At 37.2% G+C, this 109,830-nt stretch overlaps 6 protein-coding genes and 2 long non-coding RNA genes across 19 annotated transcripts; 6 read left to right on the forward strand and 2 right to left on the reverse strand.

Moving 5' to 3' along the window:
- Positions 1 to 32,147: 32,147 nt before the first annotated feature.
- LOC122317048 (S-adenosylmethionine synthase 2) lies at positions 32,148 to 34,507 on the reverse strand. The gene is made up of 2 exons (XM_043133950.1): positions 34,351 to 34,507; positions 32,148 to 33,569 (listed from the first exon to the last, which is right to left on the reverse strand). The coding sequence occupies exon 2, from the start codon at positions 33,557 to 33,559 to the stop codon at positions 32,378 to 32,380; it is 1,182 nt and encodes a 393-aa protein (XP_042989884.1). The 5' UTR covers positions 33,560 to 33,569; positions 34,351 to 34,507; the 3' UTR covers positions 32,148 to 32,377.
- Positions 34,508 to 37,890: 3,383 nt separating this feature from the next.
- Positions 37,891 to 40,959, forward strand: LOC122317057 (autophagy-related protein 8i-like). Its single transcript, XM_043133961.1, has 5 exons — positions 37,891 to 38,179; positions 38,279 to 38,334; positions 39,831 to 39,883; positions 40,522 to 40,640; positions 40,743 to 40,959. Exons 1-5 carry the CDS (start codon positions 38,140 to 38,142, stop codon positions 40,829 to 40,831), a joined length of 357 nt encoding a protein of 118 aa, XP_042989895.1. The 5' UTR covers positions 37,891 to 38,139; the 3' UTR covers positions 40,832 to 40,959.
- A 1,465-nt stretch (positions 40,960 to 42,424) lies between these two features.
- Positions 42,425 to 44,255, forward strand: LOC122317068. Its single transcript, XR_006244371.1, has 4 exons — positions 42,425 to 42,612; positions 43,477 to 43,616; positions 43,709 to 43,777; positions 43,961 to 44,255. It is a non-coding gene; the product is annotated as an uncharacterized LOC122317068 (long non-coding RNA).
- A 9,603-nt stretch (positions 44,256 to 53,858) lies between these two features.
- LOC122317073 (signal recognition particle 19 kDa protein) lies at positions 53,859 to 58,298 on the forward strand. 2 transcript variants are annotated; one of them, XM_043133979.1, is made up of 4 exons: positions 53,859 to 54,020; positions 54,894 to 55,093; positions 55,194 to 55,293; positions 57,900 to 58,298. In XM_043133979.1, the coding sequence occupies exons 2-4, from the start codon at positions 54,911 to 54,913 to the stop codon at positions 58,028 to 58,030; spliced, it is 414 nt and encodes a 137-aa protein (XP_042989913.1). In that variant the 5' UTR covers positions 53,859 to 54,020; positions 54,894 to 54,910; the 3' UTR covers positions 58,031 to 58,298. The 2 variants fall into 2 exon arrangements, with proteins under 2 accessions (XP_042989913.1, XP_042989921.1); XM_043133987.1 differs by lacking the exon at positions 53,859 to 54,020 and adding an exon at positions 54,280 to 54,809.
- Positions 55,300 to 57,502, forward strand: LOC122317085. Its single transcript, XR_006244375.1, has 2 exons — positions 55,300 to 56,382; positions 56,573 to 57,502. It is a non-coding gene; the product is annotated as an uncharacterized LOC122317085 (long non-coding RNA).
- Positions 58,299 to 59,077: 779 nt separating the features above from the next.
- Positions 59,078 to 61,839, forward strand: LOC122317151 (EEF1A lysine methyltransferase 4). 2 transcript variants are annotated; one of them, XM_043134097.1, is made up of 9 exons: positions 59,078 to 59,295; positions 59,382 to 59,495; positions 59,952 to 60,020; positions 60,174 to 60,193; positions 60,271 to 60,323; positions 60,419 to 60,449; positions 60,597 to 60,675; positions 61,143 to 61,282; positions 61,516 to 61,839. In XM_043134097.1, the coding sequence occupies exons 1-9, from the start codon at positions 59,115 to 59,117 to the stop codon at positions 61,576 to 61,578; spliced, it is 750 nt and encodes a 249-aa protein (XP_042990031.1). In that variant the 5' UTR covers positions 59,078 to 59,114; the 3' UTR covers positions 61,579 to 61,839. The 2 variants fall into 2 exon arrangements, with proteins under 2 accessions (XP_042990031.1, XP_042990040.1); XM_043134106.1 differs by lacking the exon at positions 60,271 to 60,323 and having other exon boundaries at positions 60,402 to 60,449.
- Positions 61,840 to 63,093: 1,254 nt separating this feature from the next.
- On the forward strand, positions 63,094 to 83,556 carry LOC122317097 (calmodulin-binding transcription activator 2-like). 10 transcript variants are annotated; one of them, XM_043134064.1, is made up of 14 exons: positions 63,094 to 63,316; positions 63,653 to 63,747; positions 64,741 to 64,860; positions 66,856 to 66,971; positions 75,574 to 75,662; positions 75,991 to 76,036; positions 76,430 to 76,712; positions 77,145 to 77,258; positions 77,328 to 77,434; positions 79,492 to 79,956; positions 80,079 to 80,779; positions 81,221 to 81,797; positions 82,230 to 82,538; positions 82,830 to 83,556. In XM_043134064.1, the coding sequence occupies exons 2-14, from the start codon at positions 63,708 to 63,710 to the stop codon at positions 82,941 to 82,943; spliced, it is 3,081 nt and encodes a 1,026-aa protein (XP_042989998.1). In that variant the 5' UTR covers positions 63,094 to 63,316; positions 63,653 to 63,707; the 3' UTR covers positions 82,944 to 83,556. The 10 variants fall into 10 exon arrangements, with proteins under 10 accessions (XP_042989998.1, XP_042989961.1, XP_042989953.1 ...); XM_043134070.1 differs by having other exon boundaries at positions 63,095 to 63,316; positions 79,546 to 79,956; XM_043134027.1 differs by having other exon boundaries at positions 63,591 to 63,747; positions 77,145 to 77,434.
- Positions 83,557 to 84,118: 562 nt separating this feature from the next.
- On the reverse strand, positions 84,119 to 98,809 carry LOC122317089 (kinesin-like protein KIN-12C). The gene is made up of 36 exons (XM_043134007.1): positions 98,053 to 98,809; positions 97,607 to 97,762; positions 97,198 to 97,281; positions 97,002 to 97,121; positions 96,768 to 96,881; positions 96,586 to 96,678; positions 96,337 to 96,497; positions 96,182 to 96,256; positions 95,783 to 95,870; positions 95,620 to 95,678; positions 95,470 to 95,533; positions 95,266 to 95,331; positions 95,016 to 95,183; positions 94,816 to 94,920; positions 94,419 to 94,654; positions 94,257 to 94,326; positions 94,107 to 94,160; positions 93,963 to 94,021; positions 93,336 to 93,402; positions 93,186 to 93,245; positions 90,668 to 92,663; positions 90,504 to 90,577; positions 89,027 to 90,325; positions 88,837 to 88,944; positions 88,503 to 88,666; positions 88,337 to 88,424; positions 88,154 to 88,228; positions 87,356 to 87,595; positions 86,903 to 87,001; positions 86,745 to 86,819; positions 86,444 to 86,502; positions 85,521 to 85,632; positions 85,316 to 85,426; positions 85,012 to 85,238; positions 84,788 to 84,896; positions 84,119 to 84,402 (listed from the first exon to the last, which is right to left on the reverse strand). The coding sequence occupies exons 1-34, from the start codon at positions 98,611 to 98,613 to the stop codon at positions 85,062 to 85,064; spliced, it is 7,137 nt and encodes a 2,378-aa protein (XP_042989941.1). The 5' UTR covers positions 98,614 to 98,809; the 3' UTR covers positions 84,119 to 84,402; positions 84,788 to 84,896; positions 85,012 to 85,061.
- Between the last annotated feature and the right edge of the window lie 11,021 nt (positions 98,810 to 109,830).

The raw sequence follows: 109,830 nt of genomic DNA on the forward strand, positions 1-109,830 counted from the left end.
TGTAACACACATATTTATACATTAGTAATTTAGTTTTACTGTGTTACATGGTAGTAATATTGAAACAGCATGAGCCATTGAGCCATGATGTGACGTTTACATAGACTAAACTATTATTAGTCAATTTAGTCTATATATTATAGCATAAATATATTATTTTATAATAATTAACCCATGTAGCTATGCTAGTATATTATTGAGTTTAACTAACTATATAAGATATAGTTATATAAAATCTATATAATCAATTTTAATTATTATACATTAGTATTACAGGCTATTATAAATTTATTATTTATATATTAGTGTTATATGTTATATTACACATTAGTATTACAATGTTACATGTTATTAAGTATTTTAGTATTTATACATTAATATTATATGTTATTATATTTATATTTATATGATTAATATATAGAAAAACACATATATTTTTTATAAAATATGTACATTAGCGGAGTGAAGTCGGAGTCGGAGTCGGAATAGGGAGTCGGAGTCGGAGCATCGGAGTCAGATCGGAGTGGAGTCGGAGTCGGATCTGCCTGCCCTCTGACTCCAACTCCGGCTCCGACAAGTCGTAGTCGGAGTCGGAGTCGGATTTTCAGATTTCTGCTAAGCCCTATTTGGGGTGAAGCGGTGAATAGATGTCTAACAAAGACAATAGAAAATAAAACTCCATTTGAGGCTTGGTGTGGAAGAAAATCATATTTGAATCACTTGAAGGTATTAGGTTGTATTTAATTTGCTCATGTTCTAAAAGAAGGCACAAGCTTGATAAAACTAGCGAAAAATGCATTTTTGTGGGTTATAGCTCAAAATCAAGGGGTTATAATCTCTTTAGCTTGAAGAAAAATAAATTGATTAATTGTAAATATGTACTTTTTAATGACAATGCCTATTGGGATTGGAAAGAAAAGAAAATTTAAGATCAAGTTACTACCTGCAATGGAGAACTTGAGAATCAAGAAGATGAAGTTGAAGATGTTCTTGAAACTCCACAAGAGATGTCTCCTAGTGATAGTTCACGATCATCTTTAATTTCTCCATCACACTCAAACTCCTCATCTCCAAGTTCAACTCCAAGAAGAATAAGAAGACTTAGTGATGTCTATGCAAGCTGTAATTTTGTTGTTGTTAAACCAGGGTATTTTGAAGATGCAATTAAAGAATAAGCATGGAATAAAGCCATGGAAGAAGAGATTTATGTGATTGAGAAGAACAAAACTTGAGAGTTGTTAGAGAAGCCAAAAGACAAAGAAGTGATTGGTGTGAACTAGATTTTAAAAACAAAGTTCAAAAAGGATGGTTCCATTCAAAATAAAAAATCAAGACTTGTATCAAAAGGATATAATTAACAACCCGAAATTGATTTCAAATAAACTTTTGCACTGGTGGCTTAGCTTGATACATTTATAACTCTTGTTGCTTTGGTGACCAAAAAATATTGGTTTTTGCATCAACTTGATGTAAAATCAGCTTTCCTAAATGGATTTTAAAAGAGGAAATTTATGTAGAGCAACCATAAGGTTTTGAATGCTACCTGCACTCTAAAAAGTGTGGTCGGGTTCTTAAGCGATTTAGGGTTTCTTCGTTTCTCCCATGGCTATTGAGGGGGCTATCGGTGATCCCAAGCTTGCGGCCCACCCCCGTTCATACACTGAGCTCTGTTTGGTAGTTCCACAACCCATTCCAGCCATCCACATTCCTACTAGGACTCTAAAGATCATGGATGGGGAAGTTTGTGTCCTCTTCTCCAAAGAGGAAATTAAAAAATTGGCAGAACCTTTTAGGTTCTCTCTAGTGTTGAAGTTTTTGAAACAATGGTCCTCACTTGACATAATTAGATTTTTCATTAAAACTCGTTGGGGCTTGGCTGGTCCTACAATGGTTTCAATGATGAGATTGGAGAGGAACATGTTTGTTAGGATGTCGTCAGAGGATGATTTCAATAAAGCTTTTTCCAGAGAAATTTGTGATATCAATGGGGTGAATTACAGGCCATTTCACTGGACTCTAGAATTTTCGGAGGATGAGGAGCCGTTGATTGTACCTGTTTGGGTCTTCCTTCTAGGTTTGGCTCTAAATTTTTACAGCTCTTCTATGTTGGTGTTTGTTATTGCTCCTATTGGTACATATATTCAGAGTGACAACGCGACAAGATGTGCCACTAGAATTGATGGGGCCAGGGTTTGTGTAGAATTAGATGCTGCAAAACCCCCCGCCGTGTTCCTATTGAATTGAAGTGCCTTTTGCTCCAGGGAGTAGATTGCAATATGTGATTTATGAAACCCTTTCTGCAATCTATACTCACTGTAAGATGCAGGGCCATAACCTTAACACTTGTAAGAGGGGGCAAGGTACCAAAAGGAAGGAGAAGAAGTCTGCTAGATTGGAGAATCAGGAAGTGTCAAAATTGAATGATGTTATTGAACCAGTGTTGGATAAGGGTGAGGGAAGTCAGGATATGGGTGTTGAGGATCATATGGAATAGAGTAATCCAGTTGTTGAGGAGGTTGGCGTGCCTCTAGTTATGAACACGAAGACTATAGATAATTCTGAAACTGTGGTTGTCCATTTAAAGAATGTTATGCCTGAAACTGAGCTCCATTCAGAGGTTGCCATCCCGGTGGATTCTCTAGTAGTAGAGGTGGTGGAGTCTAGAGAGGGGGTGGCTGTGAACCCTATTCCCAATGTTGAAGAGGAACACACAAGGACTATTTAGCTTGCGGTTCCCATAATTTGTATTGAAAATTATCAGTATGAGGAGATTCCAGTTGGTGAATATGAGGTTGGTGGAGTGTTTGATGTGAATGGGGTTATGAAAGATGATCCTAATCAGGGATGTTTTTTAGAACTTGACAATAGAGTTGTTGATGATAACTGGGAAAAGGAGATTGTTTCAGATTCCGAAGTAGAAGAGTCAAAAAGAAAAAAGAAGAAAGGCAAAGAAGTAGTTATGCAGGTTCATAGTAGTAGGTGGGTTATTACCCATTCCTCGAAGTTGGATTTATGATCGGTCCAATCTTGTATTGGAATGTGAGGGGCGTAAGATCCTCACAAAGTCGTTTGAAGAAGTTGGTGTTGCGTTACAAAGCTAAAATCTTGGTGATTGCCAAACCTTTTTTAGGGGAGGTTCTTCTGGATGGTTTTAAGACTTTTCTTGGTTTTGATAATGCTTTGTCTAACGAAATTTGTGATGGTAAATTGTGGTTTTTCTGGCTGAATGAGGTTATTGTTATTGATATCAGTACTAGTAACCAACATATTTCGGCATTGATCTCTTCTAGTATGCGGATTTGCAAGGTGACTTGCTTCTGCAAAATGTCAATATATTCAGAGAAGGATGTTGTGTTCAGAGCTGGAAAATGATAATACCTCAGGTATGCCGTGGCTCGTTACAAGTGATTTTAATATTATTTCTTCTAACTCCAAGGGAAGAGGTGGTAGGCCTCTGTCTGCAGTGGCAGTGGAGGAGTTTAATAGTTGGATTCAGTCATGTGACTTAATTGAAATGAAATTTTTGGGCAAGGCTTTCTCTTGGTGTAATGGATAGGTAGGTAGAGCTCAGAGTTGGGCTAAGTTGGATCGCACATTAATGGACCTAAGGTTACTTGTTGATTTTCCTAATTCTATTATGATATATTTACCTCGTACCTCTTCTGACCATGCCCCTATGGTGATATCTCTGTTTAAGAATGATGAGTCGTATGTTCTTGCCCCTTTTCGCTTCAAACAAATGTGGGTGGATCACCCCGATTTTCTTAGTTGTGTTCGCAATTCTTGGCAACGGGAGATTGCCAGTTTTGGTCTTTTGAAGCTTCAATGGAAGTTACAAAGGCTAAAAAAGGAGTTGAAAGGTTGGAACAAATATGTTTTTGGCTAGACTGGAAATCATATTCAGAGATTGGAAAAAAGGATTGAAGAATTGGATACTAAACTACAGGATCAGTTCTCAGTTCGACCTACTTGCCTCTAGAGCTGAACTTGATACTTGGTTGAGAAGAGAGGAAATCCGGTTGGCCCATTGTGTGAAGGTTTTTTGGTGGAAATACGGTGACAATAATTCTTAGTTTTTCCATGCTTCACTCAATAAGAGGAAGAAAGCTAAAGTGATAGAGATGAAGTTAGCTAATGGAGTGTATCTGAGAACTCCCCCAGAAGTTCATGATGGTGCAGTCAGGTACTTTTCTAATTTCCTAGGAAAATCTTCTAATGTTACTCCCCCTGATTTGAGTGATTTATTATCTCTTGTCATCTCTGATAGGGATCATATTTTCATTAGTTCTGAGCCTACAAAAGAAGAGATTAAGAAAGTTGTTTTTAGTATTCCTATTGAGAGTAGCCCGGGTCTAGATGGTTTTGGCTCGGGTTTCCATCGTGTTTGCTGGGAACTAGTTCGGATGGATGTTGTAGAGGCTGTTAGAGAATTTTTTTGGGTTAGAGCCTTTCCCCATTTTTATTTAGCCTCTTTTTTTGTACTCATTCCTAAAATGGATAAACTGATGGGTTTTGGCAAGTTCAGGCCTATTAGGCTTTGCTCGGTTTTCTATAAAATTTGCACGAAGGTTCTAGTGGCAAGACTTACTTCTCTGTTGCCTTCTTTGATCTCCTCGTAATAAAGTGCTTTTATCCCAGAGAGAAGCATATTTGATAATATCAGTTTGATTCAGGAGATGGTTAACTCCATTAATAAAAAGGCTATTGGGGGTAATGTGATATTTAAGCTTGAAATGGCAAAAGCATATGACAGGGTGGAGTGGAATTTTCTTTTACATGTGATGGATGCTTTTGGTTTCTCTCCTGATGTTTGTGGACTGATTAAAAATTGTATCTCTTCTCTTTGGTTATCCATTATGATAAATGGAACTACTTGGGGTTTCTTTCAAGGGAAAAGGGGTTTTCTTCAAGGAGATCCGCTCTCGCCATACCTTTTTATTATTCTAGAGGAGGTCTTCTCTAGACTTTGAAAAAGAAGTTTTTGGATGGGTATATTAAATGCTTCTCGCATCCTAGAGGTGCTCCTCTAGTCTCTCACCTTCTTTATGTAGATGATGTAGATTTTTGATAATGGAGGGAAGAGGTCTATAAGAGTTTTGATTAATGTAATTTTCACTTATGAGGAGTGGTCCGGCCAGTGTGTTAATAAAGAAAAGACAGCAATTTTTTTTTTTGCTAAAGATTTCACTTCAGCCAGGAAAAGTAAGCTGCTAAGTAACACGGGGTTCTCTGAAGGGAGGTTTCCTTTTAGTTACCTGGGAGCTCCTATTGTCACATGTAAACTCGCTAATTTGAATCTGGAACCTATCTTAGACAAGATGAAGAAAAAACTTAGTGGTTGGAAGCAAAGATGTCTTTCGGCAGGAGGTAAACTTGTTTTATTAAAACATGTTTTGTCTAGTTTGCCTATTCATTTAATGTCGATTCTTAAATTACCTCAAATGGTGTTGTGAAATATTAACAGGCTATTTAGCTCTTTTTTCTGGGGTGAGGCCGAGAGGAAGACCAAGAACAAATGGGTTGCTTGGGGGAATATCTATAAGCCAGTTAAGGAATGGGGGATTGGTATCAAAAATCTTGATGATATTCAGGTTTCCTTACATATGAAATATGCTTGGAAGTTGTTGAATGGTAATGACATTTGGGCTAATTTTTTCCAGGCTAAATATGTAGAGGACACTTATATCTATCTATTAAATTCGAGAAGGGAGTCTAGATTTTGGAAGATGATAGTGAAAAGTATTCCTCTGGTGTTAGAACATTCTAAATGGCATGTGAGAGACGGTAATATTTCTTTTTGGAAGGATAGATGGCTGGACAGTGGCCCTATTGAGGATTCTTTTCCCATAGTGGAGCTACCTAGTCTTAAGGTGGCTGAAGTTAAAATATCATATGGCTGGGATATTGAGACCTCGTAGAGATTAGTTGGAGTAGACAAAACTGAAGAAATTTGTAACACTCTGGTAGCTAATAAAATCGAGGCTGATATTCTTGTATGGATTGATAATAAGCACAATTTATTTTCTACTAAATGGCTTGAAGATGCATTAGGGTGATTAGCCCAAAAATCCCTTGGGCTAATTGGGTTTGGCATGAAGCTTTGCCTAAGAAAATTTCTATTTTTATGTGGAAAACTTTTCATAATGGTTTAAGTGTGGATGATAGGTTGAGAAGAATTGGCATTCCTATTACTTCCAAATGTGACTATTGTGATAAAGGAAACTATGAGGATTTATCTCATGTTCTTGCTAATAGTGATTTTTCTTATGCTATCTGGAAGAAATTTTCTACTATTTTGAGAGTCCCTTATGATACTTCTAGAAGATGGAGGGATTTAATCATGCTATGGTTCCGAAGTGCAACCAGGTCTTCTCAAATTGGCAATGTTTTGGGGTTGTTGCCTTGTGTTATCTCCTGGAAATTATTTCATCAAAGGTGTAAAGCTAGAATGGAAGGTGCAAAGAAATCGGTTGAAGAAACTTAGCAATCTATCTGTGTGTGGTTGCTAAGAATTCATGATAATCTTAAAAAAAATTGCAAACTTGCAAGTTCTGATGAAGAAAGGTTGAAAGAGCTTGGTATACCGATTTTATCTCTTCCAATGTCGCATGATACTCTTGTTTATTGGGATAAGCCAAGTCACGGTAGATACAAGTTGAATATTGATGGTTGCTACCAGGAAAATCCTTGGAGAATGGGAGCTGGTGGGGTCATTCGAAATAATCAACGGAGTTTAGTAATGGCTTTTTCTTCTTTCCTGGGAGAGGGCACTAACAATGTTGCTGCATTAAAAGCATTGTTAATTGGCCTGAAGTACTGTCGGTCTCTAGGCCTTGACTTGGTTGATATTGAAACTGATTCTATGGTTTGTGTTAACTGGGTTAGCAGTCGTAGATGTGGTATCTGGTACTTGGAAGACTTCTGGGAGGAGGTCATTAGTTTGTTTAGCAGTGGAGGTTTCTCTATTCAACACGTCTTTCTTGAAGGCAACATGCCGGCTGATTACTTGTCTAAACCAAGTACACAAGGTTTGACGCGAGCTTGGAGATCTTTCTCTCATTCAAATTCTCAAGGGCATGATACGTATAGATAAATTGCATTTACACTACTTTCAACATTCTTAAATTGATTATTGATTTATTGGTTGTAATAAGTGGTGTTGGTTTTTTGGCATTTGGATTAGGGGTCTTTTCTTTTAATATTTTGTAACCCCACAAATGTTTAGTTGTTACCATGGTTTTCCTCCACCACAAATGAGGGTTACCTCGATAAACTTGGGACGAGGTCACGAGAAGAGTGGCTACCAGCTCTTTGCTCAAAAAAAAAAAAAAAAGGTTTTGTAGCAAAAAGAGACGAGAAAAATGTGTACAATTTGAAGAAGACTTTGTATGGCCTAAAACAAGCACCCCAAGCATGGTATAGAGAGATTGATGCTTACTTCAATGAAAAAGGTTTTAAAAGAAGCAAAAGTGAGCTAATCTTGCATGTCAAGACACAAGGTATAACCGGTATTATTATTGTCTCTCTTTAACTTGATGATTTAGTGTTTACTGGTAGTGAAAAAAAAATGATTAATGATTTTAAATTGGAGATGATGAAAAAATATGAAATGGGTGATTTAAGTTTATTGCATTACTTAGTTTTTGTAAGCAATGGACAAGCACATTTTTCTTATTTTTGGGACTGGTTGAGAGTTCCCAAACTTGAAGACTCTTCAACAAAATTTTCCAGTTAGGGCTTCTTCGGGCAAAATTCCTGATGAAAAGGGCTTGGCGACAACCCCAGAACCCTTGTCTAAACAGGAGCAATCTTGAATCGATATGGTTTGTGCCTGGGCAAAGTGCCATGAGGATGATCTCTAGACTGAGTTCTTGTTAACCCCAGCCAATATTGACCATTTTGTGATGATCCCCGACCATTTTAATGTTAAAGGTCGTCTCTTTCGAACCAAGGTTGTGGTGCCGCCCCCTCTACCAAAATTTTCTTCCAAGAAATGCTCATGTTAGTCCAATACAAATGTCTTTACCCCTGCCACTAATAAAGGTGCTTTTGCAAAGGAGAGATCGCCACTCTCGAGGCAAGCAATCCTCCAGGTATCCTGCCTTCTACTCCCAAACCATTGCCAACACGTACGCCCTCTGCAAACCTCAACGACATCAAAGGTTTAATGAGCCAAGCGCTTTCTAACTTGGCTACGACTTTTGACTTCGATCTCCCCTTTTCAGATGCTTGATTCAGCATCCAACCCTACCTTTGAATTCCCTGTACTAGAGGATTCGATTAGGGAGAGTGGCCATGATAACACTAACATTGAGGTCTCTTTTTCATTGGGTGTAGGCCGTTAAGGCACCTTTGGATGGGAAGAAGGTCGCCACACTAGGGGCGGCGAGAATGAGGCCATCCGAGACGAGGATGAGGGTACCACTCGGGGCAAAGAGGAGGATGATGTCCAAGACCATATTGAGGATGCCGATCAGGGCGAAGAGAGGGGTGAGGAAGTTCGGGGTGAGAAGGACAATGAAGTCCCCATTGTAGAAGAGGTTGAGGGAGAGGGCAAAATGAGAAGTTCCACCCCTCACTCTTTACCAACCACCATTTTCGGCGGGGAGACTCTTTCACTTGATTAAGGGCGAGTGGGGAATAGGTTTTCATTTCTTCTCATTTTCCCTCCTCCTTTGGAGATGATGTTGCTTCTTCTTTCTTAGAGGGGGTACTCATTTGGGCAACCTTGTGAGTGAAGGCTTCAACTTGGGCGACGCAGACCTCACCTACAATAATTTTGCTCGCCCCACTGGAAATCTTGTTGGAACTCTCGAGACAGGTGCCGGCTCAGTGACAGTGTCTCCTGGGGAGATGGAGAGGTTCTAGGGGGTGCCTCCACCTCCTCCACCCTTGTCCAGAATGAAGCTGTCAGTAAGATGGCCAACCTTATAAGATAATTTCTCTTCGGGATACTTTCAGTCTTTCTATGTTTTCTATTTTATCCCTTGTTGTTTGTTGTTTGTTCACTCTCCTTTGTGTTACCTTTGCGAGGCGTTGACAACCTAGCAACTTGGATTATGGCGAATCGGGCAAACTTAGAATAGGAAGTTAGTGCCCAGCGCATGTTCTCCTTTTATGCCAAGAAAGAGTTTAAAAAATGGAAATATGAGAGGGCAGAATTGGAGATCCTGTTGAGTAGGCTGACGGTTATGTCCACTCCTTAGTCGGCGACCTAGAAATTCTTTGCGACAAAGTTTTCTACCTTTGTGATGAGCTTTGTTGCACTAGGGAGGTGAAGGCCATGGACAATTTTTCCTTGGGATTGCTGGAGTCAGAGCGAGACTCTACTAGGACTCAACTTTCCCTTGCCCAAAGAGACTTTAAGTTCGAGTGGGGTCGCCTCAATTCTGAACTTTCGACTCTTGAGGAGGACTTGAAATTTGTTCGCTAGGAATTGTCCAGTTCCCAGGAGCATAATTCTAGACTTATGCGAGACTTGACAGCTTTATAGGAGAAGGGGCGACTAACTGATCTTGATCTCTCTAAGGCTCGTGGTTCCTTGGAGGAGTTGTAACGGCAGCATGTGGAATACAAGAAGAGTCAAGCCGATCTTGATGAGCAATAGTGGAAGTTCCATGACGCCCTTGTTCACAAGGATCCCACCTGAAGAAGAAGACTCAAGAGGCGAAGGCGTTGGAGTCTGAATTGTTGGTTGTAAGGGAGGAAGTCGTCCGCCTTCACCCACAATTGGCATTGGCACGTGCCGTGAGGGACCGTGCCTTTGGCTATGAGTATGGTGCTGGCGTGCTGTGACTTAGGTCTCATTCGCTAGCCATCCCCCATGTCAACTTAAGGCATTTAGATCTGGATTTGTTCAAACCTAATGTGGCCTCACTTCAGTTTGTTGATACCTTCAGCCGAGAAACTATGCCTAACGCATTCGATGACAGTCCTCCTCCACCTCCACCTCCACCTTCTGGCGGCTTCGATGCTTAATCTTTTGTAATCCCCATAGCTTTTTATGTAGACTGTTGTAAATAAAATGAACACCTTCGAATTTGTATATTTCTTGTATGCTTTTTAGACCTTTTTAGGATTGTTGATCATGCCTAATGCTACTTCCATTGCTTCTATTGTTGCTCTTATCTTTTACACCCTTGTTGTGGATTAGGGTGATGTGGTCTACTTGGCACCACGCCCTTTTTACTTGGCACCTCGAGTCTTTTAGAGTTATCGTTGGTGTGATATGCTAATCTCTATGCCCCTTTTACTTGGCACCGCGAGTCTTTTAGACTCGTCATTGGTGTTTAAGGGTGGTGTGGTCTCCTGACCTTTGCACTCTTTTTACTTGACACCGTGAGTCTTTTAGATTCGTCATTGGTGTTTAAAGGTGGCATGGTATACTGACTTTCATGTCACCATTTTACTTGGCACCGCGAGTCTTTTAGACTCGTCATTGGTGTTTAAGGGTGGTGACCTTTAAGATTTAAATATATTTTGCATTAACAATACTTGTAATTTGGTTGGTTGTGCCGGACTGAGTCCGAGGAGTATGGGGGTTTGTTGGATTAGAAGACGGAGTTGTGTATGTGATTGATTGACGTTGGGATTTTTTGTTGGATATTTTTGTATCTTGTCATATGCATTGCATGGTGCATGAATGTTCATGTTTGTAAAATGAAAACTGAGTTTTCATGTGTTAAATGGATTTCTGGGTGCTTGTGTATCACGACCCCAAGTTGAGATGGGGTATTATCTCGGTGGAGCTTCTCTGGTCACTCAGGAGTGGAATATACTGAGTGATGTCCCCTGGGTTGTCACTGGGTGACAACGGGATTAGACAGAATGATAATGCTCTCGTGTCGAATTAGTGGCCCCTCTACTGGCAGGGGCTAGAGGATGCTTAGTTACGAACAGACTGGATGCAGAACTGGACATCGCTTGTTACGAAGTCACATGCATGGTAGTTACCCATGGTGTGGTGAAGGGAGTCAGGGTGTGCAGATGGTCCCTAAGGAAGATCATGGTGCATACGGTTAAAATTAAATATGTGGGCCATTTACTGGAAAAACGGCGGATATTTTAATGGATATGTTTTTTGGGTCAAATGGCATTTTGGCGTGTGTGAAAAATTACTCATTTTGGGAAATGATGATTTTTGGGCCTCATGCATATGACATTATGTTCATGCATATTATTGTTGCTTGAATGCATTTTTATCTTGTGGGCTGTTTGATCTATTACTTATCTGCTGTACCATTTCTTGGTGCCTTAGATTTTGTTGCAAATGAGGAGGCAACTCCGTTGAAAAGTGATCAGAGATCACTTTCTTTTGGGATAGGAATTGTATCTCGCTTTTGGATATTGTATTTGGTTTGTATTATATTTATATTGGATAACTGTGTAATTTTTAAAGGCTTTTTATTTTAGAATTTATATTTAAACAATTATGGTACTTAATTGATAGACTTTAACTTATCTATTGCGTCTTTTGTCTTACACGTGTTATATGTGCACACACTTAGCACTTATCATTGAGGTGTGTGACCCGTGTTATCATCAACCAGGCACCTCGTTTTCCACATGTCCGTACGTAGGAGTTGGGGGCGTCACACCGACCATGCCTAGTCACAACGAGTAGGGTGAAGGGGAGGCGCATAGCAATGGAGGGCAAAATGCAGAGGATATGGAGAGAAAAAAAAGCAGCATGATGAGCTGCAGAGCCTCATCGAAAAATATGAAGAGATGGTAAAGAAGATGGGGGGATCTTCTTTGGTAGAACAATTATTAAGCCGAACCAATTTGCCCTACAGCACAGGGATCATGGTCATGTCACTTCTGCCCAAATTCAAAGTGTCGTAGATAGAGATATATGATGGGTCAAAGGATCCAGTGGATCACTTAGAAAACTTCAAGGCGCATATCACTCTCCACGGATTTTTAGGAGAAATTGCTTACCGGGTTTTTCCCCTAACCCTGAGGGGAATGGCGAAAGGATGGTTTGGCACTCTCCGTCGACAATTAATCGACAACTTTGAAGAGTTGGCTAAACAGTTCTTGATGCAGTTTATGCCTAGTAGGAGGCATCGGCACCCAACAGCGTGCCTCTTAACGGTTAAGCAAAGGGAAGAGGAGAGAGCCTGAAGACATACCTCACCCACTTTAATAAGTAGAGGCTAAAGACTGATGATCAAGATGAGAAGATCACTCTGGCCGCCCTACTCAGCGGAATATGGCCGCGCATCCCTTTCATGGCCTAGTTGGCTAGGACCACCTCTTATACGTTGAGAGAGTTTATGGACATGGCAGATGATTTCATCAATGCTGAAAATACACTATAAGCCCTTGTAGATATGAGGAAAAGGGAGCCTAAGATAGAATGCAAAACCAATTCGAGGGAAAAGAAGCCCATGTCAAATCACTAGGACAAAAGAAGCAAAAGGCGGCCACAGCACAGCACCATAATGATGCACAATAGTTTGAATGTACAAGAAAAGAAGGAGCCGGATAGAGAACATTGCCAGCCTAAGACTAGCAACCGCTACTGCAAATTCCACCAGATGAATTCACACTGAATAGAAGACTGCACGACCATGAAGAAGAGGGTCACTTAATTGGCGAGCATTGGGAAGTTAAAGTGAATCGTCGCAGAACGCTTGAAGCCCAAGTGATGGTAAGAACAAGGACACAACTCATGTAGAAGTAATAGCCTAGGCAGGCGACAACCATGTAGGGAAGATACTTGTGACAATGATAGAGACAAGGCACCCCTGAACAATGATAGAGACAGGGTGCCCACAGGTGAAATCAAAACTATAGCAGGCAGATTTGCTTGGGGCGGTGTGTCCTTGTCTAGCCAAAGGGTGCACTCCCAAAGAGCAAGGGATGAAGAAGTTTATGTGGCGAATAGGTCTCCCAAGTACCAAAAGCTTAACACCTCAGTAGCCATATCTTTCGGGGAAGAAATTGAGAAAGGTATTGTATCAAGACGATGCATTAGTAATAACCCTTTTAGTTGCCAACTACACCACTAGACGCAATCCTTATTGACAATGGTAGCTTAATAAACATATTGTTTTGGAAAGCCTTTGTGAAGATGGGCATAGATGCAGCTAAGTTAAAACCATCTCCGACGTCATTGAAGGCTTCGGAAATGTGATCCAACTAGTGGGTGCCATCACTCTCCCGGTCACAGCTGGAAAAGGAGCCCAAATAGCCACCACCATGATCGATTTCCTGGTCGTGAAGGCTCCCTCCTCATATAATGCTATATTAGGGTGACCAACACTAAACAATCTCAAAAGAGTTTCATCTATGTATCACCTCAAAATGAAATTTCCAACCGATGGCGGGGTAGGAGAAGTATGTGGCGAGCATGCTCTAGCACGAGAATGTTATGTGCAGGAGTTGAAGAGCAATAAGGATGAGGTATGTATTATTGTAAGCAATAATGAGCGAGTTGTTCAAAAGGGCGGCCACAATACCTTACAACCACCCTTACCCCCACCCTTAATAGTTTCTTTGGAAAGGGGTGTAGATGTCAGGGATGAGCAGAACTTGCAACAAGCAAAAGCCAACGAGCCCTTAGGGATTGTGACATTGTACCCTGACCACCCCAATGCCACAACAAGGATTAGAACCTAGGTCCCCCTAGAAGACTGAGAAGCCCTAAAGCAGTTGCTAGTAGAGCACCAAGATGTATTCGCCTGGAGTCATGAAGATATACTGGGAATCGACAATGGTATTATCAAACACCACCTCTATGTAGACCCCATGTGCAAGAAAGTATGCCAGAAAAAAAAGATCATTCAGCATTGAAAAGTACGCAGCCATCGCCAAATAAGTAGAACGCTTACTCGTCGCCTGTTTCATTAGGGAGGCTCATTACCCTGAGTGGATGTTCAACATTGTCCTTGTGAAAAAAGCAAACGGGAAATGAAGAATGTGTGTAGACTTCATCGTAGATGCTTCCGTAGGGTACAAGATGTTGAGCTTCATGGATGCCTACTCAGGATATAATCAGATCCAAATGCACCCAACAGATGAAGAGAATACGTGATTTATCACATACCGTGGGCTGTATTGCTACCAAGTTATGCCATTTGGCTTGAAGAACACAAGGGCAACTTACTAGAAGCTGGTCAACTGACTGTTTAAAAATCAAATAGAATGATTAATGGAAATTTATGTGGATGATTTGTTAGTTAAAAGCAAGGAGCCCGCCCAACACTTGGCCGACTTGAGGGAGGTGTTCACAATTTTGTAGGAGTACAAAATGAAGTTGAACCCATCAAAATGCGAATTTGGAGTGGGATTAGGTAAATTCTTGGGTTTAATTATGTCTGAAAAAGGAATTAAAGCATCCCCCAAAAAGATAGATGCAATTCTGAACTGAACATGAAGCCACCCGAGAGACTAAATGACACTCAGCGCCTGGCAGGAAAGGTAGCTGCCATGAACAGGTTCGCCTCCAGGTTGATAGAAAAATTCCTTCCCTTCTTTAGGGTGTTATGAAAAATACAACCTTGGAACGAGGAGTGTAATGAAGCCTTCGAGAAGCTAAAGCAACACTTGGCTAGCCCACCACCACTGAAGCAATCCATAAAGGGTGATATACTCTATGCATATTTGGCGATGTTCCCCTTGCCATTACAGCCGTCCTAGTCAAAGAAGAAGGAGCTGCTCAACTGCCAGTATGCTATGTAAGCCTAGCCTTGAGGGGAGTATAAATAAGGTGGAGATGCTAGCCTTTGCCTTGGTAACAGCAGCCAGGAAGCTACACCCGTACTTTCAAGCCCACACGATCAAAGTACTCACAAAAAGCCAATTGGCGAAAGTGTCACATAGGCTAAACAACTTAGGGAGATTAGTAGGATGGTTGGTTGAACTAAGCAAGTTTGATGTAGAGTACCTACCAAAGAGACCTTGGGTTCTCTTTGTAGATAGCTCTTTCCGTCAGGTAGGAAAAGGGGTAGGAATCCACATAATCAATAACGAAATCCAAGAGTACCGTTACATGGCAACCCTCACATTCAAAATGACCAACAAGGAAGCAGAGTACGAGGTGCTTGTGATAGGACTCTCAATGGCCAATGCCTTGGAGGCGATCGAGGTAGATGTGAATTCATCCTCACAAGCGGTTGTCAACCAAGTCTTGGGAGGGTATGCCACCAAAGGGGAGAAGTTGAAGAAGTACCTAGCTTGAATATGGGAGGTGCACGACTGATTCTCATATTTTAACATTTCTCAAGTCCCCAGGGAAGACAACGCAGTGGCAGATGGGTTGGCACACACTGCATTGGGGATGGAGGACTCGCCTCTCCCCTGGAAGGTCAAGAAGAAAGAAATCGAAGTCCCTGCGATAGGGTCGGAGGTTTGAGTTGTAGGCAGCAACAATCCCGAGTGGGCTAGCAATGTCATCAGGTACCTAGACACAGGTGAACTCCTAAAGGGAAAAGAAAAGGCAAGGAAGACAAGAAGAAATGTGGCAAGATTTGCGAGGGTAGATAGGATCCTCTACAAAAGGGGCTTCGCTACCCTCTACTTCGATGTATCTCACCACAAGAAGCACAGTGTATGTCCTGGCCAAAATACATGAAGCAATATGTTGAAACCATTCTAGAGGGAAGGCCCTAAACAGAAAAGTGGTAAGAGCAGGATATTATTGGCCAAATGCACTCAGAGACGCCAAAGAATTTGCAAGAAAGTGTTTCAAATGCCAGATGTATGCACTAGTGCCGCACGCCCTTCAGAAGAGCTGACTCCTACGACTGCCCCTTGGCCATTCGTTCGCCCAATAGGGGATTGACTTAGTCGAGCCTCTTCTGTTGGGAAAGAGGGAGTTAAATTTATGATTATAGCAGTCAAGTACTTTACGAAGTGGGAGGAAGTGGAATCGTTGGCAACCATAATGAGCAAATTGTGATGAAGTTCTTATGGAAAAACATTATCTACCGGTATGGAATTCCACAAAGCATAGTCTCAGATAACGGATGCCAATTTGACTCAGAATACTACCGGGAATGGTGCACAGAGCTAAAGATACAAGTGAAGTACTCTTCTCCAATACATCCACAAGCTAACAGGCAAGCAAAAGCTACGAACAAAGCGTTGCTAGCAATTTTGAAAAGAAGCTCATAGACAAGAAAAATGAATGGACGAAAGAACTCTCAGGGGTGCTATGGGCCTACAGAACCACGGCGAAGACACCCACAGGGGAGACCTCATTCACGTTGGTGTATGGGTGTGAAGTTGTGTCCCTAGTAGAGGTAGGGTTGCCAAGCTTTCAAACTCGTCATTTCTCGGTGCCCAAAAATAGCGAAGCCGCACCTTGACCTTCTGGAGGAGAAGAGGGAGGTAATTGAAGTTAGAATGATGCATGAAAAGAGAAAGGTAGAGCAATACTTCAATAAGAAGGTTAGACCCAAGACATTTAAGATAGGGGACCTGGTTCTAAAAGAGAGTGGAGTCACTACCAAAGAAGAAGGCAAGCTGGGACCCCGTTGGGAAAGACCATACGTGGTAATGGCCAACCATAGGTTGGGGTCTTACCACTTAAGGGATAACCAAGGTAAAGAGCTACAATACCACTGGAATGCAGAGCACTTGAAGAAGTTTTACCCACGATAATGTCTTATTTTCTATTTTTGCAACTTTTATTTTCTATTGTTGGAACATCTATTAGAACTATGTAATTGTTTTCCATTTTTCTTATATGGTGATTAAAGTGCCTACTCCAACCTCAAGCCGTTCTTAAACACCAATGATGAGTCTAAAAGACTCGCGGTGCCAAGTAAAAAGGACGCAGAGGTCAACAGACCATGCCACCCTTAAATACCAATGACGAGTCTAAAAGATTCACGGTGCCAAGTAAAAAGGGGATGTGAAAGTTAGTAGACCACACCATCCTTAAACATCAATGAAGAATCTAAAATACTCGTGGTGCCAAGTACAATGGGATGCGAAAGTCAGTAGACTATGCCACCTTTAAACACCAATGACGACTATAAAAGACTCGCGGTGCCAAGTAAAAATGGCGCAGAGGTCAATAGACCACGCCACCCTTAAATACCAATAATGAATCTAAAAGACTCCCGATGTCAAGTAAAAAGGGCGTGGATGTTAGCAGACCACACCACCCTTAAACACCAACGATGAGTCTAAAAGACTCGTGGTGCTAAGTAAAAAGGGCGCGAATGGTTATTTGAGAAATACTTATTGCGCTTAAAAGCAAATTCTGAAATATCAAAGGTCACGCCAAAAGTGGCGAAGCTGCAGCCGGTGGTGGTTTCCAAGCAACGGTTGTGGGCCTCAAAGTGGAAATTTTGAAAGGGAGCTTGGCTGGCTATGGAGGGGCAAGGAGGAGCTAAGGGAGGTGCTAGGAGGCAAGAGGTGGGGGCTTGGAGCCGTGGGTGGGGATCTAGCTGAGAGAGGAGGTAAAACCCATTTCGGGTTGGGTGCTTCATGGAGGGGAAGGAGCCACCGAGAGGAGCTGGGCTTGGTGAGGGTGTTGGTCGAGGTGAGGAGGAGCTGAAGAGGTGGCCAGTGGAGTCGCAAGGTGGCGCATGGAGGAGAAACTGAAAAGAGAGAATAAGGGGCTAGGGGCTTCGATCTGGCCGTGAAAAGGAAGGGGCTCGAGGGGAAGCTCACTGGTGAGCTAGGGTAGGTGTGGTGGGTTGCTAGCGGTCGTGTGGTGGTGCAGCTGACCACGCCCGAGGCATGGGCTAAAGAACCCATGGGTTCTACATGTTGCAGAGAGAGAGAGAGAGAGAGAGAGAGAGAGAGAGAGAGAGAGAGAGAGAGAGAGAGAGAGAGAGAGAGAGAGCGGCATGAGGGGGTGAAGGTGAGGTGGTCGACGGGGCTTGGCTAGCCGCACGATGGTGTCGCTGGGTTGAGAGGCACACGGGTTGAAAGGGGAGAGGGACCGACGGGGTGCAGGGGATAGAAAAAGAAATAAGGGAAAAAAAAAAGGAAAAAGAAAAAAAAAAAGAGGAAAAAGAAAAAAGGAAGGAAAAAAATGAGATCCAGCCTTTCATCTTGGGTCAAAAAATTGATCCAATGAAAATGAAATTTAAAACAGTGAGTTAAATAAAATAATTTAAACACAGTGACTTAGTAAAATAAAATAATTAAAACTCAAAAATAAAATAATTCAAGCTAGATAGTAATTTAAATGCAAATAAATTATTAATAGTAAACACATAAAAATAAATCTCACATATTAAAAATCATAAAATAAATCCAACGATTAACACGTTAAATTTAAAAAAAAAAAAGAGCCATTAATTATAATAATTTAAATAATCCTTCATTAAAAATACACATAAATACGAGATATCACAGTCAGGTCGCTCAACTCCAACTTGCGACATTTCAAATTTTCATTCTCCTTCCTCAGATTCTCCATGGTGTCAACGCCATCTTCAGCTTCTTCTCTATTGCGGCTAATCGCATCTTCATATCAGCATGTGTTGGATTCGATTCGCGAGTTGCTTGAGAACGTGTCATTATCGACATGCTGGAACCATGTTGATGTCTAATAGAAAACTGAAATCAAAGATCACAGAATCCCACAAACGGCGCCACTATAAAAGACGTGTCCCACCACTGAGCGTGATCAGTTAACCTGCAAGTCGTGTACGAATGGCATTGAATGCTAATGACCACTTTGATGCCTAAGTCAGTATTGAGTGATAGATAATAATTCAAGAGCGCAATAAGATGGATTGAGAATTACCAGTTACCCATATATATAGATGTAGAGGTCCATTAGATCAACACTATGAATAGATTAGGTTCATGCGGTATCTAACCATGGGGCTTATCCCTAAATTACTGGAGTAATCTGACTGCCATATTATGGCTTATCCCTCCTAGTAACCAAGGTGGCCAAACGGTCTATTCAGATGTCTATCCTTTAAGAGTAGTAGGTTGTAATGGGCATTTGGGCTGCAATCCAAGCCAGGCCAACATTGATCCCTCCATAAACAATTCAACTTTTTTAAATTCTAAAATAATAATAATATTAAAAAAATATCTTAATAATGTTTTATTCAACTTTCATCTTATCTCAATTCATTATCCAAATCTTCCCCAAGTGGTGTAAACAACACCAAAAATAAAAGTAAAAATTTGTGCACTCTGTAACAAGTTAATACTGGAGGTCTAGCAAAAGAAGTTAAGTTTGGAGATATTAGAGTTCTAACTGTGACTATAATAGAGGCAAATGGGTTGTTCGGTTGTACAAGTAGGGATTGTTGCAAAGGATTTGTGAAAAGTGATTGTTACAAGGGTTATGTGGAAGACAATTGTTGCAAAGGTTTCGTGGAAGGGGATTGTTGCAAAGGTTTTTGTGGAAGAGGATTGTTGTTATGGTTTTATAATCAAACTACTTATAAATAAATCTTCCATTAGTATATTGATATCTTGTGGGTATGATGCCTCTAAATGAGTTTTTTGTATAAGGCGATTGTGTATGTGCAAAAAGAGCAGAGAATTTGTTGATAACCTATTACTTCATTGTGAGATTGTTATGATCCTATGGAATGAATTCTTTGCTTGGGTGGGACTTATTGACAGTATCCACACACCAACGGAAAAATTATTAAATTTAGAACACTTACCAAATGAAGCATCCTCTACTATGGCAACTTCACACCCAACAGCTACAAATCCATAGCGTCAAAAGACCAACCCGAGCACTCAAATAGAAGCAACGGCTAGCACTTGCCTTTGTAAACCGATTGTGTATATCTTAGTCCTAGCACTTTCCCTATATAGATTACCATCTCTCTCTCTCTAACGATAATAAACATCTTGTATAATTGTATGCCATGATATAAGTATGAATATTGACTCTCAGTACTCTCACGATCACTAAGAGCATTCATCAAACAACTTACATTCACTGTCTTTATGGTACCAGAGCTCGCGTGAGAGAAGAGTCTTTTTCTCACAGCCACCATAGCTCTTCACATGGAAAACTTTGTTGCCTTACATCTCAACAACAGCAACTACCCACTCTGTCGTGAGCAAATATTGACTTTGTCCAGCAAGACCTATTTCCTGACCAATAAGGCCTTTAGCTTTATTTTTTCCTTGGTTTTTCCTGACCAATTAGGTGTTGAATATGGCCTAAAATTTTTGTGCATATATCAGTTGAAGACTTCCCATGTACAGAAAATTGAAGGAAAAGGAGAGTCAATTATGCTAAGGATAAACATGATTTGGTTTAAGATCAGCTCAATCAAGATAAGTCTCAAAGTTGTTCGACGTGATCCAGAGTTCTAGTTGCAGCTTCTATTCATTTGAATATTGTAATCTATATGATCATAGTTTATCTTTTGTAACAAACATATATCTCTTCTCTATCGATTTTAACAGTTTTGAATGTATATATATATATATATATATATTTGACAATACATACACTATCTCTAGTAAGTAAATCCAAAATAGTTTCCCATTCTTTCATGGTATCATAACCATCTATAGCTCATGCTATTTTCGATCCTATGTTTGTTTCTGCTTCTTCCATTGCCTTCATCCTCCAGCACAAGTTATTTCCACCAAGTTTGATGGCACTAACTTCCTTGCCTAGAGTGCTCAATTAATTCCTCTTTTTTCAGAGCTATGGCTTGATAGGGATTGTTGCTAGTTCTGATCCCTAACCTCCTCAATTTTCCAATGATGAATTAAAGGCTCAAGGTGTCCTTAACTCTGCTTATGTGGTTTGGCAATATAAGGACCAAACGCTGCTTGGCTAGATAGTTTTAGCCTTATCTCCTTCAGTTGTTTCTACCATTTATGATTTGGAAACATATCGGCTTGCTTGGCAGGCTCTGGACTCATGTTTTGCTACACCTTCAACCTCTTGTATTTCTCTCATCAAGAGAAAACTTCAATCCCTCCAGCAAGGCACCATGTCTTGCCAGAGTTTTTTGGATGAAGTCAAATCTCTCTCTGATGAATTGTCAGCTGTTGGCAAACCAGTTGACGATTCGGACTAAATTCTTTCCGTGCTCAATGGCCTCAATTCTTCTTTTCATTCATTTGTCACGACTTACATGCTACTTGCTAAGGAGAAGTCCATGCCTTTTTCTGATTTTCATGCTGAGCTACTAAATTATGATCTCATACAGAAGTTTCACCATCAATCCATTCAACCTAAGAATGGTTCTTATGCTCTCTACTTGCAAAAACTTGGCTCAAAGCCAAGAGCCTGCAACAACAACAGGTCTCAATCTTCAGGATCTTCCAAGACTCCTAGATCGGTCATCACTTCCCATTTTCGGCAACCTCTGCCTAACTTGCCTTCTTCAACATCTGCATCTGTGCAGTCTGACACTCGTTCTCCTTGTCAGATTTGCAAGAGAGAAAGTCATCAGGCGCTTGACTGTTTTAATCACATGAATTATGCTTATCAAAGACGCCATTCTCCAACAGAATTGGCTGCTATGGTTGTTGAGGCCAATACTACCTATCTTAATCAATATCAATGGTATGCTGATAGCAGTGCTAATGTTCATGAAACTTCTGATGTGGCTAATCTTGCAACCTCTCAACCTTATGAAGGCGATGACTCCGTGGGTGTACATAATGGGGCAGGTTTGATCATCTCACGCACTAGCAATGCCACCATAAAAACTCCCTCCTCTAATCTTGCTTTAAATGATGTTGCTTATTGTCTTCAAGCTTCTGCACATCTTCTTTCCATCAATAAATTTTTCAAAGATAATAATGTTATGCCTAAGCTCACTGGTTCAAATTTTTCTATGAAGGACATCACCAAGGTGGACACGATCTTGACGGGGCCAAGTGATAACGGATTGTATTCGATCAATCTTCATCAATTAGCTTCATCTAAGTTTCATGCTCTCACCATGACTGTTAGCATCAAGGCCTCTACTTCCACTTGGCATTATCATATAAGACATCCATCAACAGCAACTCTACATCGTGTCATTGATAATTTTTCTCTTCTTGTTAGTGATTCAATCAATAAACTGTCCATTTGCATGTCCTGTCAACTAGGAAAATCTAAGCAGTTGCCATTCTCTGATTCTTCAAGAGAATCAACTGCTCCTCCAGAGTTAATTAATTCAAATGTCTGATCCACTTCCACTCCATCGTTGAGTGTTCATCGTTATTATGTAATCTTTATTGATGATTTTACTCGCTTTTGTTGGTTATTTCTCATTTCTAATAAATATGATGTTTATGGTACATTCGTTAAATTCAAACTCTTAATGGAACCAATAAGCAATGTCAAAGTGATAATGGTAGTGAATATTGTTCTACCATTTTTAAACAGTTTCTGAGTGCCAATGGGATTTTCCATCGCTTATCATGTCCTCATACATCTCAACAAAATGGCATTGTCGAGAGAAAACACCATCATATAGTTGAAATGGGACTCACCCTTCTTGCACAATCTGGCTTACCGAAGAAATTTTGGGTTGATGCTTTCTTAACATCTGTTTTATCATCAATCATTTGCCTACCAAAGTTCTTAATTTTTCATCACCCTTTGAACGTCTTTGCAATCTTCCTCATAATTTTAGTTACTTTCGATCATTTGGCTATCATTGTTTTCCCTATCTTCGTCCTTACTTGCCTAATAAACTTTTATATCATTGCACACCTTGCATCTTCATAGGTTACTCCTCTAACCACAGGGGCTTTCGGTGCTTTGATCCTTCCTCCAGACATGTTTATATTTCCAAAAATGTGATATTTGATGAGGTTGTGTTTCTTGCTCGTGTACAATCTTCTATAACTGACTCTAGCAATGTGGCATCGTTAGGTACTTCTCAACCCTTACTTATCTCTCTCCCTTCACATATCTTACCTTCATTTTCTACTTCCTCTCCAATTTGTGACGCTACTTTCCCTCCTATATCGCTTGCTACAAATATCCTCCCTATCTCACCCGAGTCTTCCGTAGAATCTCCCACCTATACAACACATATTACCTTTGTCACACCCAAGCCTCCTTTAGATACTCTTTCCATACCTGTCTCTCACAACAATGTTGAACCCCAACTTCCTCCTCCTACCGTGTCTGCTTCTTCCTCTCATGTTATCACTAGATCCCAAATTGGTCACCTTAAGCCACAAACTTTCCTTAATTTATTATGTGATATCTGTTCCTTCTTTTTTCTTCTTTATTTATGAGCCTCAATCTACGTGTCAAACTTTGGTCTAAGTGCTGAGCCTCTATGAGCCGAGCTTCGATCCACATGCTGAGCCTTATCCTAAGTGATGTACCTCGATGGCGTGTTCCAAAAATTATCTAATGGATTTCAAAGTAAGATATTTTAAAACTTACGGATATGTTAAATATTATAGAGATATCTATAGGAGATATTTCCAATATTATTAGATAAACTTGTTTTAAAGTAACACGATTATAATATTTTAATGAGCTCTAAAAATATTATAATTGTAGATAATTACTTAAATTAAATATTTAGTTGTTTTAAAATATTAAGAGATTTGAGTAATTAACGATATTTTATCATTTTAAATAATGATGAAGAAATATTATTTTATAAACTTTAGTTTATAAAATAATATTTTATCTTAATTCCTCTCAGTGTTTTATTTTAAGTGTTTTATCCATGTTTTCAAATCAATGTTTAAACTCATCGTTAGATCGTTTTGAGGATCCGTAAGCGAAGGGCTGAGATTTAATACCCAGGCCCCTACTTTTTCCCTTCACTTTTTCCTTTCTTCTTTTTCTCTCTTCTCTCTCCTCTCTTTCTTCTCCATGCCCGAAGTATGTGTGTGTTTTTCTTCACCGTGCTTGTTGCACTTCCAGCCGGCGCTACCTCCAGCCGCCATGCCTCACTTCCACCTCCGGCATGTTCTGCTCCCACCGGCGAGCACTACCTCACCAGTGGTGAGCTACATCGGCAGCCCTCTCTCCTTCCACAACTTCACTAGCCGAAATGGGTAATAACCCATTCTCCACCTCCACGCCAACGTACATGGCAGCTACAGTCTCACCTCTGATCACCAATTGACCACCATCCTCCAGCCATCATTCCCTCCCACCGGCGAGCCCCCACGTGCCCTCTTCCTCCCTCCATGGCACCACCCTCAAAATGGGTTTTACACCCATTTCCTCCACCTATAGCCACCATACATGGCCAAAACAACCACCAAGCACCATCAATGGCTTCACCACATCATGGGCTTCCTCCCCATGTCCTTCTTTTTCTCTACCTCTCTCTCTTTCTCAGATGGGTCTCCACAACTATAGGTTTGGTTGCACCACCAGGCACGGCTACCCACAATATTTCACCACCACCATCTTATTCCTCTCATCACCACGACCTTTCCCAATAAATTTCATACTCAACGAAGCTGTACACAGCTCTCACTCTCCCTCACTCTCCAAGGCATGAGTTACACCACTTGTGGCCAATCCGCCACCGTGAACCATTGCCTCGCCACCACAGCTCCACCACATCTTCCTCTACCTTTCCCTAACTTCCCATAAAATTCTATGGCCTTCCTCCACCTCAAGCACCCTCTCTCCTTTTCAGATTTACTGTTTACGGCGTGATGCAGCCATGCTCCGCCACCTTTGACTACCACAAGGCCACCTTAAACCTTTCCAAGGCCACACCTAGCTATTCTCAAGCCCAAATCGCCACTTTACGTGGTGGACAACCACCGTACGCGATGTTACTGCCACGTAAGACTCCTCCAACGCCTAGATCGCGACGAGTAGTGAGCGATGCACGGGTTATCCCGTCGATGTTATAACCCTCTATCTTTAGTTATTTATGTTTATATTATTTGGTTGGTTGGACTGTAGACTACGTAGTTAGTAATTGTGGAGTTCACTACGTAGTTGTGAAGTGCAGTATAGTTGTGAAGTGTTAGGCTTGACTGTGTAGTATTGTGGACTATGCTGTGAAGTGGGCATGAGATGGATGTCGTAGTTGTGTTACAGCGTGAAGTATGAAGGGAGCTATAGCGACGCACCGTGTGACGTGCGCTGTAGTGACAAGTGGCGTAGAATGAAAGAAGTGTGCATACTCCGTGTACTACAGCAACGCATCGTGTGACATGCACTGTAGTGACATGGAGCGTACTCCGTGTCATATGGCGATGCACCGTGTGATGTGCGTCATGATAATAAGTGTTGTAGCGAAGGGAGTACATGCGGCGCGTACTTCATGTCGCCTAGCGATGTATCGTGAGGTGTGTATCGTAGCGATGTGTGTGTCGTAGTGTGGATGGAAGAGAGTTCAGGTGAGTGTACTCTGTACTATGTCGTAATACCCCAGATGGCATATCGTGAAGGGCTGGATGGCGTGGCAGAGAAGCGTGGAGCGTATGGTGTAGCAACGGGAACTATGTAATAGTGTCCGGAAGTAGTAGTGATGTGGTTGTAGTCCAAGGTGACGGGTGCTACCTTGAGGCTGACTTGTGGCTGAAGGTATGTGTGAAGTAGTGAAAAGATATCAGAGTATAGCGGAAGCATGATGGGCATCATGCTGTAACTTGGGAAATGGTCTCGAGCTGCATAATGTGACAGAAGCGCATTTGTGGATGCAGTCCTCTTGTTAAGTGGCGGGAACTGTGTAACAGTGTCCTGAAACAATAGTGATATGGCCTATAGTCCGGGGTGACGGGTGTGACATTGTGGTTGATTATGGCTAAGAGTATATGGAAGTGGTGGAAAAGTATCAGAGAGTGCAGCGGAAGCATGATGGGTGTCGTGACGCTGCGTGACGTGACAGAGGTGCATTTGTGGATGCAATCCTCTCTTATCAAGTGTTGGGATGAACTTGTACAGGGCCGGGAAGTAGAAAGAGTCCTATCAATCGGGTCTGAGCAAGTTGATATTGGAGTATGGAGCTTGTTTATACAACCGGGCGTTCATTAGAATTATAAGTTACTCTTAGGTGATAAAAGGGGATAAGATACATGTACATTTGGCAAAACATGTGTGTCGGACAGTTTCACCATATATAATGGGTAAGCTGTCCTCAGCATGGTTACATAGTATTTTAGCCCCAGAGTTAGCTTGAATTCATGTAGCCTAACTGGATGGAAATGAGGATTTAGTATGAGCTTGGATACGTGAAGGCAGTAATGGGTAAGTAGTCTAAGGTTGGGATGCATGACTCTGTCGGTCGGAATCATGCGTCGGAATGTGGAAAAAGAAGAATGAGACGGAGGTTTTAGTGTCTTAACCCTAAGGTGAATCACGAGGGTTCACTTTAAGAAATAAGATCCCAAAGGTTTTAGCATAGTAAATGGCACGTAAGAACCCAGGGATGGACGGAGAGTGTCCCAAGTGAGACATAGTTCTATTTTTAGAATAGTTACTTATGCATTAGATAGATGATGACGTAAGGTTATGTATGTGTATGTAGATTGCCATCTGACACTCAAACGAATGGACTGCATAGATTGAATATGGCATGAAGTCCAAGTAAGTATTACGTTTATACTCTTCTAGAGTTTTCTTAATATAAATGAAAAAGAAGACGAAAGCTTTTCTTTAAAAGGAAAATGAAACTCTTCTCCACGAATACATGTTTTAAGAAAGAAGAAGAAACGAAACATAAGTTTTCAAATATAAGTATGTAGCAGCCCTCCTTGGCAGCCCCTTTTCATGCACCCAAAGTATGTACGTTGATGCATGTGAATTGATCTATAGGTAGTAAGTATTGTATGAATGTTCATCGAAAGAAATGAAATGAAGTTTTAAAAGACAAGTAAGAACTGTTAAGGACTGTAAGGACTAAAATTCTGATGAAAAGAAAGAAAACTAATTTTTTTTAAATGGCTCTCTCTTGTAAAAATTAATTCTTTCTTAAACAATTTTTTCAAAAAAAGAAAGAAAACTATTTTATTTTAAAGAAACTTCTTTTAAAACAACTTTTGCAAATAGAAATAAAATTATGCTTTAAATTATGCGAAGAAAGTGTTTTAAAATGTCCATATGAAAATGTTTTAAAATGTCCCTATGAAAGACGATGCTTTAAATGATGCCATGAAAAACAATTTTTTCTAAAATGACTTTTATGAAAATTATTTTCTTTTAAAATGACTTTCTATAAAATAAACGAATTGAAGAACTGTAAGAATTGTAAGGATTGAAATAAAAGAATGGACTGTAAAGGAAAGGAAATGATTGAAAATGAATGAACGGATTGAATGCATAATGTATGAAAATACGTAACGGCCACATGGACTGGAATGGAAATGGTACCAATGAATGGACTGGATGGGGCAGATTGCAATATTAGGTAAGTAGTACTGATAGTGCACCTAATGCTGCACCTTGACGGAATGGATTCCCAACCCATGGCTACGGGCGGAATCAAGTCCAAAAGACCACTAACCCCAGCACACAGGGCGTAACAGTGTGCTATGACCAATGAAAGTGATAAGAATGAACGGATGTGTTGAACTCAAGATTTCAAGTTTTGTGTAATTATATATCTACACATGAATTTTGATGATAACAAATGAATTCAAATAATAAAAGAATCTCAAGTTCAAATTGTCTACACGTCAAGGAACCAAGCATGAGTAAGAAGGGAATAAGTTCACATTAAAGTCATAGAGTAATGTTGTAAATCTCTTAAAAATTTGAAATTATGATTAAGGCTCAAAATTAATATTTTATTATAAAGCATTAAAATACATTTTTCACATGTGTATGAATATTTTGAAAATTAAATTTGAAAATTTTGAAAGATGGTCGATTGTCATCTTTCACATATGCATTACATGATTAAAAATTTGAATTTTGAAAATATTAAAGATGATTGATTGTCATCTTTCACATGTGCATGTTTTATTTGAATATTTTCAAAAGTGATTGATGTTTTTTTTTACTTATGCAAAAGGTAGATGTTTTTGTTTGAAAACTTTGAAAATTAAAGTGTGCTCCTTTTGTCATATGCAAAAAGTAAAAAGATTAGGTTTGAAATTTTTGAAAAGTAAAGTGTGCTCCTTTTGTCATATACAAAAAGTAAAAAGATTATGTTTAAAATTTTTGAAAAGTGAATAATGTTATCTTTGACATGTGAATCTTTTTAAATTTGAATATGAAGTCTCATATACCTATAAATAGATCATTTGAGAGCTTCACATTCACAATACTAAGAGGATACAATATTCATTCAAAACTTTCATTCTCTCTTCTCTAAACATTGAGCATTAATCCTTGTTCATTTTGAGAGATATATAGTTTACACTGTATTATTCTTATTTCACTCATTGAGGAGTTTTTTTCTGATAACCTACCCACTATCAGCTCTTGTATCAGTAAAATGATGTGTATAACCCTTATGCGGCGTGTAGAAAGTGTTCTACATAGGGAATAGTTGAATTACCGCATGTAAGGTGATTGCATATGTAGAGGGTGTTCTACACAGATCCTTTATAGTAGTGTTGTTCAAATATATAATAGGTTTCTATCTCCACTTGAAGGAGGTTGAATAGTGAATTTGGGGATCCTCAAGGGGTAGCTTGAGGCGAGGACGTAGGCAGTGGGGCTAAACCTCGTTAACATATTGAGTTTGCTTCTCTCTTACCCTTACTCTTTATATTTATTGTTGTTTCATATTTTGTTTATATTATATTGTATATTTGATTTATAATTGTTCTTTTTTTAAATACAACTCAATCCACCCCCCTCTTGTGTTAGTCATCTGGGCAACATAATGCATGTTAAGAAATGATGCATGTATATATGTATGGACTGTATGCATGAACGTAAGTAAGAACAAATGAACACATGAATGTATGTATGCATGAATGTATGTAAAAAGACGTATGCATGAACCGACTCTTTAAGAAATGAAAGCAACGATGCGTGAGGAATTGTTTTAAAGAGGAAAATGTTTTCAAAAGGAAAACCCCACCTCGCAGTGTTTTCAAACGAAATGAAAGACGTATGTATGCTAAGTACGATATGTATGTATGGAATAATAAATGCATGACTGAAAATCTATGTTGATATATTTTGACTGTATGAAATAATGCTTACGAGTCATCGACTCATTTTAGTTTTTATATGTGCCTTCCCAAGGACAAGATGAGCATGACAGGTAAGGACGGGCACAGCCCAATGGGAAGAGCACAAAGGCCTAGGCAAGATATTTTGTACGAAAAACTTTAATTATAAAATTTAATATTTTCTGCTGTAATCTTTTAATTAAAAAAATGAATTTTATTTATAATATGGAATCTTTTGTATCCTGGCATTAATAGAAAAAAAATTTTAAAGAAATCGTAATTCCTGTCGATTTTTATCAAAATCGTTTTGAAAATAACCCACCACAAGGACGGGCATTACATATTATTCAACATGTCACCCTGTTCGAGCCTTGCATGTAGGTGCCATCATTTTTTAGCCTATACCTATGCACAAGCAACATCTATGCATGAGTGGCTTGCAGCCATGGAGAGTGAGTTTCAGGCTTTATTGAAGAATGAAACCTGGACTTTGTGTCCCCGTCCTCCAGGTAAGAATGTGGTTCCAAGTAAATGTTTTAAGCCCAAATGCAAACCTAATGGCAGCATTGAACTTCTCAAGGCAAGGTTAGTGGCTATTGGCTATCTTCAGCATAGTGGAATTGATTTTCATGATACGTTTAGTCTCATTATCAAACCATCTACGGTTTGCATGGTTCTAGCACTTGCTATTTCTTTCAACTGGGAAATTCAACAACTAGATGTTTCAAACACATTTCTTCATGATATTTTGAAGGAGGAGGTCTATATGGCACAACCAAAAGGGTTTGAGGATCCTGCGCCTCCACAATTTGTGTGTAAACTTCACAAATCTATCTATAGCTTGAAACAAACCCCTCGGACTTGGTTTAATAGATTATCCAGGCTCTTTTATACCTTGGCTTCAGCAGTTCTCAGGTAGATCCCTTTTTATTCACTTATCACCATGAACCAGTACATTTGTTTATGCTGGTATACGTGGATGACATCCTTGTGACTTCTAATGATCGGGTTTTTATTAACTCATTAATCTTCAAGCTACAACTTGATTTTGCAATGAAGGACCTCGGCCAGTTGTCCTATTTCCTGGGTATTGAAGCCATCTGTGATTTTTCAGGCCTGCACCTTCGACAAATACGGTATATTATTGATCTCTTGGATCTTGTCAAACTCCTTGGCATCTATCCTTACCGTGGTCCATGTGTTTTGGGTTCCAAACTATCCAAACTTGATGGAGATCTTCCATTCAATCCTTCAGAATATCATCACATAGTAGGTGTCTTACAATATGTAACTCTCACTCGCCTAGATATAGCCTACTCCGTGAACCAACTATGTCAACACATGCAAGCTTCAACCACTACTCATTGGACAGCAACCAAAAGAGTGTTGCGTTATTTGAAAAATACACTAGATTATGGTCTTTTCTACAAACTTGGACCCTTCTCTATTAATGCTTATTGTGACGCTAACTGGGCTAGGGATCCTGACGATAGAAGATCAATGTGTGGTTATGGAGTTTATGTTGGTCCTAATCTCATCTTTTGGTCGGCAAAAAAACAACTTGTGGTCTCCAAATCTAGTACTGAGGTTGAATACAAATGTTTAGCATTGGTTATAGCTGAGGTGTATTGGCTACACATGCTCTTATGTGAGCTACAAATTTCTCTTGATTCTCCTCTCATGGTTTGGTGCAATAATAACAGTGCTCTTGCACTTGCCTCAAATCCTATGTTTCATGCACAATCTAAACACATTGAAGTGAATTACCATTTTGTACATGAAAAAGTGGCAAACCGGGACATTATTTTGGAACACATCTCCACTTCTCTTCAACCTGAGGATATCTTTACTAAGGGACATACAGCTAATAGATTCTACTATCGTAGTGACAAATTGTCCATTTCAGACCTTACTGTTAGCTTGCATAGGAATGTTAATGATAACGATAATTTGGTTAAAGATAAGCTCAATTAAGATAAGTCTCAAAGCTTCTTTTTTCGTGACAAACTATCCATTTCAAATCGCCTTGTCAGTTTGCAAGGGAATGTTAAGGATAAAGATGATTTGGTTAAAAAAAAGCTCGATCAGGATAAATCTCAAAGTTGTTCGACGTGATCCAAAGTTCTAGTTACGACTTCTATTCATTTGAATATTGTAATCTATATGATTATAGTTTATCTTTTGTAACAAACATTTATCTCCTCTATCAATTGTAACAATTTTGAATATATATGACAATACATACACTCTCTAGTAAGTAAATCCAAAACAGTTTCCCATTCTTTCAAAATATGTACTCGAATTAGGGGTGATTACACGACATGTTAACTCAACACGAACACGACACGATAATAGCGGGTTATGGTTTAGTCTTAATAGTTTCGGGTCAAAATGGATTGACCCGTTAAGACACGATTACTTAACGGGTTGATAACGGATCAACCTGTTTTGACCCGTTATGACACACGTTAAAAAAATTAAAGTTACAATTATACATTTCTACCTAAAAGTAAAATTGTTAGAATTTTAATTTCGATATTTTTATTGTTTAGATTGTAGTTATGAATTCGTAGTTAGTTTTATAACTTTTTTAAATATTATGATTTTAACATTTATAGAAAATTATGCTAAATTTAATAGATCAAATAGGTTAATTTCAGATCTATTTAATCCATTTACATCAAAAGTTTGAAATTGCTAAATTTAATAGATCAAATAGGTTAATTTCAGATCAAATAGGTTAATTTCAGATCTATTTACATACGATCTATTTAATCGTATTGTGTCGATGTTAACCTATTTAGTAATATTCACTAATGAATCAAAACGGATTGACACGACACGATATATTAATGGATCGTATTAAAGTTTGAGATTTTGACACGATAAACTTAACGAATCGAGTTAAGATTGATCTATATAGTATAATATACATACTTTGATACGACACGTATACAACTCATTAACACAATTTAACACCCCTAAGTTTGCATTCAACAACCCCCATCTCGAACAAAGCTTCGGAACATTCACATCAGGCTCCCCCGTATTGGCGTTTTATCAAGATTTAACCAATAAATAAATAAAATGAGAAAATAGAGCCATGATTAGCCTCCTTAAATACCAAATAGGGAGATTTTGGATTTGCGACATATACTCATACTGAGCAATTGCAGCAAAACTAAACACTTCTTCATGTGTTTTATCTTTGTTTATGATATCCATTGATCCCCGTAGAACAAATTAACATTATCTTCCGAAATAAGAGGTGAGATGGGATGACAAATAAAAAGAACACACATTGTAAAGAGCGAATAGGCAAAGCTCCTGCTTTCAATAGCAGAAGCAAATTCAATACAACATTTCAATTACCATGGAAATTCATATGAAGAAACCTTAATCAAGCTTGGACCTTGTCCCACTTAAGGGGTTTCACCACCTCCCATGTGAAGTCAGCGTCATCCCTGCCAAAATGTCCATATGCAGCTGTCTTCAAGAACCTGCCTTTGCCTCCCCTCTTGAGATCAAGATTAATTGAGATCATACCGGGCCTGAAATCGAAGCTCTCCTTGACAATCTTGAGGATTTCTTTGTCGGGAATCTTTCCTGTTCCGTAAGTGTCGACAAAAACCGACAAAGGCTCAGGAACTCCAATGGCATAAGAGACTTGCACGATGCACCTCCTCGCAAGTCCATTGGCCACAATGCTCTTAGCAGCCTGCCTAACAATGTATGCACCACTCCTGTCCACCTTAGTCGGATCCTTTCCAGAAAATGCACCGCCACCGTGAGCACCCCATCCACCATAAGTGTCAATGATGATCTTCCTACCGGTGAGGCCAGCATCACCATGAGGGCCGCCAATGACAAATCGGCCTGATGGGTTAAGGTGAAAGATGGTCTTTTCGTCAAGATACTTCTCCGGAATCACAGGCTTGATCACATGCTGTTTGAGATCAGCCGCAATCTCATCATTGGTAACAGTCTCATCGTGCTGAGTAGAGATGAGCACGGTATGTACCCGAATCGGAACCATGGCGCCCTTGTCATTGTAATACTCAACAGTGACTTGGGTTTTCCCATCTGGCCTAAGCCACGGGCACGTGCCGTTCTTGCGGACCTCGGTCAGGCGAGCACCAAGCTTGGTGGCAAGCACATGGCTCAGTGGCATCAATTCAGGGGTCTCGTCGGTGGCATAGCCAAACATGTGGCCTTGGTCACCAGCACCAATCTCTTCAGGCCTCTTGGTTAGGTGGCCATGGACACCCTGAGCAATATCAGGACTCTGCTGCTCAATGTTGACAAGGACCTTGCAGTTGTCCGCGTCAAGACCCACATCGTCTGAGACAAACCCAATGGCTCGGCAAGTATCACGCACGATTTTCTCGTAGTCCACATTGGCTTTGGTTGTGATCTCTCCGAAGACCATGACCATGTTGGTCTTGGTGCAAGTCTCACAGGCCACCTTGCTATCGGGGTCCTGTTCTAGGCATGCGTCAAGGACTGCATCAGAGATCTGGTCACAGAGTTTGTCTGGGTGACCCTCGTTCACTGATTCGGAGGTGAACAGGAAGGACTCCATTTCTTTCTAGCTGCAAAAGTACACAAAAGTCCTGATTAAAACCATGATCATACCGCATATATAGATCAAGAAATAGAATCTATTCACATGGGATTTTCCATAGATTCGTTCGGTACAATTGCTAGTAAGTTAAAAACATCTTCGAAGTACTTGTAAATATTGAGACAACCTTGGCAAAATCTAGCACAAAGCTGTTTGGAGTTTCAGATATGGGGGATTGGTAATATCAAATTTTCCAACAACCCATAGCCTCCCAAAATGTAATATCAATGACTCTCTTCATAAATTACCAAACATTCATCTCCCTACAAAGACAAATGCACAGTAGATCTAGCAGAATGCAGTTCAAAGAGTCCAGAAATCTTGGTAGATGGGACATGGGCCAAAAACAACAAACGACAACCCTTTTATTTAAGTTAGCCATAGGCAATCTTAAGAAAAACACCACAAATAACTACAGCTACTGATGTTAAGAAAAATCCCTCATACAAAATGGTTTGATCCATTCATAGTTTCCTCCAAACAACCAATGCCCACCATATCATAATCCTTGATATTAGTGCGCACGCAGTCAAAGATGCCACCAGATCTGCAGCCAAAATTAGTGCACATTTGGGAAAAGGTGATGAAATGCAAAGATAAGAACACCCTCTCACCATCGACCTGAGAAACACTTCTGAAATAACGAACCACCAAAACCACAAATAGTGCAAATCGAGACAAAACAAAGCAACAAATCCGAAACAAAAGAAAGCTTAGAAAGGGTAGCTCACGCAACACGATATCCTTACCTCGGAAGGGAGGGAGAGATTGTATTTGTGTTTGCTTTGAAAGTGAGACGGACCAAAGACCTTCCCTCAAGCTGTGCGAGTCCGTAGTTGGATCCATGGGTGCATATTTAAAGGGAAAATGCGGAGTCCAACAACCCCCCAAGCGGTGTATTTTGGGTCAGATTCATTCAGTGTTTCGTGGGATCTACATCCACGGCTGTGGTTCACCCCACCGACCTGTGTAATCTCATCGAACGGTGGCAACGTGTCGGTGGGTGAGAATGTAGGATTGAAAGGACATGACGCGTTTACTCCGTCCGAATTGAGCTGTATAGGCAAAAGAGCAACAGAACAGCTTGTATGGCCACCAACCCTTTCGGTTGGCCCCCTCCCTCTTGACCTCTATGTTCATCCCACGAACTAATTAACAATGATTTGACATTAGATTTTTTAGAATTTTTTTCAAAAGAAAAAAAAACAATGGTGGGAATTTTTCAAGATTTTGTACTAATAATGAGATCCATTTTGAAAAGAGTCTCACTAATTTTGTAATTTGTAAAAGTTATTTTAAATGCTGATGGATTAGATATGACGTGTTAAATTTATTTTCTAATAAAAAATAATATTATAATTTAATATGATGTGTTAAATTTATTTTCTAATAACAAATAATATTATAATTTAATATATCACAACAAATTATATCAATTTATAAATTTTATTTTATAAGTTTGTTTTGCAAATCAAACATTTTTGTAAAAAATATATATTTAGATTTAGAAAGTCCTTTGTGTATGGTTTAATTGAAGTTTTAAAAAATTATGGGATTCGTTGACAATATGTTTTGGATGGAAATTTTTATTTGTTTGATTTGATGTTAAGTTAAGTTTGTTATGAATAGTAGTGAGTTAAGATTGTGAATTGAATTTTGTGAGATACACCTAAAAAAAATTTAGATATATTTAGAGATTAAAATGAGTTTAGATGTACTTATAGAAAGTTAAAAAATATTATGAGTCTTGCATATAAAAAGATATTAAATTAAAAAATGTTATGAATCTCACGTATAAATAGGTTTTAAATTTAAATAAATTTAATAATTTGAGAATTTGATATTTAAATGTTTGATGTATTTAATCTGGCTAATGTTACTATTGAATTTCATCCCGCACTTAGTAGTGCATGCTACTCTATAATTATTCTTCTTGTAACATTCATAATCGCTTCAATTGATACGATCTATTTTAAATAGTTTCGTAACTCAATCGTTTAAATGGAAAAGTCACTTAAAATATGACGATGAGTATAATTAAAAATGACAAAATTAAAAAGAAAGAATAATTAATTATAGTTAGCTAGGAATATTTTTATGCAATATTACATATATATATATATATATATATTGTTTCTCTAATTATATAATTATGACGATCGATGGAGGTCGCGCGTGAACATTGCTTATTTGTTTAATTCCAGGCCGTCTGAGTGGGTTGGTGAGTCGTTGAGGTGGTGTTACATCTTCTTCTACGTAACCTTGATGGCTGCCAAACTACCAACCCCGCCCAAGTCAAAATCTGACTGTAACTTGATGAAGGAACTTTCAGAATTAAGGGAATAAGCAACACATGAGGCCAACGTGCTAATTAAGCCCAAGCCAAGCTTGTTGGCAGGCAGATCATTAACCACGTCGTGGCAACCTTGCGATGATCACGAGTCGCTGTTTAGAACTACGTACTTCGAAACTTTTGGAGACGGCAATTATTTTCCAGTACTGCTAGCTATGCATGGAAAGATGGCATTATAAATCCGAACGACGTCGTGACGGCCATCATAACATGATATTGCATGATGCAGCGACGTCGGACCAAATCTATATATATATATATATATATACACACACACATACTAGAGTTACACAGGAGCGGAACTACTAAGGGCCTTGTGCTCTCAAAATTTTTAAAATCATACGAAAATTATAATTTTAAAGGTGTTTTTATAAAAAAAAATTATATAAAAATTAGTACTTAAACCCCCAAAATTATTTTTTTATAACTTATCCCCAAACTAGATTTTCTGATTCCGCCCCTGCTAGAGTATATATATAATATACTAGAGTCCCACACACTTGTTGCGGAGGCCGAGTCATGGTTGATTTTAAATCTTGAAAATCTAAGACCCAGGACTTTGATGGAGTGACGCATGTGGCATTTGGAACTTTGACGATAGGCAGCGTGTGAGGCATACACACCCATGCCACCATCTTGCAACACTACTTCTTGCACATTTTATATCGGTAGCCAAGAAAGAAAGCTAGTGAAACAATTCATCTTGCTTGGAAGTGACCGAAAGGTGATAAATCAGACATATTCCGTTCCAAAAGAAAAATTGCAGAAAAAGGAGAGGCCGGAGAAGGGAGAGAAGGGGAAAGGGAACTATCTCAAATTAGTAGGATCAATTCATCCTTTAAAAGTTATGAGAAAAGGTTTATTTGTATTAGTGTATACTTTTTTTTTTTTTTAAAAGCAATATATTCTGAATACGTAATTATTTTTCATAATTTCAATCATATTGGAGATATGCCGTGTTTAAATTTTATAATAGCGTTAAGATTTTTCATATTATCATACTGTATTATTTATATCAGTACGATTGTCTTATATGATTACACAGTTCAGATGAAATGAGATGAGATGTTTTATTAAAAATTAAATAAAATATTATTATAATATAATTTTTTAATATTAGTTTTATTTTAAGATTTGAAAAAGTTAAATTATTTATTATATTTTATATGAGAATAAAAAAAATTTATAATAATTATATAAGATGAAATAGTTTAATTTTATATGAAAAACCAAACCTGTCAATCCTTGGTGTTCAAGTTTAGGTGACTTATCAAATAATCATCAAGATAATATAGAGTAATTAAAAATGGGAAAGTAGGAAAAGTAACACTATAATACTTCCAATCTTATACAGTATAAATTATAGTAAATAAATAAAGAAACCACATTTACATTTGTTCAATTTTTAACAAAGCACATCTAATAATTTTTTTCAATTTCCTTTAAGTTGGTTAAGGTTCGTATGGATGTTGTGTTGAGTTGAAATAAATTGAATTCTTTATAAATAATAGGTAAGTTGAGATAGTGAAGTGAATTTTATGGAGACCTCCTATGATGAATTTAAATGTTTAAATATTAAGACGAGTTTTAGATATATTTATAAGAAATTAAAAAATATTATGAGTCTCGAGTATAAAAAAATATTTAGTTGAAAATGATTATAAATTTCATGTGTAAAAATATTTTGAATTGAAATTAATTTAATAATTTGATAATTAGATATTTAAATATTATATTAAGTTAAAATTAGATTATACTGAATTCATGTCAGTTTAATACAAATTTAAGTAGAATTTAAGTTTGAGATTCATTTCCATTTACTGCCCGTCCGGCCCAAATAACAGAGGGCCATACGGCCCATATATCTACACCATTACTAATTACTATTTAGCCCATTTTCTTTTCTTTTGTTATTTATTTACTTTATTTTATTTTACGTAAGCTAACCGCTGAAGGCTTCATTGACTTTCATAATCGTTCAACAAAACTCACCGTCGAAGCAACAGATCCCATTTCGTAACCAAACCACAGAATTTCCAGCAATCCTTTCACCGGTATCCTGTTCCGGAATTTCCAACTTCCCTTGTTTTTCATATCCTTTCATTTCTCCCTAGGTTAAATTACCAAGACTTCAATTCCTTCATCTGATTCAAACTCTCCCGGGGAAAGGGGGGAAACAAAAACGATGGGAAAGATCAAATCTTTCAAGGATCAACACACATTTGGTTCGATTTTTTTCTTTATGAACTCCATAGTTTTTCTGTTCTTTTAGCTTAATATGACACCGTTATTAATATCTTACAGTGGTGGGTTTAATGGTGCAGACGAACGCCTTCAAGACGCGAAAAATATAATTATGAAATACCCAGATCGAGTCCCTGTAAGTTTTCACGGTATCTATGGCTTAGGTTTCGAGTCATCTTTCCTTTACTTTCTGCTCTAATCGTTCTTCTATATATAATTCTCTAAATGTGCAATTTATAATTAGAAATTGATAACTTGCGGTTGACCCATTTTTTTTAATGGGTAAAATGTATCTGTTTAACAAATTTGCAGTGATCATTATTCTTTTTGCTTTGATCTTGTGCTTTTTTTATTTATTTAAGTTTTGCAGTATCTTAATTTTATTAATGGGTTCCAGTTTTTTGTTCTCATGCATCTGATGGGGTAGTGGAAATATGGCTTGACACTGTAAGATATTAGGAGAAAAAAGTCTTGTATTTGATGGAATGCTGATTATATTAATTTTTGATGGTATAGAGAAGCCCAGATGTGACAAATTTTGACCCTCAATATTCAGTTCCTATAAATTCGAAAAGCCATTGAGCAGAAAGTTGTTTATGGCTTATGGCTTTCGACCATTGAAGTATGAGATCAATAGTAATAAAAAAAATTTCGACCACCGATATTTGCTTATGGCTTTCTGCTATCCCCCTTAGTCAACATTGGGCAGAAAGTTGCTAGGTTTTCTTTATACAATTCTGATGTGGGATGTCTTATCTGGTAAGAACAAATCTTCATCGAGTAAGACAAGTTTTACCTCGTTTGTTTTCACTAATGAGATGAAATGAGTTGAGATTGAAGTTAAAAGTTAAATAAAATATTATTATAATATATTTTTTTAATATTATTTTTGTTTTGAGATTTGAAAAGTCGAATTGTTTATTTTATTTTGTATGGGTATTTGGGAAAGTTGTAATGATGAGATGAGTTGAGTTGAGATGGTTTGTTTCACAAACCAGGCCGCAAGTATGACTCATTTCTGAAAGTCAATTTGAATGTCAAATTTAGTTCCCAAAACTTCCTGACCTCAAACTTCCCAAAACTTCCTGGCCAAACTTAGTTCTATTCTCCTTAATAGACATTAGACAGAAAGTTAGGTTTTCTCTATGTGATTCTGATGTGGGATGTCCTAGCTGGTAAGAAAGAATCTTCCTCGAGTAAGACAAGTTTTAGTTTGCTAGTATGACTCATTTCGGAATGTCACTTTGATTACTACTGATCCCAAACTTCCCAAAACTTTCTTGGCCAAACTAAGTTAATTTTTAATAAATTATAAGATGAAATCTGGAACGTTGGGTTTTCCTTTTTACAAGCTGAGGATCAAATGATGACTCGGTGGTGAAAGGTATTCTTTGGTTTGGATTTGGTTGGCTTCTTTCTCACGCTCAAGAGCTAAAATTTGATGTTGATTTCAACTTGGGTTTTTTACTTCAAAAGTTGTTTAGTCTTTGTTATTCCTCTCATTAGATGGGCAGATATCAGGGATTACGCCGGACTTTACAGTTCCAAAATATTTTTGTTTTAGCAAGGAAAGGCAGGAGGAACTGTTTAGCTGTTGCAACTTATTTGGGTTTTTCTGTGTTCTTCTTGCAGGTGATTATTGAAAGATATTCGAGAACCAATCTGCCAGAAATGGAAAAGAAAAAGTAGGCTCTAGCTGTCATAATTATCTCCTAATTCTTCAAGACAAAGTTTATTTTATTAAAATCAACCTTGCATGCCATAGAAATAAATACATTTGAGATTTGAACTCGAAGCATTTGAGCATTTCTTGGAAATAATTTTGGTGATACTGAAATCCTAATGGTAGCCAAGGTTGCTGACTTTAGGCTGTTTCCTGGTTTAGTGTAGTTGTACTGTAAATGCTATTGCCTTTTCATGATGTCATTCGTCTCATTATAGTGTGGCTGACTTGATAGAGAGCTGTGCTTTTGGTCAAATATGCTTTGTGTTTGGAGTATTTTTTTCATGCTTTTTGCCTGTTGTTTTACCTTGAGTGACTGAATTTCATTCCCAAACAACTTATCAAAAAAAATTATCATTCCCAAACAAAATTTCCTCTTCGCCTGGTTTGATGAAATCAGACTGCATCAAAGCATATGAGTTCCAAATGCTGGTGAATTGCAGTCTAGATAACTGTTAGATAGTAGTGCCACCCACCCCCCCTCCCCCCACCCCGCACCCCCACCCTTGCCCGGCGCCCTCTCTCTTGGCCAAACATTTTTAATCGTAGTTTCTCATAATAGGAGACTAATCTGCATCTTTATATCCTTCTTTATTCTAGATATCTGGTTCCTCGAGACATGTCTGTTGGGCAATTTATCCACATCTTAAGTAGCAGGCTGCAATTGACTCCTGGAAAAGCTCTGTTTGTTTTTGTAAAGAGCACATTACCTCAAACAGGTAAAACTAGTCTTATCATTTACTCTTTGCTAAAGTTGCGTTAGCTCCTGCCTTTGCGTTAGAAACCTGCTAAGATATTTTTTTAATGACTTTCATCTACAGCCAGTCGTATGGACTCCATATATGAATCTTACAAGGACAATGATGGATTTCTGTACATGTGTTACAGCAGTGAGAAAACCTTTGGTTGACATTTTACTTTGAATATATGTATGTTATTCTTCTTTGTTGTAAGTAATTGCAATCCACTGATTCTGAACCTTGAACCTGCCCGATGGGCTTTTCACAATAATCTCATTTACAAAGAATATTTGTTTTACTATGTCTCCTGTAAAGTTAAAACGGTACCGTGTAGTTTCTCTAGTAACATATATAAAAAAGGAAAATGATATGAGTAATGCTACATACAATCACTTTTGCATATTTTCTGTGCATTTTATCGATATGATTGGCTGCATCAATTTTTTGAAATGACTGCACATAGAATTTTTGAAATGATATTAGTCATCAAGGAATCCTACCAACAGAAGTTGCCGAAATGCGTTTTTTATCTTTTATTTATTTATTTTTTAAATACACAAAAAAAGTGCTGTAAAAAAATTTAAAATAAAAAAGAAAAAATACTTTAATATTTTCGGTACAAAAGTTCAGTGGCTTTTGTTGATGAGAAATACTTTAGACACAAAGGAATTATACAAAAATAAATTTACAAATTAACGTGGTTTGATCTGATACATCAGGTTGTAAAGTTATTTTTATTGTAAAATAGATATAATGGATCTCATGAAATCACATCAGTTTATAGGTTCATTTTTGTTTAATCTCTTTATGTACGAAGGAAATATACAAAAGTAAATTCACAAACTGACGTAACTTGTTGTGCGTCAGATTGTGAGATTATTTTTATTGTAAAGTAGATTTAATGGATCTCATGAAATCATATGATTTATTTTTATATAATCTTTTTATGTATATAATATTTCTTTTTATTGATAGACCTGGCAGCGTCCAAACAATAAATATTGAACTGAATGATCATATGTATATTATTTTTTGGTTCGTAAACAATGGATTGGAAACCAACTTTATATTTCCAGCTCCCCTCTACGCTCTGGGCCTCGGCTGCAACAGTGCTGACGATCCCACAATGATCCCAACATATATGATACTATATATGGTCGGAATAACCACAGGGGTTGAATTATTGTGAGAGGTACATTTGTAGTTACATTTTTTATATTTTATGAAAGCATAGCTAATGGTAAAAGAAAATTTCTATTAATAATTTGAATCTTACAAAACAAATCCATTTAAGTGATGGTGATCAATTTATTTTTAAAATTTACACGTCGGTTTGAAAATAAAATAACTCATTAAACCTAGTTCTGATGACAATGATTTAACTATAGCAAAACAAAAAATTCCAATGATCTAGATGTGACTCTAAAATACAAGCAATTGTGAGTTCAAAGAAAACTTGTAATGGATTAAATTATAAGAAATTTTGTAAATAAAAAAATGAACACATGCGGATATGGATATCATTTGAAAATGAAGAGTTGTACTTGGGCTTCATAGTGAAGACATGGTCCCTCCTAATTCCATTGAATTTTATTTAGAACAAAAACCTTCCAAAACTCTTATTAATTATAGTCAAAGAAAGACGTGATTAATCGAGAATATTCCAATAGCAATAAGAGAGCGCGAGCAGTGAGTATATTTACACGATTTAATAAACATGTGGCACGTATGAAAATATGACGTAACCGGGTTATACATCCGTTTTTTTTTTAAAACCCGAAAACGGCACCATTGCTGGATTGAATACTTCCTTCGATGTCTCTCGAATCCTCTGCACTTTTCATCCCCTCTCTCAACTCTGTCTCGTCTCTCGTCTCTCGCCGCTCGTCTCTCAAGTCTCTCAAATCCTCCTCCTCAAGTCCCTAGCCGTGCCATTGCGATTGTGAAATAGGTATGTTAATCTCTCTCTGTCTCTCTCGGTTTAGTTGGATTCCGTTTTTCTAGATTTGTGTTTGATTTTTGCTTGGGTCTGTTTGGATTTGTGGTTGATTTTCGCTTGGATCTGTTTGGGTTTGTGTTTGATTTTTGCTTGGATCTGTTTGGGTTTGTGTTTGATGTTCTGGGTTTAAGACTGATTCCGAAATGTTTGGATTTGTGTTGGATTTTCGCTAGGGTTTGTGTTTGATGTTCTGAGTTTAGTATTTTGTGGTTTAGTTCCTGTTTTCTTCTAAGAGAATGCTTAGAAACATTCCATCTGTGTTAACGTTTTTTAAACCGGTTAGGCAACTTACAACAAATAGGGTAAGAACATATGCTCCAGATAAAACCCCCAAACACATCACAGCACCAAGTCTGAGACACAGAGAGAGAGAGAGAGAGAGAGAGAGAGAGAGAGAGATCATCAGTTGCTTCCCTTCGATATATCCAAAGTAAAAAGAGAATAGCTAAATATAAGTGAAAAAGTTAAAAAAAAAAATTACCCAAAGAAGTCGAGAACCTCGGTAATCTGATCTGCTAAATCATCAACAGAAAGCACAGACTCATCTGGGCTAATTTCAGCAGCTCCCAACTGCAACAGCTCTTGAAGAAAGAAATTATGTTAATTATTAGATTAAATGAAAGAGAGAGCAATGCAATTTTGGTTTGGAGCAGATTTGTTTTCTGGAGTAAAGTAATTGAGATTGGTGCATAGGATCCATTGTGTCTTCAACTTTTGCTTTTACTATTTCCAAAAGCTCTGTTGTCTTATTTCTTTATCCTTTTATTGGACCCACAACACCTTTTGATATTAGTAGTATTATTTCTGATTTTCCAGCGTGGGATGACACTCAAAAGTCACACAGATTGAGGCATAGAATACATAAATCGTCTGGGTCATCTCATAGGACTATGAGCAGATCTCTCTCATGTGACTCGCAGTCTAAGGGGTCTGTTTCTACTCCTCGTGGGTCCGTGGTATGTGACCTTTATCTAAGCTTGGTTTTACCCTTTGTGCTGTCCAGCTTTCATGTGAAACAATAGTGACAAACATGTTCTTGGATTTGTAGGTGGATGCCATACCCAACCCATCAAAAGAGCAATTAGTAGATGTTGTTCAGAGGCATTTCATGTCACAGGTATTTTCAAAATGTGTTCACTTTGATCCTTTTCTAGCCATTTTCTATTTTTATATTTATAAAATACTGAATGAATAACATATGTACATTAATCCGGTAATGACATTGTTAGTTCAGCAGCTTTTGGATTATAGTTGCCATTATTCTGTTCTGAAAAATGTATTTTTTTTTCTATTGGTGAAGCAAATCGACGAGTTGCAAGTCATTGTGGGATTTGTTTAGGCTGCAAAGAGAATGAAGACTCTGTGCAAATGACGATTCACGAAGAGAGAAATGAAGAGCTATGAATTTGGTTGTTTATGCTAACAGATACTGCACTTAAAAAATATCCACTCCCCTCTAGTGATTGTCTGTAATATATTTTATCCAGTGGCTTGTCTCTGTCTTGCTTTAGTAGGTTAGTATTACTTTGTACCGAGTTATAGACGTTCTTACTTTATTTTTTTTCTTCGATTAATTTTTTTAGAAAATTCTTTTAGAAGTTTTGATTATTTTTTTAAAAAAATCTGGGCAATTTAATATATAAGATCAGATTTTTTTTTAAAAAAAAATGATATAATTTCTTTTTAAAGTTATAAAGATTTTTTTAGATTTTTTTTTTTTTTTCCCAAAACCTGGTATAACCCGGATTGAACCCGGGTATAACCCGGATATCCGGGATTAAAAGCCAAAAAAAAAAATTCCGGATATATCCGGATTGAATCCGGTTATCCGCCCGGATTGAGTCCGGGTTCAATCCAGGCGGATAACCGCCCGGATTTTGAAATCCGGATCCGGATCCGGTTATGGCCGGATACCCGGATCCGGGTCCGGATGCACACCCCTAAATTCTAGCAAATGAAAAATTGAATTGTTTTTAGAGACTGATGATGTACACCTCTCTCTCTCTCTCTCTCTCTCTCTCTCGATTTGAAGGTTTGTTCTCACTCCACTCACTCTCTCTCGTGCTCTCCTCAAGTTGAAGTGAGGACTCTCACCCCTCAATCGATCTTTGTTGCTCTTCTCTCAAGTCGAAGTGAGGACTCTCATCCAAAGTTTTGATTACTATTTCATACTGATCGAAATGATCAGAATTTTCTATACCAGAATAATAACCAGCACAACAGGAGTAGGTATTCCATATAGGATCAAATTTCGGTCGTCTTGGTATGTTCCAGTTAATTTCGGCCAACTTCCGATATACCGCCCAAAATTCATTTCTCGGTCCGAAATGTGAAAACCAACAATATGGCATTTTTGTAATTCAAGTGAAACTCTTGGCATTTTAGTCATTTTTGCACAATTGCAATTCAATTGAAACTTTACATCCGACTCTGTTCCGATATTGTACATATTTTATAAAAATGTGTTTTTTATATATTAATCATATAAATTTTATATAACTATATCTCATATAATTAATTAAATTCAATAATATACTAATATGAGCTAATTATTATAAAAGAAAATATTTATACTATAATATATAGACTAAATTGACTAATAATAATTTAGTGTATGTAAACACTAAATATCATACTAATTTAATATTACTACTATGTAACACTAAATTACTAATGTATAAATATATAAGATGTAATATTAATGTATAAATATATAACATATAATACTAACGTATAAACACTAAAATTCATAATAACATGTAATATTATAATTAGGCTTGTTGAAAAAAATTAACAATCTGCACCCGCCCTATAAATCCATCCGACCCCACCTGTTAAATGCGGGTAGAACTGGACAACGGGTTGGAAATCATCCAACCCGCTGTTTAACGAGCAAAACAGAAGCCCGAGACTGTCGTCCATTGCATTCCAAACGGCCAATCGTAGACCTCTCTCTCTCTCTCTCTCTCTCTCTCTCTCTCTCTCTCTCTCTCTCTCTCTCTCTCTCTCTCTCTCTCTCTCTCTCTCTCTCTCTCCTAGACCACGCTTGCAGAAATCGGGTCTCTCTCTCTCTCCTCGATTGATCCTCCAAGCAACAGAGTCTCTCTCTCTCTCTCTCTCTCTCTCTCTCTCCTAGACCACGCTTGCAGAAATCGGGTCTCTCTCTCTCCTCGATTGATCCTCCAAGCAACAGAGTCTCTCTCTCTCTCTCTCTCTCTCTCTCTCTCTCTCTCTCTCTCTCTCTCTCTCTCTCTCTCTCTCTCTCTCTCTCTCTCTCTCTCTCTCTCTCTCCTCGATCGCGAGTACTCCAAGCAAACACTTCATCTGCCTACAAAAACCCTAGCCAGTGGCGTTCTCCGTTGCCGTTCTCTGTCACCATCTCCGTCGCTATTCTCCATCATGGTTCGGCCGCAGCTCCAAGATCAAGTCGATTTTCTGAGGTATGTTCCGTTTCTCATGCTCCAAATTTCTCTATCTTCACCTTCTCTGCCCTTCCAATATCTCGTCGTTGCTGGTCTTCCGTTGTGTTAGTTTTATTTGGGGTTTTGATTCGTTGGACCGTTAGTTTTATTTGGGATTTGCTTAGTTAATCTGGGTCTGATTCTTTCTTTGTTGAACTCAAAACGATTTTGAGCCTTGTTTTTATTCATTTTGTTATGTTTCTCTGGTAGATCGTATGAATGGTAGCATTTTGAACTAATTTAAGGACTTGGTCTTGATTTCTCATTTGTTTAAAACACTTGATGAGCATAATGTAGAAATAAACCGCAATGACCATCTAGTGATTATGGTCGTTTGAATGAAGCTCTTTTTACTTTATGAAAACAGAGATACGGCAAAATAGGGAAACCCCATGGCGGGATGTCATGTGGTGGTCCAGTGGATGGATGAGCAGCGTGAGAAAGGTAGGAAGCAGGAAAAAAAAAACGACCGAACCAGTTCGGGTTCGATCTGGCTGCTTCTGATGCCTCTGGATTGTGGGTCACCTCGGGTCGGGCCAAAATAGTGCTTGGGCGGGTCATTGCATATGTAACAGCCCGCTAGAAATTCAATTGTGAAATTTCTATTAACTTTAGGAATCTCGTGAAAAACCCATAAGTTTTCACGAATCCATTAATCATATAGGTTTTTGTCTAACTACATAGTTAGTGTTATTATTTACTATGGTATCAGAAGTGTATTTTTTATTATTGGAGATAGTTAGAAGTGTCAAAATGTATTATGATTTGTGCCATTAGACTCGGAGGGTTATTTAAAGTCTTATGGCGCAATAACTTTTTTTCATATTTTCGAACAAAACGTCTGTTCAAAACTGTAGATATTATTGGATAAAAAGAAATATCTTGAGGTAATTTTCCTGAATATTATTGGGTAAAAATATTTTGAGTTGATTTTTATAGATATTATTAGATAAAAATATCTTAAGTTGATTTTTGTAGATATTATTGGATAGAATATTATGAGATAATCTTTTATAGATATTTTGGGTAGGAGAAAACCACACTCAACTCTCAACTCCAGCCTTATCACCTCCCTTATCTCGTCCATAAATGTGTCCAGCCAGCACCCATGAACTGATCTTCAATTACTCATTCTAATAAAAGATTATCCAAACACTCTCTCTCGGACAGATTTTAGGAGATCTTTTGCACGCCCATTTTGAAGCTGTTGTAAGTGTTTTATCATAAAGTCTCCTTCATATAAGTTGTTTCTTTTTGAGTCTAGTTTACATGGATATCTTATTTGCCCCATTTGAAGATCATTTGGTCAGTCAAATATTATGTAAACTATAGAAAGGTCATTCTGGGAGATAAACTGGAGAATATGTTATAGTTTGGAGTTTTTGACCAAGCTAATGGATATATATTGGTCCGAAATTTTTATGGAGTATTGTTAACATGTATATGTGACTATTGGTTGAGGATTTTTGCATGATTAAAGGTTTTGATGAAAGATGTTCTTAGATTTAGAAACTTAGAAACTGGAAGAGGAAAAACAGTTTCTGTTTTGAGAAAGTTTAACTCTTTGGTGGTCTAAACCTATTCTAATGACTTTGATAATTTTATTGGAGGATCCTAAACATCTTATATACATGTTATATTATTATTTTGAAGATATTTGATGTTAGTTTCAAAGATATGAAATTTTATGCAAAGAGATATTCAGATAAGCCAAAGTGTGGATATTCTTGGCTAAATTTATGTTTTGGTTAATTTCTAACCATGTGATCTTGAATTAGAAGCTTGTATATGTTTTAGGACATCTTTTTAAACCATGTAATGGTTTGGTTTGAAGATCATATATTTATAAGTCATAGATCAAGAGATTTATCAAAACTAGTTGAGGAAAAAGTTCCTGTTTCTGGACTAAGTGTAAAACCAAAAACTCCAAATGTTATTTTGTGATTTTGGTGACTTTAGTTTGATGATTTAAAGCATGGTTGATGTTAGGATGATATTATGAATATGTTAGAAGTAAGATTTGATTTTTGAAATTCTTGGAGATGTTTTGATTTAAGGTCAAAATTTGTGATTCAAGTGCTTGGATCTTTTTACAAAAAAGTTTGGTGTTGATTATTAGATTTTTCTAAATGGATGTTTTAAGTATGGTTTTGAACTTAGGATTGGAAGATGTTTGTTGCAAAATTTTGGTTTAAGCATGAGTTTTGAAGTTGGAAGGAATTGCAACAAAAATAAAGGGAAATGGCCTATGGATGTTTCGACCATAGTGTGTTCTTCATGGTTGTGTTTTGTTTTAAATTTTTATGAGTTGATATTTAAGTTTAGGACAAAATTTACATGAGGAATGTAAATTTTGGAAACTTTTGAAGTTAGTATGCAAAATCCTTAAGTTATGGGTAAAACGGTCAATTTCCCACATGTAGAGAGTAAAATGAAAATTTTACTCTTTAAGTTAGTATTTTCCATATTTCAAATTATTAGTGATTTAGTTCTAATTTTTAGAATCACTAATTACAGTTCCTCGTGATCGCACTTGAAGTTTTATAAGAAATGCGGAGATCGAGGTAAGTTAGTTTTTAACTTACTAGCAGTCTACTGTGTATGTGTGCTAAGTAAAAGAATTACAGTGTATGTATGTATGTTATCATATATGTCATGCCGTGCCAAGTTATCATGTAATTGTCTATTATACAGAATTTATTCTGTCATCAATTTTTATCTGTTACACAATATATTCTGTCATGTATTACTATACATTACAAATATGTCATGTTAAATATGTTGTCTGTTATATGTTATGCCATGTTACGAAATGTTACTATCTCAAGTTGGTTATGTATTTAACTACAATTGTGATGCGTAAAATACATGGGGCCACAACAACTGTGGAGTATGTATTTTTCATGTTAAGTCAAGTTTATGTAGAATACATGGGGCCACAACAACTATGGAGTATGTATTTAACTGCATAGTGATGTGTAGAATACATGGGGCCACAACAACTGTGGAGTATGTATTTTTAATATTAAGTCAAGTTTGTGTAGAATACATGGGGCCACAACAACTGTGGAGTATGTATTTACACGTAGAATACATGGGGCCACAACAACTGTGGAGTATGTATTTTTCATGTTAATTCAAGTTTCAGAGCAAGTTCATGCTAAGTCAAGTTTCAGATCAAGTTCATGTCAAGTCAAGTTCAGTTCATGATTCAATTTAAGCTATGTCAATTATGCTATGTTGTACGCTAAGTTATGCTTTAATTACTTATGAATTTGATTATGCATTTATGCTTTTACTGTCATACATGCATCATTAGTCTGTATGGAAGTTTTTTGTTAACTTGCTGAGATTTGTAATCAAATCTCACTGTGGTAGTCCCAACTACCATTCCCCCCAAATGGTAGATCTTGTTACAGGACCTGAAGGAGGATTAGGAGTTGACCAACTAGACATAGTCGACTGAACGACGGTGCGTCGTTAATGTTAATATAGTAGTTAAATTACTACTTGTACGATGGAGTTGCATCTCCAGTACTTTTGGATCATAACTATTTTGGAATAGTGCTGTGATCTTAGTTATTCAATGGATCTTTATGTATGAAGTATGTTTTAAGTATTGGGATATTTTCAGTTTGGTGCATAGTATTGCTGAAGAAAAAAAAATTATCCACTGCGAATATTGCATAATGTTAGATGCATGTTAGGATTATTGCATTTTATATGTCATGAATGGGGGCAGGTAACCTTGTGTTACATATCTCGACGCTTCAAATGTCCGTCCGATCCCAAACGGAATTTTGGGGCGTCACAGCATAGGTCTAATTATAATACTAATGTATAATAACATATAACACTAATGGATAAACAGTAATATATAAATTTATAATAACATGTAATATTAATGTATAATAACTAAAGTATGGATGATATAAAGTTTATATAACTATATCTTATATAGTTAGTTAAACTCAAATATAATAACATATAATAGTAATGTATAATAACCAATGATCATCTAATACTAATATATAATGAAAAATATACTAATGTATAATCACTGGTATAATAACAGTAAATATTGAATACTAAGTCTAGTAGATAATTAAGTTATAAACTAATATAATAATATGTAATACTTTACTAGAACAACATGTAATTAAATACTATAGTACAAGTTTGTAATTTGACACTAATTAAATAATAATTGTTAATAATAAATACTAACAATTAAAATTTAGTAATAAAAGAATTATAAAAGTTATAAATAAAAAATTTAGAGTTAAAACATAGATTAAAATTGATTTAAGATTTAGATTAGCTCATCCAAATCTGAATAGAGTTTAGAGAAAAAAAAAGTCCAACAGCATAGCCCAAAAAGGCCAAAATGTCAGCCCAGCCTAGGACTAATTTTTCTCGGCCCGGCCCGGAGTCCGGATTCCGGCCCGGATATATTCCGGGTCGAAATCTGCATGGCTAAAACCGGTTTCATCTAGTCCGGGTACCGAATTTAAAACTCAGTACCCGGGTTTATTTTAAAACCCACATATCCAAACAACTTCAGCTGCTTCAGATCTCTGTCTCTCTCTGCAACTTGCGCCTCTCACGCCGAAACCCTAGCATCCTCTGCTTTCATCACCTTCGTTGCTCTCTCTCTCTCTCTCTCTCTCTCTCTCTCTCGTTGTCAGGGTACCATTCCGCAACCAGGTGAGGGAAATTTCGATATTTTTTGTCATGGGTTTGAGTTTTGGACTGTTAAGTGCTGAAACCCTAATACTCTTAGATCTAAGATGTGGCTTTGAGTTATTTTTGCTTTTTTGCTCTAGGTCTACTCTTAGATCTGATCCCATAATTTGCATTATATTTTCTATTTATTTGTAGATCTTAGAATCCTTGATGTGCTCTGATATTTGGGTTGTTTTTTGAATCATGAAGATCTGATATATGACTTTGATGTTCTTAGAAAATCAGTTTCTTGCCTTATTTCGTGGAGAATTGCTTTTCAAAAAAAAAAAAAAAGATAGTTTTAGAACATATGAATATTCATTTTTTTTAGGGTTTTCGGTGCTAGCATTTTTCTGTTTATGAAGTCATCAACACTGCAAGCTTCTTCAAGAGGAAAGACTAAAGATTAGCTGATAAAGGAGTCCAATGCTAGGTTTTACCCCAAAATTTATTTGGTCTCAAGCTTGGGGGCTGAGAATGACAAAAGCTAATGTGCATGCAAAAACTAATTTTCTTTAATTGATTTTGTTTAATGGTGGAGAGGATGCAAACAGATCATAGAGTATACCTACTTTTGGCATCCTTTTGGAGAATCTTGCCTCCCACTTCAGTGCTTTTGTATGTTTTTGTGTGATCATATATTCTCTGAACTTTTCTTTTGCTATATATAACTTGTACCCTTTCCATGACTGAAAACAACCCTTATATTTTGGCTTTTTGGGTAACTAACTCAAGGCAACCTCTTGGTACGTACCCACAGTTTGAATTAATACAATCTTAAACTGGTTTAGAGTTAAAACACAAATAAAAAAGGTTGATAAAGTTAGAGCACTTATCCTATTCTACTTGTTGCTTTCTGATACATTCATATGTCTATGACTCTGCTTTCCAGGTAATGCTTATCTAATTCAGATTTGCCACAAAATTATTTCTTCTTTTGGTAAAATAAGTGTACCAATAATGCTATTATGCTTACAAAGTTCACCAAAAAGGAGTTCATATCAGTTTAGGCCAAAATATCTGTTGAGGAATATCATGGTAGGAATATTTTCCATTATAGGCATACATATGGGGACTACCAAAACAACTGTAATAAGGAGTTACAGCAATACAAAGACTCTGAGAAACCCAAAGAAGAAAATTGCAATCATGAGTTGGCCCATAGTTTAAGAAGGTGTCAACTCTAGATAACAGCCCAGTCATTGATATTAGGGCTGTACACCAAACCGAGGAACCGACCTCCACCGAAGGAAATCGGCGAAGAACCGGTCGGCGTTCGAGATAAATATATAGAAACCGACGTCGGCCGGTTCGGTTTCGGTTCTCCTGTGCTAAAAACCGCTGAACCGGCCGACCGGTTCTTATATATATTTTTTCCTTTATTACTTATAGAAACGACGCCATTTCACTTATGAAAAATTGAAACGACGTCGTTTTAGACCCAGGAAACACAAAAAAATATAAAGGAACGGCGCCGTTTGGCTTAAGCCAAACGGCGCCGTTCCAAAATGAGATTAAAATCGTCCCAGCCCCTTCTTCTTCCTCCCGTCTCCTTCTTCCTCCCTAGGTTTTCTGCAACCTTCCTCCGAGAACTTTCATGGCAGACGACGGCGCCGCTTCCCTCCTTCGTCACAGACACGCCGACGGCAAACCGAAGACCGCGCCGACGCAGTCGAGACCGATGGCATCGGTTTTCTCTTCCCCAGTCGATCGGTTTCGGCCAGTTGAAAGAGCCCCTCTCCCACGTCGGTGGGGTTTCGGTTTGGCGCCGAAACCGACGCCGACGCATCGGTTTACAGCCCTAATTGATATGGTTGGCTTTTTGCCTTGGAGGGTTTGGGAAATCGTAGAAGGTGGTTGTAGTTACCAACTCCAACTCCAATTCCAACTCCTCACGTTTCTTGATTTTGGTATCAACCTCCACCACATGTTAAGGCCTTAAATTTCAAGTGGTCAATGAGTTTGGATTCAACCTTTTGCATATGAAACTTGCACCAAATGCCATTTGTTTGTTAAGCGGCACATAAATTAAGTAATCTTTTTTTTTTTTTAACCAAAAGGCAATAGTAACTATCAAAAAGTAACTTTTAAATTAAGTTGCAGCTCAAACCTGGAGAGAAAAACAACCAAAATGAGAAACAGAGTGAAAAGACTTGATGATTCTCAAGATCAGTCTCCCAACTAATATTCTCAGAATGCTACGTGCATGTGTTTGTGTTTGTGTTTGTGTTTGTCATAACTTTGGCAGGGAAAATGGGTTGGACCTGGTTGGTATATGGCTCATTCTTTGGCTTAAATCTAGTCAATCTTCTTGTTCAATGGCTTAAGTTTTTATCACTGTCGTTTCTTATATTTTTTTTTTACTTGTAATGTCATTATCTTTTGTTCTTGTAGGACATGTCATTCCATTTTTGGCCTGGACACTTTCTTTATCTTTACTATTATTATTGTTGTTGTTGTTGTTAGTATTATTACCATTATTTTTGCCTGGAACTTTTAACTTTTAGATAAGTCCAGTTCATATGGGTGGGAAAGTTGGAGCATATACTGTAGTCAACAAATTGGACTTAGAGACCGAAAGTGCTGGTTACATATCTTCTATGTTTAAGTAGTGGAGTATACATATAAGTGTTAATGAGGATGGTGAAATAGACCCATCGCAAAAAATCCAAATGAAGCAGTGAAGGAGATTTGGATCTGACAGAGTATTGCAGAAACCCTTCCTGATTGAACTGATGATGATACAATGGCTTGTAATTTTATATTTTGTAATGTAATTAAATACCAAATAATGTAATATGAAGTGAGTTATAAATATTAAATTTCTATTTTTTAGATGCATTTAATTAAAAAGATAATTAGTTTTCTATATAAAAAAATAAAAAACCGGATTCATTCGAATTTCGGCCTGGTCACAATGTGGGTATATCCGGGCCAGAACCCGATCCGAAACCCGGATGAATAGTCATAGCCCAGCCCACAGCCCAGGTAAAATGTCAGCCCTCCCCCCGCCCCTCCCCCTTAGTCCGCAGTTCTTCTTCACTATTGAATTCTAACTCTAGGCTCGGCTTCCCCTACCCCCGCATGGCCTCTCTCTCAAAATCGTACCCGTGACCGCACAGCCTCTCTCTCGGAGACCCACTGCACGACATCTCTCTCTCTTCTGGACCTCTGGTAAGCCCTATCTCTCTCTTCTCCCTTCGTTGTTTGGATGGATGCATTATTGCCACTTTGTTCACAGAAGAATGGAATGATGCGAGAGCCAGCATGCAGGGGGCGCGGGTTGGGGACGGGGATCTCTCTCTCTCTCTCTCTCTCTCTTGTTGTGGATTTATTTTTTTGGATTGTTCTGGGATTTACGTTTTTTATATTTTTTGGATGGACTGAGTTGTTTCTTAGGTTTGGATTGATAGATTGTTTTGGATGGAGTTAGGGCTGTGTTTTTGGATGGACTGAGTTGTGGGGCTGGCGGTGAGGGACGGTAGCAGCGGTGATGATGTAGGAGATGGGAATGGCGCCGATCACGTTGCCCACAAACTCACTTTGGCTCCGATAGGAATGCAAGGGGAGCACGGGTTGGGGATGGGAAAAGGCTTCTACGCCGGGATTTTGTGGGCGAGGGAGAGCGAGATGTGGGGCTGGCGGTGACTTTGCCCACAAACTCACGCTGGCTCCGACAGGAATGCAAGGGACGCAAGTTGGGAACGGGGAAGGCTTGTACACTTGGAGAAAATCAAACACAATACATGAAAAAGAAATTAATGGAAAAAATTTAGATTGCTGATGTGGCATTAGGCAGTTTGTGGGATCCTTTTTTGGATCCCTTTGTCGTAGGCAGTACTGATAAAAAAAAAATTGTGGTTAATGGTTCAGCATATTAAGAATTTGCTTTTTTATGGAGGCCCATTTGTGTGAGTCTGGGCTCCGTTTTGCCTAATCGAGGTTCTGCAATTCTACGCACAGGTTGAGTCGCATATTCAGGACTCTTTCTTACAAGGGTTTACAATTTTTTAGGGTTTACCAGATCTGATATATATCTATTGTTAGGGTTATTGAATCGGAGCATGGACGGGGGAGGAGATGTACTGAATATAAAGAAGTGGACAGTGTTTTACCCAGTTTACATCAACTCAAAGAAGACGGTGGCTGAAGGGAGACGGATAAGCGTGAGCAACGCATGCGAAAATCCCACTTGTGCTGAGATTGCCGATTGCTGCAGCCATCTCAAGCTCCCTTTTGCTATTGAAGTTCGTTTTCTCTTCTTTTTATGATTTCAATTTTTGCGCTTTTCTATCTATGGACTAGTGCTTGTGTTTCTAATGGGTGTTTGGGGAGTGTTGTTGGCAGATAGATAAGGCTTATCCACGCGATTTCATGCAAAGAGGGAGAGTGAGGGTATTGCTGAAAAAGGAGGATGGGACTCTCTGTAATCCAGCCATATCTTCAAGTAAGGACAAATTTTGTTAATTACTAGTAGTTTAATTGTATAGTAATGTTTATATAGTTTTTACTTACAGGTCTTGTGACACAGTGAGCCCGGGAAATTTCTCATTGGCTTCCTGTTACTATTTCCCTGTTTACATTTTTGCTTTGAAAATAAAATATTAAAAAAAAACTTATGAAAAAAATATATATATATATAATTTTTGATGGATTAGGATTTTAGGACAAATGGTCTGTGCGATACACAATGAAATAGGCTAAAAATTGTTTCAAGATCTTCTAAAAGTCATGAATGTTGTAGTGGAAAAATGCGAACCATTTAGATAAAGTTAATATTAAGAATTTTAAGAACGTTGGGAATATCATTTTATCTTTAAACCTAATGACTGATTTCCAACAAAGACCTATGAGTATATAAAAGTTATTCTCTTTCAGTTGGGCTGCTGTACATGAAAAACCTTCCACTGATCTTTGTTTTACTGTTCCCTGAAACATTTGACATTCTTGTCTGACTAATATGCAATTAATATATTAAATTAAGATGGAAAATTATCACCCATTCAGTTGCCTTTCTTATTTGAAATGTCTGTTTGGGTTGGAAATCTGATATTATTGCTATCGCAGCCTTCCAGTTTGAAAATCACAATGTGTTAGAATGCCTTCCTTTAATAAGTACAATGTGTTTGAATAACTAATCATATCTTTTTTTAGTTTCCTTTTGGAGAAGTTATCCTTGTGGTGTAACTCAAATTTTCTGTGACGTGCAATTTATTCCCTGAAAAGCAAGGTCCTGTACACCTGTGTTCCAATATATGTAATAACCTGGTGTCTAGTTACCTTGAAAAGAGGTTTCTTTGCTCCTTTGTGCTTGTTAATAAATATCTTCTTACATTTTTTTTTTTAAAAGAACAGGGGTTTCTTAATCATGCAAACATGCATTAATATGTAGGAGACAGTGTTTTATGTAGCACCCCTGTTGAGGTGCGAATAGACTTTCCTCACTTGGGTTCTATAAGGGGTGCTTGCATTTGTGAACTGATTGGATTTTCTATGTTATAGCTTATCTGCCCATATTACAAGGTGATTTGGAGAGGTTAGTAATGATTTTCTTGAATGCATTTCATAAGAGTAATGTTTTTTACAAGTAAGAATCCATCCTTTATTAATAAGCACAAAAGGTGCAACTCAAGTATTTTCATTAGAAGAAAAAGTGAAGGGGTGACAAAATCTATTTTCCTTATTTGTGATAGTTCTAATACTGTTTTTATGAATCGCCCCAATAGAAAGCCTAAGCCACATCTTGAACATGCTCGAAAGGAAGTAGTCAATGCTACAATTGAAGCTCTATTGGAATCATTATAAAGAGCAAGAGCTTATCTCTCCCAAGCAGTGTGGGGGTCCCATACACCATCTAGACATTAATTCGTACAAGGTATCACAATTTCCTCCTCTTAAATTCCCAACATCTTTGATGGGCAATTCCATCGTAGGTGGCACGACTCAAGTCCTATTTTTCTGAATGGGATAGACTCTGATACCATTTGTAATGCCACAATGGAAGGCCCAAACTATATCTGGGCTTTACTCCAAAAGGACTAGTCAATGGTATAATTGGAGGCCCATTGTAATTATTATAAAGAGTATCTCTCTCCCAAGCAATGTGGAATCCCATACACCACTTGCACTCATTAATTAGTATGGGTCATATCATTTCTCCTCTAATTATTTATGGTGAGGGGGATGAGCGTGGGTGGATACTTGCTAAATGGAAGAGATGAAAATTTGTTGCTGTCTTGACTGCTGGTTTTCCACAGTTCTTATCATGTTGTGGATATGAGCCTTATTGGTGGATAAAGCATGATTTGATAATTTATATGACTATATGAAGAGGCTATGAATGGTTGGCTTAATTCCATCTATCATGCTCATAGCATCCATGTCAGTTTTGGGGACATGAATAGTTTATTTTGGTTGCTATTAGCCCCTGGGTAATAGTTCTTCCAGCTGTGAATATATTGACTCTTGTGGTTAATCTCAATCAGTTGTGCTTGTTATAAGCTTTTTTTAGTTATTTATTTATTTTACCATTTCTGATATCATGCATTGCTTAGTGATATGAACTATCCATTTATGTGATATGTCCGTCTTGGAAGACCCCTTTCTGGGAACTCTGGTGAGAGTCCATCTTATATGGATATTGAAGGGTCAAAATCTTATAAAGCTCAACCTCTCTCTGTCTCTCTAAATGTAATTATGTACTTATGCTCAACCTGTTCAAGGATGTAATCTGCATATAGATTATCAGAAGTCGTCACTGCCATTTTTGGGGTTTCTGATTCACAAACTTTGTGCCTGATTTGTCTAAGGAGAGGTTGATTCCTTGTGCCAATAATGTTGCTCCCGCAGGGGGTGGGGGGTTCATATACTTCATTTTATATTTCTTTGATTTCTTTGAAGGGAGCAGAGAAAAAACTTAAAAGAAAACAGAGAATGAATAAACAATGTAACCGTATTAGTCATTTCATTGAAATGTCCGCTTGCACAATTTAGAAGAAATGAATCTGCATTTTCTTTGTGTTCATCTTTGTTTTGATTTGATTGTTTTTGTAGGAAAACAGTTGATGCTTCGTGTCGCTGAGTTGGTACCTCGGCATCCTGGGAGGGTGAAGAAACAGGAGCCTGCATCCACATCCACTGCTGGACCTTCCAAATCTGGAAAGGGTGGAAGAAAGAAGAGATAGATCCCATGCTGTGAATGCTAATACGAGTTTTCCTTTCAACGTGGTGGCAGGCATAGGGTTTTGTTAGATATTTCTCCAAACGTTCAAACAAGGCAGTTAACTGTATAACCTTTAATGGGTTTGCTTGGAACCTTTTTGTTACATGCTTGAAAGAAAACAAACGACAATGGACATTAGGTTTTTATGAACACTACTACATTCGAAATTGACAGGAATAACCTGAGAGATTCAAAGGTGTTGTGAATGATATTGTTTTGGCTTTGGCAAACACTGGTTGAAAGTCATACATGGTGAGTTAGTGAAAGCACTGGTTTGGTGCGATTTTGATCCTCCATATAAAGCATTTAACCAATTGAAAATTGTGCATGCACACATTAGTTTTTACAGGTCCTAATAATTCAAGGTGGTTTCCAACCCCTTGTTCTTAAATTCGAATAAGCTAAAGGCAATGAACGTATGTGTAAGCACATTATTTGTGGGATCTAGTTATAAATAAAAATTAAAATAATAGTATATTCTTTTATCTTACTTGATATGGAAGGCTTCTAAATGAACAAATAATGCTATAAATTACACTCTACATTCTATTATCAAAATGTGACACGTTTCATCACCTCTCAATTATTTTTAATGTGACACTTTTCATCCTCATTGGATATCTCGTGTGGTACTTTTTATCAGTATCGAATTATTTCTTTTATATATATATATATATATATATTTTTTTTAAGATAATTCAAAGGTTGATGGATAAGTAGAGCTTCTATTCATCATCTCTACATATTATATTTATTTATTTTTATTTTATTTTTTTAAAATTTATTAAATTCTTCTATTCATCATCTAAATATTATACATTTAATAAGAAAAAAAATAAAAATATGGTGCGTAAAAATAATAAATAAAATTTTTCAAAATCTAAAGCTGCCACAAAAATGGGCTCCACAGTTTCCGGGCTTTTAAGGGCAGAAACCTGAGCCCCGGCCCAAAAACTAGGGGGCCCACCTTCCTGCCTACCACTGAAAAATAAATAAATTAAATGTGAGCAGCAAGAGAGCAGCAGCAGTTTTGGAATTGGACGACGATGGGGACTTGCTCTACGCAAGCATACGGAGAGGCATGGTACTGGGACAAGCGATACGCTCACGAATCGGGACCCTTCGATTGGTACCAGAAGTACTCTTCCTTAGCTCCTCTCATCAATCTCTACATACCACGCTCTCACCGCCACCATCGCATCCTCGTCGTCGGATGCGGAAACTCCGGTCTCGCTCCCTGCCATCTGAGCACCTTCCGATCTCTCGCGATCTTCAATTTTCCATAACGTAAATTCCTTTTTTTTTAATTGCAGCATTCAGCGAAGGCATGGTGGATGATGGTTATGCGGAAGTGGTCAACATTGATATATCCACTGTGGTGACTGAAGCTATGCAGAAGAAATACTCCAATCGACCACAACTCATATGTATCTTTTCCCTCTTTTAATTGCATACGCGTGTATATACATACACATATATGTGAGTGATGTACATATCTGTTTACTATTGTTGTGGATGGGGAGCACTGTATTTATAAATTCATCCTTTTCAAATTGGGTTTATATCATTAGATGTTTTTATAAAGTGTCAGTGTGAAAAAACCTGAGCCATTTAATTAAAAATAATGGTTATTGTTTTAAAAACTGCACTGTAGACTTGGAATCTCTAGAGAATTGGTATCTGCACAAGACTGATATTATTATGAGCCTAACTATCTCGGATAGGAATTAGTGCTCCTATGTTCTAGCATGGGCCACTTTAGCCGATGCGATGCACATAATTTCGAATTTTAACAAAAATTATCAATTTTTGTTGTTTCTTATTCTCCATGCAATGGAGAGATTCGATGCTTTGAGCTGTAACTTTCCTTAATAACTAGACAGACATGAAAATGGATGTTCGAGATATGAGTGCTTTTCAAACATGTTCTTTCGATGCCGTCATCGATAAAGGTACTTTACTTGCTTATTTATTTTGATTCGATTCCATTTGTTAGAGGGAGTTATTGTACTTGAGGTTTTCTTTTATGACATCTCTATTGCTTTGCCTGTTATTTTTGTAAATGGTTTGTCATGTCATTTTTTTTTTTTCGTTTGGTGTTCCAGGGACTCTAGACTCTCTCTTGGTGAGTGCTGTATGTTTGTAATACTGTTATATTTAATTGAAACGGATTTCGGTTATAGCAATTTTCTTTTTCCATAGTGTGGAAATAATTCACAGCAAAACGCTTTCAAGATGCTTAAGGAAGTTTGGAGGTAAACGGAAACAACACCGTACTATTTGTTTTAAACTTTTATTTTATTTTCTTGATCTTTTCACCATTATTGAAGCAGTTGATGACAAACTATAGGGTCCTCAAGGATAAAGGAGTTTATATTTTGGTAACGTTACCATATACTCTACCTTCCCCTTTTTCTGTTAGGAACATTTCATGCATTTGCTTGAGCTATGCCAGTTATCAAGTGGTAATATGCAAATGCAGTTTTCGTCCCCTTTTGTCTCATTAATCTCCATAATGCATGCTGCAGGTCACATATGGAGCTCCAATTTATCGCCTACATTTGCTGAGAGATTCATGCTCATGGACAATAAAACTCCATGTGATAGGTTGGTTAATGTCTTACTCTAGTGTTTATCGAATGAGATTTACATCTCAAGCTCAACTATTGGCTTCTGTATCTCTCTCTCTCTCTCTGTTGGGCTTTCCTTGTCCTGAAGCTTGGAATATTAGAAGTTGAAGCCAATATTCTTGGTTTGGTTGTAAGTTCTTTTTAAGGAGATGCAACTATTGGATTTGCTAGAGTTGCATTAGGCATTTAAAAGGTGCTTAATTCCTAGAGTGATCCCACTAACAATATTAGGCTCATGTTCTTGGCTTCTGCTGTGTTATGCATTTTATATATTTTTGTTACACCTGGGTCAGATGTATATATGCCAATTTCTACCTTTCAATACAGAATCCTTTGTTTTTTGCTTTTCATTTTTTTGAGGGTCTGAAATCTACTATAATGCTCCTCTTGAGCTTCAGGGAGTCACAATCAAAGGTAACGTGCTGACTGTTGTCATATCCACAGAGAAACTCCTGCTGGGAGAAAGTTCCGAACATCCAAAATGGGAGCTGACTAATCCCCTTCCATTGGATGATGATGAAAGCTCTGTGGGAACACTGCTTGGAAAGAACCCTGACGTCCATTATATATACATTTGTACCAAGGTTGGTAGTTAAAACTTAAAATCCCTTAACCATAGCTCATTCACTATCTTTGTGTCCCTACTCCCGAGTCAAGATGTGTGAATGCTTCTAGAAGAACTTATGTTTAGTTATTTATACACACTAGCTGGGGAAAAGGTCAGCCATGTATGACAGGAGTCCAGGATGTATCTTTTGATCATGTTTTAACAAGCTTTTCTCCGCCCTTTTTCCCTGTTCTTTCCTTTTTCTTCTAGGATGATTCTTTAAAGGCAGGTCTGAAACCTGAAGTGGCAGTTGGGAGTGGAACTGGAACATAAGCACGTTCAACCTATTACATAGAGATTCCTTCTGTGTTGTACTTTGAAGTTATAGAGCATGTTGCTACGGCACGTAGTGTTAGCTATTTGTACTGCTTGTTTCTCAATTGGTCATAGGTATAATTCCATCGAATCTCTAATTCTGTCGAAGGGATTGTAATCAAACCAGTTACTATTTAACAGTTTGAATTTCACGGTGTTTCTAACATTTGGCAACAAAAGCATGCAAGTAGACGTGGAATTTATTATTGACCATGTGAATCCCTTGGTAGTACTTAGGTACGGTTTGGATTGATAACCACTCTTATTTTATCTTATCATTACAATTTTTTTTTTAATTTTTACACAAAATATAATAAATAAAAATAATGTTTGATGAATATTGTAAGATTTACTTTACATGTCGCTTGTTCGAAGTCTTAAAATTTTTAAGAAACCCAAATATGTGAAGACAATTATGTTGCGATCTTACGTATCAAAACTATTTTTGCCAAAATTCAAAGAAACTGTTTCAAGCTTTGTTTGTTTATACAGATAAAAATTAAAGTTAAAAATTAAATGAAATATTAGGATAATATAATTTTTATTATGAGATTTGAAAAAATTAAATTATTTATTATATTTTATGTGAGAGTTTAAGATTGTTGTAATTATGATCCAAGATAAGATAAAATTATTTGTGAAAACAATCGAACTCGGGTCAACCACCAAAACATCAAAGTCCGTCAACCCTCTTTCCCATTGCTTAAACTACAATACATCCTGTATAGCTAACCAGATGAAACCTGTGGGCAGCTGCATACGTTAAAAATGAAATCTATTTACAAAAGAAAAGCCTTTCTTTTTTAACATAAAAATGGTGTTTTTACGCTTTTTAATTTCATCATTGTCTCGTTGATGAGAAGAAAGGTTATCATAAGAACGTGTGTCTTCATGGATTTCTTTAATCATGAATTTTGCTTTTATCAAAAGTTTTTTTTAATTATTCGAGGTGTAAATAATTAAAAAAAACGAATAATTAAAAAAAAAGTATGCCAGTTTAAGAGGTAAAATGTATTTTTTTTCGATAAAGCTGTTATCCTAAAAAAAAATGTATGCAAGTTGCAAATATATTATAATTTTAATTATCTTAAAAATAATTCAGAATGGGGTCTGCATGCAGTACATTTACATCCACGTCTGATAAAAAAAACACACATTCACGTCAAACCAGATTTTCTGTATATAAAATAATAAAAATAATAAGTAAAATCATTTTTATCTATTTTTTATATATTTTATTAATATAGTTGAGTACAGAAAATTGTAATAAAATTAATAATTAAACTAATTATTGGATTATATTTAACATCCACGTCTGATGTGGATAGTTTTATTACAACGAAGGATAAAGTAAGCACGCAGATCATGTCTGATGTGGCAAAGGCACCGCTCGCTTTTTTCAGCGTGGCCCACCCAGAATGAAGACTTGCTTTGAAATTGAGCTGATCATGAACACCACTCACTCCGAATTAATTTGGATCTTTGTTTATTTTTCTTATAATAAGAAAAAGAAAAATGATGTGAACACAGGCCGGAATCCATCCGACTTTTGAAAATCTGTCTTTAGGCCTTTTCAGTTGTTTTAGTGGTTTTCACGCGCTTCCTCTCTTTCTCTTACAATGTACCGTCCCGTTTTGCTAAAGACAAGCCTCGCATTCATCTCCATTGCTGTTGCGGAGCTTCTTCATCGTTGACTGTAATTTTCTGGGCGCTTTGTTTTCATTTTCGTTCTTTGAGCTCTTGTTCTGTATTGGTTCTCTTGGAAATAAACGTAATACTGCTCATCATCATTTTATCATTCTACGACGTGCCATTAGATAGTAAGAGATATTTATTATGTCTCATGTGTGAACCTATTTGATCACATATCATCAAATGTTACATTTTGAGATGATGAAAAAATTATGAGAATTGAAATGATATTATGATTTTTTCTGAAAATAATTATCTTTTCTTTCTTTCCTTTGCAGGTTTCCTTATTGGTTTTCTGACAAAGTTGTTAACTTTTTTTTTTTTTTTTTTCCTTTTGAAGTTTTGATTTCTTTCGGATTCGAAATCAGAGCGATAGCTGATGAAATATAGGGTTTATGGCTGAGACTAGAGTATATGTTCCCAATCAACCATTAGGTCTGATTTCGTTTCCTCTCTCTCTCTCTCTCGTTTGTTTCTTTGCTTCAATGAGTTCTTGTGGTTTTTTGGATTACTATTTGGTTGGTATAATTATATAAAAGATTCATTATTTTGTTTATGGGGTTTTGCTGGAAATGGTCGTTGCTTTGAAATAACAAGCTAACTTAGCTAACAAGTCTGGTGGTTCTCACTTATCCCAAAAAGGAAAAAATGTTTAGTGGTAATTATTTTGCTTTGCATTTTCTGGGTCTTGTGAATGTTATACAAAATTTCCTTTTAGTGTAATAGCTGAATGCTAGAGATCACTCTTATTTTTCTCGTGCACACTTTTTGAGTGCTTTGCATGTATGCGGATCAGGATTCTGAAGTACTACTTCATTGCTCATGTTGATGTTGGTGTTGATGTTGATAGCTGAAGTACTTTACAGAAAAAGATCCTTGAACTTGAGGCACTGGTGGGATAGAAGAGGCATCCTACAACATTTATTAAATTATTATTGTCTGTGTGGACTTTTTGGGAAGCATTAATTATTAAATGCTCACTAAATATCGTAAGGTCCACTTAACATGTCTACCTCTCTTCTATATGAGGCTCTTAAGCTCAATTGAGAACTCTAGGGGATCTTGATCCATGCTAATACTTCATTGTATTTTTTATCTATGAGGGTGGTGAGCTTTATTGTTGTTACTGACTTGTTTTGCATGGCTCTGAAGGAGGTATATTTTCAGTTCTGCTATTCTTGCTTTACATGTAATTTGCGGGATATATATAATTCAGTGTTTTGGCTATCCGGGTGCATTGAGTGTTATTGTATCAAGTTTAGATCTTGAGAAAGTTAATCTTTTATTGTGGGCTTTTGTGATTTCCACATAGATGGTTATTTTGCATGTTATATATAAGTAGAATGGCTTTTGTTGATTCATATGATTAAACCTTGAACATGTTAGCTTAAGATGTATGACCATCTATGAATTTCCTGGATTTTGCAGACCTTGACAGGATACTGATGGAAGCACGGCACCGTTGGCTTCGGCCAAGTGAAATTTGTGAAGTACTCCGCAACCATCATAGATTTTACTTAAAGCCAAATCCGCCTGTTAGGCCTCGAGGTTAGCACTGGCATGCTTCTTAGTGTCTTATTTCAACCTTTGTCACAAATACAGGTGTACATATCAATCACTGCTTGTGCATATTTTATGAGTTTTTTTGTTTATATTAAATCATAATTAATTCTATTACGTGCTTTAGAACCAGCTATTTTGTGCTAGTTGTGTCCCATGTGCACAAATTTAGAATTAGTTGTACGCATCTCAAACTTGGACAAGATTGAGATCTTGCAATATCAACTGAGAATATATGGCTATGTATGAGGGTGGAAAATTTCTCATTGGCCATGTATTATCAAGAAATAGCTTCTTTACTCACTTATCTAAAAGAAAGTTTTTTAACTCTAGTCATTTTCAGTTTCTAGAGTGTATATAGGTTTTTTTCTTGTATACTTCCTATGTACTTGGGCTATGCCTACTCCTGGTAATAAAATCTCTTAATACTTATCAACAAAAAATTTTTTACTCAGTTATGGCTGCCAAAGATTACACTTGCATTTCAAGTTTTCATTTTTCATAGTTGAACTGAAACATTGATGAGCATGTGTGTCCATTCATGTTTATTTATTTATATGAACATGGAGATAATAATTGTTGTGAAAGCACTTAGCAATTGTGGGCTTGGACAAGCCATGTGTTGATCTGTGGTAATTTCTTTTTTGTGCCCGCTTATTGTTTGAATAATAGAAAAGGGAGATAAGCTTGTAAAATTCTAGGAAAATATAGTAACCCTTTTTCTTTTTCTTTTTTTGATAAGTAATAAGAAATTTTTATTGACAAGTTAAAAGACGTAGCCCAAGTACACATTAACTATACAAGAGAAAACACCAAAATACAAGCTAGGAACTAGAGTGGACTAAAAGTAAATCATGAAGATGATCTCCACTCAATACAAGAGCTTTAGCCCAAATACACAAAGTACTAAAGAAAAACTTCCTAATGGCTCCCATCGAACGTTCTTTATCTTCAAAGCACTGCCCATTTCTTTCCAACCATAAGCACCACATGAAACGTGAAGGAATCATCTTCCATATGGCAACAATGTGACGACTCCCCTTAAAACCTTGCCAATGCTAGAGAACAATATTTGGTGTTAGGATTGATGTAAGCATACTACATGGTCTCTAGATATAGGCATTAAAGAAATTATTTGCATGGAACATAGGGCTCATAATTTATTATGGTAAGAATGCAGGTGAACATTGCCATAATGAGAATGCCTAATATGTGGCTTATTAGTATGAGAAATGATTGAAGCACGAAATGCATGAATATCTAAGAAATGAAATTAGTAGAGAGAGAGAGAGAGAGAGAGAGAGAGAGAGAGAGAGAGAACTGTCTTGAAATGATGTCATTATCGGTTGCTAACATAGTCTCAGCAGGATGGTACAAGTTTAAAGTACAAGCTCCTGGAAGTCAAGGAAAATGTTGGTTTAGCTTCCTAGTTGTTGTGACGAGGCGTTATGACTTCAAACTAAGCTGAAATGACTTGATGTGCTCTTATTTTAGTAAGAAACGGGTGCTTAACCCCAAGGGGTTGGCCCAATTCAAGGTCCAAGGTTCAACACCTCATAAGTGCAAATAATCCTTTGGGGCCACACCTCCTGGTGAAAAGTAAGCGATTTAACCAGTTCCGTGTAAGGAAACTTCCAAGGGTGCAATGCACGGGATAGGGATTTACTCTGCCGGGGTGGGTCCGAAGGGCCTTGCCTTGGAGAGGTTACCAGACATAAAAAAAAAAAAAAAAGGGGGTGCTTTGCAAGTTTCTTATTTCTTAATTTTAGTTATGTATGCATGGACAGTTTCTATGGGGCATAGACCTTCCAAAAGGTAATGGAGGTGTGCAAGTGCCCGTGGGATTGTATATATTTGTCTAGCTGTCTATCTATCTATATACTTCTTTGATCAAACATTGCTATGAACTCTTCCATATTCAGAGATGGTGACTGTGATTCCCTGTTGGTATTCAAAGGAAATTAAAGGTTTTTCCTTTTTCAGCTGGTTCTTTGTTCTTGTTTGATCGAAAAGCCATTCGCTATTTTCGTAAAGATGGTTACCGGTGGAGGAAGAAGAAAGATGGAAAAACTGTCAAAGAAGCTCATGAAAAGTTGAAGGTGTGCTGTTCAATTTATTATTTGTAAGTTCAAATTTTTTATGTTTTTTCCCGGGGGGAAGGGAGTTGGGTTTTGTCTTGATCCTAATCAATGTAGTGAAAGCTGTTGCCTGGGTATCACCTCCTGTAGTTGGACCTTCTGTTTCTAGTTAGTAATTGTTACAGGAAACGCCAAGTAATATATCAATAGGATTCATTGTGTTTAAATCGATCTGTTGCTTGGTTACCTTAGGAAAAAAATTGTTGTTTGTTTATATGGATGTTTAAGTGCCCCAAAGGCACATTTGAGATATTTAAATATATGTCTAGCATCAGCCCAAGGAAAAAAGCTTTTAGGTCATAAAATTTCCTAATAATGACTAAATACAATTTAAAACATATCCTATCAATAACTTCCATTAAAATCTCGATTATTTGAGCATCCTCATTTCCATTATGCGGTTTTCTTATTTGGGAACTTTGGTTGTTGGCTGTGTTTTTTGTTTGCTCATTGTATAAGGTGGGCCATTTAAGTATATTTAAAGACTCGCCTACTCTTAAAATCTGGTTGACATTTGTGCACTTGTTGCTAGTTATTATCATGTGTATTATTTCAAACAAACCAATAAACTAATCTAAAAAATTTCTGCTTACTACTACTTTCTATTTATTATTGATTACATGACTACAGGAGGGCTTGACGATTGAATATATATGTCACGCCCCATACCCACGGGTGAACCCTTTAACTTGAAATCCACAGCATATAAAACATAGATACAATAATCCTCCAAAATCAAATGTCTCAAAATTTCTTCCTGAGAGAATAAACTAAACACTAGCAAAATCTCTCTTAACCCAGACTAATCCACTTATGCCACCGGGCACTTATCTCACAATTCTCTTATAATGTTGTTAGGTGCCATCTATTCCAACTGTCACAACCATCAACTATCACAACCACAATTCTCCCTAGTTTCGATGGATGAAGTTAGGCGTTTTGTGGTGGAGTCAAAAACTTTCATTTTCTCGAAGGTGCGTGTTAACAGTTTTCTCATTACTGAGAAAAATAGACGTATGGCTTTGTTCATACTCATTAACAGTGCTACAACTTCATGGGTGGTTAGAATGGTTGTGGAAACCATTGATGCTCATCTGCGTGAAGGTTTCTTTAAAAAGCTGAGGATGGGTAATGGGGTTTTCATGTTGCAACATCACAGAAACTCAAGGGGATTTAACAAGGGCAGGAAAAGGGGTTCGTTGATCATCCTCGAATGAGCTAAGGGCAGTGGCTAGGAGGGGTTTGCTTACCATCTTAAGAAGGTGGCTGAGAAAGTGGTGGCTCACTCAGAGGCTGATACGCGACAGGATGGGATCAGGCTGGAAGTAGGAACAGCTTCATATGCCTCTGTCTTGGCTAGTTCCTTGCTAGAGCGTCATTTGTCCAGAGGACTTAACAAACATGGTCCTTGCCCAGGGGTCATGGGGGTGCCTTCCGATGGTTGTAAAAAGATGGGGGACGTAGAGGGTGTTCTTTGGGCTGTCAGAGCTCAACTTTCTGGAGTCCTAGAAGAAGTTTCATTTTTTATGCAAAAGGTTAATCTGTGATTGAGTATGGCGATGGGACTGGGCAGTGAGGGTGGCGGGAGAAAACAGCCTACAGCTTCTGCAGTCTCGCTTGTCACTGAAGATACATTGCTAGAAGGTGGAAATGAATGATTTCTGCCCCATAAGCCTGATTTGTGGGGCTTACAAAATCATCTCCAAAGTTTTAGCGAAGCGGTTGAGTGGAATCATGGGAAAGATCATCTCGAAGTCCCAAAATGCTTTTGTGAAAGGAAGGCAAATTCTAGACTCGGTCCTCATCGCCAATGAATGCTTGGAGAGCAAAGTCAGATCTGGCATTCCAAGTATCTTGTGTAAATTGGATATGGAAAAGGCTTTTAAGCATGTGAACTGGGATTTCTTGTTGTATATCCTTAGTATGTATGCTTTTGAGGAAAGATGGTGCCAGTGGATAAAGCATTATATCTCAACAGTCAGATTCTTGGTCTTGGTCAATGGCACTCTAGAAGGCTTCTTCAACAATTCTTGAGGTTTGAGACAAGGGGATCCTCTCCCCCACTCTTATTTATTCTTGTTATGGATGTGCTGAGCATAATGCTGGAAGGGGCAATGGATAGGGGTTTCATCTCGGCTTCTCGGTAGGCAGTTGTCCGCATGGAAGCTTGACAGTCTCCCATCTTCTCTTTGCCGATGATACTTTACTTTTCTGTCACCCAGATCTGGACCAAATTCAATCCCTAAGAGCACTTCTACTTTGCTTCGAAGCTGTATCTGGCCATAAGGTGAATTTAGCAAAGTCGGAAGTAGTTCCAATTGGCTCAGTCATTAATTTAAGAGAGGTGGCTACCATCTTGGGCTGCAAGGTCTCATCCTTGCCTATGAAATATCTTGGACTCCCCTTGGGGGCCCCTCATAAATCTAAGGTAATGTGGGAAGGGATGGTTGAGAAAATTGAAGGCAAACTAGCAGGGTGGAAGAGAATTTACTTGTCTGGGGGGGGGGGGGGGGGGGGGAGAATCACACTTATTAAGAGTATGTTATCTAATCTTCCAACGTACTTCTTTGCTTTATTCACTGTGCCTACAGGGGTGGCGAACAGACTGGAGAAGATTTTTCTTGATTTCTTATGGGGTGAGTTAGAGGATGCAAAGAAATTCCACTTGATCAAATGGGATAAAGTATGCACCCCATTGTCTTGCGGTGGGTTGGGCTTGAGAAAATTACAAACTTTCAACAAGGCACTTCTAGGAAAATGGTAATGGCGGTACCATCTTGAGGGAGACGCTTTTTGGGGGAATATCTTAGATGTCAAATAGGGGAATGTCTGGGGAGGTTGGTGCACTAAAGAAATAAGAGGGGCTTATGGCGTGGGAGTTTGGAAACTTATCTGGAATGGATGGGATAACCTTCTCGATAACTGCAAGTTTGTGATAGGAAGGGGCACGCGCATCAGGTTTTGGCATGATATTTGGTGTGGGAATGTCACTCTGAAAAACGATTTCCCTCTCTTTTCAGGATCGCGTTTGATCAGGTTCCTCAGTAGCCAATAATATTTGCAATACTGCTGATTCCATTCATTGGTCTGTGAGATTCTCTAGAGCTACCCAGGATTGGGAGGTGGGAGTCATCACTGACTTCTACAGCATGTTATATGCAATGAAGTTAAGGTCTGGAGGGGAGGACAACTTACTATGGACATGCATAGGGAATAAGAAATTCTCAGTCTGTTCTTACTACAAGGCCTTGACGAGCCACTCCTTCAATGTCTTCTCGTGGAAGAGCATTGGGAGGAGCAATGTTCCCCTCAAGGTAGCTTTCTTCAGATGGGTGGCTTCCCATGGCAAAATTTTTTACTATAGACAAGTTAAGAAAGCGTGGACTCTACTTAATGGATTGGTGCTTCATGTGCAAACACAACAGTGAATTTGTGGACTGCCTTCTTCTTCATTGAGAAGTAGTTAAGGTATTGTGGGATGAAATCCTCTCCAGGCTTGGTATCGCATGGGCTATGCCTAGGAGGGTGATTGATTTCTTGTCTTGTTGGTAAGGGATAAGGGGCAATCGCCAGATAGCTGCTGTTTGGAAGAGGGTACATTTATGTTTAATGTGGTGCACATGGATCGAAAGAAATTGATGCTATTTTGAGAATAAGGAACGCTCTCCGGAAGGTTTCAGGGCATTTTTCTTTCATACCTTATTACTTTGGGCATCTTCTATTGTATTGAACAGAACGAGTCTTAATGACTTTTACGCTACTATCCGTAGCACTTAGTTTGTAACTAGGCTCTTTTTTGTATACTTCATGTATACTCGGGCTTTGCCTATTTACATGGCTCAAGAAAATCTCTTTTACCTATAAAAAAAAAGTATATGAAAAAAATGGTGGATAATCGGGTGAGTCCACCCACTTAGTAAGTAGCAAACTTATACTAGTGTGTAAACATGAGATAGTTACAGAATGCAGAACAAAATAGAATCTCAAAATAAAATATTGATATTTCAAAAACATTTATTTACAATAATAAAATAGACAAAAGACCTCTAGCATAATCATAACTGAAACAACATCATAACAGAACATAGTCCATGTTTAACCCCAATGGTAGGGTTGTGCTATCCCCGGTCTTTTAAATTCAGCGTGCCAAGTGTGCACATAGAAAAGACTACACAGAAAACCACTTTGTCTCCAAAGTGGATGCATTCAAAACAAAGATGTTGGTACCAACATAATAATAGAGGCCACAGTTTTACTCCCGTGGTAAGGTCAAAATAGAAGCAGAAACATAATGGCATGCATGAGGGTTTTCAAATGCAATGTCATATCGGAGCAAGTACTGAGCAAACAAATATCATATAATTATAGCAAAATTTCAGACTTCATATTTGCTCTTTATACAGTTGAAAACAAAATACAAAAAATTGTTTATGTCTACAGCAGTCATGATAGAAATATTTTATTTTCTTGTTCAAATACAAAGAATATTGTAGAAAATGATTGAGGTTGTTTTCCTAACAAAATATGCAAGTTTATCATAAAGTCAACATCAATCAATTTTTAGGCAAAGTCTAATATAGGAGCACCGCTTTCCCAAACTTCTTAACATCTATGAATTTCCTTATATTAGTGTCAAGTGAATATCAATTCTCACCTATAAAATAGGCATGTAACTTGCATCAATTTCCAATCGTACATAAATTTCTACTTAAGCACGTACTAGCAATTAAAACCTGAAATACGAAAGACCTATTTCTCATAAAGCCTAAAACCGCATTAACTCCGAAATATCGACGCTAAAACCATAAAACTCGTGTTCATGAATCCAACGTCAATTTATCGACTTTCTGACAAGTACCCTCACAATAGTCTAACCTTTTATGGGCCTGAACTCTCACAAATTCATATGCCCCTTGAAACCCATAACACATAAGTCCAAGCCCATGGCCCATTCACACCCAGATCACCTAAAGGGCCAACACATGTATATAACCTTAATCCATATGTTCATCTGAGTGACCCATGAACAAACTTAGAGGCTAACCCCACGAGAGAGAAAACAGATCATCGGGGAAGGAGTGTTTCACAATGGCAAGGTTGAGCTGTTGGTTTTTTATGTGAGGTTGGGCGGTGGTGCAGAGGCAAAGCATCTCATACAAGAAGCTTCACTACGATGTAATCTGGACATGGTAATGGCGATTTCCAGCTATGGCTCCCATGCGGCTTCTTGACGATTTGGTTTCCTCAAGTGTCATCTAAGGTCGAGTCAAGTAGTGGCTGCATGGTGAAGAAGGGAGGTGGCTGGTGCAACTGGGTGCCATATTGTGAAGTTGCTCTACTTTTCGTGGGGAAAATAGAGGAGACTATGGCTTACAGTGGAGGTTTTGGGCGGTGCTAGTGTGGTTGCTTCTGGCAATGGGTGGCTTGTGGTGGTCTAGGTGTGAGGTGCTGCCGTGTGGTGGTACACAATTGGATCAATGTGAATATCGTGCGGTGTTTTAGGCTTCGGTGGCTGAACGTGGAGGAGCTTTGCGATTGGATGTGGCTCTCAGTTGGTGGATGGCCAGCTTGTGCTGTGTTTGAGGGAGGTGGCTCTATCAGTCCTTGCTTCCTGGTGTGCTGGGGAGTGCAACCAAACAAGTGCTGCTCCATGGGTGCACACGAGCTGGCTCACGATGCTCGACTTCACAATGGCGTCACTCGGTGGTGATGATGAGAGAGGGAGGAGACGTGGAGGAGTTATTGTATGTTGGGTTGCTCTTCGTGATTGTGGCTGCCATGGGTGCTTGGCTAACTTGATGATCCACTGTCATGGCTTGGTTGTGGCTCTCCGTGACTGTTGCAACGTGGAGGTACAGCTTGTTTCTCAGTTTGGACATGGTTGGGATGTTTTTTGGACTGAGCGTGTATGGTTCAGCGGGAGCAGCATGCGGTGGAGGGTTGAGAAGGAAGGAAGGAAGGTTGAGCGGCAGCCCTAGGTTGAGGATGATGTCCTACATGCAGGGGGGAGGCTTGTATAAAAGTGGGTTTGAGGGGTGTTCCGTGTTTGGGTCTAGGGTTTTCTAGTTGCTGGGTCTTTGGGCCCCTTTTAATGGTTTTGGGTCTTGAATTGATCCATGGGCTTGACTCATGGGTCCTAGAGTTTTCTCTTGGATCCTTATTAAGGCTCTAATAAATGGGTTAGGCCATTTTTGGGACCAACAAAATTTTAGGGATTTTTTTTTATGAGTAAAAAGTAAAATTTTATTGATAGGAAAAGGCATAGCAAGTACATAGGGAGTATACATCGAATATGCCTAAATACCACTAAGCACTAGTGAGAGATACAAGCAAATCATGAAAATTGTCCTCATTACAAGTAATGGCCGAAGCCCAAGAGAAACTAAATTCTAGGGTAATGAAATTGAGCTGGGCAACGATTTTTAGCAGAAAGAAAGAGAAACGGTGCATTTGGGACTAAAATTTAAGTGCTATGGTGAGTTTTGGGGGAATTAAATGAAGCTGTGCATTTTGATGGTAAGCAACGGTTTTAACGGAATGAAGGTGGAGACAGTGTGTTTGGGACTTAGGTAAAGCTGTGCACTTTGAAATTAGTAGGAGTTGTGCAAGAAAGAAGGTTATACGCTGCATTTTGATTGTATAAGTGTAATAAAATGACTACGTTTAGTTTCCTTTAACGTGTATAAAAGCTGTAAACAAGTGTAGCTGAGTTTTGTTCAGACTTGTTGATTATTGAATTCTTTCTAGAGGTTGGAGGTTCCTCGAAAGCCTCTTCCAAGAATCAAGAATTGGATTCTTGGGTTTCTCTTCTCATTCTTGTTCCAAGTTGTAATTGTTCTGTGTTGTTCTTGTTATTGTGTTCTTGAATTGAAGGTTATCCATAACAGCTTAACTTTAATTCCATGGTCAAGTCACTTAACAACCCTAATGGGCCGATCTTAAATTCCAAAAATGAGCCTAACTTATCTAATAAATATTTTTGGGCTTATAAATAAATTATTGAGCCTAATACCAATTAAAATAGGAGTCCACTTGGTCCATAAATATGTTTTTTTGGATCAATGAACAAAATTTTACTGAGCATAAAATAGACAAAGGCCCAAGTATATAGGACATATACAAGAACATCACCTATTGCGAGTTTAAGGAAGTCATGAAAGGACATGCCATTAAAATCAATTACAATGGACTAATGGAGTAAAGTATTGAAAAATAAACTTCTAAGCTCATCCATTGACCGACCTCAATCTTCAAAACTTCTTTCATTTCTCTCCCTCCAAATACACCACCATAGACAAATTGGGACCATCTTTCACACTGTTGCAATCTGAGGGTTGCCTCGGATACCTTGCCAAGAAGCTAGGAGGTCGATTACCCTTTTCGACATAACCAAAGCCAATCCCATCCAAGCGAAGTCATTCCACATGGTCGTCACAATCTCACAATGTAGTAATAGAAGATCTACTTTTTGCACATACAACACAAATCCATGACTATGATGCGGCGCTTCCGTAAGTTGTCTATTGTGAGGATCTTCCCAATGAGGCCGTCCGTACAAAAAAATTGCCTTCAGGGTGCTCGTCTTCCAAATATTCTTCCATGGAAATGGATTTATATTATAGGTCCATAAATATTAAAAGCTTTATCCTAATTATCGAGCCCAATAAAAACTATCAATCCATCATAATACATTTTTGGGCCCGTGACCTATTCACTCTTATCTAATAAATCTCAATTGAGCTTCTAAAAATATTGGCCCATTAATACCATCTAAAATCATTCCCTAAACCTCAACAAGCCTTAAAATAAACTTTTGGGCCTATGGGCCTATAATCGGTCCTGGTCACTACAATATGATTTGGTTTGACATCATGCTTTGTTATTGAGGCTAAGTTCTTGTTGGATGTAAAAAATTTCTCAAAAAAAAAAAACTCACTTTTTTTCAGGAAAAAATAAAAAATCTCACCTTCAGTCCAAACATCATTTACAAACCAAAGAAAAATTCATCTAATCATTTGCATTGATTTTCGTGATTTATAAAAACACAAAAGCCAAAAAATTACATAAACAAAAGATAAAAAGAAATAAAAAAATATATATATATAAATTTAAAAAAAAAAAAAAAAAAAACCCTTACAAAAACTTCTCTATCTAAACATCATTTTGATAGACACCGCCACTTTTTCAAACTCCAATTAAAACATATCTTAAAAACCTTCTCGATGCAAACATAGTTTCTATGGGTCCCACCACTTTCAAAAAAACCCCCACAGAAACTTATCTCTAAAAATTTTCATCTTGGTTTAAAAAAATTTCAAGAAAATCTTACATCCTAGAGGGCTCCTACTGTTTTAGTCATTTCTCAGATGCCAAGTAATGCGGAATCTATATTTCTCGTATCTGAAGTCTAATGCTTCTATGGTGTTAATTTTTTTATGCATGTTAATGTTGACATTTTTTAATGCTTTAGGAGATCTCTTAAATGGATTATAGTTGACTGTGCTGGTATATTAATTTCATTTGGGCTGCTTAATTAATTAGTTGTTTTCTGGTTTTTCTGTAGGCCAACAGTGTGGATGTTCTCCATTGTTACTATGCCCATGGCGAGGATAATGAAAGCTTTCAGCGACGTAGTTATTGGATGCTTGATGCGTAAGTGATGCTTATAGTTAAGATTTTGACACCTTAGAAGTTCCAAATTATGTTTTTGGTTGACAGTTTTTGATAGCATAGCAAGACATTACTTCTTTTCTGAATATTGAGTAGGATGGTATGTGCTAGATTTAACAGTGTGGGATTCATTGCACCCTTTGCATCCCAACACAGAATTAATGTGATAATACTTCACTAAAGGGACAATTCAAGTGCACATGATGCATACAAGATATATAGCAAATTTGAGTTTTCAATGATAATGACACGTGCATATTTTCTCTTGCATTTTGGTAACATTCTTGATATATATTTCCCTTCTTTTCAGGCACTTAGAGCACATTGTTCTTGTACATTACAGAGAAGTAAAAGAGGTATTCCATTGTGCTCATGTGTATCCTTCTTTTCTTTTTTTTCTTTTTTTATTTTCTCGAGTATTCGTTTGATTAAAATTTTGAAAACTTCGAGCTTTGCGTATCTTAAATACGTGTATAAATGAATTTGCTTTTATACTGGTACTTTACACACACATCCATTGGGTTTCTAAACTGATGACCTCACGCTTCACCCCCTTTCTTCTATGAAAAGGAGGCGGTATTTAAGCTAGAGCACGGAGTTTTTGGGTTAAATGAGTTTATTAGTTGCTATCCAGGATCCTATCCCTGATCTCAAAGTTGAATGTAGATTAGTTTACTTAACTAGACATACTTTATTTTGCTTTCCTTTATGTGCTTAGGTGTTCTGTTATGCCCTGTGATGATATGTAGGGGTACCAGCCAGGCATCTCCCGCTTAGTAATAGATCCCGGATCACAGGCTGGAAGCTCTCAAAGTAGTCCTGTACCATACTCTGCACAGGAAAACTTTCCTTCCACTACAGTTCAGACGTCTGATACATCAGGTCCGAACAGAGTTGACAGAAATGGGCTAATGTTCTCATCAGATTTTGAGGATGTGGATTCTGGGAATGATCCCCGATCATCTTCTCTCACTCAACATATTTTTGGTTCTATTTTGCATAACACTTCTTTCCTTGAACATAAAGTTACAGGTAAAACTCCTGCAATGAACGTGTGCTTGATTTATATCAATGTGATTGAATTGTAAACATAACATAAAAACTTACTGGTTTTTTTTAAGTTTCTTCTTCTTGCATCTTTGAACTTCCTAGGATAAATTTTAACTTTTGTGATTAATGAACCATGAGGACTTTAAAACATAAGATTATACTAAAATGCTCTGTGAATAATAGATTTATCGATTTTATTAATCAGTATGGTTATTTATCTGGCCAAACAATTCTGCTGTGTAGTCGTTGAACAGTAGTTTCTGCCTTGTGAATCATTCTCTTTGGCCCTCTAGATATTTTGTGGGGGAAATTTTTATATTTCAATGCATATTCATTATAATTCTTTGTTTATCATTTTGGATAATATGTTGTGGGAGTTTACAAGATGTGACCAGGTGGCTGTACTGCTTTCAGGATTTCCAGAGTTATCGATCAATCCCCCTGGTTTATGGTTGGCTGGACCTAAATATTGTGAAACTTCTGGATTATCTAACTGGGCTGAAGTTAACAGCTTGAGCAACGAAGACGGTGCATCTGACCAGAAATTATTTATTGAGCATCGTGCTGAAGCTGACTTTATAACTGATAAGTTAACAGATGCTAGGTTGGATGCTGATAGCGTAGTCCAAGATGGTGTAACTCGTGGAGATATTGATGACAAAGGCAACCAGACATGTATGGCAGCTTCTCTGGAAGTAGTACAGGTTCGTTTTTTGTGGTTAACCATATACTTTTAACTTTCTCATACTTTCTATTGTTTTTTATTCCTTCTTTTTATGAGCATCTATATTTTTCTTATTCGATTATTGATTGACTGCATCTTGATACTAAATTTCTTACCAACGTTATTTGTTTGCATTACAACTGGAGGACGAAGTCATGTTTCAATCCTATATGGGTGCATCAGTTGTATTCACCGCCCCTGAAAAACAAAATGGCAATTGTTCTCTAAGTTTTGCTGCATTTGGAAAATTGTCCTTCTGTCAATTTTCTGGGCAAAACCCTAAAATGACTCAATGTGATGCGTGGCATGCCACATGTATAGATTCAGACATGACATACCTCATACTTTAGCCAAAAATATATTTAAAAAAACATAAAATAACCAAATAATGCCTAAAAGCATTTTAAAAGCCAAGAATTAAAATATGAAAATAATATTCAGCAAATATTAATAAAATAGAAAGCACCTTAGAATATGAAAAGACAAAAAGACAACTTTCTAGAAACTATAGACAACAAAAAGCATGGAATCTTTAAAAATGATAAAAAGGAAAAACATAGAACATGAAATATAAAACATAAAATAAAAAAAAAAATTAAAAAGAAAGGGGTGGGGAGGGTCCCAAAAAAAGTGATCGATCTCTCCTGGCCCTACTTCCTTTTGTCTAACCTGAACCCAAACTGGAGTTGAAGACCCAGCCCATGGCTTCAAATGTGAATCTGCTTTCTTTTCCTCTCTCCTACAAACCCCTTGTGACCTCTACATTCCTGAAACCCAATAGCTTGTCTGATATATTTCGTCTTGTTCAGAACCATCCTACTCGGTCCAATTCTCGTTTGTTTCCTTATCACATGGGGGTGGGGGGTAGAGACACTGGCCACCCAAGTTTATTTATTGATCTTTTGGTCTTCAATTTTTTATTTTATCTTATTTTAAGTTTTTTTGTTCTATATTTTGGGTTTTTTTTTTTTTTATGTTTTTATCTGTTTCTATTTTCTTTAGTATATTTGGCTTTTATGTTTTTTTGGCTTCTTTTGTTATTTTAGGTTTTCTTGGACATGTGGCATGCCAACAGTCTATTTCTATATGTGGCATTCGACATGTGATGTTGCTTCATGGATGTACCCACTTGGTGACTTCGCTGTTAGGATTTCAGTCAGAAAGCTTGCAGAATGACCATTGTTTTTAAACCCCTAAGGGTTGGCTCAAGTGGGAAAAGCCTTGGTCTTGGAGGTATGCTCTCTTCAGATCTAAGGTTTGAATCCCACTGGGTGCAAACAATCTCTAGAGGCCATCGAATTGGGAGATTTTTCGCTTGAAGTACCCGAGGTGCTCTTGCGGAAAACTCCTTGCCAAGGGCCTGTATACCCCCAATATTAGTTGGGACATTGTTCCTGAACACCGGTGCCAATATAAAATAAATAAATAAATAAAAGGACAATTTTTTTTAGGAAAATACTTTAGCCACAAAGAGATTACACAAAAATAAACCCACAAACTAATGTGGCTTGATATGATACGTCAGATTGTAAAGTTACTTTTATTATAAAATAGATTTAACGGATTCCATAAAATCACATCAGTTTGTGGGTTTACTTTGTGTAATCTCTTTGTGTCTGTAGTAGTTTTCTTTTTTTATAGTGGGGCAAAACCTAAGGATCAATTAGTTTCGTTTTTTTTTTTTTTTTTTTTTTTTACCCAGTGATTGTTGAAGGACCAAAACCTAGGCTATTTTTTATTTTCTAAAGGAGAAGAGACAGGCCAAGAGAACCCTACAACGTGCTGATGTAATGTCATTTCGGGCAATTTCACATATGTAGTACACTTAAAGATAATTGAAAAAAAATATGAGACTTAGAGATGAGCGTGTTTGTTAGAGTTGTGTTTCTGTGCATTGAATTTACGCATGAGCATATGTTGTTATATTTCTTGGAACTTTTACTTTTACCATTATGCTTGTTCTTGCTTGTGTCTCAATTCAAAACCCAATATCCTGTTAGTTATTTGTCTGTGTTGCATGTTCCTTTCATGGATTAGGTGAATGTTTCCCATTATCAAAGTTCCCCAAGTGAGATCCGCGCCTTGTTGCAGGTTCCAGACGAGTCTGGTTTCAATTTAGTTCATCCGCAGTTTCACAGTTATTCAGATCCTCGTGTGGAAGTAACTTCAACCGTTCATGCTGAAGAGAAAGGAGGAGATGGCGTAAATAATGAAGCTGGAGAGCTGAAGAAACTTGACAGCTTTGGAAGATGGATGGATAAAGAAATTGGTCGAGATTGTGATAATTCCTTGATGGCTTCAGACTCTAGCAACTATTGGAATACCCTTGATGCCGAAAATGACAAGAAGGAAGTATCCAGTTTATCTCGCCATATGCATCTGGATACTGATCTACTGGGCCCTTATCTTTGCCAAGAACAGCTATTTACTATCCATGAGTTTTTACCAGATTGGGCTTATTCTGAGGATACAACAGAGTTTTCACCAAAGGATTCAACAAAGGTGTGCATGGATGATATTTTTCCTGCATATTCTAAAACTCAAGCCGATGTTGCCTTTAGTTGTTGATGCTGAAGAATTAAATATATAAAATCATGCCAGTTTTTATTCTTGTTGTGTTTCAGGTTTTAATTGTCGGTACATTTTTGGTACACAAGGAACTATCTAGCAAGATTAAGTGGGGATGTATGTTTGGTGAAATTGAGGTTTCTGCTGAAGTTCTGACTGATACTGTCATCAGATGTCAAACTCCTCCGCATGCTCCTGGGTGTGTCCCATTCTATGTCACCTGCAGTAATAGGTTAGCCTGCAGTGAGGTGAGGGAGTTTGAATATCGTGAAAAACCATCTGGAACTGTGTTTCCGTTGGCTGTAAAATGTGTGCCTAAAGATGAAGTGTGTTTTCAGTTGCGTCTGGTGAAACTTTTAAATCTAGGTCGGGTGAGGAATAGGTTTGATTGCTCAACTCAGGATTGTGATAAATGTAAGCTTAAGAGTACTATATACTCAATGAGAAGTGAGAGTGGAAATGATATGGGAAGGGTTGAAGAGATTTCTTTGACCTTCAATAGCAATCACATGAACCCTAGAGAGGAATTGATTCAATGTCTGTTGAAGGATAGACTTAATGAGTGGCTTATCTGTAAAATTCATGAAGAAGGTAAAGGACCACATGTGTTGGACGGTGAAGGCCAAGGAGTTGTACATTTGGCAGCTGCTCTTGGTTATGAGTGGGCCATGGGCCCCATAGTTGCCGCCGGTGTCAGTCCCAATTTCAGAGATGTGCATGGAAGAACCGGGCTTCACTGGGCATCATATTTTGGGAGGTTAGATTGCTTTTATTAGATTCTCTTTGGATTATATAATAAACTGTCACCTTCTGATGGATTAAGTTTTTATTTCAGATGCTGCCATATGGTTTAGTTCCTTTCTTCATCCAGCTGTCTACTATTTCAATCTGAATAATTCATATGCTAGTAAATTATCGATGAAAAATTGAAGTTTAAAATTATCAATGAAGCCATCCATCATTACCTAATGCCTCAGTTTTAGTTTTTAAAGCAGCAGAATTGAATTAAGAACAATGCATTTTATTATTGGTGATGGAAACAACCGTATCCTTTTACCTTTCCCCAACATATGATGCCTGATTTTGAGAGTTCTTTTAAAGCATGAGAAAATAATCATTTGTGTTTGTACTTAATCTTATACGTACAGCTTCTATGTCTGTTTATTGGCAGCAATTGATCTTTTTATCCTTTCTGTAGAGAGGAAACGGTTATTGCACTACTTAGATTGGGTGCTGCTCCCGGTGCTGTTGAGGACCCAACACCAGCATGTCCGGGAGGAAAAACAGCTGCTGATCTAGCATCAAGCAGAGGGCATAAAGGGATAGCTGGATATCTGGCAGAAGCAGATTTAATCCGTCACCTTTCTGTTCTGACTGTCAATGAAAACGTAATGGACAGCGTTGCTGCAAGTATTGCTGCTGAAAAGGCTATTGAGAATGCCACACAAGTTGTCCCGTCAGATGTGGCAATAAATGAGAACCTTTCCCTGAAAGGATCTCTTGCTGCCGTTAGGAAATCAGCTCATGCTGCCGCACTAATACAAGCTGCATTACGGGCTCGTTCATTCAATCACAGACAATTAACAAAGAAAAGCAATGATATTTCTGAAGTTGCACTTGACCTAGTTGCACTAGGCTCCTTGAACAAGGTCCGAAAACAGGGCCACTTCGAGGAATATTTGCATTCTGCAGCTGCCAAGATACAGCAGAGATATTGTGGTTGGAAGGGAAGAAAAGAGTTTTTGAAAATACGGAGCCGTATTGTGAAAATTCAGGTAATCTTGGATGTAATGGTGCTTTCTTGGTTTTTGCATCAAATTATTGTGTTAGCTTACCATACAACTTCTCGAAAATTTGAATCTGCCATACAAGTTACTGCTCCACCATCCATTCACAGCTACCGAATTACAAATTTGAATATCACGTTCTACGAAGGAGATATATTTATATATATATATATTGATCAATGTATGTTGGGTTTTTGGTACTGCTTTGGAATTTTAATTTCTAAGGAACGAGAAGAGCTTGCCTGCTGCTAGGTTTTTGTCATATAACCTATCTCATTCCTGTTTTTGTTCACTGGTTGGAATATGTGCTTTCAATAAACTGTCCTTCTAGTGTTCTTTTGGCTACATCTGTTGAAAGTGCCAGGTTTGCTTTTCATTTTTGGCTGATGCTTTATCATTCATTCCGCTTATTGCTCTCAGGCTCATGTGAGGGGACATCAAGCTCGGAAGCAGTATAGAAAGATTATTTGGTCTGTTAGTGTTGTTGAAAAGGCAATACTGCGCTGGAGGCGGAAGCGAACTGGTTTACGGGGATTTCGAGTGGAAAAAGTTATGGGAGATGTGGCATCAGAGCCTCAGAAAACCGATGAGTATGAATTCTTGAGAATTAGCAGGAAACAAAAACTCGCCGGAGTTGAAAACGCTCTGGCAAGAGTCAGGTCCATGGTTCGTTATCAAGAAGCACGTGATCAGTATATAAGGCTAATTACAAAGTTTGAGAATATAAAGGTAATTTTGCATTTTTTTTAATTGTTTCTCCAAATATTAGCTGCCATAAACTGCAGTGTTTGTTAATTATCTGACCAATCATCTTAAGGCTCTGGTTGTTGCAACTGGATTCAATTTCTTAAAAGGATATAGAAAAGGCCATATTTTAGTGAATGGAAGCAACAACTATTTACCTTTACGTTAGTTATCACATATCTTTCTTAATTATTTTCTTATCTACTTGTTGAGTTTTAAATCTGATGGTTATATTTTAATTGGTGTGTTGTATTCTACATCTCTGTAACTCAATAGGTGGGTGATGAAGGGAGCAGTACAATTCTGCAAGGAGAAATTTCAATAAAGAGCATAACAAAGGAAGATTTGTCTGCATGCTCAGAGGAAGTTGCACCTACAGTTGATCAGTGATCTACTTGGTGTCAAGTAGTGTGTAAATTAAACTGTTTGAGCAGCCAGGCAGTTTGTCTCACTGCTCATGCCTTTTTTTTTTTTTAAACCTGTAAGTAGTGTCTAACATGTTCTACTCGGGAGGAGAAAGGGGAGTGCAGGGGCGGAAGGTTGTAAATATTCACCATCCCCCCCCCCCCCCCCCCCCCCCCCCCGGTCTCTCGCCATTCCTTTTTCTCCCCCTTTGAAAGTAGTGGTAGAATTTTGAGTAATGGTAGAGGCGCAATCTATATACTACTTTATATTAAAAGAAATGCATTTTTGTAAAATAACTTATAAGATAATTATAGAAATATCCTTACTTTATAGAAATATTCTCAATTTTTTTTTTTTTTTAAGATATTGTAAAATGACTGTATCTCTATCATATTCCTAAAAGTTTACCTGGAATAGAGTTTAAGAAGCAGAGGGCTCTTAATTTGAACATGGGAGGGAAGCTGCAGTGAAAATTAGTTGTCGTGTATGTAAATTCTTTTGAAGTCAAAATTGGTATTGTGCTGATTTATACCCAATAAATGGCAGACGTCTGTATATAAAGCTTTCTTATGAAAACAAATTTGATATGATTCTTTGATGTTGCCTTATTTTTTGCTTTAGCGGGACAGGTTCGCTTAATTATGACTGCCTCTTACTGGGATTCTCGAGTGTGCCTTATCATTATCATTTTTTGCACATTAACTCAAAGTTATCCTGGCCTAAAAGCTGCTCCTTTTCCTAGGACGAAAAATAAAAATGCTCACTTTGCCTGTGTATGTTCCTCTTAGCTGGATCTTGAACCTACCTGTGTTTGCTGGGTCCTCCGCATTTACGTATAAAGAGAGGTTTGCTTTCAATGCGCATTTATCTTTTATCCTATTCCCTTTTCCTTCCGTGCTGCAGCTTTAGTTCAAAACTGAGACGAATAAACTCATATTTGGTTTTGGAATCGAAATTCATTTGCAGCACCAAACAAAGAAAACTTGTTTCCGCTCGTTTGTTTTCAGAAATGAGATGAGATAAGTGGAGATTAAAGTTAAAAGTTGAATAAAATATTATTAGAATATATTATTTTAATATTACTTTTATATTAGGATTTAAAAAAATTGAATTGTTTATTTTAATTTTTGTAAAAATTTAATAAAGTTGTAATGATTAGATAAGATGAAACGAGACGAGACAAATTTTATTGAAAGTGAACAAGAATTGCCAACCAAAAATATAAAAATATAATATGTACATTGAATGGATCGTGATTTATGTAGTCCAAAGCCGAGAACTTATTCTGCACCTCAAATGGCATAAGTTTCTTCTCCCTCCCAATCAAGGATGATTAAATGGACCAAAACAATTGAATCACAAACTGCGGCTCAACAAAAATATCGAAGACAGATAAAACTATTTTACAACCTAGTTCGCGTGGAAATGTGATGTTGGCTTGTATCTGCACAAACAACAATGAAATGATTGGTCATTTCAACCTAAATAGAATGAACTCAGATTTAGAAACCTGCACAACATCTGCTAGTACCAGTATTCTGGTCGAGTAATGCTACATACAGTTACTGTTGCGTATTCCCTTCGTACTCCATTAATATGATTGGCTATATCAAATTTTTTTTTTACTACTTAAACCAATCACATCAGTAGAGTGCACAAAAGTGACTGCATATAGAATTTTTTATTCTAATCATAATGAGAACAGATTCCTCATTCTTGTGCTATCAGATAAACTTGTTCACATTTCATAGAGAATCTAACATAGCATTCAGCTGTGGAAAGGACAGATTGTACCCAGGTTAATAAAATGCGCCACATACAGTACTTACTTTGAAGTTAACCCCAAAGCCCTGGTTATCCGGCTAGATCCAAGAGTATATCTTCCATTGATAGGCAAAAAATGTATATGCATGTTACCAACATGGAGCCTCATGATTCCTGGTTGACATCATACGTGTGTTAAATTAAAAGGACAGTCATAGTTTTCCGTCCTAAAAGAAGGAAAAGGGTGCAATTTTATTTTATCATGTCGAACTCAACTCGAAGGTCTTACCATGGCAACTGGGGTTTGCTTTCAGGCACCATCCTCAAGAGATGACTCGCCTATCGCCTATTTTTTGTTTCCGAGCCATGTCCATAAGTCCTGTCATTTGGATGACTGCCACTAGATCGGCGATACTGAGCAAGTTCATCATTCACGTGGGAAAGACGTCTTTCAGAATGTGCCAGCCTCTTAGTGAAATCAGCATCACTCAGTCCCAGTTTCGATGAGCCGTTGTCCTGTTTGTTTAAAAAGATCTTTGGCGTATAAGTTGAAGGTCCATCATGGTGGTAACATCAGTAAGATGGAAACATACCTTGGTTTTCAAGGATAGTTGAGTTTGCTGTTTCATACTCGGTGCTCCAAGAAGTGCTTTTACCATGTCATCCAGTTCGGAGACCCTCCTCTTTAAGTTGGTCTTGTCCCTCTACCAGAAAAAAAAAAAAAAAAAGGGAACTTAATTATCAGCTAAATCTATTGATGCAAGGTTACAAGTGCAAAGAGATTCTTAAGTATCCTACCTTCAGCATCTCATTCTGAGCAGAGAGCAATTGTTCCCGCTCTAGGAGTTGCTCTACAGTCATCTGAACAGCAAGTACATCTGCTTCCTTCCTATTTACTTCCGACATGCAACTACAGAAACAAGATATAGATTGAAATCCACAAAGAAGATGGTGCAAGATCATGAAGTCACAAAGATGTTTACTGAACAAAATGTGCCAGCTTTGGTGTCTAGTAGATAGCATAAAATGATAAGAGCAACATCAGTAACAAGGCCACTATAGAGAATCGCAGTATCAGCTGTGTTTCATAGACACCTCATGCAAGTTAAAGCACCCCCATCCCAAAAGCAGGTGTAACTGCAAATTATGTCCAGCATGACTATTTTTGGACTCATAAACAGGTGCCAACACAAAATGCACCGCTTTCTTCATTGATGAAGCATCGAAACATGTCTTTGTATCTTAACGTTGAAAAACAGAGTAACCCAATACCTAGATACATGTCTACCAAGTTCCTGTGGGATAGAGCAACTCATAGGGTACCTTCCAGCAAATTGAGGATTTATAAATGGATGAGATATCACTGGCTATAAAGGTAAAGTTTCTTGGTCATTCTATCACCGAACTGGGGGAGTTTCTTGGCCATTCAGTGTCGATAACAAACATGGGGCAGTTTAGTTGATGATCTCCGACCCCACATGGACACCTCTACAATGAACAAGGTTTCAACTACAATAATTCATAATTGTAAGAAACCCAAAAGGTGCACTTATAAGGTTCTTAAACACGAAATTGATCAAACGTAATTCCTTGTCAGCTGCCTCTTTCCTCCCGGGATGAACTTTGACATATTGGATAATCTGCTTCTGGATTCTGAATCATATATTATATACAGATTACAAGAGAGAAAATAATTGGCCTTTCTGCATGCAGGATCTAACCTATCTCTTTCCTCGAGTAAATCATTAATTTGCTTCCTCAACTTGAGAACTTCTTGCTCCTGATACAGTAAAAAATAACGCGTTAGGACTGTGACTAAACGAAAGAGAAAATATTGGGAGCAGCCACTATTCACCACTGCACACCACACACCCTATAAAAAACATCTATATATCCTATGAAAAGCATCCCTACACCCTATAAAAACCTATAAGTGTGTGGTGTGCAACATGAATAGTGGCTGCTCCCTAGTAAATCCCTAAACGAAATTAGTGATAGGTTGAAGGTCTTTCTGATAACCACCTTTGCCACAAACTCTTCTGTTTGCTGTTGAGCCTCCACCACTAACTTTTGGACCTGATACTGGTCTATTAAGTTCTACAAATTCACCAAAGAAAATGCAAGTAAATGAGATCCAGCTATTAACGCTTTACACCTACAAAGGGCTAGTCTAAACTTACTGCATAGTTAGTCATGTCCAATTTCACCCCCAGTAAATCTCGGATGACATCATGTGTCATGCTTTCTGCTGCAGCAAGCCTTGTATTCAACATGCATACCTGCTCCAGCATAGACAGAGTGAAATACTGTTTCATTGGTTACTCTGCTGAAGGAAGCATCCACACATACATTACATGTATATTGTGGTTAAGTGCACTGTACCTGCCCCACGAAAGGGGGATGAGTGTGTGTGTGTGTGTGTGTGTGTGTGTGTGTGTGTGTGTGAGAGAGAGAGAGAGAGAGAGAGAGAGAGAGAGAGAGAGATACTAAAACCACCAAGACAAATAGACAAATCCTCCTTTTTGGTCTTTTCTGGGACAGCAATGAAGTGAGCGACATTGGCAATAGAATAGGTTATTGCAGTGGTGTTTATGAAAATATACACAAGAACTAAGCAAGAACGATTACTTAACCTCTTTCTGCCGACTTGCCGCCAATGCTTTAAGCTCCTCTATACGAATCCTGGCCACTGACAATTCCTGATCCTTCTCCAAATTCATTTGCTGAACCAAATTTGAAATGCATCTAAATGGTGAGCTGGAGCCCCTTGTCCTCGTTGAGATTCTCTCAGTTTTATCTAATGTAAGAGCACTTGATGTTGAATATGATAAATCGGTTTTTACTTCATTAACCATCGCCTCCAGAGTCTTGTACTGTAAAAGGTGTGGATGGAGATAGCAAGTCAAGATAGAGTAAAAAGAGGGGGTGGAAAGAAGGAAAAACTTGGGAAAAAAAGATTGAAAATCAATATCTAACTCAAACACTAAATTTATTTCATGAACCGTCCCAGTTAGTGCAAGCCCCAACACTAAGAAGGTACATAAAAGCTAGTGAAACAAAAAATCATTTGGAATTTGAAATAACTTTCTGGCTACCAAGTAAATCAGATATGGTCCTATTGAGTTCTGGCACTATATGCTGGATGATATAAATCAAACTGATATCATGTATTAGAAATTTAGTAACCCCGAGGGGGTGGCTCAAGTAATAAAGACTTTGGTCTTGGCAATATGCCCGCTTCAGGTCTAAGGTTCAAGCCCTTGGATTCAAACAATTTCTAGGGTTGCGCCCATCAGTGAAAAACCAATAATTTAACTGATCCATGTGATGCAGAAACATTACATGGGTGCAGGGTTTAACCAGGTAAAAAGACATATTGCGTTTCGGTTGTCCTCACTTAAAAAAATTAATGTGCATGTCAAGTATAGTACCTTTTGTTGGTATTGTGATGCCTGGGCTTCAGCATGCAGTACAAGCTCGGAGATGTACTCTTTGCATTGTTTGATCTACACAATGTCAGATTTTAGTTGTTATGACAGGGGAAAACAAATGGCCAGCTGTTCTAAGATTCAAAAGACCAAGTGAGAAACTTTTGTAGCAAGTCAGAACAAAACCTCTTTATCCCGTTCTAGTTTTTCCTCTTCAAGAAGTTTTATTCGATTCTGCGCCTCATGAAATTCCAGTAATCTACCTTGCAGGTGCCTGCATCAGAACAATTTCTTTGAATATCAGTAAAACAGAGAAAAAAATCATTCAAGGAAGAAAAGCAGCAATACTGACATAGATATATGATCTTCACGTTGTTGAGCAATAGAGTTTCCTGAATCTGCTTTCTCAGTGAAATTTTCAACTGAAGACAACATCTGTCTCAAAACTTGGAGTTCCAGTTCTAGAGAATCTCGGATCACTCGATGCTTTTCTACCTCTTCATTCATTTCATCCACCTGAGCTAGGAAACATTCTGTGTCAGTTGTCTTCGTTGTGGTACATAATGCATACAACATATCCTAAGCCACTTTACGAAATGCACATAAAAAATATAGCTCAAATTCTGACTTTTTTTACAATTGTGAGTAAATCTTAGATGAAAAGAAGGTACTGCATGGGAACTAACCTTTTTCTCCAACACATTTATGGTGCACTCAAGCTCCTCTACAGAATGTTCTAAAATCTTCACCTCCTCTTCCTTTTGTTCAGCATACATTTTACTTGCCTCTGTCTCCTACAAAATTATATTCCAAGAGAAAATCCAAAAGTCATATCCTGGATATCTAAAAGAGCAAGTAAAATGCTTAAATACATACCTGTTGACATTCAACAGAGACAGCTTCCTTTTCATCAACCAAAGCATAAGCCATCTCAAGTGTAGCGTTCAAGGATTGAACTTCTTCATGGAGTTGGTCTCTTTCACTGGCAACCCTCCTCAATTCATCTTCAATGCCCTTACATAAAGAAACTGAAGATGTTAAATGAAGAATTTCTTTCTCCAAACCTTTGACCACCTCCTTCTGTTCATCCAATAGCTCTTCTGTTTCAGATTTTTTGAGATAGATATCTTTTAATAGAACCTTCAACTCTGTGTTTTGGTCGGAGTAACTATCTATTGTTTCTTTAGCCTGCTCAAGATCAGAATTTGAAATAACCAAAGCCTTTTTGGTATCAGCTAGATGACCTTCAAGTTTTCCATATTGAATCAACACGTCATCAAGCTGACTTGTTTTCATCTCTAGCTCATGTCGAACTTGGCTTAATGAAAATATTAGCTTTTCAGTTTCATCTTTGATGTCCTTTGTGTTGGAGGCTGATTCCTGCAACAAGCTGAAATCAAAAAGCAAACCTTCTAATAAAACTTCTTTTCGTTCCAATTCTTTCTTAAGTGCCATGTTTTCATATATTAGGTTATCACTGGATAACCCCAGTTGTCCCCTCCCAACGTTTCTCACTACTTCACATTGATCTCCTTCCCCCATGACTTTCTTACAAGGAACAATGACATCATCCTCATCACTTGAGCATATATTTTCTAAGTTTATTACCGGACGGTATTCTTGATGTTTGAATGCATACAAACCGGGTTGTCCAAGCAAGCATGGGAGTTTCCTGATAAACTCCATTGCGTGGCACTGATATAGCACAAAGAAAGCAAATCCTTTCTCCATTATCTCAGTGCAAATATCTTCTACTGATGATCTGGAGTTGCTCACCATGCAAAGCATCTCCTGTCCCAGAGATAAGGCATCAGAATATATTACGCTGAAGCTCTCATCTACAACCTTTTGCATTTGCACAAAACACACTTTAAGCAATGATAATGAGTTTGCCATCTCTGCCAGACCATACTGGATTTGATCCTGCAGTGATTTGTTCTCCTCTTCTTTCAAACGTATTGATGACTTAAGTTGTTTGACTTCTTCAATCAAGCTTGCTCTCTCTTGCATCAAATCCTCACCAGCTTGCTTCCACTTATTGGTCAACTGTTTTGCACTTTCATTTGCTTTCAGCAAAGCATTTAACATCAGATCAGCTTCTCTCATTGTTGCACGGGCTTCCTCAAACTTGGTTAAGAGGCTACTAGCATGATTAATTTTCCCATCAGCAAATACCTGCACAACACAAAACATTGCAGAAAATATAAGGCCAGAGATACTGTTAAGGAGAAGTTTGATGATTGTGAGGGTCGGAGCAATTTCGTTATTGGCCCCTTTGAACAGTTGTTTTGACCTTACTTATATTAAAAAAAAAAAAAACTACATAAAATCGGAGTTTGAATTTGACCTATACCTCTCTTATATTATAGCAGCCTGCTTCAGCTTTCTCAATTCCATACTCAATAGATGGAACAACTTGCTTCAATTCTGCCATTGATCAGAGTTAATTATGTCCCTTCCATAAATGTTTTTTCTCATATAACTTTATGAATTCAAGTAGTTCAAGTAAACACATACCTTCTGAGCAAGAAAAATCTCCAACATCTGACTTGCTGAGTAGTGCGCTTAACTGAACATATAGTTTACTGAAAATATGGAATGCCATTTCTAATTCCTTTCTCAGGCATAATCTTGTTGCTTCACTCTGTATTTTTGAACCTTTTAGGAGCTTATTTGACTTTTCTGATTCTTGATCATCAGACCGAACTACCAAGCCTCCTTCAACTTGAAGGTCTATCATGTTTATCCCTGCAGGAAACCTTGGCTGGAAAGTATATGAGCTGCCATCCAATTTAATTACTGAAGCAACACTTTCACTTGAAACATCAGAGTCAATCATGGAACAATCAGAAATCCATGTATCCGCTTCCATTAAGTCTTCCTCCTCAGAGAGGCACTCAAACTCATTTACTTTTGTTTTGATGCAATCATTAATGAGTTTCAGTATATCATTTGTTTCAGCAAGTTTGTCTCTTATCCGATTCAGCATTGGATTTTCGTTTCCAAATTTCATAAATTTTGGAGGTTCCATTGACAGTAATTCAACATTGCAGAACTGAGAATTCTTACGATGCTCTCTCAACTCCATACATATTTTCTTCATCGCATGACTCTCCTTCGTTAACTCCAGAACCAACTCTTTGTATGCAGAACAAACTTCACAGACATCAATTTGGAGGGCTTTTAAATGGGTTTCTACATCTGTATAGAGTTCATTAATAGCATTCTCAGACTCCAAAACCCCTAATCTGGTCAACTTCACTTGATCCTTCAAACACTCAAGTCCCAAAACATCAGCATCCAGCGTTGTCTCAGAAATCTTATGGTTGCCCACATCGATGAGCTTTGGGATTAAAATGTCTTTCTCAACATCATTTACCTGAGCAACCTTGTGACAATCACAAATCCTTTTTACTGCCACAAAACCAGAGTTAACACATTTTTCTGCTTCAGTAAGCTGATCAATTTTTATTTTGCATTTACAATCTTCTGTCTTTACCATGTTGGTGTTCTCATTCATGAGCTTGCTTAATTGTGCTGCCTCTTCAGTACTTTTGTCAATATCTAGTTGCTGGAATTCATTTAAAGCTATTGTTGCTTCCTTCAAGGAACTTAATTTCAGCTCCATGTCCATCACCATCTTCTGTGCATCTTCCAAGCTCTTTTCTAAGAGTAGAATACTTTCTTCCTTATCCACGCAAACTCTGGCAGCCCTCTCTATGTGTTCACCAATACAACTAGCCTTTGGAAATGAGCAAGCAATACCTTCGATCTGGCCAGACGCATCTTTGAGGGATTTAGAACCATCTACAAGGAAGCTTGTTAGTTCCAGAGTTGCCCTTTCCCATTCCATACAAAGTACCTTTATTTCCTCCTCCTTGGCTGCTATTATGTTTCTTAGTCTTGTATTTTCTTGAGTCATGTAACATAGCTTTTGATTGAGTTCTAACTGAACAGCAGCAACATCTTCCTGTAAATGAATAATTGTTCTGCTCGTCTCCATTTCAACCTGTTCACATACCAGTTGAATTTGGTGTTGCTGAGATAACTGGGACACCTGATCCTCTTGATACTGGTTATTAAGCAATCTGACCTCCTCAAGGTCCTTTCTCATTTTGTCCAACTTGTATTGCAAAGCCTTCCGGTCAATTTCTTCATTTCCGTCCATCAGCAAGCCCATGTTTTGTGTCTCTAGATTATCTAATTTCATGAAACAACTCTGAGGTTCCAGTACTGTTTGTTTATCCACCTTGTCCTTCTTGCTTACCATTCCCATGAGTCTTTGATTCTCCTCCTGTGTATGCTGCAGCTCGGTAATTAGATGGACCTGCTCCAACTCCATTGCTTCAACCAACAATCTAGCATCCATCAACTCTTTTTGAGGATCATTGGAGTGTGACAATGAAGAATCATCAACATTCTGGTCAATTCTATTCTTTCGAACCTCATCATCTGCCTGGGTACTAGATGCCATCTCATCTCCGGATTCACTATGGCTATATATACTTTCTACCTGTAAATGTGGTGATTAATCATAAACTAAAACAATGAAGAGAGAAATGATGCATAGCAGTTATGCAAGTCATTCTGCTGAATACAACCAAAACATGTATGATTTCTTGCTTGTCTATATATCTTCCGATAAATGAACAAAAAGCTTTATTTTGATAAACACCAGAACAAGTACACATGGATTTTTTAAGTAGGTTTTTTTAAAGCTTTTTCTAGCTAGTTTAGAAAACAATAAAATTTTATTATCAGAAAGATAAAACATATGTGGTTAGGCATTTCAGCACAATAAACAAAAAAGAAAGTTGAAAATTTACCATGATTCTTTTGTTTGCCAATTGACAAGCCAATTTTATGTTTTGTAACAGATCACAGTATGAGATTTAAAGGCACAGGAAATGCAATAGCATATGTAGCACAGGTCAGCAAGATCAGGTATTGTTCCAAAAGTTACCAGTTTCTGCATGTGTAATCTATAAAAATCAATCAAACATCACACTAAAATTGAATTGGTATCAGTTCTCACCAATGAATAATTATCTGTTTGCCTAAACTCCTCAGAATTCTTGGAGAAGGAATCTGTAGCCTGCAACGAAACGAAAAAAGTTGTAAATCACCAAGTTGAAAAGATTAAGCCATCAAAATAACCCCAACTTTGACTATATGCTATCCATACAGAGGTAGACAAAGCTTGACTGCAGTTCAAATATTTTCTCAGTTCTGTTCGTAATTCATCTACTTCCCTGCAGATATAAGGCATAAACAGCATATTAGGAAAGTCGCAATGAATTATATTTGTCAAAAAATTGTTATCGTTATGCTTAGGCAAGAAAAAAGACAAACAGAATGACCTTTAAAATTGCTGAAATTATTAAAAGGGAGACTAAAATATGTAAATGATAGAACTAAATGGCCAAATAACAAAAGGGTAGCTATCGCCCAAGTAAAATACATCAAGATCATTCCATGCTTAATGCCCATAGAAAGGGCCATGCTAAGCAGAATTGATAGTTAAAGACAAAATTGACATGATGTCACAAATAGTTTATCACATGCAGAGAACAAGGCCAAAGAACTTCTTGTGGACTGGCCACTCAATTTGAATACTAAACTCATTTTCAATAAAATGATTAGGTAGGAAGAAATACAGAAATTAATTAGTTTGACGAAAAAAACAGGGCAACATTAGTGCATTGGTAGGGACCTGATTTCCTAGCCCCAGTAGAACCAAATCAGAAACTGGGAGCAATGTGTTGCAGCAACTATTGAAATATGCCTAAAATGAAGTGTATTGGCTAAGTACCTAATCAGTTTGAAATTCATATTCCTGGAATCTTCCAACTCTTTTATGGTTTCATTATCCTGCACTTGAAGATGTGTATTAAGAACTGGAAAACATTAAGAACAGAACAAATACAATATAATTAATTAGAAAGTGTGTGCCAACCTGATTGTTATTTCTTGCAGGGAATGTGAGCTTTCCTTCAAGTGTTTCCAGAAGCTGCACATTAAAAATGTTAGATAGCTGTGAAAGTATCAATGAAGGGTGTTATTGTAGTAAGAAAGACGGAAAAGGGGGAATAAGATCTTCATATACCTGATTGCGCAATTCTGAAACTTCAGCCAGCAATGTTTCTCGCTCTCCTTGTTCATAGAAATTTCGAAACCTGAATTGAGGAATGATGCAAAGTGAGTCCCTAACCTCCAGAAAGAAGACACAGAATCATATAAAGTACTAGTTAATATCCATGGAAACTACAGCTGGAGTTGCTCTTGTAGTCTGATATTCTCCAGAGCAAATTGTGTCAATTCTGGATTTTTATCAATCCTTGCCCGAAGCATCTGAATCTCTTCCAGTAGAGCCTTATTTTCTCCCAAAAGATACTTCTCGGAAGACAGACTGTCATTCACAAGCAGTTCGAGTTGTTTAATTTTCTCTTCACGAAACTGTAGCATCATTTTAGTGTTCTGAGCATCTTCTTCCCTTTGGCAAGCCTGCAAAAGACGCCACAATGGAAAACAAACCACATCATTTAGAAAACAGTTTGTGAATAAGCATGTGACAAACCTGAGAAATAGCAAGAAATAATGGGGCTCAGTTTTTTTTTTTTTCCAGAAATAGGAAATTATGGGACTGGTTGTTATAATAGATATACCAAGAGGTTCACATGTTCAATTTCAGCCTCTAGCTTCCGAACGGCTATCTCTGCCATTTTTTCTCTCCTCATAGCACCAACTAAATTAGCTTCCATGTGATTTATCTGCCACATAGATGCAAGCTAATTGTCCATAACTATATAAAACAAATCTTAAGATGGAGAGAGAAAGCTTCAAATTTAGATGACGGCTTGGTTACCTTCGTGCTTGGCAGTCTATGTATCTTATGATTACCAGTTGGCTTTCTCTCTCCTGAAGAGTCATATCCTTCAGACAAGTCATTCAGTCCAGATTCTTCAGCAGCTGGGATATAACTTGATATAGATCGTGTAAGGTTATTATACTTCATCAAAATGGATAACTGACCCTGTTTGAGTTCAGAAATGACTCAGCCCTATTACCTCAAAGTGGCATAAGTAAACATCTCACAAATTTGTACCTATCCATACCTTCAACTGTTGGATTTGCTGCTGCAGTGCAGTTACATCACCTGAAGCATCTTCATTCACTTTAGCCTAGAAAAGAAGCACACCTCAAGTTAAAAAAAAATTAAAAAAAAATTTTAAAAAAAATTACGAAGAAAGATAAAAAAAAGTCTAAGCCTCCTAGTTTGATAGGAGAATGTACACAAACACGTGCATTTAACTTAGTACATTGTTTTGAATAAGTTTGGCACGCTGTGCAAACTTCAGAGTGCTAAGTGTTTCATTTGCAGAGCTGCAGGGAAATCAAAACTGATGTTAAAAATAAACATTACTATAGGTAATCAAGAAAACACCTAAAACTTGAGGAAAAATCCAGACCAAATAGATGGGCTGACATTTGCAATGATCGTTGTCTTTGAGTTTCCTCCCAAAGAATCCTGTATTCACAGTTGTAGACAATAGAAGCTCTTTAATAAAAGGCAGCAACATAAATATCTGACAAAATTAGATCATCTTCAGTTTTAGAGCTTTAGAATCTAACCTGAAGTAAAAATGTGAGCCTTGAGTCTCTGTAGGGCACATGTCTATGTTTCCCATGTGCTAAATCCACTAAAGACATTATCACTAAGCTAAAAGTACAAAGTGAAATATAATTTAGTTTAAACAATAATAATATGAAACTCTTGTCAACAGCATTAAAAATAAATGCAACCATCTGAAAAAAAAAAAAAATCAAAGTAAGCTTTCAATTCCCCCAATGGCTTTTATTTTAATTTGATTACTCACAAGGTTAGTTTTTCAAAGTTATCAAGACGAGTATTACAGCCAAAATTCATAGTAAGTACCATAACCAGAGGAATTCCATCAAATATGAAGACACAGCATTTGAGACAATGCTACAATTTAAAGCATATTAATAGAGAAACTGGTTTTTCAGTACCCAAGAGTTGACAAAGATTTGTTTATATTGGCTGCTTCTTTCAAACGATCTCCCTCTGCACCAGAACTTTTCTGCCTGAATCAGTGAGCAAGTTGGTGAAGTTTTATAGAGGAAGATGAAAAGACAATGCTGATTTGTATGAGAACAATAGTTACCTTTCAGAACCAGCTAGATCTACTAAGTTTAGCCTTGCAAATCTGAAGTGAGTCATGGAATCTTTCTCCCAGCTGCTTTCAACGATACAGGTAAAAACACTGTGGGAGCGGCTGCTCTCACTGTTCATATGAGTTGCAGCCATTTTCCTGTTTGCAGCACCCTGGTATGATAGAATTACGCAACTCATACTTATGAACAAGGATACAGTGAGTTATATTAAAGTAAAAAGTTTCACCTGAAACTCCCACCTGTAACAGAAGTTTGACGACATCATTGACTGTCCTCACATTATACTCCGTGAGGTTTTCAACATATACCCCTTTCTTCAAGTCCTCTCTGAGCTGCAACAGGATAAATATTGATAACGCCCATTTTATGAAAAATTAACGGGAAGCATCCCATTTGTATAATATGAACACAAATACATTACCTGTAGATTAGTTGATGAGGGCTCCAAAAGATCTGTTATCTGCTCATTGTAAATCTCTAGAAAGGAACATTTGCAGCTATACGTCAGTTTTTCATCCTTCCTGCTTTCTTCCTCCTACATAAATAATTTCTAATTAGATATCCAGTAATAGGTAAAAGAAGAACCTAGAATCACATGTCAAATAAATGTGAATGATCAAATCATTGTAAAATTATACAAATTTAGATATCCCACCACCCTAATTCTTGTAAATAAATATTCAAAAATGCGTGGAGTTATCCCACTATCTTCATTGAGCCTTCCTTCCATCTCATATATCTCACCCATCATAGTATAAGTTTTGCCACTTCCTGTCTGCAGAAACATATTGAGCTTCAACATCTTGTTCAGAGGTATATCACAAACAATCATGAACCACAGAATCACATACCTGACCATATGCAAACATGCAGCTATTATAACCAGACATGCAATTCTCCACCATGGGCAATCCAGCAACCCCGAACAGGGTTTCCTACACCAAATCCATGCAAGACACCACATAAAAATCCAAACAAACCTGCCCTACCCCTCAAGGCCCTTTTAGTTGTTATGACTGTAAAGAAAATGATACGAACCAAAAAACAAAATCTTCCACTTAATTGATCTTAAAATCATATATTTGGCATAGTTGAGATGAATTTTCATTATTTTAGAACTGAAAACAACTCAAAACCAAATAAAACATTGCCTTTCCACTTCCTACATTGGTATTGTAATACTTACCTGACAACTAGAAAAGGTACATGCGGAAGCAATATTCACATTGTGAATTATTATAAACGGGATTGTAACAGCACCTGTGATATGGTCTCGCATGCGATATGATCAAAGGTAAATCTGGTTTCAGGATGACCAAGCCACACCAAGGTCCGTGCACTATCCTGCCTCAGGCATCGACCATAACCTTGTGAAACCCTCTCTGGAGCACTCAATGGCCGAATTCTTATCAGCACCTGAATTCAACAATCATATATCATATCCACCAACACAGTAAGTTGATAGGAAGTTTATAGAAAATGGTGAATGAAAATGACTTAACCGTTACCTAACACTATCTCAGATTCGGGTGATAAAGGACCGCTTGTTATAAATTATAAGTGAAAATAATCCCTAGTACATTATTCTAACACAAAATCGCTTTATTGACAAAAGTAATCTCGATGAAACAGTTTGTATGAGTAAAATCCTTGTTGAAAAGGTGGACAAAAAAGAAAGATTTAGAAAGACGAGTTATTGCACAGACCTGTACATTGTGATCCGCCCAGAACGAAGGATCTTCTACCAGTTCAAAATCCTGAACGTCCCCTCGAAGTTCAGAATTCGCGACCGAAATCCCTCTGGAAACCCTAGAGAAACTTCCTCCTTTCCCCCCAGCGTACAATGGAGGAGCTCTGATGGAAGTAAGTGCTCCTGTTGCACCACCAATTGAAGCCCTTGAAACACTCCTCACCGGAGTGGTCTGCGCCGAGTTCGGCTCCGACTGCGCCTTCGTCCCAGCCCGACCTGACCCCCTGGGAGTCCCGTAACTGAGGCCCGCATTTCCAAACTTCTCTACACCTTCAAGCTTCCTGTCCAATGATCGACCTCCTCGACTGGCTTCGAACTTGTGATGAGTATCTATATCGGGACCTTGTGGATCCGTTTGGTACTGAGATGGATCATGAATTGTATTCAGAGGAGTTCTAGGGGGTGGAAAATGAACCGGATTCAGCAAGGTTTCGAATCCGTTTTCCTTTGTTTCGGATTGCGTTCCCTTCGAAACGTTTCGAGCCGCAAGTCGAGAGGTAGAGGTTTCCTTCGACATGTCAAGGTTAGGCTATATTTTGGAAGAAATTAAAGAAGCTGGCACTTCAATCAAACGTCCAAAACCCTAATTAGATCCATGAAGAATAGAGGAAGAAACCAGAGAGTATTGGAATTTGAATCGGCTTCAGGATTTAAAGAATGGATAATGTCAGACTTGAAAGCTGAAGCTCAGTGCATTCATGCAAGTACTGGACGACGATGAAATAGACCAGACGCGCCCGTTTTTTCAAATTTGACTTTTTATTTTGATAGAAGAGCCCCCTCAACTCTTCTAGAATATCAAAAATACCCCAAAACGGATTCCAGAATTTATGGAAAATTTATAAAATGCCACCTTGAATATAGTTCGTTAATTCCGTTTCCCCACTTGTAATTTATATCATTAAATCGAATTCGTGTAATTTAAGCTAAGATCCAACAAAAAAGAATTAATTATTAATTTAGTTTTCCTAAAACTTGTATTTTCTTCAATTCACATATTTTTGGTCTTGTAAGAATTAAAGTTATTGAATTTTAAAGGTTTTATTTATTTTTATTTATAAAAATATATTTTCTTTATTATTGTATTATAACTTGATATATACTAAATGCTAGTTGACACGATCATTTTTGTATATTTTTTATATACTCTATTAATATGATTGATTAAAGTAATTATTTAATATTAAAATAATAATACAACTAATTATATTAGTAAAATATATAAAATTTTTAAATAATTAATAGTTGAGCCAAAACTTGATTTCATTACAATGAGTGAATAGTTTTAGGAATGTTTAGATAAAAATATCACTTAAATACAAAATTATTTCAATTTCAAATATTTAACTTTTTTTATTCTAATCATTATATAATCCTTATCCAAATAGAAAATCAATACAATTTTTACAACTTTTAAAATAAAATACAAAATTAATAAAAATTATATTAAAAAATTATAATTTTTTAATTTCATAATATTTTTATTTTTTCTCTATTTTTTCAAAACTCACGCAAACATCTTGACTCAAATTATTTTTAAAATATTCAGATAATTCTAAAATATTTCAAGGATCTCTAATCAAGCCCTTACAGTTCTTAATTATTCGGTCGTGAGGATATTGGTGGGCAATTTGAGGAAGGAAAAGTAGTAAACCATGATTACAATGCTGTTGTTATCCGTCAAAATGGGACCTAATGTCCTACACAAATTTTAGGAAAGAACCGTTACCAGAGGAAAGTAAAAAGAGAGGAATATTGGGATTTGAATTCAAACGTTTGCTGGAGCTGCTGCCACCAAAATGACAAGCAAAATAAGGACTCGCAATCATGGGTATATAATTAAAGCATAAAAACGGAGCCAGTGAGACTTTTTGAAAAGTTTGTAAAGTCTCCTCGAAATAATTTGTTCTCAAAAGTGTGTACAGTTCGATTCCTTTTATTATTATTATATAAAAGGAGATAAGATAAAAATTAAAAATTAAATAAAATATTATATTTTAATATTATTTTTATTTTATAATTTAAAATTTTTAAGTTATATTTTATATTTTATATGAGAGTTTATAAAAATTATAATGATTATATGAAATCAGATCATTTCATCTACCAAATCAAAGCAAACCAGGCATGATTTCTAAAAAAGTTTTTCTAGTTGAAAGCCATGTAGAGAGAGTATACTCTTCATGCTATTAACGTGACATGGTTTAATTTATAAGATAATTTTAAAATAATATTTGTTGACATTAAAAATTATCATATCAACAGTGTAAAAGATACATCCTCCATATTAGTTGGCATGATAAGATTTAATCTATAAAATAATTTAAGTTTTATTTTATATAAATCAAATCTTCCCATATGGAGAATGAAGGTACGCCCTCTACATCCGCATGAGGAGTTAAACTCTTACAGTCATGAATCGATGATTCGTACTTGATAGGCTATAAGGGTTGAGGTGACCTACCATGGCAAAATCTCTCCATAACCACTATTCCCAATATCCAATTTGGTTTATTATCTTTTGGAGCATGGTTCAACTATTGATAGCATCCATCTTATGCGAATATCTAGCTTGGACTTATCCATGTAGATATGTATCTCGCCAGGATACATATGGTTAGGTTTCCATCTTGGTAATACCTCGATATGATAGGGATACAAGTAGTTAACTTCATCCCTGAATCCAAATAGTGAGTTTGATATAGCTTACTTTTTTAATCGCCCTCTGTTAATTGAGTCTCACGTGAATGTGTCCTTTAATTGTCTACAACTCTTTTCCTCGCCTACAAAACATATTTATAACCAACAATTACGTCATAAATTATTGCCACACGTGTCGGTGAGAATTCCTTCCCTTTTTTTTACACTCATTTCTTCTCTTTTTTTTGTATTATTATTTTATCTTTTCTTCCCACTTCATTCATTTCAATTGTGATCGTTTTCTTCTGGACTCGTGTCTTTTCATGTTACATCACAATTTATGCATTCCTTCTATCTAATGGTTCACCTGCCACTCCATGAATCACTTCATCGTGCAGTGTAAAATCTGTCGGCTTAGCTCATTTGACACACCTCACACTCGTCTCCTCGTGCAACATAAAATATGAGATTTGGTCGGAGTGTTCTTTTTGCTTTTGATACTTGTCATCCTTCCTTTGGCTTCAACCACTATGCCCTTTTGCCATTCCACCTTCTCATAACCTCACCACCTTCTTATGGCTTCACATTTTCCATGCTTGCTTACCTTTATCTCTCCAACACTTGAATCTTATCATTCATTTAATCAAACGGCCCCCAAAAATGCTTTTCTCTCGCTTATTGGCCTTTTCGACCACATCGATTCCCAAATGGGTTCTTTGATGCCGACTCCTCACAGCCAGTCACCTTCGAAGGAAGTCGTTGGACTACTACCATTACTTAGATAGAGTTGGATTCTTGATTGGTATGGTATCCTTGATTTGGCAAGGATGACCCTTCTCAACTCTCACTAAGGCATTGTCAACTTTGAGGGATCATTGAGCATGTTGGACTGTATATTGGCATGTTTCAGATGAGGCTAAGACTCATCTTATGTCGCCCATTTTGTGATATCTTAGACTTTTTAGACATGGCCCCTACCAACACTTGGAGGATCGTGATATATTGTTACATTGTTTGGAGGCAAGCCTTCGAGGTTTTGGGAGAAGAGAATCCTGACCTCACTGATCATGAATTCTTCCATATATATGTTGTTAGGCGATACAATGGGAACCAATATAGATTTCATTTACAAATAGGATATTGGGTTATACATTTGGAATCCCACTATTTCTACGTCAAGAATTGAGATTGGAAGTTTTTTTCTTTTAATGGAGTTGGTTGGGAGTTTCCCGTTTGTGAGGCCAGCCATCGTGAGTTTATTGTGAGGGCTTCTTTGTGTTTTGTTCTCGACGGTCATGACTTCGAAGCTATTCCCACCAAGGGAGAGACAAAGCATTTGGATCTTATTTGTGAGGGTGAAGGAATTCATGGTGGGTCTAGCGCTCGTTGCAACCCTACAAGCCTAGAGAGGAGCATGAAGCCTCCTTGGCCATCAATTGTCCCTTCGTTTGGCCGTCGTCAAGAAAATCAATGCTCACCCCCACTGGTACATCCTAATCACTAGCATATGTGATTAACCAATGAGCCTAGGGCTTGGGTTTACTATTGGACTCTACGTTTTTCAACATGGTTCCTAATATCTTTTAGGGTAACTTTCTCAAAGGATTGTACGAAAGATTTGAGTCATTGTCCTCCTTTTTAACTACAAGTGAGTTTGTCGAAGTATTGGAGGGTTGTGAGGAAAAGCTTGAGACCACAACGAAGGATGTGGAAGTTGCTGCTAATTCTTTTTAACCTGTAGGACATGTCATTGTCTTGAGCAGAGAAACTCCTAGAATTTATTAGGCAACAGTCTCTCCCATGGGTGAATCCTCACCCATAGCCACTCTTGGTAAGGAAGTCCCAAGGGGTGTTGTTGTTAGCTCAACCCACTCCTTAATGGTCGTTGGAAGCAACTATGCTTCCGCTAAGCTTCTAGGGAATCAGTTCATGGTCCCCTTGCCAAGTTTAGGGACATCTCTTACTATGGCACACTCGGTGGCTTCGCATACCCAGGATAACTCCTCAGAGTCCTGATCCTCGCTCGGAAGTTTTTGGTTCATTCTCAGTTCCACCTTCTCAATCTATCCTTCGGGAAGACGAATCTTCTAATCCTTTGGTTGTCCAAATTACTCAAGAACTAGAATAATTTCTTTTCTCAGTGCGTAACTCCACTAATAGTTCATGTGACCTTCTCCTCGTGTGCCATTAACTAACTCGGGTATGCTAGAGGTGTGCCCTAGCGAACTACAACCATAAAGGAAATCTTAGGGAACCAACGGGAGATGCCTTTAATGCTTAAGTCAATAAGGAGTTAAGTTATTCTAATAAATAATGAATCTATTAATTGATGGCACATACCTGTCAAACTATTTATAATGATTGAGGCGGGGGTGTAACTGGTCTAATTTTGGACATATTTTAAAACCGAACTGGTATATAGTAGTATTGAGATTTGAATAACTAATGTTACACCGGTTAGTATCATATAGTGATATAATATTTGATTATGTATGTTAGTGATAATATGTTAGTGTCTAACTTATTTATATATTTGATTATATATGTTAGTGATATATGCTAGTGACCCACCTATAAAAAAAATATACGTTAGTGATAATATGATGGTTACATACACTTTTATATAAATGTATATGATCAAATGTATAAAAATGTATTTATCAAAAAGAATATAAATTGTAATTTATTATGCTATAAATTGTATTTATCCTTAATATATATAATTTACATTAATAACATGTGATTAAATGTTCATGTTTAAGATATGAATTTTATTTTATAAAATTAAAACTTTTAATGATTGTTATATCAAATGCTATATTAAGATTTATAAGATTAATTTTATGTTATATAAAATGTTATATTAATTTTATGTTATTAGATTATTATTATACATGAATAATATGATTTTAAAATTTAATGTTATATTAATAAGCATTTTAGCATATAATATAAAATTATATATAAAAATTATATATAACATAAAAACTCATATAAAAATTAAAAATATATAGATGAACTAATCCGGTCCGGTGTTAGAAAAAAGAAAATCAAACTTAGACTAATTTTGACTAGTTTTAAGAAAAATGAAACCGATACCAAACCGAAATGGTTCATTGATTTGCCGGTTTTTTTTTTTACCCTAATTGAGGTGACCTACTATGAAATAACATTTCCATAAGTACGATTATTAGTGTCTATTTTAGAATATTACCTTTAAAATACGATTTGGTAGTTGATAATGCTCATCCGGCGTAGATATTTTGCTTGGACTTATCTTTGTATATCCGTATCTCGTCAGTATACGGTTTGACCGGTTGGTTAGGTTTTCATATTGGTAATGTTTTTATAGGGTTTTATTTTTAGAGAAAAATTTCACACAAGTATGTTCGTTTTTCATTATTTAATAGAGTCCAATTAAAATCTGCCACGTAGACCTCACACTCAAACTATTGTTTTATGCGTGTTAGAAGAAAAAAATATTTCTTCTTCACCTCCCCATTTTCTACATCTCACCCCCCTCTCTCTTTCTTAAACATTTCTTCTTCTCCCGAGTCTTCTGCTTCCCCCCCCCCCTCTCTCTCTCTAAACCATCTCTATCTCCTACTGACGAAAGCTAATGGAAGCAGAAAGAGAAAATAGCTAATGAAAGATAGAAGCAAAAGCAAGAGATTGAAAGAGAAGTTTAGAGAGAGAGATATCACAGATGAAAATAGACTGCAAATAGACTGAGAAAGAAGATGCACAAAGAAAAAGTTGTAATTGTTCTAGGATGAGAAAAGATCTCCATCTCCCTTTGCTTTGTCGTTCATTTATACAAAAGTTCCACCATTTTTATATCTTCATACTGCCCCATAAGGATTTCGGTCGACTGAACATTTTCTCCCTTTTTTTTCCAACTCTGATCTAGAGCTTCTTCGATAATGCCGAAGTGGGTTGAAGGAATTTTTTGGTCAAAACTCAAGGTTGCGGCGAAGTGGATTGCTAGAAGGATTTTTCTAGTTGTAGCAACAAGGTTTGTCCCAAAGGATTTTTTATTTCTTTCTTTCTGTTGGTGGGTTTTCAAGATTTCATGTCTTTCACTATAATGTGATGTAGTTCAAAATATTTCTATATGTTTAACTGACATGTCATCTCCCTATTGGCTTCTGATTAACCCATTATGTAGGAGGTACCATCTCAAAGAGGAATTGTTATTTTTATGGACCGATGTTGATATTAGAGGGATACGAGTTATTGATGTCGTATCCCTGAACCCAAATAGTGTGTTTAATATAGCTTAGTCCTTTAATTGTCCTTTGTCATATGAGTCTTATGTGATCATGGCCTTTAGTCACCTACAACTCTTTTCTCACCTACAAAACATATCTATACCTAATAGATGCAATACTCTAACTAGAACACTATTAATCTTATCTTAGATTTATTATACAAATCACACGTGGCAATGTGTTACATTTTAAATGTCACTTACAACATACTGCACCAATAAATATGCATAAAAATGATGAAATTTATGTCTCATTTGGTTATACAAATGAGATGAAAGTTGAATAAAATATTATTAAAATATAAAATTTTTAATATTATTTTTATTTTAAAATTTGAAAAAATTGAATGATTTATTGTATTTTGCTTGGAAATTTGAAAAAATTATAATGATTAGATGAGATGAAATGAGTTGAAATAATTTATGTAACCAAATGATGTTTTATATCTAATTTTAGGATATAAAAATTTCTCCAAAATAAGATGTTTTATCTTGGCACGTGTGTCCTTAACTAAGCCTGATGTGCTTCAAGTTTTTACCCTTAATTATCTTGCCATTAATTAAGTACATATACTAAACGATATTGATACTTTCCATTTCACAGAAAGTGAATTTCTGATGGTGATCTGGTTGTAGACCACTGTAAAGATTTGCAAGCAATTAGTATGCCTCATCTAAGATTTATGACTTGAGAATGTGTACTACACGCCCTTCGCTCTTATGAAAAAAAAAAAAAGGTACTGCACATGAACTACATAAAATTTGGATAATCATCATGGCTTTCGAACTAATACGCCAAGAAAATTACTTAAATCACAAACCAGGCGGTCATCTGAGCAGTCTTGGCGCATCAGAGGCTCGGAGCTGTAAATTATGATATTCAGAATTTGGAAATTAAAGATAAACCTTCCAGCCTGCTCATTTAATCATAGATGAGTGAGTTAAACTCGCAAGGCTCCTTTATCTACATAACTTGCGGAAAATACTGAAGTTTTGTTGCACTCTATAATAACGAGAAATGGTGACCAATTAAATCAACATCAGAATCTAGATTAGAACATGTACAAGCCCTATAAATATTGATTGATCAGCCAGATCAGTGAACATCGATCCTCAATAATCAATGATATTTATCACGCTAGTTCCAATAATTTTTTTTAGTTGTAAGCACATGGTAGTACTCCTCGATAAAGTGACCTTAATTTACAAGTGGAAAACCGAATAATTAGGACTTCTAATTCATTTAAAAAGGGAGATAAAAAAAGGCAATCAAGGGCCATCATATTGGTTCTATCTATACTACAATATATTTATTTTGATTTCAAGCATGTTCGAGCCTGGAAAACAATGAGTAATCCGTAAGCAAGAGTATAGGCACCAAAAAGGCAAGAAAAACACTTAAGGATACAAAGAAATCCCACAAATAAATGTCACAAATTGATGTGCCACATCAGCTCTCTCTCTCTCTCTCTCTCTCTCTCTCTCTCTCTCTCTCTCTCTCTCTCTCTCTCTCTCTCTCTCTCTCTCTCTCTCTCTCGCACATACGCCTCCTTTCCCTTTCCCATCAGAGCCCCTAACACAGATATTGAAAATCCCCACCGTTGCAAAACTCCATTAATAGACAAACAATTTTTTCCTCCCAGCCACGTGTCCATCTCGAAATGTATCCCTTTCAATCTAGAACACTAGTTTCTTCCTCCCAACCACATGGCCTTAGCCATAACCTTAATTGTAAACAAACAGCCCATTCAAATACACTCTCTAAATCCCCACTCTTTATTCAGTCACTTGCCCTCCCAACTCCTCAACACAACTTTGTAGCCCAACCTCTCTCTCTCTTTCTGTGAAAATAAACAATGCCACCAAATACTTTCTCAATTATTTTCACTTTAAAAAGACATCAAAAGTGAGAGTGGACTCTGCAAATGGGTTGGTGGACAACTAGAAACATATTGAGAAGCAAATGAAGATAGGAAAATGGCGACAAGTATGGTGCACGACCAGAAACAAAGAGACATAAATGGGTTCCGTTAGATCTTCGAATGCAGCCAGCTTCTCACTGCTACTCCAACAAGCGCCTCCCTCCCTCTTTGATTTATCTCTCTCGCTCATGTACTAGTATTTGAACAAGAAACACTAGGAACAAGAAGATAAACTCAAGCGACGGACTAGGTTGGATTTGGGAGACTAGAGTGGGAGAGGACAGAACAAGACAACTCACCCAAACAATTTTAAAATTAAAAAAAAAAAAATACTAACATGCCAAATGCCAGTCAGTTTGTGGGATTTTTGTGTAGGATTTGTGTGTCTGTAGCGGGACTTGAAGGGCAATGATAACTAAGAGAAGAGGCCAGAATCCCCCACCAAACTGAAGAGGAAAAAAACCAATATTCTATTTTAGAGGGAAGAGAGGAGACACTTGAAATTTCTCTAATTGAATTATTTTTCAAGTGGCTTACTTTATATCAATGCATACATAGATATTTAATATTTATAGGCTTATAGATTCACCTAGCATTTACTCTAATACATGAACTTCCCTAATACAAGAATACCCAAATACATTAATATTCCAAATACATGAATATCCCAAATACATGAATCTTTAAATATATAAATTGCTTCTTTCAAGATGAACCTTCACTCAATTCATGAATCTACCAAAAGACATAATTAAATTTAGTTTATTTTCAACACCCAGTTTTAAACTTAATTCTTTGTAACTCCAAGCAACATTCGAAACTTATTAAAAGTATCATATTTGAGAGACTTCGTAAAAATATCTTCAACTTGATCATGAGTCTTTACAAATTTAACTATTTACAAATTTAATTTGTACTTCATTCTTGACAATGCATTCTTGAAGAAAATAAAATCTTGTATTAATATGCATGCTTCTACCATGAAAGACCAGATTTTTAGCAATGCAAGTGCTCGTTTGTTATATCGACAAAACTCTCTATGGCTTCCTCATAGCCTTTATCTACGATCTCCCATACATCTTGAGATCCAAGCAAACCTTTCATTCGAATGCATCAATTCTCATAATTCTCTTTTGTTAAATGCAAAAATTGAAACAGAAACGAGTTGGCCATAGATTTTCAATAAAAAAAACGAGTGAGCTTATTATAAAGGATAAAAGTCGGTTGCATGCCGAAAATGTGGCATGAGTCGTGGTCATGAAGTTCGGCAATTGCCTGTGTGTTACTAGGGTGTGCTAGCTAGCTCCTTCCACGTGTACCGCCAATCCTGTCTCGTCTTTTTTGTCCTTCAATTGGTTTGGATCATTTTGATCTCTTTTTGAAAAATTCAAAAAAGAAAGAAAAAACATAAAAAAATATCAAATATATTTTTTTATTAGAAATGATATTTACAGTAATAAAACGTGTAAATATTATATAATTATTTTAAAAAGTGAGTAAGCATAGAATTTACATGAAAAAAATTAATTTATTTTTATAATAAATACTATTATTTTTTAAAACGATTACATAACACTTATGCATTTCGTATTACTGTTTCGTTATTTCTCTAAAAATATGTTTTATTGTCCCATTAAGTTGAATTATTATAATTTTAAAATAGTTATATGATAACTAGGTCAGAATAACGTGCAAAGCACGTTTGCCTAGTTAAAAATTGTAATATTTCATAAATCTTATTTGTGGAACAGTAAAACATTAAAGATTTATATTTAAGGGGGGAAGGTGTGATGCTCAGTATTTACGTGTATTTTAATTAGATAATTATTTAAATTAGTATAATTAGTGGTTCTCCTGTTTTAAATTTAACGTATTTTTCGTTGTATTATTTTTGTGATTTCTAAGTTGTAAAATTTAAATAATGAGCTTTCTTGATATTAATTATTATTTTACATTTAAATTTTTTTTTGCATTAATTATTCTATTGTTGGACTTTAATTATTTTATTTTATTAATATTGAGTTGTAGTGTTTTTATTTGACTTTTATCTATTTTTATTATGCCATTTTTTATTTTATTGGACATTTATTTTCGGATTGGCCTTGTTTTTAGTGGACTATTTTCTATTTTGGGCCTAAGCCCAGTTAGTTTTTAGGCCCAGACCGTGGGCTTTTTCCAACTCCTGCACTATACGTGCGTTTTGGCCTCAATGCCTTAGGGCTTTATTTCTTCTCTCTTATTCATTATCTAGCCACACGTTGCTTTTTCCTTCTCTTCTTCAGTTTTCGTTTCTTCCTTCATTCTCTTGAGCCAATTGCTTCATCTTCTTATTTCTTTCATTTTTCATTTGGTTTTATTTTCGGTTCTTCACTGTTGTGCCATCCATGCGTGTAGCTAGATGTTGGTGTTGCTGAAGGTGCTCAACAGTGTGCGTGGTTTACTTGTTGATGCAGTGGCTTGGCTTCTCATGTGGTGGATCCCTATTGTGCTCTTCCATTTGTTTCAGGCGTGGTGAGATTTTGAACGTGGGACTGCGATTGCTCTATTTTGGGTGAAAGAAAATAGAGTTGTTGTCGGGCTTATCTGTCTTCGGTTCATAATAAAGTAATTGCGAGAAAGCTAAAGAAAGGAAACAGAGTCATAGTTCACGGATTTATACAGATCGTCAAGGACAAAAAAAGGAAGCTGATTCTCAAGTATAATCAAGTCAAGTTGTATACTGATACACATCCAGAGTTTACTTAATATATAATCGCTCTGCGATTGCTCTTTATTAGTAGATCTGAAAGAAACAAAAAGTCTGCTGTGGTGCCTTCTGCATGTTGCGTCAACTCCCTTGCATTTCTGATCATGCCTCAAAACTAAAAGAAGCTGGTCTTGCATGCATGTGTTTTGAGAGAGA

This window comes from Carya illinoinensis, chromosome 1, assembly GCF_018687715.1.
Source record: "Carya illinoinensis cultivar Pawnee chromosome 1, C.illinoinensisPawnee_v1, whole genome shotgun sequence".
NCBI lineage: Eukaryota > Viridiplantae > Streptophyta > Magnoliopsida > Fagales > Juglandaceae > Carya > Carya illinoinensis.

Bases quoted from the DNA above. Each gene is read 5' to 3' on its own strand.
- LOC122317097 (XM_043134027.1), top strand. From the start codon at position 63,708: ATGGCTGAGACTAGAGTATATGTTCCCAATCAACCATTAG. The intron at 77,435-79,491 runs GTTCGTTTTTTG...TTCATGGATTAG, and splicing joins CTTCTCTGGAAGTAGTACAG to GTGAATGTTTCCCATTATCA. The intron at 79,957-80,078 runs GTGTGCATGGAT...GTTGTGTTTCAG, and splicing joins CACCAAAGGATTCAACAAAG to GTTTTAATTGTCGGTACATT.
- LOC122317151 (XM_043134097.1), top strand. From the start codon at position 59,115: ATGGGGACTTGCTCTACGCAAGCATACGGAGAGGCATGGTACTGGGAC. The intron at 59,296-59,381 runs GTCTCGCTCCCT...TTTTAATTGCAG, and splicing joins CGTCGGATGCGGAAACTCCG to CATTCAGCGAAGGCATGGTG. The intron at 61,283-61,515 runs GTTGGTAGTTAA...TTTTTCTTCTAG, and splicing joins ATATATACATTTGTACCAAG to GATGATTCTTTAAAGGCAGG.
- LOC122317048 (XM_043133950.1), bottom strand. From the start codon at position 33,559: ATGGAGTCCTTCCTGTTCACCTCCGAATCAGTGAACGAGGGTCACCCA.
- LOC122317057 (XM_043133961.1), top strand. From the start codon at position 38,140: ATGGGAAAGATCAAATCTTTCAAGGATCAACACACATTTG. The intron at 38,335-39,830 runs GTAAGTTTTCAC...TTCTTCTTGCAG, and splicing joins AATACCCAGATCGAGTCCCT to GTGATTATTGAAAGATATTC. The intron at 39,884-40,521 runs GTAGGCTCTAGC...TCTTTATTCTAG, and splicing joins CCAGAAATGGAAAAGAAAAA to ATATCTGGTTCCTCGAGACA.
- LOC122317073 (XM_043133979.1), top strand. From the start codon at position 54,911: ATGGACGGGGGAGGAGATGTACTGAATATAAAGAAGTGGACAGTGTTT. The intron at 55,094-55,193 runs GTTCGTTTTCTC...TGTTGTTGGCAG, and splicing joins AGCTCCCTTTTGCTATTGAA to ATAGATAAGGCTTATCCACG. The intron at 55,294-57,899 runs GTAAGGACAAAT...TTGTTTTTGTAG, and splicing joins TAATCCAGCCATATCTTCAA to GAAAACAGTTGATGCTTCGT.
- LOC122317089 (XM_043134007.1), bottom strand. From the start codon at position 98,613: ATGTCGAAGGAAACCTCTACCTCTCGACTTGCGGCTCGAAACGTTTCG. The intron at 96,679-96,767 runs GTAATGTATTTG...ATCCTGTTGCAG, and splicing joins CCTCATCAACTAATCTACAG to CTCAGAGAGGACTTGAAGAA. The intron at 96,498-96,585 runs GTGGGAGTTTCA...CTATCATACCAG, and splicing joins TCGTCAAACTTCTGTTACAG to GGTGCTGCAAACAGGAAAAT.